Below are 113956 nucleotides of genomic sequence, written 5' to 3' on the forward strand. Positions count from 1 at the left end.
TCTACCTTGCTAAATGTCGTTATGTATTTTCAGGCATCAACAGCAGGCATTTGGTAAATATTTGTTGAGTAACACTCAAAATGAGCCTACTTCAATGATTTTCTTTTAAAGGTCTCCCAAATCAGCAACTGGTTCTGCTCAATGTTACTCCTCTGTCCCACCCCAGCCAAAAATGTATTGGGTAAATCTCAGGGATGTTCAAAAAACATGTTGGCTAACTAGCATCTATGCTTCCAAAAACTGTTAGAATATGAAAAGGCACACACAGTACCAGGCTAAAAAAAGAAGAGTTGGCATCACACACCTCTCTTATCATCTCCATAAATATGTAATTACATAACGTACATCAATAGGAAGTAGATGATGTTCTTGACCCAATGGACTCAAAGTACCTAAATAGAGAGGAAAAGACAGTAACAGGATGAACTACCTCAACCTTCCAATAAGGGATTACAGAGTACAGTTAGAGTGTATAATGAACATATGCAGTTGTTTACATATTTTTATATTTTTTCCTTATAAATATCAGATATTATACTGGACCTAGAATCTTCTATGGAAAGACTGTTTTGAAACCTCCAAAAACCTAATGTTACTGCTATTTTTAGATGTGATTTTTAAAAATTGGGGGGAAAAAGTACAGGTATTACTCATATGTAAGAAGAGAAGGCATAATAAAGGGGAAGGCAATCCAAACAAAAATTGCTTTTACAAATTTCTATTATTCTGTTAAAAAATACATATCCTTGGGACACCCAGGTAGCTCAGTCAGCTGAGCAACTGGCTCTTGGATTCAGATCAGGTCATGATCTCAGGGTCTGAGGTGGGAGTCCTACGTTGGGCTCCACATTCAGTGGGGAGTCCGCTTGTCCTTCTCCCTCTCCCCCTCCTCCCCTTGGGTTCTCTGTGAAAGGAAGGGAGGAAAAGAAGGAAGGAAGGAAGGAAAATAGAAAAAATAAAAAGCACATATCCTTACCACTTAGAACAGGTTGTTGAGGCACAGAGTTTGCAGAAAAGACACCAATTTTGGAAAGGATCCATCTAGAAGCTTTTTCAATCTGGAGCTTGTACTTTAGAGGCACACAAGTGGGCACACTGGTGCAAAGCAGTAGTGATTCACCATGTACAAAGCAGAATATGGAATGTTAAAGGCTGGAAGACAAAAAAGAGAAAAGAAAGAAATATGGTTGGTTATTAGTTAACACTCATGTTTAAAACAGAAGTTGTAACATCTTAGTTTTCACAGAACAAATATCATTATTGAAATTAGTTTTTATAATTGAGAATCTGGATAAGAAGAACTTTCTTTATAAAAATCTCAACTACAAGGGGAAAGAATCGATCTGGAGAGAGAAAACAAAAATATGAGAATTCATCTTTGGCAGGTTCTAAATTAAAGATTTTTTTGGCCACCCATAACATCTTTCTAAGATGTATTATAAATTATTTTCTTACCATCTAAACATAATCAACTGTTTCTTAATGACACAAAGGCGATCATAAGAGTGCTTCCATAGTACTTGAGGACATATACCTTATGAGACTTAGGGAAATGACCCCAGAAACTGCATTTCCAAAGGTACACCCCAAAGTACCCTAAGAGATAAGCACTTTCTGTTGCTGGTGGTAACAATCCTCTTTCTGGGACATTCTGCCTAGATATACTTATACAGTCACAAAATAGTGTACAGCAAGACTTGTGGGATTATCTGTAAAAGTAAAATACTGAAAACAGCCCGAGTTACATATGACCCAGCAATTCCACTCTCAGGTATATCCCAAGAGAAATGATAAACTATATCCATGCAAAAATATGTGTATAGGGATCCCTGGGGTGGCACAGTGGTTTGGCGCCTGTCTTTGGCCCAGGGCGCGATCCTGGAGACCCGGGATCGAATCCCACGTCAGGCTCCTGGTGCATGGAGCCTGCTTCTCCCTCTGCCTGTGTCTCTGCCTCTCTCTCTCTCTGTGTGTGACTATCATAAATAAATAAATTTTTTTAAATATGTGTATAAATCTTCATACTAGTGTTATTTGTGATAACCAAAACGCAGAAACAACACAAATGTCATCAACTGATGAATGAATAAATGTGGTATATCCCATCCAAGGGAATACTTGAGTATTTCTGTCACAAAAAAGAATGAAGTACTGATACATGCTTCAGCATAGATAAATCTTAAAAACATTACGCTAAGTGAAAGAAGCTAATCACAAAAGGCCACAGAGGCCACATATTACATGATTCTATTTATACAAAATGCCTAGAATAGACAAATCTACACACACAGAGAAAATAGATCAGTGGTTGACTAGAGTGGGGGTGGGGGAGATGAGAAGGGACTGCTAATGGGTACACTGTTTCTTCTGGAGATGATGAAAATGTTCTAAAATCAATTTGATGATGGCTGCACAATTTTGTGACTATTGTACACTCCGGTGATTTGCCTGGTATGTGAATTTTATCTTAATGAAGCTGCTATATTAAAAATACATATACCTATATATATATAGTCTGCAATCTTCTTCACCACTAACCAATATTTCCTGTATTATTCCTTATCACCTTGCAACACTATATAATGAGACAGGCATTGGATTCAAGATAAAACAAGACTCTTGTGAATCCTCAACTATAAATGAGTCAGAACTTCTGAGTTTCAATTTCCTCTTGGGGGAAGCAGAGTGTTCCTCTGTATTACACCATCTTATTTTTTCCCTAGCAATTGAATTGCGAGTAAATTTTATATGTCCCAAAATCTGTTTATGCCAATTGTATTTGCAATAATTATTGTAATATAGTTAAAAATTACATCAAAAATATGAGTGCAAAAAATATTAAGCTACAGGATTTGAAAAAGACAAGTCCTTTAAAAGAAAAAAATATCCTAGGGATCCCTGGGTGGCGCAGCGGTTTAGCGCCTGCCTTTGGCCCAGGGCGCGATCCTGGCAGACCCGGGATCGAATCCTACATCGGGCTCTCGGTGCATGGAGCCTGCTTCTCCCTCTGCCTATGTCTCTGCTTCTCTCTCTCTCTCTCTGTGACTATCCTAAAGAAAAAAAAAAGAAAAAAAAAGAAAAAAAAAAGAAAAAATATCCTAAAGAGAAGGCCTGATCTATACAAATGATTGATGATATATAAGCATTTTATACTTTTCAATTATAAAATATTTAAGGTATGTATCTTTCTTCTGATTCCTCATTTTAAACAGATTTTCTGTGTAGCCAAGCCAACTACTGGTTGATTATACAACCAATATCATATAAGAGAAAGTCTACTCTATATAAGTAGTTTGTATAAAACACTGACAAGTGTACCGCTATTCCTACCGTTCTATCTCACGTTCTGAAGAGTGACCGTTGACCTACCAAGTTCCATCTCAGAGAGGCTGAAACTTTTCTCCTCTTTAAGTTCCCAGGCCCACCACAGGCCTGAACACTACAGATAACTTGTCCCTTAAACTGAAGAGGATGCCCAATGTAAACTCTTCAAATTTGATTCAAGGGTGCTGAAATCCCTCTTTCTATGCTCTTAAATTCCCTAAATCCTCCGTTTTCAAAATTAAACTTATATCTGACCTGCATATTCAGATGACCATTAAACCAAAAACAAATAATTTTTTGTTCACTTATACTCATGCACCATAGACTCCTCTTGATTTCTTCTTACCACACATTTGTGCCTCTCCTTTCTCACCTATCAACTTATCCTCAATCCCCAGTATTTCACGGCCCCAATACTAAACATTAAAATACTCTTCCTTATTAACTTCAAAAGAATTCTAAGTGCCCATTCTATCGTGGATCTGACCTTGGATCATAGTACTCCAATGCACCTCAGAGATTGCTGCCAAACACACAACTATGATCATGAAATCTTGGTAATCTACAGTGATACTCCTAACCCCTACAGAATAAAGTCCAGAAATTCATTAGCCTCAAAGTCAAGGGCCTAATGGCAGAATGGAAACTGCTAGCACATCTCCCTAATATTCTCTAGACTTCAGTCAGGCTGACCTCTGCTCTGTGCAAACATATCCCATTCCTACACCCACATCATTTTTTCCAACCGGAATGTCCATTCTTTGTTTCTATGCACTGAAATTCCTCTAAAATCTTATCCAATCAGAGCATTGGATTTCTCAACTGTCATACCTTCAAGGACTATTTTATAATCATAAAGTGCTACAAATATTATAAGTATTATTAAGTATAAAATAAGAGCCAGCATATATTACTCAACGAATGTTGTTACTCCTATTCACTCAACAGAATTAAGTGCTGAATAAATATTTTTTAAATGGACATAGAAAACCAAAAATTGTATTTTCCAGCCATACTACACTCTGCTCTAAAAGCAATAGATTAAGGTTTGATACCTCTAAAAACAATAGTTTGAGGTTTCATACCTCCAAAAGTTAATGAAAATTTCTGATAACCAATACTTTTCAGTGGATGGGAATCTTACACAGATTCATGATGTAAAAAGAGCGGTTTCATTATTTAGTCAAGAGCAACTTGATTCATAATCATTTCACAATATATGTCAAGTCATTATGCTGTATACTTATGTAGTGTTGTCAATTATATCTCAATAAAATGGGGGAGAGGGGACAACTTAATTCAGTAATATCTACTACCAAGAATAGGAAAGGAAGGCATGCCTTATCAAAAACAGTAGTTTCAACATGTGCTTTTTTTAAATGGTGGTAAAATACACCTAACATATAATTTACCATCTTAACCATTTTTTAAAAGATTTTATTTGAGAGAGAGAGAGAGAGAGGGAGAACCAGGAGGGAGAGGAGCAGAAGGAGAAGCAGGCCTCCCACTGAGCAGGAGAGCAAGGCAGGGCTCAATCCCAGGACCCCGGGATCATGACCTGAACCAAAGGCAGATGCTTAACCAACTGAGCCACCCAGGCATCCTCCATCTTAACCATTTTTAAGTGTACAGTTCGATGACATTAAGTACATTTATACTGTTGTGCAAATATCACCACTATCCATCCATCTCCAGAACTCTTTCCATCTTGCAAAACTGAAACTCTGTGACCATTAAACACTAACTCTCCATTCCTCCCTCTCCCCAGCCCCTGGTAACAAGCATTCCACTTTCTGTCTATGAGTCTGACTACTCTGGGGACCTCACGCAAGTGGGATCGCACAGGATTTGTCCTTTGTGACTGGCTTATTTCACTAGGCATATATCCTCAAGGTTCATTCGGCACCTCAAAACCACGCAAAGGACTTGAACACCATGAGTTCTAGTTTAAACTTATGATTTACACATACTCTATATCCTGGAGATTTAGAGGACTTAAACTACCAAAAAAAAAGGGGGGGGGGGGAGGAGAGTAACATACGATGGGTAGTTCGGTATATGATACCAGGCATTTGCTAGGTACGTTTCACAATTAACTCCACACAACTCTGAGGAGGTAGCGGAAATGAGAAAAAGGCAGCTGGCTCAGGGACCACGCAGTATCAGGTAGGCCTCCTATATTACTTTCCTATTTCCACTTTGTTTTTATCACAGAATTTATCACTACCTGACATATATCCATATATACATTTATCTCCTTACGTGCAAATTATACGTAGACCAAATAAAGTTGGAAATCACTATATTAGCATAAGGGTCACATTTATATAACAAAGTTGTGTCTATTATACAATATAGTTTACAATCTAAACATCTTACAATCTCTGGCTTTTCTGAGATGCTTTTCCATTGGTACATTTCATAGATACTCAGAAATTGGGAGACTTTGTTACTGCTAAAGATGTATTTAAGAGGTATTTCCCCCCAGTGGGGATGGGAAGTGGAGGTCAGTAGAGGGCAAGGGTAGAGGAATTCTAACGGAAAAGTCCAAGAGGCTTGGTCTTCAATGACCCCAAATCTATTATAACATCCCTATGTTCTACAAAGTTTGTTGTTTCTATGAAACTTTACCTGAGGACTTCTCTTCTAAACATGAGTTTACAATAGAAGGGGAGCTACGAGGTTATGAGATATATAGTCAACTTACACCTTAAGTATATTCACTATAATATTAGCTATATGCACAGTAATTTGATTTCCTTCTGCTTCAGAATGGAAGTAAATATTCTTACCAACCTGTATTCCTAGGTTTTCTCCCTCAAATGAGTTAAAATTTTTATTACATTTCAAGAAATTAAGAATCAAATACCTAACATTTAAGCTGCTTAAACTATATTTTTTCATAACTTAAAATTATAGCAAATATCTCCAATCTTAAATTAGAAGAATTTTAAAACGTTATGAAGTGAAATCTGACTTTTAAGGGCCCTCTCTACATAAATCCCTACTTATAACAAAGCCTACAATTCCCATTAACTTATTGTTTTCATAAAATTTCTGAGCACAGTATGAAAAATGTTACTCGTAAAAGAAGTACTGTGTTCACAAAATAATTTTATCTTCACTGATGTAGTAAGAAGTCAGTGGTTTCCTTTTTGTGGTAAACAATGGGTCTTAGGAAACACATTCCCCGCTAAATGTCTTTTACATTTTCTTATACACAATTGGTTCAACTTCCTAATAATAATCACTATTTACCAGAAATGAGAAAGATAAAAATCTATCAAGATACACAATAAGATTAAGCAAGCCAAAAAGAGAGAAATAAAAGAAAGTTACAAAGTTTCCCTTAATAGGGTGGGGTAGAGAAAACTCAGCCCAACACCAACCATCTCCAAGCCACATTTTAAAACTGAGAATACTGGTTTCAAGTTGACAAAAATCTACATCTTTTTTTCTCCACTCACAAGGGACCATGCCCGTCTACATACAAACATAATGATGCCCACCTTAAGGAAAGGGAAAAAAAGAGCCCTCCACACTGTGATTTCTGATAAGAAATACGTATTTGGTCTTCATCCCATTTCTGGCACAGAACTCCTAAAACCCTTACAATTTCCTAAGTGATGAGAGCCTTAAAGGTATCTTTTGTTGTTAATGAGAGGACACCTAAGGATTAGAACTAGTTGCCAGAAGAACCAACCATGTGATTAGAGGGTTGGAACTTTCGGTGTCACCCTGCCTCCTTACGCGGTGTCAGGGGGATTGCTGGAGGTTGGATCAATTGCCAGTGGCCAAAGATATAATCATCATGCCTGTGTAATGAAACCTACAAAAAAACCACAAAAGGATGGAATCTGTCTGGAGAGCTTCTGTGTTGAATACATGCAGGTGTGGGGAAAGTGACACCCTCTGAGAGCATGAAAGCTCTGAGCCCTTTCCCCATACTTTGCCCTATGAATGTCTTCCATCTAGCTGTTCCTGAGTTGTATATCCTTTTATAATAAATTAGTAACCTGTAGTAAAATGTTTCGAGTTCTGGGAGCCACTCCAGCAAATGAATTGAACATGAGGAGGAATTTGCTGAAACCTCTCATCTATAGCCAATAGATCAGGAGCATAGGTTGACAACCTGGACTGGCATCTGAAGTGTTTCTGTTAGGGCTGGGGGTTGAGGAGGGTGGAGATGGTCTTGTAGGACTCAGCCATTAAACTGTAAGATCTGAGGCTATCTCCAGGTAGTATCAGAATGGAGTTGAATTGTAGGACACCCAGCTGGTGTCTAAGAATTCCATGTGGTGTGGGAAAACCCCATACACATGCATCCTGGAATTGGTGATCAGAATGTTGACCTCCCTTGACCACAGAACCCGTCAGTGTCAGCAGCATCTCTATGCTCCCTCTTATAATAAAAGTCATCCACATAGTTGCCTCTATGCAGTATTTCACTTGCTTCCCTTCTTGTTTCTATTTTCTCTTCTATCTAATGTAAAGCTTTCTACCTTCCACTCCACAGGACCGTCTGTCAATGTCATTGATGACCTCCACACCTTGTGAAATCTAAAGGTCAACATCAGGCCTCACCTGAGTTGACTCTACAGCAGCATTTCTCTCCCTTCATTTTTTTTTTTAAGATTTTATTTATTTATTCATTAAAGACTCAGAAAGAGAGAGAGAGAGAGAGGCAGAGAGAGAAGCAGGCTCCATGCAGGGAGCCCGACGTGGGACTCGATCCCAGGTCCCCAGGATCACGCCCTGGGCTGAAGGTGGCGCTAAACCGCTGAGCCAACCGGGCTGCTCTCTCCCTTCTTTTTGAAAGGCCTTCTTCACTTAGACTGCAAAATGAGCTGCAATTCCTCTGCCTCTTTCCCACCTCACCTCTTGTCCACTGACATTTATGTCTAAATGACCTTACTTTTCCAGTTTCGGGGCCTTACATTCAAATTTGGGATTTGTCAGCATACAGATAATATCTCTAGGCCCATTCTTTTTTCCTGAGAACAAACCTCAAAAATTCAACCATCCATTTGGACACCATACAGGACCTCAAACTCAACTCTTAATACATCCCCCTAAATCTGCACTGCCCCCCGCACTGCACCTCAGTAAATAATACTTCTCGAAGTTACCATTTCATCCTAACATGAAGTAAAAAGATGAACTGAAAAAGCAACAACTCTTAGATGCATAAAAAAAAAAAAGTGTAGTCATAGGGCAAATCACTACTCCCAGCATTGAAGAAACAAACAAATACAGAGAATCACAATTTAGTGGAATAGAAACCTCCATGGAGATCAGTGCTAGGGTAAGAAAACCTGTACTTTTAAGATTTTTTTTAAAGTAATCTCTAAATGCAACATGAGGCTTGAACTTACAACCCTGAGATCAAGAGTCAAGTGCTCTACCAATTGAGCCAGCCAGGCACTCCCAAGAAGTCTGTTCAGTACTCTTTCCCTCTTCCTCTGCTTCTTCCCCTGATCACTTGCTCTCTAAAATAAAAAAAATAAAAAATAAAAAACTGAAAAGAAAAAAGACTGGAAAAAATAGAAATATCCTAGAAATGTAGGACAACTACAAAATATGTAACATATACATAACAGGAATACTAGAAGAACAGAGGAAACATTTGAAACAATAATGGCTGTGAATTCTTCCAAATTAATGTCAGATAACAAATTACAGATCTAGGAAACTCAGAGACCACCAAGCAGAATAATGCCAAAAAACTTCAACCCTGCATATCACACTCAAACAGCAGAAAATCAAAAATAAAAAGTCCCGAAAGAGGCCAGAGGGGGAAGAAAATATACTATTTATGGAGAAGCAAAGATAAGAATTACATCTGACTTGTCAGAAACCACGCAAGCAAGAAGAGAGTAAAGTAAAATATTTAACAGATTGACAGAAAAAAACCATCTAGAACTCTGTACCCTGCAAAATCATCCTTTAGTAATGGAGAAATAAAGACTTTCTCAAACAGAAACCAAGATAATTTATTGCCAGTAGACTGTTCACATATATACAGAAAGGAGGAGCATCAAAGGAGTAAGGGAAGGCTAAAATTAAAGCTTTTTCTTATTCTTAATTGAGCTAACAGCAGTTTGTTCAAAGTACTAGCAACAATATATTCAATTATGTATGCTTATACAAATGAAATGAAAAATAGCAATGACAAAAAAAAAAGGGAAGGGTGAGAAGAATTAGGATTACTTTATTATAAGGTAATTGCACTACTCATGAAATAGTATAGTATTATTTGAAAGTGGATTTGGATTAGTTGTAAATGTATACTGCATACTCTAGGGCAATGACTAAAAACAATTTTCCGAAGTACAATTAAAAAGCAGAATTATATAAAATGCTCAAATTAAAACTATAAAAGGCAGAAAAAGATCAGAATAAAAGGAAAACATGAAAAACAAGGCCATAATTAGAAAACAGTCACAAATATGGTAGTTTTTAATTCAGCTACAGCAAAAAAATCAATTTGAGTATCAACTAAAATGCACCAATTAAAAGAAAGAGACTGTCACAGTAGATCAAAAAGCAAGGCAGATTGTACTTTAAATGTAAAGCCACGGATGCCAGGGTGGCTTAGTCAGCTAAGCATCTGCCTTTGGCTCAGGTCATGATCCCAGGGTCCTGGGATCAAGTTCTGTATGGGGTCCCTGCTCCTCCAGGAGCCTCCTTCTCCCTCCCCCTGCCACTCACCCTGCTTGTGCTGTCAAATAAATAAATAAAATCTAAATAAATGAATGAATGAACGTAGAGACACTTATGGATTAAAAGTAATTGCATGGAGGAGCTCCTGGCTGTTTCAGTCAGTTCAGCACGCGACTCTAGATCTCAGGGTCATGAGTTCAAGCTCCACATTGGGCATAAAGTCTACCTAAAAAAAATAGCAACTTCATGGAGAAAGATATACCATGCAGGGATCCCTGGGTGGTGCAGCGGTTTGGCGCCTGCCTTTGGCCTAGGGCGCGATCCCGGAGACCAGGGATCGAATCCCACATCGGGCTCCCGGTGCATGGAGCCTGCTTCTCCCTCTGCCTGTGTCTCTGCCTCTCTCTCTCTCTCTTTCTCTCTCTCTCTGTGACTATCATAAATAAATAAAAAATTTAAAAAAAAAAAAAAGAAAGAAAGATATACCATGCTAACACTAATCAAAAGAAAAATGGAACAGTTATATTACTTTCATACAGTGCAGATTTAAAAGCACGGAAAGTTATCAAGGATAGAGGACCATTACGTAGTGACAAAAGTGTCAATTCTCCAAGATCTAATAATCTTCAATGTGTATATGCTTAACAACAGATCAAAATACATAAGCCAAAAATGATAAAATTGCAAGGAGAAATAAATGTCACTACTATTATAGCTGAAGACATCAACACTCCTCTTTTAGGAATGAGCGGATTCGGCAGGCAGAAAATCGATAAGGACATAGTTGAATTCTATAACACCATCAATCAGCTGGATATAATTGACATCCCTAGACTACTTCATTCAGCAAGACCAGAATACACATTCTTCCCAAGCACAAATGGAACATTCACCAAACAGACCACATTCAGGCCCACAAAATATAACTTAACGAACCTAAGATAACAAAAATCCTACAACGTCTACTGTTAGTTCACAGTGGAATTAAACCAGAAATCAGCGACAGAAAGATAACTGGAGGGGTGCCTAAATGGCTCAGTCAGCTAAGCATCTGCCTTCAACTCAAGTCATGATCCCAGCGTTCTGGGATCAGGCCCCATATAGGGCTCTGGGCTCAGTAGAGAGACTGCTTCTCCCTTTGCCCCTCCCCCTGCTCATGCTCAATCTTTCTCTCTCTCAAATAAATAAATAAAATCTTAAAGAAAAAAAAAGAAGAGGGGCACCTGGCTGGTTCAGTGGTTGAATGTCTGCCTTTGGCTCAGGTCATGATCCCTGGATCCTGGCATCAAGTCCCACATCAGGCAAGGAGCCTGCTTCTCCCTCTGCCTATATCTCTGCCTCTCTGTTTTGTGTCTCTCAGGAATAAATAAATAAATAAAATCTAAAAAAAAAAAAAAAATGACAACTAGAGAAAATAACAAGATACTTGGAGATTAAAGAACACACTTCTAAATAATACACAGCCAAAGAAGAAATCTCAAAAAATATTTTAAATTGAAAATGAAAATACTTAAAATTTGTGGGATGTAGCAAAAGCAGTGCTTAGGTAGAAATTTATAGTAATCAGGGATCCCTGGGTGGTGCAGCGGTTTGGCGCCTGCCTTTGGCCCAGGGCGCGATCCTGGAGACCCGGGATCGGATCCCACGTCAGGCTCCCGGTGCATGGAGCCTGCTTCTCCCTCTGCCTGTGTCTCTGCCTCTCTCTCCTCTCTCTCTCTCTCTCTCTCTCTCTCTCTCTCTGTGACTATCATAAATAAATAAAAATTTATAAAAAAAAAAAGAAAGAAATTTATAGTAATCAATGTGTATACTAGAAAAGAAGAACTAAAATCAGCGATCTAAGTTTCCACTTTAGGAAACTACAAAAAGAAGAGCAAATTAAATTCAAAGTAATCAGAAAGAAAGAAATAATAAGAATTAGAGCAGAAATCAATGAAATTGAAAACATGAAATCAATAGAGAAAAATCAATGAAACCAACAGCTGGCTAAGAAAAACAGGAGAGAGGACACAAATTACTAATATCAAAAATGAAAGAGGGGACATCACTACAGAGCCCATGAAAATTAAAATAAAGAAATACAAAAAAAAAAAAAAGAATAAAGAAATACAATGAACAAGTATATGCTCACAAATTTAATAACCTAGATGAAATGGACTAATTATTTGAAAATATAATCTGAATGGCCCTATATTTATTTTTCAAAATTTGATCAATAATTAAATGAATTGGGGCAGCCCGGGTGGCTCAGGGGTTTAGCACCACCTTCGGTCCAGGTCGTGATCCTGGAGACCTGGGATCGAGTCCCACATCAGGCTTCCTGTGTGAAGTCTGCTTCTCCCTCTGCCTGTGTCTCTGCCTCTCTCTATGTGTCTCAAATGAATGAATAAATAAAATCTTTAAAAATAATAATAATAAAAATTAAATGAATTATTATTCTGAAACTGAAAACACTAGGCCCAGATGTGTTCACAGGTGAATTCTCCTAAACATTTATGGAAGAACTATAACAATTCTCTACAATAACTTCCAAAAATTAGAGGCAGAGGGTATACTTCCTAATTCATTATATGCAGCCATTAGAGGCCAGCCAAAAGACATCTGAAAATCAATTAATGTACTCTATCACATTAATAGGCTAAAAAGAAAAATTGCATGACCATACCAATGAATGCAGGAAAAGCATCTGACAAAATCCAACACACCTTCATGATAAAAACTCTCAGTAAAATAGGAGTAGAGGGCAACTTCTTCAACTTGATAGAGATCATCTACAAAACACTACAGCTGACATCACACTTAATGGTGAAAAACTAGAAGTTTCTCCAGTAAGATCAAGAACAAGGCAAGATGTTCATTTTCACCACTCCTTTTCAACATTGTACTGGAAGTCCTAGCTATGCAATAAGAAAATAAATTATATACAGATTGAGAAGGAAGAAATAAAACTGTTTACTGATAACATGATTGATCACTAAATAGAAAACCAAAATACACACACACACACACACCTGGAACTAATAAGCAATTATAGCAAGGTAGCAGGATACAAAGTTAATATATAAAAGCTGTGTTCTTATATATCAGCACTGAACAAGCAGAACTTGAAATTAAAAACACAAGACCATTTACATTAGCATCCCCCCAAAATGAAATACCTAAGTATAAATTTAACATAATGTTCACAAGACCTATATGAGGAAAATCACAAAACTAAATAAATGGAGACAGTCCATGTTCATGGACAGTAAGATTCAATATTGTTAAGATGTCAGTTCTTCACAATTTAATCTATAGATTCAATGTAATCCCAATCAAAATCCCAGTATGTTATTTTGTAGATATTAACAAACTGACTCTAAAGTTTATACAGAGAGGCAAAAAAACTCAGAATAGCTAATATTGAAGGACAAGAACAAAGTTGGAAGACTGACACTATCCAACTTCAAGATTTAAACCTAAGAAAATCAATATTACAGTATAATATTGGGGAACATCAAAGGAACAGAATAGAGAACCTAGAAACAAACATAAACACAGCCACACTGATCTTTGACAAAGGAACAAAAGCAATACAATGCAGCAAAGAGTCTTTTCTACAAATGGGCTAAAACAACTGGATATCAACGTGAAAAAAAAAAAAATCTAGACACTGACTTTTTACCCTTCACAAAAATTAACTCAGAATGGATCACAGGGGAATCCCTGGGTGGCTCAGCGATTTAGCGCCTGCCTTTGGCCCAGGGCACGATTCTGGAGTCCCCGGATGGAGTCCTGCGTCAGGCTCCCAGCATGGAGCCTGCTTCTCCCTCCTCCTGTGTCTCTGCCTCTCTCTCTCTCTCTCTCTCTGTCATAAATAAATAAATAAATCTTTAAAAAAAAAAATGGATCACAGACCTGAATGTGAAATAAACTATAAAACTAGAAAATGACAAAAGAGAAAACCTAGATGACCTGGGATATGGTGATGACTTTTTAAATACCTAAGGAACAATCTATGAGAGACATAATTGATAAGTAACTTCATTAAAATGAAATCATACTGTGCAAAAGACAATGTCAAGAGAATGAGAAGACAAGCTACAGACTAGGAAAAAATATTTCCAACACACACACACACACACACACCCCCTAATAAAGGACTGTTATCTGAATTACACAAAGAAATCTTAAAACTAATAGGAAAACAATCTGATTTAAAAATGGGCCAAAATGGGGCAGCCCTGGTGGCTCAGCGGTTTAGTGCTGCCTTCAGCCCAGGGCATGATCCTGGAGACCCAGGATCAAGTCCCACGTCAAGCTCCTTGCATGGAGCCTGCTTCTCCCTCTGCCTGTGTCTCTGCCTCTCTCTCTCTCTCTCTCTCTCTCTCTCTCTCTGTCTCTCATGAATAAATAAAAATAAAATCTTAAAATGGTTTCAGGTCAGGTCATGATCTCAGGGTCATAAGATCGAGACCTGCACAGAGATTCTCTCTCCCTCTCCCTCCCCTTCTCCACTCCCTCCACACACACATGTGATATCTCTCTATCTCTCTCTCTCTCTCTCTCTCTCTCTCTCTCTCCCTAATAATGGGCCAGAGACCTTAACAGACCTCTAACTAAAAATATGCATACTGCAAATAAGCACATGAAAAGATGCTCCACATCATATGCCAACAGGAAAATGCAAATTACAACGAGATGTTGCTGAACTTCTATTAGAGCCAAAACCTGGAACAACTGACAACAACAAATGCTGGGAAGGAAGTAAAGCAACAAGGTCTCTCACTCACTGCACGTGGGGATGCAAAATGGAAATACTGCTTTGGAAGACAGTTTGGAGGTTTCTCAGAAAACTAAATATACTCTTACCATATGACCCAGAAATTGTGTTCCTTGGTATTTACAGGAAACACGTCCACACAAAAATCTGCACACAGATGTTTAAGGCAGCTTTATTCACAACTGCCAAAACTTGGAAGTCACTAAGATGTTCCTCGGTAGAATGGATAAACTGTGGTACATCCAGACAATGGACTATCATTCAGCGCTAGAAAGAATGAGCTATCAAGCCCAGAAATAGGAGCTTTAAATATATAATGCTAACCGGGAGCAGCAAATCTGAAAAAGCTACATACTGATTTCAACTGTGGGACACCCTGCAAAAGGCAAAACTATGGGGGTTAAGGAAGAGGGATAAACAGCAAGCACAGATTTCAGGGCAATGAAAATAGTCTGCATGATATGATAATGGATACATATCAATATACATTTATCCAAATCCATAGAATATACAATGCCAAAAGCAAACCCTAATGTAAACTGGGGATTCTGGGTAATTATGTGACAATGTGGGTTCCTCAATTATAACAAAGGGACCACTCTGGCAGGGAATACTGATAATGAGGGAGAGGACAGAGGAGTATGAACAGTGGGTATATGGGAAATCTGTACTTTCAATTTTTCTGTGAATCAAAAGCTGCTCTTAAAAAAAAAGAAGTCCCTATAGAGAATAATGTCCTTAAAAAATAGATTTTTTTCAAAAAATTTTTAAAGAGGGAAAAAGAAAAAAACCCTCTTGTCTTATCTGATCTAGCTCTGATTCTAATTGTTCCCACAAAACAAGTTTTCAGCTTTGGTTGCCATTAAAACTAAAAAGCAAAATGTTTGGAAATTTTTTTAAATAACATATGTATAGCTATATCAAAGACAATGCCAGACTTTCAGCTTAATCATAAACTGGCCTTTCCATTAAAATTAACTTTCAAAAATAAAGGATATTTTGTCTTATCAAAAATTTGGTTGTTTTTTTTTTCCTGGATGTAGCAAATAATTTTACACAAAAACGAGATCGAAATCTTTACAAAGATGGGTTTTCTGTAGCCTGTGATGGAAAATAATTTACAATACAGCATGTTGCGTGGAAATTGTTAAAGCATGTGTTTATAAGCATCTTCTCGTGAGAGGTCCAGAGTTACCAGATTCTCAAAAGGAGCCGTTATCCAGATAAGCCCGAAAATGACAAGTTCTTAGGTATAAGTTAAATCAAGACATCCACCCGCTACTTAATACTAAGGGTTCTATCACCATTATTTAGGAAATATTCCATCCTGTGTATGGAGCTCCTTCTCACAGACATAAAAATAATTTACTGTCACCCAAGTATTCAGAAAAGTACAAGGGAACAACCTAGGAGCTCATTATTAGATGAAAGAGGACAACTAGAAGTCAATTAAATCACCCCAAGCTTTGTTTTTTAAAGGATACATTCACATATGGTTGACGAGATCCTGGAAAATAATTGGGCTACATGTGTCAAGACTATTAAAATGTTCATAACCTCTAACCCAAAGGGAAATTTACGAAATAATCCAAAAACAGGTTAAAAAATTGCTTATGCAGAAAGATGCTTAACTGCAGTGTATCGGTTAAAGAGCTCAGGCTCCAAAGACAGCCTGGAAGACTGGGGGGGAGGGGAGGATTCACTCAGGACTTTTGAAACAGGAGGTAAGTTTCTTAACCTCTCTGTTTCCACACTTATTTAAAAAGGAGGTAATAAAAGTACCTATTTTCGAGAGTTTCATGAAAATTAATGTATGTTAAGACACTCAGCACACAGTAAGCCCTTGGTAAAGGTGTGCTCATTTATTTATAAATACTAAGCATCGGATCCCTGGGTGGCTCAGTGGTGTGGCGCCTGCCTTATGCCCAGGGCATGACCCTGGGTCCTGGGATCGAGTCCTGCATCCGGTTCCCCACAGGGAGCCTGCTTCTCCCTCTGCCTGTGTCTCTGCCTCTACGTGTCTCTCAAGAATAAATAAATAAAATCTTAAAAAAAAAAAAAAAAAAGGAAGCAGCAGCAGCAGCAGCAGGATGCCTGGGCGGCTCAGTCAGTGAGAGTCAGACTCTTGATTTGGGCTCAGGTCATGATCTCAGGGTGGTGGGACTGAGCCGGACTACCACCTGGCTCTGCGCTCAGCAGGGAGTCTGCTTGAGGATCGGCTCTCTCCCTCGCCCTCTGCCCCACACCCACTCTCTACCAAATAAATCTTTAGAAAAAAATACAGAAAATGAAAAATAAAACTATGGAGCATCAACGATGCTCTAGGTACTGTCCCCAGCAGTTGGGCTATGACAATGAAAAGTAAGACACCTAAGAAGGCTGGCCTCCTGTAGATCACATGTAACAATGGGAGATGATAAATAAAACTGGGTAAATTAAAAATTACAGGGTAGGAAAAGGTGAAAGAAGCTATTAAAAAAAAAAAAAAAAGAATCATGGATTGTCAAGCACCAGGCTGGTAGGAGTTGCAATCTTTAGTTTTTAATTTATTTTTTAAGATTTTATTTATTTATTCATGAGACAGAGAGAAAGGCAGAGACCCAGGCAGAGGGAGAAGCAGGCCCCATGCAGGGAGCCTGACACGGGACTCGATCCCCGGACCCCGGGGTCACGCCCCGGGCCGCAGGCGGCACTAAGCCGCTGAGCCCCCGGGCTGCCCCGGGGGTTGCAATCTTTAACTGGAATACAGGTGAGTGAACAGGTGTACGGCACACAGGCGAACAAAGAACTGACGAGTCAGCCAGGTGGGGATCAGGAGCGTGGCTGTGACCCACGGTCAGGGAAACCCTGGTCCTTCGGCCGGAGAAACTGCTCTTGGATTCAGTTAACTTCCTGAAAGCTCTGTTCCCCGGGAAACCACGGAATGTCAGTGTCAGCTGTGTCACCAGGCAACACGGCTCACGGTAATAGTGACCCACGGGCGGGCTGCTTGGGCCTGGGAGGAACCTTGAACCTGGGGGCGGCTGCAGCTCGGGGCTGCCCGCGGCGCGCTCACCTGAACCCGCTGCGCACCGCACCTCGCAGGGGCCCTGAGCCGGGTGAGCGACGGACCAGCTCCTGTGCGCCTCTTTACCCACACCTAAGCTTCACCTGGAAGGAGAGGCAGGGGATAGGATAGTTCTGGCGTTCTCGTTTTCTTTTTATATAGATTTTGCTTTAAAGTAAGTTCTAGGCCCAACATAGGACTTGAACTCACATCCCGGAGATCAAGAGCTGCTTGCTCCACCAACTGAGCCAGCGAGACACCGCTGCTCTTCTCCTTCCGCAAAGCTACAAGAACCGCCCCCAATCCTCGGGGGGGGGGGGGGGGGAAGGATGTTTGTGCCTCTCTGCTGGTAAGCTGGCCCATATTCTCCTAGGTAAATGTGATGTCAAATATGGACACAGGCCCCAGGTCTGACTGCCTCCCAATAAAATCCCCTGGGTAGGCACTGCTCTATTGCAGTAACTCAGGCCAGAAACAGTGGTAGCTTGGACCACGATGGCACTAGGGGTAAATAGGAAAAAACAGTAAAACTGTAAAGGTCATTTGAAGGAGGAGCTCACAGGATCTTCCAATAAACCAAATGTGGAATGTAAAAGAGTGAAGTTAGGCGTAACACCAAAATTTTGGGCCTTAGCAACTGGAAAGATGGAGTGAAAAACTGGGGTGGGGGAAGGGCTGGAGATCAGGAGTTCCATCTTAGACAATTTTGAGACGAGGGTCATTCTCACTCTCTTCAACCCAAGATGGCTGCAGCAGCTCCAAGTATCATGAGCTCATATGACAACACCCAAAAGGGCTGTACCTTCATATGTCAAAGGAAACCTGACTCCCAACAGACTTCCTTGATGTGTCACTATTCTGAAACCAATCATGAACAAGGAGAACGGAATTAACACATTTGGCTTAAGGCTGAGCCACATTATTAAATACATGGTCTGTCAAAGGCATCTGATGAACCATCCACATTGGTGGTGAAATTGCCCAGAAAAAAAGATTAGTAATAAAGGACACTTCTAAGACAGGGAGCCAGGTGATAAATGAGGGGAAGTGACCTACCTTCTGTTCCATGAAAAAAACATCTAGGCAAATCTTGGGAAATTACACAAACACCAAGAAAAGATTCTAAATGATTTGAGGAAAAATGACTAAAATGAAGAATCTGACTAAAATCAGAAACTCTCAATTGCAGAAGACAGAGCAATGCCTCAGAAATTTCTAAAGTGAAATAATTCTGACCTAGATTTTTAAATCCAAATGATCCATCAAGTAAGAAAGCAGAATAAAGACACTTTCAGGCAAGTAAGGACATTACTTGAGGGTATTCTCTAGCAACAAGGATGAAAACCAATAAAATAGATGTGAGAACACAAGAAACTGTGGAAATGATCCAAGAGTGAAATGAAAAAGACGTCCCAGGATGGCAGCTGTGCAGCAGGACTAGACAATAATTCATCCTTTTAAAACAGAAAATTAGCAAACTCCATAAAAGGAAGAAAGGAGTGGATTCCATTCAAAAGACAGAATAACTAAGACGCTAGTTTAATGACAGGAATGCATATGCTTCTCAATAGAAAAAACAATGCATATGCAACATAGAATTCCTACAGAATGCTGCTAATTGTCTGCCCAGTGTTCCTCCCTTCTCCCTTACTAAAGAAACCTAAATTTATTTTTTTTTTTTTAAGTTATCAGGTGAGAAGCACATGATTAGAAAAGGTAGCCTCTCTCCCAGATCCAGGGGGATGAAGTCCCTGCAAGTCTAAAGTAAGCCTGGAAATCCCATTCTCCTTTGCCAGCAATTGGCCTGAGCAATCTCTCCTGTCCCATTGTACAGAAGTGATTCATTTCAGGCCAATGAGACTACAGGAAAATCACCTGGGGAGCAACTTGAAAGACTTTCTAAAATGAAAAAGAGATCTAAAAAAAAAAAAAGAAAGAAAGAAAGAAAGAAAGAAAGAAAGAAAGAAAAAGAGATCTGATGGGGAGGAAATGTGCTATAAAGGGTCTTATCAGGCAACTGGTGAATCTGAATATAGACTGTATATTAGATAATAGCACTATATCATGGTAGACATGGAAATGTACCACCCACATCCAAAGACTCACCACCAGGTGTGAGGAGTGTGAGTAAGCTATTAGCTTCATCAAAGTGGCTTCAGCTGTCAGGAGGTCTCAATCTCTGAACAGCTCAAGCTCATAACTAAGAAAGGCAAGGTAGAGGCCAAGGAATTTCTAGCCAACACAGAACTCTTCTAATGGACAATCTTGACTCCAGATCTGCTGCTGCTTCTGGCAGACAGGCCATCATCACAATCTGACCGCTCCACTTGCCCATTCCTGCTTCTTTCTTTTACTTCTGTGCAATCCTACTCCTGACCTCAGCATCTGCTTCCCAGGGAACTCAGGTGTTAAATTTCTTGAATATAATCATCGTTCCATGATCACATGAGAAAGTCCTTTTCACAGGTGATACGCAGTAAAGCATTTAGAGTTATCTCTCCAGTGTTCTAAAAGATTCCCAAAAAAAACAACTATATAGAGACAGAGATAAAGGGAAAAGGAAATATAGCAAAAGGTTTATAACTGAGGAATCAACGTAAAAATTAGACAACAGTGCACATTACTATTTTCACAATTTTGTAAGTTTAAATTTTTCAAAACTAAGTTTTTTTTTTTTAAAGGGGCGTTGGGGGGGGGTACGGAAGATCTAAAAGAATCAGGGCCCATCCTATCCCCTTCTCAGCTTTTAGTAAGTGAGAAAAAGATGCCTGGAGCAACAGTAACCACCAACAATAAAAGAAAGGCCAAGATGATCAGCTAAATCACCTATGGTTCAATACTCCGATATTCCGCAAAAACATTGCCAAAAGAACCAAAGTAATACACCAGGGGGAAAAAATCTATTCAAGAAAGTCATGGTTCTCGGGCACCTGTGTGGCTCAGTTGGTAGAGCATGACTCCTGATGATCTAAGGGTCATGAGTTTGAGCCCTACATTGGCCATAGAGATTACTTAAAAAATAAAAATACTAGAAAAAGAAAGTCCTGGTTCAAGTGTGGAAAAATGTGACAGGACTTTGAGCAGCTGATGGGTTACAGAAAGAGAATCTATTTGTCTTTGATGCTATGAACATCCTCCTCCTATGGGCATGGGGTCATGACTCTGGCATAAAGAGAAGGAAATGTCACCGTAACTTACTTCTTTGCTCCGGAATATTTGCACAATTAATTAAAAGCCATCAGACCAACATAAACACAAAGCACCAAAGACTTCATTAAGGTTACAGAAGAGAATGTAAATATTCTCAAACTTGTCAGTATAAAAAGCACCGGGGACAGAAATTGGAAGCTGTAGTGCAGGAGGGCAAAAGCAAAAAGCAGCAGCAATGGGGAAAGAGTAGGATTTTTTTTTTTTTTTTTTAAGATTTTACTTATTTAACAGAGAGAGAGAAAGGGAGAAAACACAAGCAGGGGGAGGGGCAGAGGGAAAAGCAGGCTCCCCGCAGAGCAGGGAGCCACCAATGTGGGACTGGGGACTCGTTCCCAGGATCATGACCAGAGCCAAAGGCTTAACCAACTGAGCCACCTAGGTGCCCTAAGTGTAGGATTTTAATTTTGAATCCCTTATGACTAGAAATCTCTATCATTTTTAACTGTTTTTGAGCTATAATTCACATACCATAAAATATACCAGTTTACTCATCGTTTTTAGTTAGATTATCTTTATCACTGAGTTGTTAGAGTTCTTTATAGACCTTAGAGTCAAGTCCCTCATTAGACAGAAACTACAAATATTTTCTCCAATTTTATGGTTTGGCTTTTCACTTTCTTAATGGTATCCTTTGAGGCACAAAAGTTTTTAATTTGATAAAGTCCAATTTATCTATTTTATTCTCTGTGGCTTGTCCTAAGGCAGAGCCAAGGTCATTAAGATTTACTCATTTTCTTCTAAGAATTTTGTCATTTCTGATGTTATTTAGGTCTATGATCCATTTTTAGTTAATCTGTGTGTATGATGTGAGGAAGAAGCAATTCAAATTTCTTCTTTTGCATGTATATCTCAAATCTCAAGGTGTCTCAGCACCAAAAAGACCATTCTTTCCCTATTGAATTTTCTTGGCACATTTGTTAAAAAATAATAATAAATAAATCTATTAATCATGGGGCTTATTTCAGGATTCCCAGTACTAACCATTTGATTTCTTACTGACACTATAAGGTGAAAACCAGATAAGTAACCACTTTAAAGTGCACAGCTCAACACCACATAGGCCACTCACAATGTTTTGCAACTAATACCTCTATCTAGTTCCAAAGCATTTTCACCATCCCAAGAAGAAACCATATCCGTCAAGCAGTCATTTCTTGTTCCCGTGGCCCTGGCAATCACTCAATCTGATTTATTATGTGTGGATTTAACGGCCCTGGATATTTCACATCAATGAAATCACATAACAGATCCTCTTCTGTTTCCAGCTTCTTAGCATAAGGTTTTTGAGGTTCATGCACTCTGTAGCATTTATCAGTACCTCACTGTTAGGGCTGAATAATATTCCATTGAGTGGATAACCAAAACATGGCATATCTCCATTCATTAGTTGATGTACACTTGGGTTGTTTCTACCTTTTTGCTAATGTACACTGCTATGTAAGTACAGAACTATGATAAATATTCATGTACAACTGTCTGAATACCTGTTTCCAGTTCTTTTGGGTACATACGTAGGAGTGGACTATCTGGTTCATATCTTAGTTCTAGATTTAACTATCTAACCACCGAACTGTTTTCCACAGCAGCTATACCCTTCTACATTTCTACCAGCAACATACAAGGGTAACAATGTCTCCATATCCTCACCAACAGGTCTGATTTGTGGTTTCCTGATTCATTCTCAAATATGACATCCAGAACAACACGATATTCCAGGTGTTGTCTGGATGGTACAGATTAAGCCTACCACCTTTCATCTTCTGAACCTTCTCCTATTAGTCCACACTAGAAGTCTGTGCAGCCTTCCTCCTAGTCACATTATATTTTATATCCATACAGAATTGATTACACTAATTAAAATATGTAAGTTGTTTGTATTCAACCACATCTTCTTCGTCCCAATAATTAATGCAGCTGTTTTCTCAACCTGGAGCTTCCTATCAAGCTCCAGTAGGTTATCATGTTAGCATTGGCCCACCATTTCAATCAGAAATATTTTCAAAAGTTAACCCTAACAAATTCATTTCATCCAAAAATGTGACAAGCATAGTATCAATGTTTCTATTCATGTTACAAAAACATGGACAGTTAACTTTCAGGAAGAGAAATTTTTCTCCAACGGTCATCAATTCACTATTCACTAATTTTTAAAGTGACTTACTCAACTAATCACATCTCCAACTAATTTTATGGTCATCTAGTCCACATTCTTCCACTCGTCCACAGAAATATTATAGAATGACTGGCAGAAATTCGTTTATACGGTTATCCTCTACACTCTCCTGACCCAAAGTTTAATAATCCTACTTAAGAAGAAGGTAAGTCTAACATAATTGTCTCTAGTGAGCCCATATAATACTTCCCTTTAAAAATGTAATCAAGGTTTTTATTTTTTTAATTTTTATTTATTTATGATAGTCACACAGAGAGAGAGAGGCAGAGACTGAAGCAGACTCCATGCACCGGGAGCCCGACGTGGGATTCGATCCAGGGTCTCCAGGATCGCGCCCTGGGCCAAAGGCAGGCGCCAAACCGCTGCGCCACCCAGGGATCCCATGTAATCAAGGTTTTTAGTGCATAAAACACAATGACCTGAGATTAGGTCATACTACATTTCAAATCATATTTTCAGATTTATATAGTTAACATCAAACATAATACAATGAAAAAGCAGTATGTATCACTCAAGGCAACAGAGGAAATAAAGATCTCATGTTATACTTGAGATTATCAAGATAAATGTGTTGTAAATTTACTGTAATTTAGAGCTATACATCTTTTAAATTCTCCAGGGGTCTCTCCTCAACCATTAAAGTTCAACAGTAAAAAAAATATTTTCCACATATGTTCACAAAAAAAATGAGTAAATTTTAAGAAGTTTTGTGTTTCTAATAACACGGGTTATGTTACTGAAACTAATTTCCCCAATTCCTGTAAGAGTACATTCCTCACTCAAGAAATTCTCCTATAAAGCCTTCAGCGGGGGATCCCTGGGTGGCTCAGAGGTTTGGCGCCTGCCTTTGTCTCAGGGCGTGATTCTGGAGTCCCGGGATCGAGTCCCACATCAGGTTCCCTGCATAGGGCCTGCTTCTACCTCTGCCTGTGGTCTCTGCCTCTCTGTGTGTGTGTGTGTGTGTGTGTGTGTCTCTCATGAATGAATAAATAAAATCTTTTTAAAAAAAGCCTTCAGAGGTTATCCCAGTCTAAAACAGCCTCTCCCTACCTTGCCCTCTAACGATACCTAGTACTGTCCTTACTGCTTGCCTTGACACCTGATGCTTAGTATTTACTGCTTATTACTGTTTACTAATTTACTTATTGTCTGCAATAGGATCCCACAGAGAAGCGAAGCGTTCTCATTCTTTTTCTAAACTCATATGAACCAACATAGTATATAATGCTTATGGAAAGGTAAGCACTCAAATTCTTATGTGAATTTATATCACATATAATAGTTATAAACCTGTACACAATTAAACAGAAAATAGGGGTGCCTACGTGGCTCAGTCGGTTAAGGGTCTGCCTTCAACTCAGGTCATGATGCCAGAGTCCTGCTCAGTGGGAAGCCTGCTTCTCCCTCTCCTGTTCCCCCTGTTTGTGTGTGCACACTGTCAAATAAAGAAAATCTAAAAAAAAAAAAAAAAAAAATTAAACAGGAAGTTATCTGATAAATGTGAAGACATTTTAAGGTCCTGTGGTTCTCGGGAGTGGATGACAGTGTGGTAACGAAAAGGGAAAGCATCAAGCAGAGACTTCTCCAAGAGGTGATAGCTCTGTGTGTATTTTAAGGTAATGGGCAAAAAGACAAGAAAAAATGAAGTTACAGGAGGGGACAGAAAATGGGGAAGGAAAGAGATCCTGGGGCTCCCGTGGAAAGAAGATAAAGGGCATTTGTCTTTCTGAAAAGAGAAAACTAGGTACAGGGATATGTTGAAGTAGATAAGGATTAAATTCAGCAGATGGTTTTGAGAGAAAGAATGCTTAGTTAACCCCTAACATTTATTAAGCAAGCACTATATCAGTTTCCTGCAGTGCAATCAATTGCTGCAGTGACAAATGATCACAAACTTTAAAATAACAGAAATTCATTATCTCAGAGTTCCAGGAGTCAGAAGTCCAAAATAGCCCAGGTCCTATTGGGCTCAAACCAAAGCATTGGCAGAGCAGGGTTCCCTTCTGGAAGCTCTATGGGGAATCCGTTTTCTTGCCTTTACCAATTTAGAGAGGCTGCCCACATTCCTTGGCTCCTGGCCCCCTCTTATCTTCAAAGCCACCAGTAAATGTTCATTTCCTTCTCCTGACGCCATCTCTTGGGTCCTGACTCTTCCGTCTCCTACCTGTTTTAAAGACCCTTGTGAGGTATGCCTGAGTGGCTCAGAGACTGAGCTTCTGCCTTTGGCTCAGGGCGTGATCCTGGAATCTGGGATCGAGTCCCACATCAGGCTCCTTGTGGGGAGTCTGCTTCTCTGCTTCTCCCTCTGCCTATATCTCTGCTTCTCTGTGTCTCTCATGAATAAATAAAATCTTAAAAAAAAAAAAAAAAAAAGACCCTTGTGATTACAATAGGCCCACCTGATAACCAGGATACTTTAGTTTAAAATTAGCTGAGTATCAACCCTAACTCCACCTGAAATCTGAATGCCCTTCAGCTGTGTCGCATAACGTTCACAGGTTCCAGGGATGAAGATGTGGAAGGGAGGCAGGCCATTCCTCTGCCTGCCACAAGCACAATGCCATGTGCTTCATTTGTATCTTTTCATTTAATCCCCACAAAAACTCTATGAGGGAAATCATGTTTTACTCATTTTATACATGAGGAATCTGAGACTACCCGTGGCACTTGGAGACTCTGAATAACAACCCAAACTGCCAGGCTTATAAGAGATACTCTTATAATAATGTTTGTGGAACCAAACCAGTGGAACCAGGATTCAGAGAGCACAGCCTCCACTGGACTGTTTCTAAAGCCCTCATTACCCTCTATTTGCACGTATGCATGTGCACATGCGCACATACGTGTGTGTGTTTTGGGGTAAAGGGAAAAAGCCTTTTCTTACCCCCTACTTCAATCAAAACCATCTCTCCTGTCATCATTAGAAATCTCTGTGCATGATTTTGTTTAAAGTTTTTAAATCTCTCCACCCCATGCTTTGGCATATGAGAAGAGGTCATATGATAGTAAGTTAAGAAATAAGTCTAAAATCACATGATTTTTAGATTCCTTCCAAAATTGTATAATTCTAGGCTCCAGATTTGAACATGTAAATTGTTTTTATAACTATTTCAAGCATTCAGATAAATTTCCCGAGGCATAATATATTGGATGAGAGATTATCAACATTTTAATATATCTTGACATATGTGACAAATCATTTTTCAGGATCCCATCAACCATATAGGAATGGATCCTATTTGAAAAAAATGTTTACTGGAGCAGTATAATTGACCTCCAGGTATCCAGTCTCATTTAATAATGAACTCTTATGGGGATCCCTGGGTGGCTCAGCGGTTTAGCGCACCTGCCTTCAGCCCAGGGCGTGATCCTGGAGACCCAGGATTGAGTCCCGCATGAGGCTCCCTGCATGGAGCCTGCTTCTCCCTCTGCCTGTGTCTCTGCCTCTCTCTCTCATGAATAAATAAATAAAATCTTTAAAAATAATAATAATAATGAGCTCTTAAGATGTTCCTTCACTCTCCCCTAAACACTTGGGAAACAAGAATTTCCTTTTTATGTCCTGAAAAAAAGGCTGCGGACACAGGATGGAGATCAGGGAAAGGGTCTGTGATTGACAGCAAAAGCCTTGGTGTTAAATTGTTGGCAAATGTCTTGATTGAACTTTTACCTCTAGAGCAGCCATTTTTAATCTTCTCGGGATCGTGGCCTCTGCTTTGAAATCTGATGAACCTATGGACCTCTCACTAGGAAAATGCATGCGAACACATACTCAAAATTTTTCATACAACTTATTTTATTGCACGTTAAACTACTGCCATTACAGACCATATAAAATTAGTCTTTGCAAGGATAGTTGTATGTCTCACTTTTGATTTTGTGCCAAAATTTGCAACACCCAGGAATAAAAATCTAAAGTATGCAATAAAACAAACCAAACTTTAATTATTTTTGTCAAATAGATACCAAAGTAGTGAAGACTGCTGGCTGAAGATCCTCTGGCACCAAAGCACAATTCTTAGGAAAAACCTGCCTCTTTTACATTATTCTCCAGGGAGAGCTGGGAAAACATGGGTGTTAGAGAGAAGGCCCAGGTCCTAACAGTAAGGAAAATTAATATTGACTGAGTTTAATGAGTGTTTCCCAAAAACAACACATTTATAAAAAAGGAAAGATATGAGGGTTGTTTTTGTTTTTTTAAGTCAGTTCTATGCCCAATGTAGGGCTTGAACTCACCACCCTGAGATCAAGAGTCTCAAGTTCTACTGATTGAGCCAGCCAGGCACCCCTGGCAAAGATACGGTTTTAGAAATTGGGAAATGTTAAGATAAATTTAAATATTTGAGAGAAAAAAATCATACCAGACCTACTCAGTTCCTACTATTTAGAGATTCAAAATGTATTAAGTTCAAAGTGGAGTACATACACCCACCAGAGGGTTCTCCCTCTCCCTCTCCCTGGGCCCCTCCCCTCTGCTCGTGCTTTCTCTCCCTCTCTCTCTCTCAAATAAATAAAATCTTTTTTCACAAAAATTAACAAAGAAAAAAAGAGAGTCAAGCCAAATAACTCAACTCTAGAGTACAAACCGACAGCTACCAGAGGGGAGGTGAGTGGGCTGATGGGGGAAATAGGGGAGAGGCATTAAAGGAGTACACTTGTCTTGATGAGCCCTGAGTAATATATGGAAGTGCTGAATCACTATATTGCACACCTGAAATGAAAATAGCACTGTATGTTCACTATACTGGAATTAAAATGTTTAAAAAAAAATTTTAAAGCTATCAGAACTGGATACTTGGCTATATCTGTAATAGTTATTGCAAAGAAAGGCAGATTAATATAATAAAGCAAAATACAACCATGCAACAAGAAAATGGTAGAACTAACAAAATTTTATCAAGATTATGAGGTAAGACTGATTATCTTATAAATTGTAAAACTATACAACTTTTAGAAGAAAACGTAAGAAAAAATTATCTTTGAGACATAGGACTAGATGAAGAGTCCATAGATGTGACACTAAAAGCACAATTCATTAAAAAAAAAAAATGATTGAATGCACTACATGAAAACTTCAAACTTTTTTGCTCTGTAAGATACCCAATTAAGAGGATGAAAAGACAAGCTATGGATGGGAAGAAAATTTTGCCCATCACATATCTGACAGAGGACTGAAAGGGTTTTATACCTAGAATATAGAAAGAACTCTCAAAGCTCAACAATGAAAAACAACCCAATTTGCTCATTAGGGAAACAATTTGCCCATTAGGGAAAGGCAAATCAAAACCACAATGAGATATCACTACACAACTATTTAGAATGACTATTATAAAAAAAAAAAAAAAAAAACGTGAAAATACCTAATCCTAACAAGTTATGGAGAAACCAGATTGTTCATACATTGCTGGAGAGAACATATAGTCTGGAACATAGTCCAGCAGTTTCTTATAAAATTAATCATACACATACAACATAACCCAGCAATTCCACTCTTGGGCATTTATCCCAGAGAAATGAAAACTTAGGTTCACACAAAAACCTATGTATAAATGTTCATAGCCGCTTTATTCCTAACAGCCAAAAACTGGAAACAATTCATATGTTCTTCAACAGGTGAATAATCAAACTGTGTACTGTGGCACAGTCATACAATGATACTATTCAACAATAAAAAGAAATGAACTACTGATACGTTCCATAACTTGGATGGTTCTCTAGGACACTGTGCTGAGTGAAAAAAAAATCAGTCTCAAAAAGATACATACAGTAGGACTCCATTTATGTAGCATTCTCAAAATGACACAATTATAGAGATAGATCAAATTAGTGGTTGCCAGTAAACAGGGATGGGGGTTGGGGAGGAGACCTTGAGCTGCATGAGGGAGTTTCTTGGCAGTAATGGAACAGTACTGCATCCTGACTTGGCGGTGGTAAAATGAATCTAGACATGAAATGTTATTAATTGCACAAAACTACATACACAGACACATGAATGAGTGCATTAAAAACCATGAAAACTGAATATGGCTACTTAACACTCTTGTACAAATGCCAGCTTCCTGATTTAATGTTATTAATGTTATATTATGTGAGATAATACAACTGGCAGAGCTGAATCAAAGTGACACAGAACTCCCTACACTATTTTCACAATTTCCCATGAGTCTATTTTTTTTTTTTTTTTTTAAAGATTTTATTTATTTATTCATGATAGTCACAGAGAGAGAGAGAGGCAGAGACATAGGCAGAGGGAGAAGCAGGCTCCATGCAGGGAGCCCGATGTGGGATTCGATCCGGGGTCTCCAGGATCGCGCCCTGGGCCAAAGGCAGGCGCCAAACCGCTGCGCCACCCAGGGATCCCTCCATGAGTCTATAATTATTTCAAAATAAAGCGTTTTTTAAAGTGATATTCAATCACACTCATTTTTTAAATTACTAATATTTTGGGACACCTAGGTGGCTCAGTGGTTGAGCATCTGCTGTCGGCTCAGGTCATGATCCTGGGGTCCTGGGATCGAGTACTGCATCGGGCTCCCCACAGGGAGCCTGCTTCTCCCTCTGCCTGTGTCTCCACCTTTCTCTGTGTGTCTGTCATGAATAAATAAAATCTTAAAAAAAAAAAAGTTTTACTTAGGAAAGCATATACATGAACAGGAAAGACACCAGAATGAGATTCAAAAAGAAGTCTATTCTATCCACAGCTTAAACAAGCCACAAGCTCACTGTCATCCACAAAATTTAAGAGTGGTATTAGATTATTCCCAAAGACATTCCAGCTCTGAAGACATTGTAACTCCATGAGTTCTATAACAGGAAAGTTGCAGCAACCATAAAGAAATGTATGACTAAACTGTAACCAATATTTACTGAAAGTATACCAAAGTTTCCGTATTGCCAGGAATATTAAATACAAGACATAGTCTAAGTTATCATTAACATAAACATAGAAAACAGCACTTACAAAGACAATTTTACCTCAAAGAAAATCGATTACCAGAGGTCCAGTTGAAATATAAATATCCAGATAATAGGCAAAGGTGGCTATTTTGCATGCAGCCTCACCATGGTCAAAGTCCTCTAACTTCTACTCGTGGGCTTACATTAGGCTCTGTATCGCAACAAACAACACACCAGTGCATTCAGGAATGCTGGTGTACAAGCTGGGGATCATGATTATTCTCTCTCTCTCTCTCTTTTTTATGATTGTATTTATTCATTTGAGATAGAGAGAGTGCATGCACAATGCGGGGCTCCATGCAGGGCTCAATCCCAGGACCTGAGACCATGACCTGAGCCACTCAATGGACTGAGCCACCCAGGTGCCTCATGATGGTTCTCTTAAGAACTAAGAATATCAAAAAAAAAAAAAAAAAGAACTAAGAATATCGAGTCATCCAAGAAAAAATTCTTTTCCTTTTTTCTATCCACTTACTTTTTCACCATCCACTTGAGTTAGACTTAATAAGATAGAATTTTTTTTTTAAGATTTTATTTATTCATGAGAGACACAGAGAGGCAGAGACACAGGTAGAGGGAGAAGCAGGCTCTATGCAGGGAGCCCGATGTGGGACTCGATCCCAGGACCCCAGGATCACATCCTGGGCCAAAGGCAGACGCTCAACCGCTCAGCCACCCAGGCATCCCAATAAGATAGAATTTTAGAGGTCTATTATTCAGGGGAAGCTAAACATCTACAAGGTAATTATACCACCCTGTTATACCACCTGCTATCCAGAAACATCACCTACCTGAAACAGAGTCCAAAAACCAGGAAAGAAGCAAGAGTCCTCTAAGCAGCAAAAATCAATATAGCAAGGTCCTAGCACTAAAACTCCATGCTTCCTTGGCTCCTTATTCAGAACCTTCTAGAATTTTTATCGACTATTCGTTCATCAAGTGTGGTTATGGATTCCACTCTTACATAGCACACTAAACATATCATATTAGAAAGGCAAGGAAAGTACAATAAGCAAGTGTAATGAAAGCAAAGAGATATAGCTAACAAAGTAATAAGTAAATCAATCTCCAAACCAACATGATTTAGAAAGGAATAGTTTTACCAACAAATGAACAAAATATGGTGATCTGTATATTGCTGACTGAGGAAACTAATGGCTGGAGGCTCTTCTGCAAATAAACCAGTATGTGTTCACTAGTGCCCAAGACATATGAAAGGAACCACCAAAGTATTATTTTTTTAACTAGTATTATAGACAGCATAAACCATCTTATTTTTTAAACAGGGAAACAAAACTGAAAATTGCAGTTAAATTATCTTTCCAGCATTCTCTAGTATTGAACTAAGTTACATCACATCTGAATTTTACCATAAAATAGAGACATACCAAAATTCAAAACAGAAGAAACAAAACACGGAATCCTGAGAAGTTGAAATATCATGTTGAAATTCATTCAGGCAACAAAGCATACATGTGAATATTTTATGAGCTAAAAAGTGAGGCTGCATTACAGTGAGTGAACAAACTAATATCCCTTCCTCATCAATTCCCAGATGCCCTTTAATAAATAAAACAAACAAACACAACACTTCAACCTCTCTAAAATATAGATGCTCTGAAATAGAGATGTATCTACAATTGCTGTCACCCAACAGCAGGATGTAGTTGGTGAAAATCTTATCTCCCAGAAAGATCAAGAAGGCAGCGACATGAAAGTGCCTTAGATATGACATAAAAAACGGTCATTCAAAATAATCTTAAAAAGACAAAGAAATGATCAGAAACCTGTCAAACCAGGGCAGCCCGGGTGGCTCAGTGGTTTAACACCTGCCTTCAACCCAGGGCATGATCCTGGAGACCTGGGATCGAGTCCCACGTCGGGCTCCCTGCATGGAGCCTGCTTCTCCCTCTGCCTGTGTCTCTGCCTCTCTTTCTCTGTGTGTCTCTCGTGAATAAATAAATAAAATCTTAAAAAAAAAAAAAAACTGTCAAACCATAATCAATGGAGATAATTACAGAAAATTCTCAAAAATAAATTGCATCCTTTTACCTTAAAAGATAGTACATTTAAGTACTTATCACAAAACTCTCAATAAATTTAGCTGTTATTATTACAAGATGACAAATACGGACTAGTAGGGCCAATGAAAATATCTATGATCATAGTGATCAGGAATCAATAAGCATGTATTAAGTGCCTACAAGGTCACCAGCACTATGCAGTAGCAATAAAAGTTCAGTGCCATGAACCTATGCAGCACTAGTTTTGATCAAATAAATGGTGAGTGGCACAATAGGAGTATAACATATTGAACCAATAAGGTAACGCTTCCCGTTACACTCAGCAATGATCAGAACTTACTAAGGTGGTGCCTTGCAGGCTCAGTCAGCACAGCACGTACCTCTTAATCTCTGGGTTGTGAGTTCAAGCCCCACTTGAGTACAGAGATTATTAATCAAATCTTTAGGGGCTCCTGGGTAGCACAGTTGGTTTAGTGGCTGCCTTCTGCTCAGGTCGCAATCCTAGGGTCCTGGGGTTGAGCCCCACATCAGGCTCCCTGCTCAGTGGGGAGTCTGCTTTTCCCTCTCCCTCTGCCCCTCCAACTACTTGTCTGCTCTCTCTCTCCCTCAAATAAATACATAAAATCTTTTAAAAAAATAAAATCTTTTTTAAAAAAAGAACTAAGTATGTTTAACCTTTTTTGTTTTAAAGGTTCATTTATTTATTTATTTTAGAGAACGCATGAGCAAGGGAAGGGCAGAGGGAGAATCCAAGCAGACCTAAGTGCAGAGCCCCATGCAGGGCTCTATCCCAGGACCCCGAAATCATAACCTGAGCCAAAATCGAGTCTGACGCTTAACTGACTGAGCCATCCAGGTGCCCCCCCGCAACTTCTCTTAAAGTACTGTTCTTTATTTAGGCCCAATGGCAGAAGTTGAAACATAAATTGTGTACTTGTTGAGAGTCACCAAATAATTAAATGAATATAAAAAACTGTCAGCAAAATGAGTCTTGTGATTTTACTAGGGAAAAAAAAAATCTCTTTTCCCACTACTTTCCAGGCTTAGATAGAATAAGGGATTTTAGATTAACTGCCTCTTAAAATCCTTCTAAACTTGGAGCTTACACACATGATGAAGGTACCTCTCCACTCCCAGGATTACATGGAAAGGGACCAATTCATACAGAAATGCACATTTATTAAAACGCTATATTTCATTTGTATTAAATGTTCAGAACAGACAAATAGAGATGGAAGGTAAGTCAATGGTTAACTAGGACTGGTAAGGGAGGTGGGGAAGGTGAATGAAAAAGTTCTAAAACTCATTGTGGTGGTGGTTTACAACTCTGGAATATACCAAAAGCCACTGAATTGAACACTTTAAATAGGTGAACTGTATGGTATGTAAATGACTATTATCTCCAAAGAGCCGTTTTTTGTGGTTTTTTTATTCTTTAAGATTTTATTTTTAAGCAATCTCCACACTCAATGCAGGGCTCAAACTCAACAACCCTAAGACTCCAGCAACCAAAACAGCCAGGCACCACTATTATTTTAAAACTTTACCTCTTCATGAGATTTGACAAATCATAATTACTGCATTATGGTCAAACTCCATAGGCTGTACCCCTCGGTTGGATATTCTTCTTGACCTGGCTAACCTCATCACTGACAGGCCTACACGGTACAGTCTCATTAACAATCTAATTATTTCTCAATAAATACAAATATTAAGTAACTGGGGGGGGAGGGAGGCAGTACATTTTATATATTTTATTAATGTTAAATAAAATTCACACAGTATTTTTATATAAGTGGCTTTTCAAAATGATTATTTTCATAATATTTTTTCAAAAATTTGAAAAATTGATTATTTTTCCAAAAAAACATCCTGGGGGCACCTAGGTGGCTCAGTCAGTTGAGGGTCTGCCTTAGGCTCAGGTCATGATCCCAGGGTCCTGGAATCGAGTCCCACTGTCAAGTTCCCTGCTCAGAGGAGAGAGCCTGCTTCTCCCTCTCCCTCTGTTTCTCCCCCTGCTTGAGTGCACGCTCTCTCTCTCTGTCAGATAAATAAAATCTTTTTTTTTAAATCCTGATAAAAGCATCTATTATAGCATTCTGATTTTAAAAGACTGTTACTACTCTATCAGGAAACTACCAGTTATCAGCTAGCATACAGATGTAGTCTCATAACGGCAGTCTTTGAAATGGATGACCCTTGTAGGGTATAAGAAAAGACACATTTATGTTTGTAGAATCTCAAAAATATTCTGCCCCATAAGAACAGGGTTTAAATTTAAAAAAAAAAAAAAATTCTAGAGCTCACAGATTTATTTAACAGTCTGCATGAACCCAACCCACCTCGTATGGAAGACTATGCTTGTTGGTTAGCATGCTTTGGAAAAAGTTACACAGAATAAACAAGAATGAATAATAAATTCACCTACGTGTGCATTTGTTTATACTACTTTTAATCCACATGTACCACTCTATTTAAGGATCCTACTCAGAGGAGCTCACTAGGTAGAGAGGGACTTAATCTTGTCTTCAATGGGAAAAAAAAAAAAAAAAGAAAAAGAAAAAGAAAATCTTGTCTTCAATGCTAGGCACGATGGCACACAAAGTAGATGCATTTCTCAATAAAAATTTGCTGAATGAATGGAGATTTCTCAGCTGATTGGGCCAACTGGCTGCTTACAACTGCATTTTCTATTTAGGAACATTTGGAAAACCTTTTTTTCCCCTCTAGGCTGGCTTAAAGAAGCACCTAGAACAACAGAATCTTACTACCCACATCATCAGCCCAAATTGTAGCTCCCTTTTTATGATGAGCAACATAAGGTTTGAGTAAAACCTCTGTATGTGATTTGATCATGAAGAAATGTCTTCCCACATTCCGCCTTGGACTACTATGAGGAGCGCCTGTTGGCAGTCTCAAAGCCATTTTTAATGCTCTCTAGAGAGTAAAAGAATCAAGAAATGAGATTAAGCTTAGGAGTATATACTCCAAAAATATTTTAGGGTGATGGCAGGTACACTGTTTCAGGAATACAAGTTTTGAGCAGTTTCTGAAATGTTTTGAACACCAACATACTAGTGGCAGCCTTATACTCAAGAGCATGCAAATATTCTTATACTGTGCATGCAAAGCTTTAGTGATAAGGGAAAAATAGTTTACCTCTAAATATACATACACAACACACTTTCTCCAAGTAAAACAATTTGAACCTCTTTACAGCTTATGGTTTTTCAGAATACTGGTGTGATAACAAAAATGCTCCAGTACTATAGGCAACAGTAAAAAAAAAAAAAGGTGGGGGACGACGGGGAGGGGAGGGCGGAAGTACCTCCAAATTTGTTAATGATTTAGCAAAGTCTACAATCTAATGAAGAAAATACAAACATAACCATACCGTAAGTCAGAGCACGGCTTGTGCTGTAAAAGGGTTTTATAATAGCAAAAGAAAAGAGTGATCACTTGATTAGGAGAATAGAAGAAGAGCTCGCAGGCAAGGTGACATTTGAGCTGGGTTAGATGGATGATCCCTCTAGTGAGGTAACAACAGTTGAAATTCAGAGCACATGCTCTGCCCCAAAAAAATATTTTATAGATAAAAATAGTTCAAGTAGAGAACATATACCCAGCCAAGCCCCAAACATACTTTATCTTTTAAAATATAAAACCTACTATATAAAGCAATGAAAACTTTCCTACTTCACCTAGATTTCTTCTATTATTCCACTATTCTTTTACCACATGAGCATGAATCCTTTGCACTTGTTACTGTGCTGAGATATACACTTTTTCCTAAAGATGATAATTTTACACCTTTCCATTAAACTGTTATACCTTGGGAGGCCTGGGTGGCTCAGCAGTTGAGGTCATCTGCCTTCAGCCCAGGGCGTGATCCTATGGCACTGGGATCCAGTCTTGCATCGGGTTCCCTACATGGAGCCTGCTTCTCCCTCTGCCTGTCTTTGCCTCTCTGTGTGTGTGTCTCTCATGAATAAATAAATACAATCTTTAAAATAAAAAAATAAACTGTTACACTTTTGAGAGCAATGGCTGTAATCCCTTTCTATTTTACCTTTCCATAATACTTCTTAAATAAATACATACTCAACAGATATTGTTGACAGGTTAAACCTAGCTCTGATTATTGTGACAATAAGCTATCACTATCACAAAAGAGTCTGCGGGACAGATATTACAAACAATTATATATTCGTACACAGAAGAGAAAACATCCAGATTTAATATCTACCCTAGACACTGAACTAATTGTTGTGCTTTAGTGTAACTTGCTCAGAAAGGGTGCTTATTTTAAAAGAACAAAATTAAATCTCTCAAGCAGCCTTCATAGAACATTATCTCTTTGTCACAAAGTCTTAAGACAACACATTTATTGTGACACAGTGAATTTGCAGAGAAATGAAGGACAGTCCCAGTTCCCAAGGATCTCAAGGGACAGTTCACAGCTCAAGAAATGGCTTGACAATGTGTATACATAAGACAATGTGTTTAAAACAATATGAAAAGCACACAGGAAAAAAATGTTTTCCAGGAAGCACAGCCTAGATATTTCAAAGACAATTCTTTCTGAATGTGCTCTTTTAAAAGTTCAGAAATTCTTTCCTCTATTGTTTAAACTCGAAGTAAACAAAGATAGAAATTTGGAAACGTGTTTTAATCTTCTACTTAGCTATAGTAGGAGATGGAAAGGGAGATTATGCCTGCAAGCTGGGCCTGACATCCTTATCACAGAAGAGGATCAAAGGGGAGGGAGGAGAGGAATATAGGTGTAACAATGCCAGATACCATCAGGATTACTACAAAAGAACATGGTTTTATGTGTCTGCACTTCCTAAATTCTGTGGGAAGAACAGACTACTTCTCAAAACATTATTAATCGAATTTGGCTTTCAGTTTCCCTGTTTCTTGTTATTGCCAGCCTGTGAACTAATAATGTTCCACGCCACTCAGAAAGTTACTAGACAGTGAGTTAATCAAGGAACGCTTCAGGAAGTTGTTAGTATTGCTTTAAAGAAAAAAACAAAAAAAACAAAAGAAAAAAAAAACCCACTGAGCCAGGCATTCCAACAAAATTCACTCTTCCAGAGAAGTAATTTTACAAAATAACTCAGAATGTTAGAAAAGACAGGATGGAATGCTATTTTTGATCATGAGTAGCAAAAAAAAAAAAAAAAAAAAAAAAAAAACTACAGAATAACACACCCACTGCTACTTTGTTTATAGGCTTGTAACTTGCACATGCAAGTACTCTCTACAAAGTATTGTTCAAGAAGAAACTGTCAAAAATGAATGCTTATGAAAACATTCCTTTTCTAAATAAGGTCTCTAACAAGGGATGTGCCGTTTCTGAATGATTTCTTTAGCAAATATTGACAGGTATAGCACAGCAATAATGGTCAGGATGAGAAAAAAGTCTCTTATACTTGTTTTATCAATAGAAAAAGTTGTTACTAATCACAATACCTGCGATTCAGTATTCAGTCCTAGAAATTACCTGGACGGTAGACATCTGCTAGGCAGAACGGTATTTTACAAAAGTGACTTTATTTCTTTAAAAAAAAAAAAAAGCATTTTTTTTTTCTAATCCTACAGACCCTCGCAACCTAAGAAGTTGGTTTCGTTGTGGTCTTCCTTCCACAAGCACCTCGGGCAGGAGGTCGAGGTAACTTTCCGCAGTTCAAGGGTTACGGCAAATCCCGCTCCGCGGAGCTCCCGCTGCGCACCGACGCAGCTCCCTGGGCTGGCTCCTTCGCCCTCATCTCGGGGCCCGAGAGGCTCCTGCTCCCGAACAACTGCAAACCCAGGAGGGAGGCGAGGGGAGCGGGCCAGGGACGCAACTGGGACGGCAGGAGAGCCGGGCATCAGCAACCCGGAGCCCTCGAGAGCCTCCTCTCCAGAAAGGACGGAGAGTCTGTGCCCAGAGAACCTGCTGCCCGGAAGCCACCACTTCCCGCGACCGGCAAAGAAAAGTTGCACGACGAGCTCGGCGCCCAGGCTGCGGCGGCCGCGCGGACCCGGGAGGCCGAGACTCGCACCGGCCCGGCCGGCTCCGGGGCTGCGGGAGCGACCGCGAGGAGCGGGCGGAGACCCGAGAGCCGAGCCCGAGGGACAATGCTGGACCGGGCGGCGGCGGCTCGGCCGCTCCAAGGGGGTCCCCGCGCCTCTTCCCGCCCGCGGCCGCCAGCTGCCGCCAACTCTGCTCCCGGCCCTCCCTCCGCCGCCGGCCGCCGCCGCCGTCCTCTCCGCGGGGCGGCTCCCGAGAGTCGGCGAGGGGCCGAGGAGCAGAGGCGGCGGCGCGCGAGGGGGAGCCCCGCGCGCGGAGGGGAAACGGGCCACGCGAGGGGAGGCGGGCGCGCGCGGGGCTGGGGACGCGGGAGGAGCCGGGCGCGCGGGGTGCAGGGTGCGCGCGGGGTGCAGGGGGCGCGCGGGGGGTAGGGGGCACGGGGAGGGGTAGGGGGCGCGCGCTGGGCAGGGGGCGAGCGAGGAGAGTCGGGCGCGCGGGAGCAGGGGGCGCGCGGGGCGGGGGGCGCGCAGGGGGAGCCGGGGAAGCCGGGCGCGGGGCGGGGGGGGCAGGGGGCGCGCGGGGGCAGGGGGCGCGCAGGGCGGGGGGCGCGCGAAGGGAGGCGGGCGCGCGGGGGGCAGGGGGCGCTCGAGAGCCGGGCGCCGGGGGTGGGGGGGGGGGTCGGGGGTGCCGGGGGCGCGCGAAGGGAACCGGGCGCGCGGAGGCAGGGGGCGCGCGCGAGGGGAACCAGAGGCGCGCGAGGGAGCCGGGCGCGGGGGGAGCCGTGGGCGCGCGCGGGGAGCTGCGGGCGCGCGAGGAGAGCCAGGGGCGCGCGAGAGGAACCGGGCGCGCGGGGAGCAGGGGGCGCGAGGGGAGCCGGGCGCGCGGGGGCAGGGGGCGCGCGAGGGGAGCCGGGCGCGCGGCGCTCCCCGAGGACCCGCCGCCGCTCCGGCGGGTTTTCGGTTGAGGCGGGGGGCTGCGCGGCCGGGCGCCGTCCGTTGGAGTGTGTGCGGGGCCGGCGCAGCCCGCCAGCCATCCTGGCCCGCCTCCCCTCGGCTCCCACCGGGAAGGGAGCCGCGCGCGGGCCGGCGACCTCGGCTCCCGCCAGGGCTGTGGCCCCCGGTCGGGCGGGCATCCCGCCGCCTGCCCCGGGGGCTGGAAGAGAAAGTGAAATGAGGCGTCTTTCCCCGGGCAACACCTACCCGTCCCCAGTCCAAGTGCAGCTGCCTCGCTCCTCGGGCGCCGCCGGTCCCCGCCCTCGGGCCCCGGGCTCCGTTCTCTTGACAATGGCGCGTCCCCTTTAAGGAATAATCCGATCGGAACCGATGTGTGGTTAAACCTCCGACTCTGATTTTCACCGGATTTCTCTCTCTCCCCCCGGAGCCCGACGGACGCCCGGCGCTGCTGCGAGCTCGTCCCACCCCTTCCCCGCCCCGCCCACTCCCTCGCCCTCCCGATTGGCGAGAGACCCTACAACAGGAACAGCAGCCGGCGCGCCCCACTGGCCCGGCAGGCCGCCGCTCACCGGGGTGCCCGCCCCCGGCCCGCCCCCTCCCCGCGGTTGGTCCTTCGCCGAGTCACTCCGCGTCCTCTAGCCTGGCGTTGCTTTGGAGAACTGGCAATCAAGGCTCACCCTCCCGCCCCCGGAAAGCGAACTTTATTTTGATTGGTAAGAGGACATCTTCCTGTGCACCTGATTGGGCAAGGCAGGAGGGAGGCCGCACGCCCCGCCCCATCGCCGCGCTCCCTTCGCGGGGCTGGGAGATCCAGCCGCAAAGTCCTCCCCTGGCTTAGCCTCCTTCCCCGCGCCTTTCCCGTCCAGCGAGGCCAGGGGTCGTGGACGAACTCACCGGCCCGTGTGGGAGAAAGCGGGCAAGGGCGGAGAGGAGCGTGCAACATCCTCTCCACCGGGGGGCTGTGCCCGGAGCGGGGATCCCGCGCGCCCCCGCGCGTCGTCTAGCCGTGGATGGGCAGGTGAGGGTGCATCGCAGCACCTGAGATTCTGGGACTAAGTCCTCCCGACGTCGGCCCAGGTGTGAGCGTGCACGGGCATCTCGCCACCCCGAAGAGCTTTAGTGAAGGTGTCTGCAAACCTGGACGTGTCACCTCGCAGTCGGTCACAAAAAAAAAAAAAAAAAAAAAAAAAAAATTCCTACTTAAATCATTTCCATTAAAAAGTTCGGCTTCATCCACGTCCCCTGTGGGGCGGGCGTTCGTCACGAAAGCTAAGGGACTCCCGAGAAGACTGAAGACGCGGTGCCTCTCCTGCCCCCTCCGAAGCCGAGGACGTCCGTCTCCCTTGCTAGAACCCTCGCAGGGGCGCCCAGGTTGAGCCCACACCGGCAGCAGGAGGCTGTTTCTTGAGAGGAAGAGGGTGTCTGGCTCCGGAAGCTTCACCTTGTGCCGCAAAACCTCCCCCCGCGAGGGGAGGAATTCTTGGACAGGCCCAGCCCGGTGGGTCCTGACGGCCCCGGTTTCCCACCAGAGCTGCAAGAACCGAAAGGTTGTAAGGACGACAGCTGAGGACAGTTATGCTTTGGTCCCCATCTAAGACTTTTAGGGGGGGAAACGTCTAAGGGTCCCGGCCCTCCTCCGACTGCCCTTGAACTTGGGGAGGCCTTTGGACCTCAGGCTGTTTAGTGCAGGTGCAGGGTAGTAGCCCGGGGGAACCCAGAGGTGCCCTGAAAGTGGGCTTTAGTACCAGAAAGGGGGAGATAAACATCGGTTAGGTCAAGACTTTTTCGGTGAGTTCAGCTCAAAAATCTTTGGGACACACACACACACAAAAAAAAATCTTAGGGACACAACCTTAAATATCGAAAGGTGAGCAAAGGGGAAATGCTGTTGGTCTTTCAGGTAGTTCTAGTGAGGGCGCAAGATAAGCAGCTAGGTTATATGGCCTTCAGAGATGCTTATATAAATATTTTGTTAAGTGCAACTAAATCCTCATTTTCAGACTATTCCATTTTGATTTGGGGTTGTTAGGGTTTTTTGTTTTGTTTTTTGTTTTTTAACTATAGTCAGGATCAATTCCGTTTTTCTTACAACAGTCAAACTACTGCTGGGTTCTGATATTCTATATCAGAATTTAAGAATATTCTATATCCTAGGGGCACCTGGCTGGCTCCAGTCATGATCCTGGGATCCTGGGAGGGAGCCCCACATTGGGCTCCCTGATCAGTGGGGAGTCTGCTTCTCCCTCTGCCCCCCCTCCCCCACTTTCTCTCTCAAATCTTTTTTTTTTTTTAAGATTTTATTTATTCATGAGAGACACAGAGACAGAGAGAGAGGCAGAGACACAGGCAGAGGGAGAAGCAGGCTCCATGCAGGGAGCCCGATGTGGGACTCGATCCCAGGTCCCCAGGATCACACCCTGGGTGCTACTGCTGAGCCACCTGGGCTGCCCTCAAATCTTTTTAAAAAAGAATATTCTATGTTCTAATATCTAGTATGATCTAGATATTTCAGATGTGTCCACAACTACAAGTTTTGTTTGAGGTCTAGGTGATATTTTCAAGTTCTTCGTAAAACACCTGTTCTGTGATGTCCAGATTATTCTGTCACACGAGCACATTGGGCTCATAATTCCCAAAGGCAGGCTGCAGTAACCTCTAAATTCTCTTCCCTATACTTAGCCAACCATGCTGAGATCATTACCTTACAAACATAATTCATATTATTTTTTCTCTATTTCACACTTGCCCACAACAGGATTGCTTATCACTTTTTAGCTCATACACCCAGCCCTCTACTAGCTGATACTACTATTAGTATTCACATCGAGGAAAAATTTAGAAACCTGCAAACCTAGAGCTTCCAATATGCAGGTCATTCTTAAGAATATTCAGTGTTTGAGCACCTGGGTGGCTCAGTCAGTTGAGCATCCAACTCTTGATTTGAGCTCGGGTCATGATGTCCAGGTCGTGGGATCAAACCCCGGGGTCAGGCTCTATTTAGCACGTTGTCTACTTGTCTCTCTGCTTCTGCTCCTCCCTGTCATTCTCTCTCTCTCTCTACCCCCTCTCTCTCATAAATAAATAAATAAACAAACAAATAAATAAATAAATATCTTTTTCAAAAAGGTAAACGACTTAAAAAAAAAAAAAGGAAGGAAGGAAGAAAGAATGTTCGGTATTACTGAACCAGTCCCTGGAAAAATTTACAATCTGTACTTTCCCCTTCAGAGAGACTTTATCTCCTGGAGAAGTTTACAATGTGCACTTTCCCTTCAGAGGAACTTTATCCCATACTTTTATTTCTCATCTGCAAGCTAGATTCCCCATCCTTTAAAAAGAAATATTCCCAGAGGTGCCTCGCTGGCTCACTCAGTAGAGTATACAATTCTTGATCTTGGGGGTCGTGAGTTCAAGGCCCACATTGGCTGTAGAGATTAAACAAGTAAAAAATGAAATATTCTACCGATGTGCCAGCATGACTCAAGCTTTTTAACATCCTTGTATATGGATCTCTTTTAAACTCTGTTAAAGGGTGAAATACATTAGGATCATTTATCCTACCCTGTTTACACACAAAGGTAAACCACATCAGAGAACTACTTGTGAAGCCAGTAATTCGTTTTCCTTAGAAAAATTGTTACCCTTTATAATGCAAATTCTTTTCAGTTCACTGTAAATTTATATAGTAACTATTATGTGCTAAATAAAGAATAGGGGGGGGAATGACTATGTCTCCACTCTCCAGAGACAGAATCTCCACATTCTATCCAAAAGTGGCACAACTCTACCCCTCACTTAGCACGTAGGTGGATACTATCTATTAACTAGTGGTTTTCTGTAGTAAAATTAAGAAAAATCCAATTCCTAGAAACTGTCCACAAAAATTTCTTCCCCCAGCCCTTTATTAATATTAACAAGAGCCACCCCTGGGTGGCTCAGCAGTTGAGCATCTGCTTTTGGCTCAAGTCATGACCCCGGGGTCCTTGGATCGAGTCCTGCATCGGGTTCCCTGCATGGAGCCTGCTTCTCCCTCTGCCTGTGTCTCTGCCTCTCTCTCTATGTCTGTCAGGAATAAATAACATCTTAAAATATATATATTAACAAGAATGAAGCAAATTAAGAGAAAATACGTTCCTAGTAATTTGATTTTATAAAGAAACTTCAAAGAAATATTTCCAGGGCACCCGGGTGGCTCAGTCAGTTAAGCATCTGTCTGCCTTGGGCTCAGGTCATGATCTCAGGGTCCTGGGATCAAGCCCCATGTGGGACTCCCTGCTCAGTTAGAGTCTGCTTCTCCCCCCTCCCCGCCCCTTCCATTCACTCATGTTCTCTCTCTCTCTCTCAAATAAATAAATAAAATCCTTTTTAAAAATAAAAAACAGGGGATCCCTGGGTGGTGCAGCGGTTTAGCGCCTGCCTTTGGCCCAGGGCGTGATCCTGGAGACCTGGGATCGAATCCCACGTCGGGCTCCCGGTGCATGGAGCCTGCTTCTCCCTCTGCCTATGTCTCTGCCTCTCTCTCTCTCACTGTATGCCTATCATAAATAAATAAAATAAATAAAAAATTAAAAATAAATAAAAATAAAAAAATAAATAAAAAACAAAGCTTAAAAAAAAAGGAAGAAATATTTCCTGAATCTCTATAGAGGAAGGAGTTCCATGTCCTTCACCTTCCATACTTCAGAGGGTCCCTCTGTAAAAAGAACACTGATATTCATTGGGAATATCACTGAATGACCTTCAAGCATCAGTAAAAGAGTCATTTTTGTTCAGTATATTCTATCTACTGAGGCAGAAAGGAAGAGATACTAATACATTTTTGGAAAGATTTCCAATTCTCTCCTGTTCAAAATCCTTTAAAGATTCTCAAGGCAAAAAAAAAAAAAAAAAAAGATTCTCAAGGCACACACTGAATAGAGTCCAAGGATTTCAGCAAAATATACATCTCCCTTTCTAATGACTCCAGGCTACCTCTCAGATTTCTTCTCTGACCACTCCTTCATTTGACACTTAAAATGGCTCCTCTATTGATATCAGTGATCCTGTTCTTTCAAGCCTCAATGCTTTTGGGTCCTTCCCTTTGTGTCCTTCCCTCCTTGCTCACCTGGAGGATTCTCATATTCCTGTCCATCAACATCCAATAGAACCATTAGCTTCTTTGTGAAGACTTTTCAGATTGGACCCCCTTTCCTGGCATGATTATTTCTCTACCACATACATACAACTATTAGATTTCAAATTGAAGACAGGACTTAAGTGTTTCTTTTTCTGTCTCTTGCGCTAATCTGATTTGTTCTCCAAGATCAAAGGCCTCACTTAGGCACTTTGGTATCAGCATCACTTGGGTCAATGCCTGGCATAACTGATGCTTTCAATAAATGCATTTCAAATTGAGTCGAATGAGCAAGGCTGAAACAAAAAGGTTAACTTAAAATGTGAAGATCTAATTAAGCAGAATTCTATTCTAAGAACATTTGAATTACTTATATTTTATTGTAAATATGTCTTATCAATGAGTCTAGATCACCGATTTCCAGACTTTATTTCATGAACTGAAAATTTGCAAGGAATTTTTGGTAACTGACATAGCCTTAATAACTTTTGATTTTGCCAAGTAAAGGTATCACAGTAAGTCTAAATAAATATCTATTCTTCCCATTATTCCATAAAATAAAAATATTTTAAAACCCAAACTTGAGGGGTGCTTTGGGTGGTTCAGTTGGTGGGGCATCCAACTCTTGATTTTGGCTCAGGTCATGGTCTCGGGTCCTGGGATCCATGCTCAGAGTCTGCTTGGGATTCTCTTTCTCCCTCTTCCTTTGCTCCTCCCCCTGCTCACATTCTCTCTAAATCAATGAATCAAATCTTTAAAACTCTGGGGCACCTGGGTAGCTTAATCAGTTAGGCGTCTGACTCTTGATCTCGGGTCAGGTCTTGATCTCAGGGTCATGAGTTCAGGCCCCACATTGTTCTCCTTGCTGGGCATGGAGTCTATTTAAAAAACAAAATAAAAAAATCACCAAAAATTGGGAAGGTTATAATTTCAGAATAAAAGCTCTTTGAATAAATTTGACATAAAAAAACTTGCAAAAACCTCTGATTGAGACTAGAATATTCTTTGCACTTCAAATTATTTGATCTGATGCCTCTTTTCATCTATTTTTAAAGGATGTTGAGAAATGAAAATATTCCTAAGGTTTTCTTTTCCTCTGATGTCCAGGGTGGTGGTGGGGGGTAACTATTTGATTTTTTTGTTACTTTTCACTCTACCTTCCTTTAGTAAAGGTCATAGCATCACACTAATTGACTTGCTAGCTTCCTACCAGATTATCTGTAGAGAAATTCTTATTATTTGTGAACGTGCTTACAAAATGCTACTTGAATTCCTTTCTGTACCATGTTATATAGAGCTCCATTCCTTTTCTATTGGGAACTTACCACTTTTTTTTAAGCTTATCACTTTTTAAAAACCATCATTTAATCCTTAGAAAGCTCCCCCATTGTCAATGAATCAAACAAGAAAAAAAAAATTTTAAGATTTTATTTATTTATTCACGAGAGACAGAGAGAGAGAGAGAGAGGCAGAGACATAGGCAGAGGGAGAAGCAGGCTCCATGCAGGGAGTGCAATATGGGGACTCCATCCCCAGGACTCCAGCATCATACCCTGAGCTGAGGGCAGACACTTAACTGCTGAGCCACCCAGGCATTCCAAACAAGAAAAATTTAAATTAAAGAAATTTCTTACCCATGCAGCACATTCCTGAACTTACAAAAATTTTGGTTACGTGCCTGGTAACCATCAGTAAATATCATAATGTCTACCCTGTGTCAGTTATAATAATCATAACATGAGCCATATTAAAACACATAGAGAAGTGTTTGTGTTATATTAACGGAAATATATATATATATATATACACATATACACTCAAGTATAATTATATATAAAAGTGCCCTTTTAAATAGTGCAACCGAATCAGACATAAATTCTTTATAATGGGCTAGCTCATAACAGCTAAGCATCCTGCAGAGGATTTTCTGATGCTATGGTAAAAGTCTAGAAATATCACCTCCTAAACTATGTCAAATAATTGATTTCCTTTTTCTTTTTTTCAAATAATTGATTTCTTGTTCAGTGGAATGCATGATTAATGTATTTGAGATCATCTTCCATTAATAAAATACTATATTTTGTCTTCATTTTCTATACATATTTTAGATCATTTAGGAGCTTTATATTTTAATACTATTTTATTAATTGGGATACCTTTATCAAAAAGATCTTAACTTTGTCCAAAATATCTTATCGGTGGTATGTTAGTACTGTGCCATTTGGATTTTTTTTTTTTTTTTTTTTGTCATTACAAAGGGGCTTCTATTCTAAACAGATCCATTGTGTGAAAATGTGAATTTAAAGAAGAGATAAATCAAGGATTAAATACTGACTTTATAAGTGGATTACTCTGAGGGAATTTTTAGAATTTTATTCAACTTAGATCTATTTCCACTCAACAAACTGCTTTTCAGAAGTAAAAGGCATGACTTAAAGCAAGACACCTATATTCATACAATCCCCTTTGTCTATTTCTCAGTGAAAATATCTTTGAATTCAGCAGCCAAGAACCTGTAGAGTGGTTACTTTTCAGATTCGATTTTTAAATTAAGTTATTTTAAAAATGAACACATCATCTGTCCTGGCTGAAATGTTTATCTAGCACTCTGGTGAAATCGCTTTGAAATCACCTTAAAACCTTGTTAAATTTTAATGTGTATTTTAAAGTGTTGCTCTGATAAGTACAAATTTGTAACTGGAAAGAGATACTTTTAAAAGAAGACAAAAAATAGTTTTTAATCTGCTTCCAGTTTGTAATTTGAAGGAACGTGGATGGGAAAATGTAGGCACTCTATTTAAATTCATCACTACCACCTATCAAACTCTTTCTCTCATTTGGGAGAGGAATTCATGAATTATCCAAAGAACTGGAAAATCTGATGGTGGGAGACAAGTTACATGATCATACCACTAGCAAAGGAGTATGGCATATGACTAATCTCCTTTGGGGGCTTCTGTCTGTTGATAGAAAAACAGAAAAACAAAGCACAAAGGAAAGTCTCTTTAATTAATCCTACCAGCCAAGCAAAATAAATAGATCACTTGTTTCAGCAACAGAGGCAAACTGTTAACAATTGAGAAAAGCCACCTGCAGGTGCTTTTGAACACAAGCTGCCCCAGAGCCCAAAATTACTATTGTTTAACACGGGGTCAGCAAATTTTTTCTCTGAAAGGCCAGATAGTAAATATTTTTGGCTTTGTGGGCCATCTGGTCTCTGTCACGACTACTCGGTCACTGTAGCACAAAAGTAGCCACGGAGAACACGTAAATGAACCTGCGGGGCTATGTTCCAAAAAACTTTATTCATGGACATGGAAATGGAATTTTACTTAATTTTCATGTGTCTGAGAGACACCTAACTCTGGGAAACGAACAAGGAGTGGTGGAAAGGGAAGTGGGTGGGGGGTTGGGGTGACTGGGTGACGGGCACTGAGGGGGGCACTTGATGGGATCAGCACTGGGTGTTATGCTATATGTTGGCAAATTGAACTCCAATAAAAAATAAAAATAAAAATAAAAAAATCTTCATGTGTCAAAATATATTATTATTCTTTTGATTTTTTTTAATCATTTAAAAATTTAAGAACCATTCTTAGCTTGCAGGTCTGAGAGAGAGGTAGTGGATCAGATTTGCCTACTGACTTCTGGTCTAATATACTCTAATTCATCAAAAAAAGTTTTTTTGGTTGATTATCTGGTATGTGGTAGGTACTATGCTAGGCCTGAAGACTTTAATGGTTGACAAGATAGACATGGGCTCTGTCCTCATGGAGCACATGGATGTATAATTAAAAACTGTAATAAATGAAAAAAAACTGTAATAAATGGCTATGAAGGAAGAGTACAGAGTGCTCTTAATCATGATTTATAATCTAGACTAGGAAGGGGATGCCTGAGTGGCTCAGGTGTTAAGGGTCATGCCTTCCTCTGGGGTCATGATCCCAGGGTCCTGGAACAGAGCCTATGTAGGGCTCCCTGCTTAGCAGGGCGTCAGCTTCTCCCTCTCCCTGTGCCCCTCCCTCTTGCTCATGCGCATAGGCGCTCTCTCTCTCTCTCTCTCTCTCTCTCTCTCAAATAAAATCTTTTTAAAAATCTAGATTAGGAAGTCAGGGAAGTTTTCCCTAAGGAAGTAGCCTCTGACTGAAAAATTAACATGGAGAAGTGGGGGGTGGGAGGAGAAAAATCTTTCAGGTAGAAGGCACAGCATGTGCATCACCCTGATGGCCCTGAAAGGCTTCTGTGCCTGGAAAATACAAAGTGAAGGGAAAAGAGACAAGCAGTCAGATTAGAGAAAGAAGTAAAAGCATAAACATTCAGAGCCTAGTCGGTTTTTATTCAGTCATAGCCATGACATGATCAGATTTGCATTTTTAAAAGATCACTAGTGGGGCACCTGGGTGGCTCAGCTGGTTGAGTGACTGCCTTTGGCTCAGGTCATGATCCCAGGGTCCTGGGATCAAGCCTCCTGAGGGGGCAGGAAGGGGGACCCCCCCTTCTCAGCAGGGAGCCTGCTCCTCCCCCGCTCTCTGCCTGCTGCTCTGCCTGTTTGTGCTCTCTCTCTCTTTGTCAAATAAATAAATAAAAATCTTTATTATTTTTTTAATAAAAATCTTTAAAAAAAAAAAGATCAGTAGCTATAATACGGAGAATAGGTTAGTGGAGGGCAACAGTGGTGACTACAGGTAGTTAGGCTACAGGAAGTCAAGAAAGGCTTCTTGACTCTAGACCCCACACCCTGGAGCCAAATACTTCTATTTCGCCTATGCCAGGCACTGTTCTTAATACTTTATATGTATTGACTCATTGAAACTGCACAGCAACCCCATAAGAAGGCACTATCACCCTCCCTTTATGGAAGAGGAGACTAACCACATCTCAGTTTCCTTCCTTAGCATACCCTCAGTTGTCTCTAATTTATAGGGTAATGGGAAGTAATTGCAGAAGAAAGGTTAAGAAGGAGGAGGAAAAAGAGAGGCAGAAAGAAATGAAGAAGGTGTGTTCTATGGGACCATAGCCATAGCTCAGATCCAAGTCTCTTTCTCAAGACATTGTTTACAGGGAATGAGGCCCAAATTCAAGGTCACTGCCTTGGATATCGGTGGGAAGCCCTTGTGAAGAATGCTCATTGCTACAGAAAAATATTCAACGTAATGTTTGGGACATACTTACACTAAAAAGGTCCCCTCAAGGGACACCTGGATGGCTCAGTGGTTGAGCGGCTGCCTTTGGCTCAGGTCCTGATCCCGGGTCCTGGGATCGAGTCCTGCATCGGGTTCCCTGCATGGAGCCTGCTTCTCCCTCTGCCTGTGTGTCTGCCTCTCTCTCCGTGTGTCTCTCATGAGTAAATAAATAAAATAAGAAAGAAAGAAAGAAATAAAGAAAGAAAGAAAGAAAGAAAGAAAGAAAGAAGAAAGAAAGAAAGAAAGAAAGAAAGAAAGAAAGAAAGAAAGAAAGAAAGAAAGAGAAAGTCCCTTCTATGTATCTAAAACTCAAACCTATCTGGGTGTCCTGTAATTTATCTGGCAAGCCTACTCTGTATAAACAAACACATTCCGTCCTATAAAACCTAGATGTCAGCTGGAGACACCTGGACCCTCAAGATTTAGAAAATGAGCCTGATGCGGTGCCTGGGTGGCTCAGCTGGTTAAGCAGCTAACCAGCTTGGGTATCGGGTGGTGATCTTGGGGTCCTGGGATGAGTTCCACACCAGACTCCATGCTCAGTAGGGAGTCTGCTTGTAACTTCCTCTCCTGCCCCTCCCCCAGCTCAGGCTCTCTCTGTCTCAAGTAAATAAATAAAGTCTTAAAAAACAATGAGCCTGAACACCTTATATAAGTCCAAAGGCCTTCCTAAGGAGCTTTGTGAATACCCCGGGGCAAAGGTGTGGAATTGGGGATTCTGATTTCACCTTTGCTTCCAGTCTCATTCTTTCTCACTGAAGACTCCTTTTGGGGTTCTTTTAACATCAAGAAAGCCAGCAAACCTATTGAACCTTAACGAGGGTGGAAGACTTCACGAGAGAGCAGAGTGTTGAATGGAGCAGCCCCATCAGGTACAGCCTCGCCAGCAGCTCAGAGTCCTTTCAGCCACCTACCACCTACTGTCTCAGGCCCTCTGCCATGATCCCTGGGTCCTGCTCACCCCCTTGTCGTGCCTCTTCCCCCTCTCTGTCCTGTCTGTGCTCACAGCCAAGAATTTCTCTCCTCCCATAGAGCAAATTCCCCAACGAAGCAGGTTGGATTCCTTTTCTAAGGCTCCGTCACCAGCTGATTTTCCAAGACCCCAGGTTCTCAATCACTTGTTTGTTCTTTCAGAACAAAATCTGAAATTCTCCCTGAGAAGAACTCTGATGCTAGCAAATGAGGCAGTAATCACCTTTCTTAAGCTGTTGCAATAATTTTCTGCCAGCATGCAGGAAAAAGAAGGCTATCGCTTTTGGTTGTATCCAATGAGCCCTGTTTTACGAGTTATCACGTCATTTTTGGAGGGAGAAGTTTAACTGCTTTTTTACCCTGCGACAACATACATCAAAAGTTCAGGAAAAACTGAATAGACAGCATTTTGGGTCCCATTATGGATTCCAGATAAACCCGTGTGTTTTTTTTTTTCTGCTTTGAAATCTAATTTGAAATTAAACCAGTCACTATTCTGAAGGAAAAGAAAGAAGGTTTTGGTAAACACATCACCATTTCCTAGAGCCTGATCTTTTTTGGGAGGAAAAAAAAAGAATGAAATATAGTATTACATAAACTCCTCAGGAGGCAGAAAGATATGGGGAAAGCGGGCTCTGGGGAACCATAGCCTGGATTCATATCCTATTCCATTATCTTGTCCAAGGATTATCTTCTAACCTTGCCTTTACTTGCCTATTTTCCAGGTGGTCCCAAGATACTGCAAAAACCATGTGCAGACACACAGTATATATGGTGATCCTGCCAGCCAACAAGAATAACGTTATGAAGACTTACGAGTACTTGTTCCTGTGAGGTCATCTTCAGCAAAATGAAATAAAGTACTTAGACATACAGGTACTTTTGAAAATAGCTTTGCAAAAAAATAAATAAATAAAAATAAAAATAGCTTTGCTACAATTATCTTGATATTTAGTTGTTCATTGATGGGGGAGGGAGGTTTGTTCAAATATCCAAATAAAAGCCTTGACGTTTTACTACCTTTCTGCAAGTGTAAATTTGGCCTGAATTTCAGTGTATCGATAAACTGAAATAGAGACATATAAATCTAGGTATATATCACATATATTAATTATGTAAGTAGATAAGCGGATTAGTAGTATAGTAGCTACTCTGGTCATATAATCACAGAGAAGCACAGGCTCAAGTTCAAGGAGCAGAGCAAAATGCAATTGCTTTGTCATTTTTTCAGAAATGATCTACATGTAATAAAAATCACCAACATAGTTAAGTATTTTTATAAGCCAACTGAAAAAATAAAATCATCTTTCAGTAAACTATTCCTTTAACATAGAAAAAGTTGCAACAATTGAGCACTATTTTAAATTATCCTTCAAAGAGACATCTTACCCTTAAAGAATTAGGCTCCTTCACTTGGTCAGTAAAACAATGTAAATCTTTATCTGTGAGGGGTCATTTCCCCCCTCAAGAAAATCCCCAACTGTCTACATCTTGGTATTTTAGCAGGTCACTTTTTCCAAAAAAAAAAAGAAAAAGTTTTACAAACCATATGTAGATATCTGATCGCTGTTGTAAAATCCCACTCAACACAATTTAGTAGTTTAGGTCTATTTATAGAAGTCCTGCTATGTGAACATTTTTAGCCTGTACGATGTCAGCCTGGTAATTTTCATGCAAGTAAGAAAACAATTTGTTCCAGCCTCCAAAATGGTACTGACATCAAAAGTGTCCTTCGCACTGGAGAACTTGTGACTGAAGAGCTTCCAGCAAAAGCAGTGGAAATGGTGGCAATCGCATGTTCAAAGTGGTGGTGCTAATGGGAGGGCAGTGGCTCTTCCTGCCCCGGGTGATGGATGCAGCTGTCATTGTTGAGTGATGGCGAGAGAGAAAGCATCTAGGCTTCAAGTTAATCTCTGCCCTGACTTGGAGATTCTCCCAACCTCGGGGAATCTAACTTGGTCTTGTCTTTAATGGCAATGCCATTACAGACCCCAACCGATTTTTCTAGCACCAACTTCCACTGTTATTTGGACCAAATTGGTCTTTTTGCTGTTCCCTAGGTTCCTTTATGCCCCTTGCCTATAGCACTAAAAAAGTTCTCAGAAGAGTAGGGTCCAAGGTTAATGGAGAAGTCAAGAAAATAGCTCTTAATCATAGTGACATTAGAGCAGCTGAGATAGAGACGCCTGGCTGAGGCCCCTGTAAACTGCCCTAAGAAATCTATAAATGAATCTGAGGAGGGCGAGAATTAGATAGACAACAGAACCATTAAGACTATTCACCTTATTCTATGCCCATGTGCCGACAAGCCAAGTGGAGCATAAATTATTTTCAGTGTTTGGAGACAGCATTGAAGTATCTTTAAGGAATCTGGAAATGAGAGGCATCTAAAGGTCATCTTGAAGCTCATTGTACAACCAGCACAAAATGAATCATAGAAGAGAAATCCAAAGTCACCTAACACTCCGAGACTTGTCTAAAAAGGATAAAGTAGGCCATAATATCAAATAAGATATGATTCTCTTAACCAGGGAGACAGGGAAGGAGAAGAACCATAGAAAACTACTGGCAGCCTTCATCCAAGCCCTTGCGGGGAGAGAACACCATGACTGAAGGAGTCAATTTGTCAATCCCAGTGGCAGGAATGCTATCATTACACATGTCCTACATGTGCTACTTACTTTCTTAAAAAGATTTTTATTTATTTATTTATTTGAGAGAGAGTGAGCGCATGAGCCAGGGGAAAGGGAGAGGGAGAAGCAGACTCCTCACTGAGCAGGGAGCTGGACTGGGGGCTCCATCCCAGGACCCCAGGATCGTGACCTGAGCTGAAGGCAGATGCTTAACAGACTGAGCCACCCAGGTGCCCCCAACCTACTGACTTCTTAAAAATACAGTGTAGTGCTATCTCGTTCAAGATTTTTTTTATTGCAAAGAATGGACACTGACCCTAACTAGCTGATGCCAGAAGAGGAGCTTTATGAAAGAACACAGGGATGTCTCCAGAAAGGGTAAAGCTGCTGAGCCTCTGAAGGACCTGGAATAGGGAGCCAGTGGGCACGGTTCCAGGTCTCTCTGGTGCCTATGGTCCTGGTTTCTGCTTCTCTGGGCAAGTCTGCTTCATTCCCCCATCCCTCTCTCTACAGACCAGCCTCAACTGGTGCTGGTGGCACACGGACAGGCATCTTTCCTCCACGGCAGCCTCCTGGCCAACGTTTCTATCACTTCATTCAGGCAAACAGACCAGACCAGATGGAATCTCTGAATCTAAATTGCAAATTCCTGGGGCGCCTGGGTGGCTCAGATGGGTGGAGCGTCTGCCTTCAGCTCAGGTCATGATCTCAGGGTCCTGGGATGGAGTCCTGTGTTGGGCTCCCTGCTCAGCGGGGAGTCTGCTTCTCCCTCTCCTCTCAGCTTGTGCTCTCTGTCACTATCTCTGTCTCTCTCTCAAATAAAAGAATAAAATCTTTAAAAAAATAATAAATTGCAAATCCTTGGGTGAGAGAACCTGATTAGTCCCACCTAAGTAAGGAATCCACCCCTCACCCATTTTCCTGTGCACCGTGGCATCAGGTCATAACACAACATGTGTAGCAGAGGCCCACGTTTATGGAAGAAGGTAGGGAGGGGGACACAGAAAGTGGTTATTCTTAGGGGGAGTGACCTGTGAATATATTCCAAAAAGTATCTTCTACAGGCATGGATTGTTATTATCCCCATTTTACAGGTGAGAAAATTAAGGCATTTGAAATTAAATGACTTGCTCCGGGTCACAGAGCTAGTCAGTGGCCATCTCAGGATTTGAAGTCTGCCTGAGTCTTTTTTTTTTTTTTTTTTTGAAGTCTGCCTGAGTCTTAATCACCAAGTGGTAATGCATCTCTTATCCCTATTCATCAAGCAACCATTTTATTTAATACACCTTCTCATGAAGCACTACGACAGGCATGTAGTGATTATACAGACTCCATATTTTCTAATTCTCAAGATGATTACAGCTCTCATGATAAACTAATAAGTTGGCATTCTGGTTCATACGTCATTATTAGATAATGTCAGTCCAGTCATAAGAAGTGGATCTGTTCTTAGCATGTTGCTAAAATTGGATTTCAGAGCCTATTAAGGCTAGGACCAAGTCCCTTGACAATCATGGCTGTGACGGTTATAAATTCCATCCCAGGGTGATGCACGCTCCTGGGAAGTTTCTTAAAGGACAGTTGCTGGCCTTTCGTCATGACAATCCTCTTCTTACTGAAACATTTTGATTTCTACAAAGATTGAATCTCTTTCTCTATTATCCTAACAACAACAACAACAAGATGCTAAGCTTCTGTTTACAAACTGGGGTATTTCTATTTTCCACTCATCTCTGCAGTCCACAATTACTATTAATGCCAATTATGTGCCAAGCAACGTGCTAGGTACTGTGAATGCAGTGAACAACACAGCTGATAGGACTTTGCCTTCAGGTTGCCTGTAATGTAGACTAGATTAGAATTAGAATTTGAGGCAAGTAAAATTTCTGCTACCAGATTTTGGGAGGAAAATGAGAATGAAGGGGAAAAGTAGTAAATGGAAAAGATATGTGGGCCTTTTCCCACAGGAAAGATGAGGAACAAAGAAGGAGAGAAGAAGAATCCTGGGTTGATTAAAATATAACCCAGAGATAGATTTCACGAGTGCTTATTAATACATCAATCACGAGAGCAGCATCCTCCGTCTCACATTCCACTGGAAAAGAGAAGTACACTGTGACACAAATAATCCAAACCAAGGCAGTCTGGGCTGGAGAGTAACTACCATCAGCAGTGGCTGAGGAGCTATATGATATGATTATGAGCTTTCAGACATGTCCATGGAGTTCACTACCTCATCAGCAACTAATCAACAAATATATATATAAGATTGCAAATGCAATTTGACTCAATCAATAGGTCTAGCTCTGAGACCCAGCATGCTTAATCAACCACAACACTGCTAAGTTTTTGTCTATCCTGAAAGCAAATTCAGGGGCACCTGGATGGCTCAGTTGGTTAAGCATCTGCCTTTGACTAGGTCATGATCTCAGGGTCCTGGGATCAAGTTCCTCTCTCTCCCTCTGCTGCTCCCCCTGCTTGTTGTACTTTCTCTCTTTGTCACATAAATAAATAAAATCTAAAAAAAAAAAAAAAAAGGCCAACTCAGATTCTCTACAAACCCTAAGTCCCCTTATGACAGGAATAAGTTTGGCATGTTCAAAGAAGAGCAGGAAGTCCAAGTTGCCAAATCAGAGTGAAGGAGATGGGGAGTTACAGGGATGAGGCCAGTGAGGTGGGCCAAGTCATTAGAGCCTTGTAAACATGGATAAAGTTTGAGTTTGTATTCTTAACTGTAATAACTGCAATGCAAAACCATTGTAGGTCTTGACTCTGACGAATGGCATGATCTGATTTACCAATTAAAGAAGATCATTCCGGATTCTGTGTAATGAATGAACTGTGTAAGGGTAAGAATTGAAGCCGGGAGACCTGTTAGATGATTGCAAAAGCCTGGAGGAGAGATTATGCCATCATGGACTTGAGTGGGAACAATGGAGGTGGTGAGATTTCATTAGATCTTGGATATATTATGATGATACAGCTGACAGGACTTGCTGATGGACTGAATACAATGAAAAGGAAGGAGTTCAGGATGACTTGCAGGTCAGTGGAATGAAAGGTAAGTGCCAATTACTGAAAAGGAGAACACATGGAAAGAAGATTTTTGGGGAAAGGAATCAAGAGTTGCAGTTGGAGATACCAAGGAGAGTTATCAAGTTGGAGATGGATTATAAATCTGGAGCTCAGGGGAGTAGTTAGAGCAAGAGGGATTCATTGCAAAGCTCTAGTGTATGGATGGTATTCAAGGCCATGGGATTAAGTGAGAACATCTAGGAAATGAACACAAAGAACATAGATGATTTTTTTGAAAGCCAACGACTGAGCCCTGATGTGCTGATCTTTAACACAGGTGGAAGAAGGACTGGCCACTGAAGTAGGAGAAGTCGAAAAGAAATGTGATCTTGAAGCTAAGTGAAGAAATGTTTAAGGAAGGAATGATGGTCAAATGAAATGCTATCGAGAAGTCATGCAAGGTCAGAACTGAGATATAACCACTGGATTGGGCAAGATCGAGGCTATTATTTGATTCTGACAAGAGTGTTCTTAGAAGAATAGTCAGTGCAATTGCCAGAAATGGAATGAGTGGAATTGAAAATGCGAGGTGACAAAGTGGAGACAGTAATCATAGACCATTTTAATGGGCTACTGCAATAAAAAAAAGAGTAGGAAAATATGACGTTAGTTGAAGGGGACAAGACTACTAGGGAGAATTCACATCCTGCTTGTATGCTGATGGGAATGATTAAGAAGAGAAGGAAAAAACTGTGGATGTAGAGGGGAGAGAGGCTATCATTTGATTGAAATCATTGGTGGGCCAAAAGGGCAAGATCGGATACACATATGGAGATGTTGGCTTCAGATGGGAGCGCTGAGGGTTATGCCAGGTAACAGAAGGGGAGGCAAAGTGCACAGGTACAGATCCTGGTAGATGCATTGACTTAATGAAGAGAACAATGGGGCAATTTTCTTCCAATTGCTTCTATTTTCTCAAACTAGAAGAGGGGTCATTATCTAAAAGCAAGAAGTGGGGTGGGGATGTTTGAGGTTTAAAGGTGGAGGAGACACTGAAACAACTATCCAGGAGAGGGGAAATGTAACACGACTGTTGAACGGCGATGCCTGGGTGGCTCAATTGGTTACGCATCTGCCTTAGGCTCAGGTCATGATCCCGGGGTCTGGGGGTCAAGTCTCACATCAGGCTCCCTGCTTAGCAGGGAGTCTGCTTCTCCCTCTCCCTGCTCATGCTCTCTTTCTCACTCATTCTCTCTTAAGTAAATAAATAAAGTCTTTTTAAAAAAGATTTTATCCATTTATTCATGAGAGACACCAAGAGAGAGGCAGGAGAAGCAGGCTCCCAGTGATGAGCCCAATGAGGGACTCGATCCCAACACCCCGGGATCACGACCTGAGCCAAAGGCAGATGCTCAACCACTGAGCCACCCAGGTGTCTCAATAAATAAATAAAATCTGGAAAAAAAATAGGCTGTTGAACAGGGTAAGAATGACCAGAAAAAATGTTTGAAGAGCTGTCGTTATGGTTGCATATTGTCCTTTAACCATATTCAACTGATCGGTGCTGTTGTGAAGTAAGGAGTTATGTTTAAGGCAGCATTGGGTTTTTCTAGTAGGTTGGAAAGTGAGAGGGGCAAGGCACTTGTGGGTATACGCAAGAGACCTGATTACAGTAAGCTGCACCAGGAGGAAGGACAGTAACACACGTGGGAACATGGACAGTGAAGAGGTGATAGACCAATCAATTGGCTGCTCCAAAGGGATTGATTGAAGTGGTGGTTATGGTACAGCTAAAAGGTAGGAGAAGTTTGGTCAGAAGAACATGAAATACTGAAATTCAAGAATCTTTGAAGGCGATTAAGGGATATGGAGGAAAGTTCTTTGGGACATATGATCACAGCAGCATTTTGCTGAAATACAGTGGAGGAAAATAACATTGAAGATGGGAAGAGGGGATCCCTGGGTGGCTCAGCGGTTTAGTGCCTGCCTTCGGCCCAGGGCCTGATCCTGGAGTCCCAGGATCAAGTCCCACGTTGGGCTCCCTGCATGGTGCCTGCTTCTCCCTCTGCCTGTGTCTCTGCCTCTCTCTCTCTGTGTGTCTCTCATGAATAGATAAATTAAAAAAAAAAAAAAGAAGATGGGAAGATTCAGGAACTCGGAGGCCAGTGAATATATGGACATGGGCACATGGATCATTTTTGTAGATGTTGAAGTCACCCAGCAGAGGAGCATAGCACAGGGTAGTGGTGGAGAGAGGGACAGAAGGCCGGAATCTAAAGTCTTCATTGTCTAAGGAAGTCAGCGAGAGGTGAGCGATGACTCAATACGGTGGCTTAGTGGTCTGACACCAAGTGCCTCCAAGACGCTGAACTGGTGGTTGTGGCAGTGGCAGTTGTTATCATGTTCTGAGAGGAAGAATGATAAAAACACCTAAAGGCGGCAACGAGACACACAGGCCTCACCTCTGGGTGCTCCTCGAGTGCGGTGTGTGAGAGAAAACACCACTGCCATGTGAGGGCTGAGGAGAAGAAGCGTCTTCAAAGGCTAGCCAGACTTTAATTAAGGAACGAGGAACCATAAATTCTGAAGCACAGAGTGGAAAGGTTTGGCTGGTGGGAGAGGAGTGGGGGATTGACTCAGACCAGGGGAGGTGCCGGAGCCTATGAGTGATCCTGAAGGGCCCGGGGCCTTGGACCTGTGTTTGTACAGCTGTGTGTATAAGGCTTTTGGCATAATGTGATTAATTCTGAGGGTGGCTTGAGGTGGGTGTCAGTCTTCGTTGTAGCCTTTGCTTTGTTCCTGGTTTCTTACTAACACTTTGGTTTTTGTTTGTGTTTGAAAGATTTATTTATTTATTGGAGAGAGAGAGAGGGTGTGAGTGGGGGCGGTGTGGGGGGGGAGGGTCAGAGGGAGAAAGAGGAGAGAGAGAGTCTCAAGCAGAGACTCTGAGACTCGCTGACGACACTCCCCCACCCATGCAGGCCAATCCCACAATCCTGAGATCATGACCTGAGTCAAAATCAAGAGTTGGGGGTCAACCAACGAAGCCATCCAGGTGCCCCTTTTATTGGCACTTTGTAGGGGAGAGGCAGGTGTTTTCATGGTAACTAAGAAGCCGCAGCTTTGCAGTCCCTCCTTTGATCCCGCTGAAGGCCGGATGACAGTAGGGAGGAGGGCCAGTGAGTTCTCCCGGCCATGCCTAAATCCTCTGGGCCTTTCCACAGATAATTCCATTAAGCAATCAAGAACACATTCTCTTAGAAAATTCCTTCCTTCGATGTCCAAAAGCATATGCTGTGGCTCCCAGGAGCATCCATCGATAGCTTCATCAGTTCTACGGCAGTCTGTTTACCCTGTGAATCCTCCAGTATTGAGAGGAAAAAGCTTGATCTAGGAATGCCATTGGCCTTTCCTATTACTCCAGTGAAAACTGATGTGATATAATAGCTCCACCCCAAAGGACTTAAATCAGATCACTAAAGAAAGTTGTATGATGGGGTCACCTGGGTGACTCAGTGGTTGAGCATCTGCCCTTGGCTCAGGTAGTGAACCAGGGGTCCTGGGATTGAGTTCCACTTCTCCCTCTGCCTATGTCTCTGCCTCTCTCTCTTTCTCTCTGTGTCTCTCATGAATAAATAAATAAAATCTTAAAAAAAAAGTCATATGATGGATCTTCATTAAATTCCTTAAATTTAAAAAAAAAAAATTCCTTAAATTTCATGATAAAAATAGTATATATGAAAATAATAACTGTTTAACGTATATTATTTTCTCTTTGATAGTTGCTGTCTTACTTTGTATTCTTCAAACACATATTAGCAGTTACCATTAATCTGGATATAGTTTAAAAATACAAAGCAGCTTAGGGCAAAATAAGTTAGCAACAGTTTTGAAAAAAAAAAAAAAAACAGAAAAACCTAGGGGCTGCTAGGTGTTTATCCAACAATGAACTGTTCTGGATAAATAGGAGGAGGACAAGAGTTAAAGAATTGAAACTCTTGTCCCAACAAGCTAAAAGCTATTAAAAGAGCCTGAGTAACTGGCCTTCACCCCTACCCCGACACCTCTTAACACAAATTCATGACACAGAATGATGTTTCAAACAATAGGTGTTTTGTTCTAAAATTTAAATCCAAGGTGTTAGTTCTTACTACTGGAGTTTGGAATGCCCAGATGGTTGGGCTCGACAACTGATTACACATGCCTGAGTCTTGTTAGGACACAACCTGAGGTTGACGCAGGTGGTCAAAGCACACAGTCAATTTTAAAATGCACTGTTGTCATAGTGATTGCGAGGAAATTAATGAAAGCTAAATGCAAAATTATAATGGAGAGACAGGTGAAAAATCAGATTTTGATTAAAAGGACTTGAAGTAGAAAGGTTCCATCAAAATTTAAAACAAACTTTTCCATTTTTACAACTCTACCTATGTCCATTGTATAGTCCTTACTCCTTTTGAGAAATGCCTCTTCTTCAGACTTTTTTCCTCCTCAAGTCCTTTCCCAAAGCTGCTGCCAAAATCAACTTCCTCTGTTGCCCTCTCACAATGTCACTCCCTTCCTAAAATTCCCTTTAATGGCCTTTGCTGGTCTTTGTGTGAGCGGCAGACTTCTTGCCCTGACTTTAGGACAAACACGCTATTCCTGCCCAGATTTATTTAAGGCTCCTACCTATTTTTTTTTTTTTTTACAAACCCACATGCCATTTTCTTCTCTATGTAGATTGAGTCATTCAGCTTCTCAGCTTTTTAAACTTCCATTTAATGTTTAGATTGTAAACATTCAATTCAGTTTTGGTTAATAATAGTTCCTCATTTTATCTCTACTCTGCACTTAACCCCCACCTCAACGCAAATATAAATGCACTAAACATCTCCAGTGCTATTTGCCTTATTCAAATTTTTCTTGAAATTTTTTATTTTTGTAAGAACTATACAAATAATCATCTGCATTGAAAATTTTTGTCCAGTAAAAACCAAACAACATCAAAAACAAAAGACTCATAAAAGATGAAAATAATGTTGTGGAATTTCCCTAAGGAGTGAACAGATTTTTCAGAATGAGTCACAGGAAAAAATATCTAATATTATTATCATGGGCAACTTCTAGGAAAAGGTTCTGAAACAACACCAGTGCTATGCTCTTTTTTCTTCTTTATTTTTTTTTTTTAACCTAGAAGAACTAAATTCAAGTCCCAGCTTGATTGTTTGCAAATTCTGTTATTTTTGTCATTTAATCTTTTTGAGCATCATCTTCTTGTTTGTAAAGTGGAAATAACAGCATCTAAATGAGGGACACCTGGGTGGCTCAGCAGTTGAGTGTCTGCCTTTGGCTCAGGGTGCGATCCTGGGGTCCTGGGATCAAGTTCCACATCGGGCTCCCTGCATGGAGCCTGCTTCTTCCTCTGCCTATGTCTCTGCCTCTCTCTGTGTGTCTCTCAGGAATAAATAAATAAAATCTTTAAAAAAAATCTAAATGATCCTTTCTGACAATTCAATACCACTTGTTAATATGCTTGGTAAAGTAAAAAGTGCTACACAAATAAAAATATTATTATTACTTCCTTTAAATTTTCCCTTTTGACTGAGAACTTACCCAGGATTTCCCCTTTCCCACACATTTTTATCTGGAGACAAATCTGATAGTGTAGTCATAGGCCTATCTTCTAAATGGGGAAACTGCAAAATCTTCCAGAGATACTGAATGTTGTTGCTGATAATTTCTTCCATCATTATTTTATTTTACAGGAAAGTAGATACATCTCCTTTTCTTTCTTTTTCCCCTCCCCTCCCCTCCCCTCCCCTCCCCTCCCCTCCCCTCCCCTCCCCTCCCCTCCCCTCCTCTTCTCTCCTCTCCTCTCCTCTCCTCTCCTCTCCCAGTGTGGAGCTCAGCTTTTACAGGAAAGTAGATACATCTCCTTTTCTTTCTTTTCCTCCTCCCCTCCCCTCCCCTCCCCTCCCCTCCCCTCCCCTCCCCTCCTCTCCCCTCCTCTCCTCTCCTCTCTTCTCCTCTCCTCTCCTCTCCTCTCCCAGTGTGGAGCTCAGCTTGGGGCTTGAACTCACAACCCTAAGATCAAGACCTGAGTGACCTGAGTGGAGATCCAGAGACGCAGTCTTAGTTGACCCAGCCACTCAGGTGCCAAACGTTTTTTCATTATTATAATTTTTATTTTTTAAGTAGACTCCATGCCCCAAGTGGAGCCCAACATGGGACTCTAACCCACAACCCTAAGATCAAGATCTGAAATTAAAAATCAGTCGCTTAACTGACTGAGCCACCCAGGTGCCCCCAATTATTGTAATTTTTAAAACATAGAGGGCCACCTGGGTGGCTCCATGGTTGATCGTCTGCCTTCTGCTCAGGTCATGATCCCGGGGTCTTGGGATCGAGTCCCACGTCGGGCTCCCTATTGGGAGCTTGATTCTCCCTCTGCCTCTGTCTCTGCCTCTCTCTGTGTGTCTCATGAATAAATAAGTAAAATCTTTTAAAAAATTAAAAAAAAATAAAATATATAGAAGAAAATAAAATTTATCAGTAAGCTCATATCCAAAAAAAGCAACTATTTTTTGGCATATTTTTCTTGTTTTTTCTAGTGCATACATATAACCTTTATGGAATATTTGCTATGTGGCAGATGTTTGCATTAATGATCTCATTTATTCTTCATTACAACTTGCGAGGTAGGTACTATGAGCATCTTCTACATTTCCCAGATGAAAAATCAGTTCAGAGAGATAATCTTGCCAAAGGTAATATAATTTACTGTGAAGCACTCTGTTATCCTATCCACAATACTATGTTCCTACTGTACCATTTCTGAACTACTTTATTTACTGTAAAATAGTGACCATCATACTATGTTATTACATACTCATTAAAAACATGATTTTTAGGGCAGCCTGGGTGGCCCAGTGGTTTAGCGCCGCCTTCAGCCCAGGGCATGATCCTGGAGACCCAGGATCAAGTCCCACGTCGGGCTCCCTGCATGGAGCCTCCTTCTCCCTCTTCTTGTGTCTCTGCCTCTCTGTGTGTGTGTCTCTCATGAATAAATAAATAAAATATTTTAAAAAACAAAACACGTGATTTTTAAAGATGAAATCAGAGAGGAAGATAAACCAGAAGAGACTCTTAACTCTAAGGAACAAACTGAAGGCTGCTGGAGGGGAGGTGGGGGAAGATAGGGTAACTGGGTGATGGGCATTAAGGAGGGAATCACTGAATCACTGAATTCTACCTCTGAAACTAATAATATACTATATGTTAATTAATGGAATTTAAATTGAAAAACATGATTTTTAATAATCTTTTTTGTTTGGATGAGTCATTATTGATTTAATTATCCCCCACCCCCATTGTGGGATATCAATGTTATTTTCAATTTTTCAGTCATATTTATTTTTAGCAATAAGTATATGCTCAGTATCCAAAGTTTTGTTAAATGAGGAAATATATAGAAGGTAAAAATCCCCTGTGTTCCATTACCCAAAGAGAAACTCCAGCTCTCGATTTTTTTTTTCTTTTTGAGATAATCACTTCTAACAGTTTTGCATATATTCCTCCAGGATTGTTTTTCTGTTCCTGGTTTGTTTGGGTTTTTTTCTGGATTGTTTATCTTATTTCATTTTTGACCAAAAAATGAAATAACCCTATATGTACTTTGCATCTTGGTTTTTTGTTTTGTTTTTGTTTTGGTCTTTGTAGTATCTCATGGGCACATTTCCATGCCAATCCAAGTGTTCATTGGGACTCTTTCTGGGGCAAGAATTAGATACCGATTCAAACCAAAGTAGATTAAAAAGGGATTTCTTTTTTGCTCACGTGACTGCAGAGTCCACAGGTAGATCTGTACCTCCTGGGAGGCTGGATTCAAGTAGTCTAAAGATAGTCTCAAACAACCTCCTCTCTCTGTCTCTGTCTCTCTGTCTCTCTTTCTCTCTTTCTTCCATTCCGGTGTCTGCCCTCCTCTGCGGTGGCTTCTTTCTCTGGCAGGCACCAGCAGCTTAGCAACCCCAAGGGAGGGAGTGTGCCTCTCCCCCAATACTTTGAGGCACAGTCCCAGAGTAGACAATAATGTACTAGCTGGTGTTGTAGGCCCAGAGTGAGAACTGAGGGGTACCAGGCTCAACCTCACCATACTGACCTGAAGCGAGCACCCCTTCGCTTCACAAAGGAAAATCAGGGCACTGCCTATTTTCAAAAGAAGGAAGAAGGCCAGCAGTTGCAACAATAGATGTGTGCTGACACAGGTAGATTTGTTTCACAAAGTGTGACAGTTTAGTTTCTAACTTGCTGATTGGATCATAATTTGTTTAAACTCATCTATTAATGCGCATTTCTATTCTTTTTTCTTTTTTTTTTTTTTTTAAGATTTTATCCATTTATTTGATAGAGCGCACACAAGCAGGGGGAGTGACAGGCAGTGGAGAGGGAGAAGCAGGATCCCTGCTGGGGCTCGATCCCTGGACCCTGGGAGGCAGACGCTCCACCCACAGAGCCACCTAGGCATCCTGAGCATTTCTATCCTTTATCCAATAGCCTAAACTAATATATTTTATACTTACACTACCTGCTTTTTACATTTTAAGCACCTCTAGTACTCAGTTGATTTCATATTTGGTATATAAAGTATCACTGCCTTCTCATTAATTTGTCAGTGCTTCACAAGAAAATAAACACAGCATGTGTTATGGCCAGATTTGCATACCCCCAAAGTATGTACCAGTTCCAACCCTCAGTACCTCAGAATGTGGCTTTTCGGGGGAAATCTTGTTTACAGTGGTAAACAAGATAAAATGAGACCATTAGGGTTGACTCTAGTCCATTATGACTGGTGTCCTTATACAAAAGGGGAATTTGGACACAAAGACACACACACACACACACACACAGAGGGAGACCATGTGGAGACACAGGGAGAAGACAGCCATATGACTGAAGTGACGCATCTACAAACCAGGGATCACCTAGGGTTGCTGGCAAACACCAGTAGCTAGTGGTGACCCGACTGACACCTTGATGTCAGGCTGCTAGCCTCCGGGACTGTGAGACAATAAATTTCTGGTTTTAGGGCCCCAATATTTGGTACCCTTTTATGGCATCCTTAGGAAGTTAATGTATCATGCTTATCTTTCCTGGACAACTCTACTTCAAAATGTCTATGAAATGCAAGAAAACCGAGATCATTTACTTCATGTATAAAAGACTGACAAAAATTAGAAAGCTGGGTAATGCCAGGAGTTGGTGGGGATGTGGGGATGTATACAGGAAGTCTCCTGCCCTGTGTGGGAGCTGGAACAGTCATTCCGAAAGCTGGCAGGGCTTAGTCCCATTAAGAACAGGCATGCGCATTTTTCTGCTGGACACATAAGTTCCAAAAACTTTCCACAAAGGTCCATGTGTGGGTGTTCAAGGAGGTTTGTTGTGTCACTGCTTGCGGTGGTGAGAAATTTGAAGTAGTGTGTCCATGCCTGGGTAAGTGGGTGCAAAGGTAAACTGTGGCAGATGTACACTGTGGACCACCAGGTAGCGGGTAGAAACAGTGGATTAGGTATACACACAGGTAACATGGATGGATTTTGGAAACACAGCGCTAAATTTGGAAAAGAAAAAAACAACAACAACACAGAATTTATGTTAGTATGAAATATGAACACATATGTGTAGTCAGGATTGAGAACCCACTGTACCCGGATTACACAAAACTAGGAAACAGTATCTTCTCGGATAGGCACAGTGAACAATGTGAACCCTTATATGGCTAACAGTAGGACTGACTTTGGGTAGATTTGAAAAGCAACATTTGTAAGATTTATCAGAAATCTCCTTGTGTCTTTTATCCAAGTTTCTCTGTATATTCATGTACATTTAGTTTGCAGTTATTTAGAAGAAAATGACATCATTTAAACTTGAGTGGTGAGAAATTTTGGTTTTTTATTATGTGGGTTTGTGGGTGTATGCATTTCATGCTGGTTTTAGGGATTAATGATCTCCAGAAAAGAAAATATCCCCATCTTCTAAAATTAGAGCCACCCACATTTTATTCATTCACAGTTTAATGTTTGGCTTTAGCACTTGTCATTTAAATGAGGAAACATATTTGAAAGAAAGTAATCGATGTTTCTTGCTTTCATTAGAACTTTGTCAACTTTGAACTTAATACTTGGCTGGTTTTCGTCCTTTACTTAGATGACTTTTATTTCTTTATCTTCACTCAGAAAGGCTACTCTTTTCTTTAGAAATGTGTTTTAAAAATCATTTTAAGTTGCAGCTTAAAAAAAAAATCAAACCACAGATTCGGACCACGGAATCAGATTGATTTGATTAATCATAGTCTTTGGTTGATGACCTAGTATCTTCACTGTTTTCTCCCCCATTTTAAAGAAATTAATTTTAGTCACTTTTAGTGCTCCGTCCCCACCTCCCGTTTCTTCACTGCCAGGATCCCACACCCAAAGATTCTGCTTGGATTAGTTTTCTGTAGGGGCTTCATTGTTTAAAAAAAAAAAAATCTATCAAAGTGATTCTAATATATAATCAAGTTGAGAACCAGTGTTGGAACCTTGCTTTTCCAACTGTGGTCCGAAAGCTAGCAACATTAGCTTCACCTGGGAGTTTTTACATACACACAATCTCATACCCACTCCATCAGAATGTATTTTTTGGAATAAATCCACAGGTGATTCTTAAGCAAGTTAAAATTTGAGGGGCATTGATTCAGAGCATGTGTCACATTCTAATCCTGGCTCTCTCACTTATTAGCTATGTGACCTCGGATAAATCACTCAACTTCTTTGTGTCTCAAATTCCTCATTTGGAATAATAAATGGAGAAGAAGAAGAAGAAGAAGGAGGAGGAGGAGGAGGAGGAGGAGGAGGAGGAGGAGGAGGAGAAGGGGAGGAGGAGGGGAAGAAGAAGAATTAAGATAGTAAGGTGGGGGATGGTAATAGGTCCTACCATCTATAGAGTGGTGAGAATTTCCTGATATTGCACTAAAATATTTAGAACAGTGCCTGACAGTACATGCACAACAGATGTTACGTATTATTATTACCATTTCTTTTAAGTAATACTTTTTGGATTCCTCGATCCATCATTTTGATCAATGGTTCCCAATTGCCTCTTTGGCACGCTGCAGAGTAGTCCCAGAAGAATCAACTGGAAGATTTTAAAAATTTTAGGAACTCCTGGGTGGCTCAGTGGTTGAGCATCTGCCTTCAGCTCAGGGTGTGATCCCGGGGTCCTGGGATTGAATCCCACATCAGACTCCCTGCAAGAAGCCTGCTTCTCCCTCTGCCTGTGTCTCTGCCTCTCTCTCTCTCTGTGTCTCTCATGAATAAATAAATTAAAAAGCTTTCAATAAATAAATAATTTTTTAGCTCCCCCAGTCTCATTTCTGAAGACTCTGATTCAGTAGGTTTAGGAACAGGGCTCCACAGAATCTATATTTTTAGATCTAAATTTTAAAACACACTTACATTTTTAGATCCTGAGGTGATCTAATGCTCAAAATCTTTGGATTGTGAATCACTGCTTTAAGCGTTGGGGCATTTAAATGCATACATTCAAAAAAAATAAAAATAAAAATAAAAAAATAAATACATACATACATACATACATTCCATGACATAAATTTCATCAATGGCCTGATGACTCTAGCCCAGACTTTTTTCTTTTTATTTTTTAAAATTAAAAAAATTTTAAATATAAATTCAGTTAATTAACAGATAATGTATTGTTAGTTAATAGTTACCTATTCAGAGGTAAAAGTCAGTGATTCATTAGTCTTATATGACACCCAGTGCTCATTACATCTTCCCCCTTAATGTCTGTCACGCAGTTATCCCATCCCCCGCTCTGCTCCCTTCTAGCAACCCTCAGTTTATTTCCTAAGATTAAGAATCTTTTATGGTTTGTCTCCCTCTCTGATTTTGTCTTGTTGCATTTTTCCCTCCCTTCCCCTATGATTCTGTTTTTGGCTTTTTTTTTTTTAAAGATTGTATTTATTTATTCATAAGAGACACACACAGAGAGAGAGAGAGAGAGAGGCAGAGACATAGGCAGAGGGAGAAGCAGGCTCCCTGTGGGAACCGTGGGATCATGCCCTGAGCCAAAGGCAGACAGACGTTCAACCACTGAGCCACCCAGGTACCCCTGATCCTCTGTTTTGTTTCTTAAATTCCACATATGAATGAGATGATATGATAAGTGTCTTTCTCTGGTTGACTTATTTCACTTAGCATAATACCCTCTAGTTCCATCCACATCTTTGCAAATGGCAAGATCTTTCTTTCTTTCTTTCTTTTCTTTCTTTCTTTCTTTCTTTCTTTTCTTTTTTTCTTTCTTTCTTTTCGTCTTCGTCATTGTCTTCGTCTTCTTCATCTTTTTGTTGGCTGAGTAATGTTTTATTACATATATCTACCACATCTCCTTTATCCATTCATCTGTCAAGGGACATCTGGGCTTTTCCCATAGTTTGGCTATTGTAGACACTGCTGCTTTTAATATTGGGGTGCAGGTGCCCCTTCAGATCACTACATCTATAACTTTGGGGCAGATACCCAGTAGTGCAATTGCTGGGTTGTAGGGTAGCTCTATTTTCAACTTTTTGAGGAACCTCCACACTATTTTCCAGAGTGGCTGCACCAGCTTACATTCCCAGGAACAATGTAAGAGGGCTCCCCTTTCTCCACATCCTCATCAACATCTGTCATTTCCTGACTTGTTAATTTTAGCCATTCTGACCAGTGTGAGGTGGTATCTCATCATGGTTTTGATTTGTATTTTCCTGATGCTGAGTGATATTGAGCATTTTTTCACATGTCTCTTGGCTATTTGTATGTCTTCTTTGGAGAAATGTCTGTTCATGTCTTCTGCCCATTTCTTGATATTTGTTCTTTGGGGGTTGAGTTTGATAAGTTCCTTATAGATTTTGGATACTGGCCCTTTTTATCTGATAAGACATTTGCAAATAAATACCTTCTCCCACTCTGTCAGTTGTCTTTTGGTTTTGTCAACCATTTCCTTAGCTGTGCAGCAGCTTTCTATCTTGATGAAGTCCCAATAGTTCATTTTTGTCTTTGTTTCCCTTGCCTTTGGAGACGTGTCTAGAAAGCAGTTGCGGTTTCAAGGTCACAGAGGTTACTGCTTGTGTTCTCCTCTTGGGTGTTGATCAATTCCTGTCTCACATTTAGGTCTTTCATCCATTTTGAGTCTATTTTTGTGTACAGTGTAAGAAAATGGTCCAGTTTTATTCTTCTGCATGTGGCTGTCCAGTTTTCCCAACACCATTTGTTGAAGAGATTATCCTTTTTCCATTGGATATTCTTTCCTGCTTTGTGGAACATTAAGTGACCATAAAGTTGAGTGTCCATTTCTGGGTTCTCTATTTCTCAGATCTATGTGTCTGTCTGTTTTTGTGCCTGTGCCATATGCCATACTGTCTTGATAATTACAGCTTTGTAAAAAAAAAAAAAAATTACAGCTTTGTAATAGAACTTGAAGTCCAGAATTGTGATGCCACAAGCATATGGGTTTTCTTTTTCAGGATTCCTTTGGCTATTCAGGGTCTTTTCTGGTTCCATACAAATTTTAGGATTGTTTATCGTAGCTCTATGAAAAATGCTGTTGGTGTTTTGATAGGGATCCCATTCAATATGTAGCTTACACTGGATGGTATAGACATTTACAACAATGTTTGTTCTTCCAATCCATGAGCATGGTATGCTTTTCCATTTCTTTGTGTCCTCCTCAATCTTTTTCAAAAGTGTTTTATAATTTTCAGAGTACAGATCATTTACTTCTTTGGTTAGGTTTATTCTTAAGTATCTTAGGGTTTTCAGTGCAATTACAAGTGGGATCAATTCCTTGGTTTCTTTTTCTGCTGCTTTGTTATTGGTATATAGAAATGCAACAGATTTCTTTTTTTTAAAGATTTTATTTATTTATTCGTGAGAGACACAGAGTGAGAGAGGCAGAGACACAGGCAGAGGGAGAAGCAGGCTCCATGGAGGGAGCCTGATGTGAGACTCGATCCCAGGACTCCAGAATCACAACCTGGGCCAAAGTTGGCGCTAAACCACTAAGCCACCCGGGCTGCCCCTGAGACAGATTTCTGTATGTTGGTTTTATATCCTGTGACTTTGCTGAATTCATATTAGTGCCAGCAAATTTTTGGTGGAGTCTTTTGGGTTTTTTACATAGGGTATAATGTCATCTGCAAAGAGTGAAAGTTTGACTTCTTCCTTGCAGATTTGGATGCCTTTTATTTCTTTTTGTTGTATGATTGTTGAGGCTGAGACTTCCAGGACCATGTTAAATAGAAATTGTGAGAATGTTCTTCTTGTCTTATTCTTGATTATAGAAGAAAGGTCTCAGTTTTTCCCATTAAAGATATTAGCTGTGGGTCTTTCCTATAGGGCCTTTATGATGTTGCAGTATGTTCCCTCTATCCCTACTTTGTTGAGGGTGTCTTGAATGAATGCTGTATTTTGTCAAATGCTTTTTCTGTATCTATTAGGAGCATCATATGGTTCTTATCCTTTCTTTTATTAATGTGGTGTATCATGTTAATTGATTTGCAAATATTGAACCAGCCCTACAGCCCAGGAATAAATCCCACTTGATACTGATGAATAATTCTTTTATTACTGAATTTTATTTGCTAGTATATTGTTAAGCATTTTTGCATCCATGTTCATCAGGGATATTGACCTATAATTCTCCTCATAAGTGGGAGCATTGTCTGGTTTTAGAATCAAGATAATTCTGGCCTTGTAGAATGAGCTTGGAAGTTTTCCTTCCCTCTCTATTTTTTGAAACAGTTTGAGAAGAATAGATATTAACTCTACTTTAAATGTCTGGTAGAAGGATGCCTGGGTGGCTCATCAGTTGAGCATCTGCCTTCAGCTCAGGGCGTAATCCTAGAGTTCTGGATATAAAAATGTTGGCACAGATATAGAACTTCTAAGGGGAGAGAGAGGATAGTGTGGGACAGAAAAGCATCAAGGATGCCTCCAAAGATTTAGCTTAATACATTGGAAAGAGAGATTGCCTTCATTTGGGATGGAGAAGATTGAAAATAAGAGGTTCTTTTTTCCTGTTGTGGGGTTGGATACCAGGATTTGGTTAAGGGGATATAAAGTTTGAGGTGTCAATTAGATATATGTATGCAGATATATGAGTTTAGAGTTGCAGAGGTCTATACTAGAAATCTAAAATTGGAAGTTATCAGAGTGTAGATGGTACTTAGAACCTTGAAACTGAGTGAGATTACCAAGGAAGTGACCATTGAGACGTCCAAGATCTGAATCTAAGGGCACTCAAAAATTTAGAAGCCACAGAGATAAGGAGGAACCAGCAAAAGTGACTGAGAATGAGATGCCTATATGTAAGATAGAAAAAAATGTAAACGTGAGATATTTTGGAACTAGGCGAAGAAAACATTTAAACAGGAAGTGATCAACTGTTGTCAATTGCTTTAGGTCAACTAATACAAGGATTGAGAAATGAAAAAATCAGTTTACTAACATGGAGGTCACAGAGAGTTTACAAGACCATTTACCATGGAGAGGTAAGGGTAAAAACACGCTTGAGGTATGTCCGAGAGAGCCTGGGAGAACAGGAATTGGAGACAGAAGTATAGACAGTTCTTTCAAGGAGTTTCACCATAAATGAGTCAGTAAATGGGGATGTGGGGGTCAAGAGAAGTTTTGTAGTGTCTGTTGTTGTTAGCAGTATAAAAATTGTAGCTCGTTTATAAACTGATGGGGATTTTTTCAACAGTGAAGGGAAGCCAAGGATGTGGGAGAGGGTGAGTAGGACTGCTGGAGACATCCTTGAACAAATGGGAGAGGATAGAATTGCTTCACAAGTGTAGGGCTGGTCTTGGAGGGGAGGCCTGCCAGAAAAATCTGTAGTAACAGAAGGAAAGAGAATATCTGGGCACCAGTGCAGGTAAGCAAGCAGGTGTGATGAGCCTGTGGCTTCTAACTACATCTATTAAAGGCCCTTTCAAGAAAGGCCTTTCTTGAATACTTTAGAATACTTGGAATACTTTTAGAATTCTAAAATTCTAGAATTTTATTAGAATACTTTTCAATTACATATATAAATCACTTTAGTTAAATAACTAAGCATTTTAGTATGCATGAAACTGTTGATAGGAACATGGGGGGATTCCCTTTTCTTGCAAGGAACAGTATTGTGGGTAAAAATGGGTAAATAGCTGTGCTGTAGTAAGTGTTATCAAAAAGACATATGAAAATGTTGCAGGTGCTAGTACTGAGAAAAACACGGAACAGAATTTTTAGTGTATGTAAGCATGCAGCCAGGACTAGTTTCCTTTGGTTTAATATTCTGGGTCAGTAAGCTTTTTAAGTTCTATGACATTGTAAGAATGTGAAAATTCTCATTTCCTGCGTAGAGAAATAAGTAAACACGTGTTTGCCTTTTGGTCAATTTGAAGTTGATATAGGGGAACTGGACTGAAGGTGGTAATACTTTAGAGCTCTAGCCAGCAGACTTCTGGCGTCTAGATACCGAATTACTTCCATCTCGTAAAGTAGTTGGCTCTTGAATCAGTCTATCTCTCTCTCTCAGGTTTTTGCTTTTTTAAAAAATATTTTATTCATTCATTAGAGAGAGAGAGAGAGAGAGCACATGAGCAGAGGGGAGAGGCCGAGGGAGGAGAAGACTCCCCGCTGAGCGGGGAGGCTGACTTGGAGCTTGATCCCTGGACCCAGAGACCATGACCTGAGCCAAAGGCAGATGCTTAACCATATGAGCCACCCAGGTGCCCTTCTTTCTTCTTCTTTCTTCTTCTTCCTCCTCCTCCTCCTCCTTCTCCTCCTTCCTCCTCCTCCTCCTCCTCCTCCTCCTCCTCCTTCCTCCTCCTCCTCCTCCTCCTCCTCCTCCTCCTTCTCCTCCTTCTTCTTCTTCTTCTTCTTCCTATGACAAATATTCCACCTGCTTTATTCTCTCCAGCCAGGAGTTCTTTGAAATGATGCCATTGGCCTTGGCCAGCTGGAAGATATAGTCCTCTGCCTCACCATACCACGAATGGCCCCACCCACAGCACAGGCTTTAAACTGGCCACTGAACCTGCCTGTAACAGTGCTAAGCTCGGCCACGTTCATCTGGATGGACACCGGGTCCTTGCAGTGCTGAGGGATGATGCTGCTGCTGCTGCTGCTGAGGGAGCTGCTGCTGCTGAGGGAGCATGCTGGGCTGCATGTCCAGAGAGCACCTGCTGCCACAGCCAGCAGCATGAGTGCAGAAACTCTTGAATTAGTTTTAAAAATATTTTTTTCCCATGTGATACTTTTTTTTTTTAAGAGGAACTTGTGAATAATTATTTAAATATTTACAGTTGGCTTGGGATGCCTGGGTGGCTCAGCGGTTGAGCATCTGCCTTCGGCCCAGGGTGTGATCCCAGGGTCCCGGGATCGAGTCCCACATCGGGCTCCCTGCGAGGAGCCTGCTTCTCCCTCTGCCTGTGTCTCTGCCTTCTTTCTGTGTCTCTCATGAATAAATTAATAAAATCTTTAAAAAAAATAAATGTTTACAGTTGGCTTAAATTTTAAGCATTAGGTGGGAGTTTTAAAAATATGTGTCATTTTAAACTATCAGAGGAAAAAATTTTAAGGCCCTAGGAGTTATTATTATAAAATAAATTATATTCTCTTTGTTTTTCCAATCTCATAAAAAATAACTTCAAAACTGAGAGGGACAGGGGATCCCTAGGTGGCGCAGCGGTTTGGCGCCTGCCTTTGGCCTAGGGCGCGATCCTGGAGACCCAGGATCGAATCCCACATCGGGCTCCCGGTGCATGGAGCCTGCTTCTCCCTCTGCCTGTGTCTCTGCCTCTCTCTCTCTCTCTCTCTCTCTCTCTCTGTGACTATCATAAATAAATAAAATTAAAAAAAAAAAAAAAACTGAGAGGGACATGTGGAACCCAGCTGCAAAAATTCAAAATCAGGGATCCCTGGGTGGCGCAGCGGTTTGGCGCCTGCCTTTGGCCCAGGGCGCGATCCCGGAGATCCGGGATCGAATCCCACGTCGGGCTCCCAGTGCATGGAGCCTGCTTCTCCCTCTGCCTGTGTCTCTGCCTCTCTCTCTCTGTGACTATCATTAAAAAAAAAAAAAAAAAAAAAAAAAAAAATTCAAAATCAGCTACATGCAGCTGCATTCTGGTACCCCGCATTCATCTAACAGCTTTTAGTGGGTTCTATAAGTGACATTAGAAAAGGCACAGCAGATGTGCAAAAATTCAAAATCAGCTACATGCAGCTGCATTCTGGTACCCCGCATTCATCTAACAGCTTTTAGTGGGTTCTATAAGTGACATTAGAAAAGGCACAGCAGATGTGCAAGGTGGCTTCTGAAATCTAAAGTGGGACAGATGGTTCTCTGATTGATTGACAGCATGAGGAGCACCGCGAGCAAGGGTCATCTCCGGTTGGGGGTTCCCCTCCCCCTTCCTGCTTCTGCCTACAAATGAAACTTTCATACAAGAAAGACAAGCAGAGGTTGGTTAGTAAGAAAGTCTCCTCTCTCTCTTTTTAAAGATTTTATTTATTTATGAGATAGAGAGCGAGAGAGACAGCAGGTGCAGAGGAAGTCCCAGGACCCTAAGATCATGACCTGAGCCAAAGGCAGAGGCTGAACTGATTGAGCCACCCAGGCCCCCAGAATATCTTTCTTCAAATATGCATTATAGTGAAAAGATTCTCAACAAAAGAGAGTCACTTAGATGTGGAAAAATTCTCCTCTATCTTTTTAAAAAATATATATATATATATTTTTTAAAATTTTTATTTATTTATGATAGTCACACACACAGAGAGAGAGAGAGAGAGGCAGAGACATAGGCAGAGGGAGAAGCAGGCTCCATGCACCAGGATCCCGACGTGGGATTCGATCCCAGGTCTCCAGGGTCGCGCCCTGGGCCAAAGGCAGGCGCTAAACCGCTGCACCACCCAGGGATCCCTTTAATATATATTTTTAAATTTATTCATGTGAGAGAGGCAGAGACACAGGCAGAGGGAGAAGCAGGCTCCACGCAGGGAGCCCGACGTGGGACTCGATCCCGGGTCTCCAGGATCAGGCCCTGGGCTGAAGGCTGCACTAAACCTCTGAGCCACCCAGGCTGCCCTCTCCTCTAACTTTTTTTTTTTTCCCTCTAACTTTTGACAGAGTTGACTTTGCATAGTTATAACAAAGTAGACAAATTCATGTTTGAATGCGATACTCAAGAATACTGTATTGAGCTGAGATTAATTACTATAATTGGGATTTATTAGCCTTCAAACAGCATTGATTAGGACTGAAATATTTCATATTTTATATATTTCATATATTTCATAAGCCCTATAGTGCCCTTAAAAATAAAGTGCTTGTTTTAAATTTTAATTAGAAAGCTGGACAACATATTTGAGGTTGTGAACCAGGAATTAATAGTCTAGGCTACATCACCTGAAAGCTTACTTCTCTCTTTCTTCAAATTCCTTTTTAACACCTCAAATCCTCAAGAAAAGTAAATGATTGCATCTAAGCTAAGTGCTGCACCCAGTGCTAGGAGATTCTTATAGCTTTATATGATTTAGGATCCCAGGGATTTTGACTTTTCTTAGAGTCATATTAATATAGAAACATAAACCCCTAATTTTACTGATGCTTCTCTTCATCTCTTCTGCTGTAAAAGGGAAACCAAGTACAAAATGCACCCCAGGGAAATATGTCCAAGTGTAAGTTCAGCTGCAGGCTAGGATCCAAAGGTTCCTGAAGTTCTTTCAAACCAGCTGTAGAAGAAATTCACACAGTCACAGATGCAAGATTTCACTGTAGAAGAAACTCGAGAATGGTAATGTGTTTGCAAGAAAGAGCTGGGGGTGAATCGTCTTGAAACTTTTGCCTAAAACGATGCTTATTTGGAGTCATCTGCCAAATCTGCCAGTGAATTCACATCCCTTGGCAAGCCTGCCTTGCAGAAGGTCTTCAAGAAGTGCTGTACTGTGATAAATTTTGAAAACTGTAGCGGGTCTTACATTAAACCTACACTTTACTCCTCAGGCTTGTGAACTAAACTGGGTGCTGACAATGTAAGCAAGCAATCACCTGGGTACTCCCTTTCACCCCTAAGTATCACTTCTTCTGATCTTGTTAAACCCTTAGACTCTCACTCTGAAGGCCAAGAGGAATGGAACTGGCCCACAGCTCCACACCTGCAGCAACCTCAAACCTTAGAATCTGTTATCCTTCCTTTTGTTTCCCATCACCTCCATTTCAACGATGACAAAGTGTTTGGGGGTATTGGTGTACATCCATCAAATATGAAAACATTTACATTCCACTCTCTGGTCAACACCATATTTGTCCTGCTCTCCCACATGGATAATTTTACGTACAACTGTACTCTGACAACACAGGACTGCCGGGTCTTTGAGAGCCCTAACGTTATACCTATCCGGCTGTTTTCACTCTTTTCCCTACTTTGATCCCATTGCCCATCATTTCAGACATTCTTTTGCCAATATCCTCAAGTTCCTGTCTTTCCATCACAAATGTATAAACTGGTATTTTGTACCTTTCATTACTTTTTTCCTTCCTTGTTTCATTTCTTTTTTTCTTTTTAAGATTTTATTTATTTATTCATGAAAGACACACACACACACACACACACACACAGAGAGAGAGAGAGGGAGAAGTAGGCTCCATACAGAGAGCCCAATGTGGGACTCGATTCCAGAACTCTGGGGTCATGCCCTGAGCCAAAGGCAGATGCTTAGCCGCTAAGCCACCCAGGCATCCCTCCCTACTTGTTTCAAAGGATGAGTCAGTCCTTCTCCCATTTATACCAATCCATCTACGTATTCACTATCCTCTCTCTCCCCTTAGAAATTCTATACCTGTCCCAACCTTTTTTACATCATGGCAAACACAGAAAAATGATAGTACTTGTGCTATTCACTAGAATAAACTGGAGGGCGTTGAGGCATCTATACAGGGTAAAAATATATATACACACACACACATCTATTTATATGTTTAGGTACATATTTATTTATGGTATAACTGTGATAAAAAAATAAAATACCAAATACAAAGAAGAGAATAAAACAAAATACTGACTCTATTTGAATAAATATTGAATTGTATAAAACCTCCAGATAGTATATTTTAAACTTGAACTTTCTTCTCTAAATGTAACTTTTAAATATTAGGTTTAAATTTGAAATGGCCGGGCAGCCCGGATGGCTCAACGGTTTAGTGCCGCCTTCGGCCCAGGGTGTGATCCTGGAGATCTGGGATCGAGTCCCACTTTGGGCTCCCTGCATGGAGCCTGCTTCTCCCTCTACCTACCTGCCTACCTACCTCTGCCTCTCTCTCTCTCTCTTTCTGTGTCTGTCATGAATAAATAAAATCTTCAAAAAAAAAAAAAAACAAATTTGAAATGGCCACTCAAATTTCCTGACTTTTTAACGATTATCTCTTTGAATTATTTTTTTTGAATTATTTTTTTTTATTTAAAGTTTATGTACTTCATTTTAAGTAATCTCTACACCTAACATGGGACTTGAACTCATGACCCTGAGATCAAGTGTTGTATGCTCTTCTGACTGAGCTAGCCAGGTGCCCCTCCCTTTTAAAAAAAAAGTTTATTTACTTATTTTTAAGTAATGATTCTTAGTTCTTATCAATGAGAAATTTTGAATGTAATAACCTTTCACTGTTTACAACTGAAATTTTTATCTAGACTCTTAACAGTTTTCTTATCTTTCACAAATGTAACACAGAAATGTCCTGTGATAATCCAAGTAAATTTTGAATCCAAATGAACTTTTAGATTTTAAGTATACCAAAATAATGATGAACTCTAATTTGCATTGAGCAGTCCACCTGCAGCTGACCCAAACATCACTAAAAGGATATACCAACTACAAAAGGCCAAACATGTTGAATTAATTTGAAGACTGAGATCTGGGGCTGCTCTGTGGGGCTACTCCCTGGAACTACACCCACCAGGAGCCCCTGCGCTGTCTCTTTGGGTCTCCACCCAGCTAGCTGCACCTTAGGATGCCTGTCATGCTCCCTGGGGGTTGAGACCATAAATATCTCTGGCAGCCCCAAGGGCCCCTTGCCCACAATTGGCAGCAGTGTGCCCTTCAACTGAATTTTCTGCCACTTAGGGTGGAGAAGAGCTGAATGTTGCCCGCCATTCTCATCATTGTGGAGTACACAGGGATGCCATCAGACTTTATTCCATACTAGCTACCCTCAGAGGACCTTAAAGAAGATTGCTCAGCTCTGCTCATAGCTCATCCCAAAGGCTAAGTGGATCAATAGCTCGTGGCCTACCTATAACATATTCACAGAACACCAGTTGGGAAATCTGCCTTATGATATTATTGATCTCTTTTCTTTTCAATATTTTATTTATTTATTCATGAGAGGCACAGAGAGAGAAGTAGAGACACAGGCCAAGGGAGAAACAGGTTCCCCACAGGAAACCTGATGTGGGACTCGATTCTAGGACCCCGGGGTCATGAACTGAGCCAAAGGCAGAGGCTCAACCACTGAGCCACCCAGGCATCCCGTGATCTCTTTTCACTCCCGTATTTTCAACTCTTTTCTTTACTTGTTTTTCCCCTCTAACAATTATACTCAAGTCTCTATGGAATATAAAAACAAAAACCAAACTAATCTTCATCCATGCATTATTTTCTCTTTAGCTACCACTCTATGGCCTCCTTTCACTGAACAACTAAGCTTTGGGAAAGAGCAGTCACATTTTTTTCTATATTGCACCCAATCACTCTTTTCTAAACCATTACCTAGGTATGAACCTACTTTTGCAAAAATTGAAAATAACATATTGCTCCACTTAATGGATAGTGTTCAGTCTTTATCAGCATTTTACATGACTGACTATTCCTTCCGTTTTGAAACATTCTCTTCCCTTGGCTTCTGTAACATTACATTTTGAATAATAAATGTGTTGAGCACTGGAAAGTCTATGGTGAACAAATAAGACATAATCTCTACTCTCATGGAGCATAAATGGAAATATGCTGAATAATAATTGTGATTAAGGAGTTTTAAGAGTTCAGCTGAAAAGACAAATCTTTTCTTGACACTGGAATTAAGGAGGGATTTATTACATGGGTTTCATTGCAATGAATTAATGAGTACCCTAAACAACTCCTTCACAATTAACTTTTTTAAGTTATGCCTAACAAGTGGACATTTTTTATGGTGACATTTCATTAGATCTTACCACAGTGCAGGTAGTTTGAAGTGAGTTGATTTAATTTAATACAAATAGATTGATCTCTGGTGATCTCACAGTTCAAAATTGAAGCACCAAAGTTCTCAATTTGCTAAGAAATCCCATAGCTTCTATCAAATGAGAATCAGCTTCTAGTAAAGACTTTGGATTTTACCCAATCTATGTTTGAATTCTTTGTTGCATTATCTAAGTTGCCAACAGACTCAATAACCTCTAAACCACAGAAAATGACAGTTTACTTTCAATGTTTAAAATCTTATTTGTTCCCACAGAAAGAACACCATACCCTTTCATCAACAGAAATCCAACTTACTGACTTGATTTCTGAGAAATACATGGGCAATGGAACATATAGTCATCAAAATGCCATGTGCCATGTGTTAGGCCTGGCTCAGTTAAATATAGAGAATATGATAGAATTGGATTCCGGAATCTTACAATCTAGTCAGACAGTAAAGATCAGATTTTTGCTTTAGCATAAAGCTCACCCAGTATGTCTTTTAATTACCTGTTTCTTTTCTTATAAAAATGTATTCGATGAATTCATTGAAAAAATATTTATTGATTGCATACCATATGTCAATCATTTTGATGCCAGACAGGCTCCAACTCTCACAGATCTTTTTAGTGAGTGGAGAGAGAAAAGCATTAATAAAACCAAGTAATTGTTTTAGAGCATAAGCGATATGAAAATAAACATGGTAACATGGACAGTGATTGGGGTTCTAATTTTAATTGGATGATCAAGGAAGGCCTCTTGGAGGTGGTGACATCAGCTGCAACCTGAGACTGGAGGCATGTGAGCCCCCGGAAGAACACTGTTCTAGAATAAAGAACAGCAAGTATAAAAGCCCTGGGCCCTGGCTCAGCTTCGCATGTCCCGGAAACAAAATGAATATTAATTATTATCTTGGGAGTTTAAAGATTTATCAGCCAAGGTCTCTACCTAAAAGAGTTCTGTAACAGAGATAGACCTGCGCAAAAAGATCACACTATAATGCAGCACTACACTGAAATGAGAAGTATAAATAAAGAAAAGAGCTGCTGAGGAAGAGGAGTGATTAATTCTCCAGAGTGTTTCAGGGCCGGCTTCACAAAGAAAGAGATGTAAAAGTAGGATTTTGAAATACCAACAGAGTGAACCAAGCAGGGAAGAGGGTTAAGCTAAAGGGAACACCGACACACAGGGAGTGTGAGTGCAAAGGGCCGCCAGCTGTGTCTCTTATCGAACACTACAATACAAGAAAGCGAAGCTCAAGAGGAGAGCCTGAGCCGTGCAGGGCCTGAATACTCCGGGCGTGATTGGAGCTATCAAAAGGTTCCTTCTGCGGAAGGAACCACAGGATTGGATTTGACTGTTCGATGGATCACAGTAGGCCGTCTCTCTTAAGTATGCCTGTGGGAAAATAAATATAGGGCAGCTCTACAGGCAGCGAGAAGGGTGAAATGAGGCCAGTGGCAGAGGGGCTCACAAAAGAGAGAAGAGACCAGACAGGTTTCTAAGGGTTGATGAAACAAAAAACAGCCAAGCAGAGCTAATTGGTCACTGTTGACCCTCCAATAAGTCTCAGTGTCTGTTACACAGCAGGCCCTCGAGGGATCCTTGTAAGAAGGACACCTGGGAGGCCCAGTGGATGAGCGTCTGCCTTTGGCTCAGGTCGTGACCCCGGGGTCGCAGGATAGAGTCCTCCATCCAGCTCCCTGCAGGGAGCCTGCTTCTCCCTCTGCCTGTGTCTCTGCCTCTCTCTCTCTGTGTCTCATGAATAAATAAAAATCTTAAACCCAAAACCGACTTCTAAGCTGAATGCATGGATGAACGGAGGCCGGGGCGGTGGACACCTGCTGAACCCAAGTCACGAGGCCCGCATCGGGCTAGGGGCGCTCCCACTGAGAGAGAGCCCTGAGCGCCATCTCTGCTCAGGCGTGGGGCTTTCACCCTAACCACCCTAGGCAACAGGTGTAGTTTCCATCCTTCCAGGTGAGAAACACCTGACGCCCAGGGAGCGCCGGCGCGGCCCGAGGTTCTAGAGCCAGGCGGCAGCGGGGCTCCAGACAGCAGACCCGACCCGAGTGCGCATGCTCAAGAGCCTCCGGGGCTCAAGGAATGAAGTCGACTGTGTGGAGCCCCAAACCAGAGAAATGCAAGAAAAATCGGTTCCTCTAAACAACGGGATAGAAGGGGGCTCCCGATCCGGACAGTCAGCGGGCAACGGGACGAGGCCGGAGCCCGCGGCCAAGCCTCCCGCGGCGGGCGGGGCGGGGCGCGGTCCAGGCCGCCGAGGAGCGCGCGCAGCCGCAGTGCAGCTCTCGAGCGCCGCGACCCGGGCGAGCCGCGAGGAGGGACCGGCCGAGGGGGGGGCGGGGCAGACGGGCGCAGGCGCAGACGCAGGCCCCCGGATTCCGCAGGGAGGGCCTGACGTCACTTCCTCCGCCGGGCCGCCAGTGCTTCCGGGTCGCGGTCCTCTGGAGCCCGTATCTGGGTGGCTTCCGGGAGGCCGAGCGTCGCTCGGCTCCCCACCCCCACCTCCGCTGCGGCGTCGCGCGCCCGCCGGCCCGCCCGCCTCCGCGCGCTGTTCTTCCTCCTTGACCCGCGTCGGGTCCCCCTCCAGGCCCGGATCCCCGCGGCTACCCGCGCCGTCGCTCGCCGCCGTCGCCCGGAGGTGGGTGAGGTGACGCGGAGAGCCGCCGTTCCGCCCCCCACCCCCACCCCCGCCCGGCCGCCGCCTCCGCGCCCTCCGCCATCTTCCCGCCTGAGAGGGTGGGCCGGGCGCGCCCGGGGCCCGAGTGCCGCCGCGGGCGGGGACGCTGTGGCAGGTGGGGACGCGCATATTGAGGCGAGCGGGGCGGGAGACGGTCGTGGGCCGACGACGGTTCAGGATTTTTTAAAAAATTAATTTATTATTTATTTATTTATTGACTTTATTTTTTTTAGCTGTGCGTTGAGAGGTTAAGAGTGGCGTGGTGTGAAGGGGCCTCGTTGGCCCTGCTGCAGGGTGTCTGAGGTGGGGATACGCTCACGCTGCTTACTCCATCTTTAGGCTGGAAGCGGCCTGTCGAGCGACCTCTCCGTCCGGGAGTTCACGTGAGCCTGTTTGTCGTAGCGGGGGCTGGGCGGCGGGCAGGCCCTACGGTGGCCCGCGGGGGCCCGACCTCCTGCCTCCCGCCCCCACGCCCGTGCCCGTCGCTTGGCACGGTGCCCAGCGCTCATTCCAGGACCTACGCGGTTCTCTGACGTGTTGGTCTCAAGTCCCGAGCGAGGGGTCGGGAAGAAAAATAATAAAAAAAAAAAGTATGTTCTTGAATTGTGTGCATTTTTTAAATTTATTCTTAAAGATTATATTATTTATTTATCAGAGACACAGAGAGGCAGAGGCACAGGCAGAGGGAGCAGCAGGCGCCACGCAGGGAGCCCGACGTGGAACTTGATCCCGGGTCTCTGGGATCACACCCCCAGGTTGCAGGCGGCGCTAAACCGCTGCGCAACCGGGGCTGCCCTTTTTCTTTTTCTTTTTCTTTTTTTGCTTTTTATTTTTTTATTATTATTCTTTTAAATCGTACCTATTCGTAAGTGTCTAGGGAGCGGGGAAAGTGGAGGACACCGGATTTGCCGTCAGCCTTAGCGGCGGGGGCAGCGATGTGACGTCATTGTCCTTCAGGGTCTGTGGCGCAGTGCTTTGTGGGAAAGGCGGAGTGTCTCCGGTGGCCATTATTTGCTTCTTTGAGAACGGAAGCCCAGCAGTGAATTTCTGGGCTGTCTCTTCCGCCGTTTTGGAAAATCACGGTTATCACGCACATACTTCTGAAAGGCCCAAAATCTAGGATGACGTGAAATAATCCAGCTTTAGGAGGAGAAATAATCCATGTCTTTGATCTCTTTTTTACATCTTAATTTGACCTAGTCTGTCGATAAATAATGATAAAGGATCTATTTTCTTTTCCACTTAAGGGACCTAAGATGAGTAACCAGTTCCAAATTAGTTAACAGGTCTGTTGCTTGTTGTATTTAGGTCACTATTTTTATTAATGTCAAGTCCTCCCGATGTAGTAAGAAGTGTTTAGTTAATGATTGGTGCGTGCTTGCCTGCCCTGTTGACTAGTGATTTTACTGTACTGTGTCCTAGTTTATTTTGGTCTATCTAATGATTCCTGATACTTAAATTTTTTTGTTTTTGTTTTTTTGATGCAGGAAACATGAACGGGAGGGCTGATTTTCGAGAGCCAAATGCAGAAGTTCCAAGACCAATTCCCCGTAACTATCAAATATTTATAATTAGAAGCATGTTCAGTGTAGAAAAACTCACTGCCTTATGTGATAGTAGCTGGACTGGCTTCACCCAGGGGCTCACGTGGTTTAATGATCTGTTATCATCCTGAAATTCTTTTTTTCTTTCTTTTTTTTTTTTTTTTTTTTTTTAAGATTTGTTTATTTTAGAGCTAGCGTTGTGGGAATGGGGTAGGAGAGAGAATCCCATGTCACATACTTACTGTGCCACCCAACTCCCCACCTTGAAATTCTTAATAATTTGAACAGATGGTCCCACATTTTTTTTTAAAGATTGTATTTATTCATGAGAGACAGAGAGGGAGAGAGGCAGAGGGAGAAGCAGGCTCCATGCAGGGAGCTGGACATAGGACTCGATTCTAGGGCTCCGGGGGTCGCGTGCTGGGCTGAAGGCAGCGCTAAACCTCTGAGCCACCTGGGCTGCCCTGGTCCCACATGTTCATGTTGCCTTGGACCAAGATGCTACATTATGTAGCCAGTCCTGATAGATGGTAGCACTGACTTCTCTTTGAAGTCAAAGTCTGCTTTTTAAAAGTTACCAGCTTACTGTTTAGAGACAGACTCTTAACCATGGGGAACAAACAGGGCTGCTGGAGGGGAGGTGGGTGGGGGGATGGGGTAATGAGTGATGGGCATGAGGGAGGGTGGTGATGTGATGAGCACTGCAACCGACAAATCCCTAAATTCTAGTTTTGAAACTAATAATACACTATATGTCAACTAAATTGAATTTAATTTTTAAGAATTTGTGAGCCAGTTTCACGCATTTAAAATTTTTTTTTTAAAAATTGGGTGTGTTTTGTTAATGTTTAGACTGAATTAAATTTTTAGGCTTAGCTTTTCCATGGATATTTTAATGTTTGCCAATTTCCCTTGGTGAAAAGACATAGGGGCTGATTACATTCCAACAGAGGAAGAAAGAAGAGTCTTTGCGGAGTGCAATGACGAAAGCTTTTGGTTCAGATGTAAGTTGAATTTTCTAATCAACAAAATTTGACCTTTAGTACCTGAAATTATTGTGACATCATATAGAAAAAATTGGCACACTTTGGTGTGGTGTGGTTCTTGCTAAAAGAGGTTAAGGGAAACAAATTGTGCATAAAGTAATGATTTCTAGAACTTTATTCAAGACCATAAGTTAATTTTGTTGGTAACAGTGATAGCTAACATTTATTGAGTATACATGGATTATATAAAAACAACCCAATTGGGTTGATAACTATTAACCCTTACTTTATAAATGAAGAAATTGAAGTTTAGAGATGTTAAATGAATTACCTGGTGTTCTACAGCTGGTAAATTGTTATGTCTGGATGTGAAGCTGGGTCTGAGACAGAAGCTTGTGATTTTAAATTCTTAGACTTCTGACTATTATATGATAAAACCTAGTTAAAAAAAAAAACCTAGTTAGTTCCCATTTTATTTTTGTGAAATATTGTTACACTGTTAGCTCCTGATTTGTGACTAGAGACCTTCTACGTGAAGATTTTTTTTTTAAATACAGAGAATGTTGAAGGCATTAAACAATCTTACTTTTTTTTTTTTTTAATTTTTATTTATTTATGATAGTCACAGAGAGAGAGAGAGAGAGAGGCAGAGGGAGAAGCAGGCTCAATGCACCAGGAGCCCGATGTGGGATTCGATCCCGGGTCTCCAGGATCGCGCCCTGGGCCAAAGGCAGGCGCTAAACCGTTGCGCCACCCAGGGATCCCACAATCTTACTTTTGAACAGAGTCCTGAAGCTGCTTCATGTGGTCACTACAGTCCTTTCAAATAAAGTAATTTTTTTTTTTAAGATTTTACTTATTTTTGAGAGAGAGAGCTCTAGCCCGAGCAGGGGTGAGGGAAAGCAGAAGCAGACTCCTTGCAGAGCATTACAGCTAGGACTTGAGGTAAATGAAGAAGAATGTCAGAGAACACTTAGATGAAAGGAACAGTGAGCAAAGGCAGAGTCTACAATAACTTGATCTTTACTGGAGTCCTGAGGCTGAATTGATTGGAATAGGAATCTTCTGTTGGAAGTACAAAATAAACATAACACCAAGAAGTTAAAAGATTTGATTCATAATATACTTTTGGTTCAAGGGCCAGAACAGTTGTAATTTTTTTTAAGGATTTTATTTATTTATTCATGAGAGACCTGCAGAGACAGAGGCAGAGGGAAAAGCAGGCCTCCTCTGGGGAGCCCTATGTAGGACTCGATCCCAGGACCCTGGGATCACCATCTGAGCCAAAGGCAGATGCTCAATCACTGAGCCACCCCCGTGCCCAGTTTGTAAATTTTTAAGAGGAAGCTTAGGTAGCAGTGTGCAGGATGGGTTAGAAGGATGAGAAGTTATGTTTTTTGAAGTCTGTTACGAACTTTTGGCAGCAGCTCAGGCTTGCAGTTATTGAGATATTAATCAAAGTATCATTTGGAGAACAGAAGATGGGTGGTATTGAAATATTTTTTTAAAGGATACATAGGATTTTTAAATAAACAGAGTATAAGGGGTATTAACTTCAAGATATCTAGCTTAGGAAACTAGTGATGACTTTACTGGTTAAAAGATGTTTAATAGGAGTTAGAAGTTTAGTTTGGACACTTTCCTCGTGTAACATCTGATTGCAGAAGATTGGTAAGCAACTAGAGAGGAGCAAAGGTGTATGAGAAATTAGGGTTTGAGGTATAGTTGTGTTGGTGAATTCAAGGAATTGGGTGTAGAAATAAAAGTATAAAACTGGTAATATCTGTCATGTGGCTAAAATGTAGGAATAGAATACATGACAGAAGTTTGGGTAGCATGCTTGGGTAAGGCAACAAGAGGTAGGGAAAGAATCAACAGAGACCAAAAAGATAATAGGACCTTTCATAAAATCCTGGGCATTTTATCTTTCGTTCAAATATTCAGAGACTTACAGAGCTTTCAAGCTAGAGAGAACCTGAGTAAGAATTAGATGATGGTGCACATCTGCAGTGAGAATAATTCTTTTAGATCTATAGTTGTCATGGATCAGAGACCTGTAAAAAGTGTCCATGACTCATAGTTTGGGAATAATTTCTCAGGGAACTCAGTTGTACTCTGGCAACAGATAAATGATCTTTGTGGATTACCTAGAGTAGATAGATAAAACAATCTATCTACAAACAATAGATAGTGGATTACCTAGAGTAGATAGATGAAACAATCTATCTACAAACAATAGATAAAACAATAAAACAATTTTCAAGTCTATTGTTGACACAGAATTAAGAAAAAAACAAGTCTGGTGGAGAGAGGTTTGGGATCGTTGTAATGTTGGGCTTATGGCCACAAAGCTATTATGGTGTTTAGATTAATTTCTGGCTGATAAACTTATTGTGCAAGTATAACATTCTAAATAGCTAAAACAGCATTATGCTAGAAATATTGAAGGGCGGTGATCAGTAGGCAGAGCACTCATGTATCTTAGAAGTAGAACATGTAGTATATGAGCAACAGAAGCCTTAGTAACTCTGTGTATTCAAACAGATTAAATATGGGGAGCCTAGCTGGTTCATTCCGTAGAGCCTGTGACTCTTGATCTTGGGGATGTAAGTTTGAGCCACACGTTGGGTGTAGAGATTACGTAAAAATGTTTTTAAAAACCCTGGATTAATTACAAGTTTGAAAGCACACAATAAAGAGAGGTTAAAACCCAGCTTACTAGCTGTCTACCATATCTGGATTACTGGAAGATTACTGAATAACTTAGATATTACTACATTAATAAGTAATGATTACTTTTAAAACACATAGGCTAGGTGTTGCCTATTGCAGCGACATCAAACATGGAAAACAGAGAACCTTGGCTATAACCGCAGAGAACAGGCATTTTAGCATACAGTTATCAGGAGAACTAATAGTCCTGCATTAGGAAATTTTGTACGTTAACATTTACATCTTCGTATAAGGATGTGCATGCTTACGTATTTCAAATATGCAGTATGTGATGTTAACATTTATATAAATGAGTTAATGGAATACGTGTTTGGAGAGTATCATCTTACGTCCATTGTGGTTTTTTTAGATTTTATTTATTTATTTATACATGAGAGGCAGAGGGAGAGGCATAGAGAGAGGCAGTCCCCTCGCGGGGAGCCCGATGCAAGACTCTATCCCAGGACTCCAGGATCACGCCCTGGGCCAGAGGCAGGCACTCAACTGCTGAGCCACCCAGGCGTCCCATGTCCATTGATTTTTAAAAAGGTGTGATGAAAGTAGGAATGAGTAGAAAAAGTACTTACGAAGGTAATTTTTATACATTTTTTAGATCTATTAAATATATTCATCTTGGTTTAAAGTCACATTTGATCTAGAGTTTATTTAAAGTAACTTGTTTATTTCTACTTCAATTGCTTTTAATTTTAAAATGTAATTGTGAAGGGATCTTATTTTCAGTTGCTTGAAATTGTGGTCCTATGTACTAACCACAAACCGGTTCTATTTGTGCCCAAACATACAGGTAATGAAGGAATCTACATAAAAGGGTTGGGGTTAGCGTAATATGTATTAATGTTACAGTAGTTCTCAACCTCTGGAATTACTAAAAAGATACACGAATTCATATTGATTGGTTTTATGCATCATTTATAGATTTTGTGAATAGTATACATGTGTACTAACTGGTTTTCGTTTTCCTTTTAATTTTTTTCCTTTTTTTTTTTTTTTAAGATTTTATTTACTTATTCATGAGAGACCGAGAGAGAGAAGGCAGAGACACAAGCAGAGAGAGAAGCGGGCTCCATGCCGGGAGCTCATTGTGGGACTCCAGGATCAAGCCCTGGGCCAGAGGCAGGCGCTCAACCTCTGAGCCACCCAGGCGTCCCTAAAGACTTTTTTTTTAAGATTTTATTTTTATTTATTCATAAGAGACACAGAGAGAGAGAGAGAGGCAGAGACACAGGCAGAGGGAGAAGCAGGCTCCACACAGGGTGCCTGACGTGGGACCCAATCCCGGGTCTCCAGGATCAGGCCCTGGGCTGAAGGTGGTGCTAAACCACTGAGCCACCCGGGCTGCCCTAAAGATTTTATTTTTAAGTAATCTCCACCCATCATGGGGCTTGAACCCACAACCTGAAAATCAAGAGTTGCAAGCTCCACTGTCTGAGCCAGCCAATGCCTCTGTACTAGTTGTTTTTAATGAGACAGTATAGTGAATGATGAGTATAGACTTTGGTGCCTATCTGGATCCAAATCCCAGCCCCATCACTTAGCTTTGAGATTTTGGGCAAGCACCTGCTGTCTATGCCTCAGTTTCCTTATCTATATAATGGGGATAACATTTCATGGGATTATTATGGGGATTAATTCAATTTATTTTTTTTAATTCAATTTATTTTTTAAGTATTAAGCTTTCTATATTAAATGGGTATTAGTGCTACTGTGATGGACAAAATACAAATTTCAGTTGAACACAGTTATGAATTTAAAATAGCATTTTGAAAAAAAAATAGCATTTTGTTGTTGTAAGAGTAGAGGGAATTTTAAGGAGTTTAAGGAATTTTAGGGGTCCTTGTATTGGATATGGTTCAGACCAGGGTCATGATGCAAAATAGCTTTTGGTTAACAGTATTATTGGTTTGCCTAAAGTAACATTATTTAGACTCAGATAGGAGTCACATACTGCAGTGGAAAATGCCATGGACCTGGCTGGGGGTCAGGAGACTTGGGTTTTTTTGTTTTGTTTTGTTTTTAAGATTTTATTTATTCCTGAGAAACAGAGACAGAGGCAGAGGGAGAAGCAGGCTCCCTGTGGAGAGCCCCATATGGCACTTGATCCTGGGACTCCAGGATCACTCCCTGAGCCCAAGGCAGGGGTTCAACCACTGAGCCACCCAGGTGCCCAAGAGACTTGGGTTTTAGTTCCAGCTCTACCACAAACTATCTATGTTGCTTTTAAGCACATGACTTGTTCTTTCTGAATATCCGTTTACTCTGGTTAGAATAAAGACTTGATAATCTCTGAATTTTAGTTCAGTTTTAGCATTCTCTTTTACTGTGACATGAGTTAGACTTTAGTTCTAATCCATTATCCTTTATAGCATGAAAATAAGTTGAGATTTATGCAAAGATACAGTAGTGAATGACAGAACTAGTACTAGAATTTTCTTGACCAAACTGTTACTCTCTGCATTATACCATCTTGGCCTAAGGACGAAGTGAAATGGGAACAGCATTGTCCATTGTAGAGATGGCCAACTGACTCTCGACACCTTTTATCCTTGTATGATTCTTCAGTGCTTCCATCTTGCAATCTTCAAATTCAACGGAAGGGGAAAAAATGATAAATTATATTGATGATGCTATAATGAAAAGGGACTTGTCCTTCAAAAACTTTAAGTGGTAATATGTAAAGATATTTTAACCAACCAACCTTCAAGAAAGCATTTTTCTTGCAAAAGTAAAATCCGTTCATAAATAGTAGACCAAGGATTCAAATGTTGGGGTTTCTGTATATTGTGTCTGATGGCAAAGCTAATGCCCTACTCCAGAATTAGGGTTTTTAATTATGAAATCTCTAATAATAATTTGGATGTCTTACTTATTTTAGTTCTTAAATTGCTCATATAGTCTGGACCAGCGTTGAGCAAACTATAGCCTAAGGGCAAAATCTGTTTTGTACGGCCATGAGCTAAGAATAATTTTTACATTTTTATTTTAGATGGTTGAAAAAAAAATCAAAAAGATAATATTTTGTTACATGTGAAAGTCACATGTTTATATTTTTGCATCCATAAATTTTTATTGGAACACGTCTATGTTCATTTGTTTACTATTGTCTCAATGCTTTTGCTTTAAAATGGCAATTGAGTAGATGAGGCAGAGAAACCTGTGGTCCACAGAATCTAAAATATTTACCATCTGGGTCTTTATAGAACATTTCCCAACCCCTGGTCTGAAACTGTGCAGTCCAATGTAGCAGCCACATGTAGCTATTTAAGTTTGAAATCATTCATAGCAGAAATGATACAAAGTAAAATCAGCAAAAGGGAAGGAGTGTGGGGTAAAGTCCAGAGGAGACCAGACACAGGCTTCCATAACTTCTCTGCTGGTAGAGTCACACACAAAAGGACAACTCCAGCTATGAGTTGTGATAACATGAGTGAAGTGTTATCTACCAAGGAATCTCAGTAGAGACTCAGTGCCTGGGGTTCTTCCTGGGAACTGGTGGGTCACATAGGCTCAGCCTACCAAATGCCAAAATTCCAGACTCCAAAAGAAAGCAGGTATTCAGGATAAGCTGTATTTGTTTAAGCAGTTTAGGCACAGTGAGCCACTTATCATTCAGGTCAAGTTTTATATCACTTATAGGGAACTGTTTACCAGTCATGTTCCCACACATCAGTAAAGACCTAGTAAGGGGATCTTTTTGAGGATAGCAGCCTCAGGGCTCCTATTTTAAATCTAATGCACACTCCTTAGCCTGGGAAACATGGATACAGACTACTACCATCATCACAGAAAATTCTGTTGGACAGTACGGGTGTAGAAAACTGATTTTTAATTATGAGCTCCTTTGAGATTATGATGGAGAATTTTGAATTTTTCACTCTGGGTTAATATGTGTATATATTTTGTAGACTTTTTAAAATTAAGAATAGTTGACACACAGTGTTACATTATGTAATATTTTCACCTGGTTTTAAGGAATTCATTGGTTTAGAAGAAAAAACATTAGTATTTAAAATATATACTTGTGTATTCTTGCCCCCATCACCGTGTAATTGTGGACAAGTACTTCTTGCATTTTGGTTCACACAGTGTACCACAGAACTTTAAAGCTTGCGCTCTGGTATGAGACTGTTAGAATCTGGAACTGCCATCGAAGTAGTTATATGGCCTTGGGCAAACTACTTAACATCTCTGAGTTCCAGTTTCCTTATCTTTAGAAGGGTAGTAATTAAAGCTGTACCTTAGAGATACAGTAAAAAGTAAATGAGAAAATGTATATAAGGCTCTTGACATGGGCCATGGAATTTAGTTATTATTCAGTAGTGGATCTTATTGTGTATAATAATACTTCTTGCCTCTCATTAATTTATTCCCCCTTACTCTAATTCAGAAATTACTTTTGGTCCTTATTTAGTATGTTGTCTTAATTGATGATATTAGCGAATGGCTCTCTTAAAGCCAAATCTAAATAGTTCTTGAATTACATTGTTCAGTATTTGTAATAGTGTCTTAAATTTAAAATGTTTCTTTTATATTTCTGACTGTATGTAATACAGCTTTTAAAAATGAAAAAAATCTCTTAAAGATCTTAATTGTGTGACATACTGCCTAGATGATTTTACTGACACTTATGAACTCAAATTTTTTTCCTTTTGTTGATGCTGACAAGTTCTTTTTCCTCCTTTAGCTGTGCCTTTGGCTGCCACAAGTATGTTGATTACTCAAGGATTAATTAGTAAAGGTAAATATTTAAACTTGAAGTTTATTTGGCATTTTGGATATCATTATAGTTTTATATATTATTTTCCTGATTTTTAGATAAAGTATAATAATGTATCATTATACATGTCATTGATAAAGTTCTGCAACCTCAGGAGAGTTATGTCTCCATGAACCCACTGACTCAGATATACTGATTTGAGAATTTGATGTCCTCCAACACTGTAGCAACATTAACAATCTATAAGAGCAAAAAAGTAACAAAACCTGCAGAAGGTTTGTAGGAAGTAGTGACATCATCACTATCATCATTGTTACCCTAGGATCTTGTTAGAAATACAAATTCATGGGCCCCATTCCAGACCTTGTTTTTTTTTTAAATAAAAAAGATTATTTATTCATGAAAGACAGAGAGAGAGAGAGGCAGAGACATAGGCAGAGGAAGAAGCAGGCTCTCCGTGGGGAGTCCAATGTGGGACTCCATCCTGGGACTCCAGGATCACAACCTGAGCGAAGGCAAATGCTCAACTGCTGAGCCCCACCCAGGCATCCCCAGACCTCCTTAATCAGGATCTTTGAGGATAGTGCTTAGGACTCTGTTTTAACAAGCTCCAGGTGATTCTTTTGCACTGGTTTAAAGATCAGTAGGTGCTGGCTCCTTAAACCAGAGCTTTGCCTTATACTAAGAGTGGTGGGACACTTTGTCCCAAATTCTCTTGGTGTGAATATTACAGTGGTTTGCTCCTACACATAACTGATTACACACAAAATAAGTGAAGCAAAAATTCCATTTTTTTAGTTACAGATATGTTGTGATAGAACGGTTTTCAGGTAAAGTGAATGAAAATGTTAGAACCTGTAACAGGACAAATTTTTCTTACAGCTAAAAATACTCCTGGCTGCTTGGTCACCATTTGGTGATTGACTTGTCATCAATGGCAGTTTATGCCTCCATGATTTAATCTACAAAAGTCATACCATGATCAACAATATTGTTCCAAAGTTTTCCTTTGTAATTGTAAGGTCTGAGCCTGGAGTAGATTTCAGTAATCCATTTTTTATTTTTAATTTTCAATTTTTCAAAGATTTTATTTGAGAGCGAGAGCGAGCTTTTGCTTGCATGTGAGTGGAGGAGGGGGCAGAGGGAGAGGGAGACAGAATCTTAAGCAGTCTCCACACCCAGTGTGGAGCCTGATGCAGGGCTCGATCTTGTGACCTTGAGATCATGACCTAAGCAAAAACCAAGAGTCGGACACTTAACTGACTGAGCCACCCCGGTGCCCTTCCAATATTTTTTTTTTTTTTTTTTTTTTTTTTTTAGAAAGGCTGAAAATGATTTAACCTGGTTTATGGAATAATGTTTATTATATAACTTTGTCCCGGTTGGTTGTTGTTACTGTTGGGATTTTGATAATTTGGAATAAAAATACAAAAAAGAACATTATTAGTTACGTAACAGTTTCCCAGGATTAAGTTGTTTTTTTTTTTTTTTTTTAATTGTTAAATTGTACTGGGTATTTGTTTTGGATGTAGTATTCTAATAAAGTCAGTCTCAAAAAAAGAAATTGGAAGACTTTAGAAAAGGAATTCAGAATCCACCAAAACATTTTGAAGATTTTATTTCTTCATGAGAGACACACAGAGAGACAGGCAGAGGGAGAAGCAGGCTCCCTTCAGGGAGCCCGATGTGGGACTCGATCCCAGAACCCCAGCTTTGAGATCTTAGCTAAAGGCGGACGCTCAGCCTCTGAGCCACCCAGGCATCCCAAGTCATTTTGCATTTAATCAAAATGCCTGGTATTTTGTATACACATTCATCCACAATGTGTCATACTTAACATAGTCTTAGCTCCATCACTACTTGTTCCCATTCTTTCAGAACATTTAAACATGCCCAGGTCTGTTCTAACTTGAGAACACAAAAAAGAAAAATCTTCCCTCACATCCCTTTTCAACTGTCGTCAGCTGTCTTGCATTTGAAGCCAGACTTCACAAATGAGTACTTCACTTTTTACTTCTTTTAACCCAATACAGTCTGTGTAAAGAGATTATGCATATGTTCTGACATTTACCAGAACTTTAAAAGGTTACTAGCACAACCTCCTTGTTGCTTAAGTTCGATGGGCAGTTTTTGTTCTTGATGGATGTTGGACTTTAACCAATCTTTGAAACAGTTCTCTTCCTCTGGTTTCTGTGACAGCGTATTCGGATTTTTCTCCTGCTTCTGGCAACTCCATTTTTTCATGTTTTTTGAGTGTCTGATAGATATTATACACTGTTTTTGGTTGATAGCACTAGAAGACAAAAATTCATGACCTGTTGGTACTTGTATTTTAATGCGGGTTTTCATCTTCCACTTGTTCTTCAGAGTTCTACTTTGATTCTTAGTCTTCAGTCTGTGGAAACTATTACCCAACGATAATGTCGCCTTCAGTGACCATTTCGTGCTCTAAAACCCCCATGATTATCCCTAGCCTACGTATCTGCTCCAGAACCATATTCTGCATATCTTCAGATGAATGGCCCTCACAGGCTCTTCAGAATGACTTACTTGATCTCAAGCCGAGTCCATTTCCCCCCAAACCAGTTTCTCCATTGTCCCCATGTCTGAATGGTATCACTCTTCATTCAAGAAACTGAGGCATTCTCCTTAACTTCTGACCCTTATTTGCCTTACCCAGTGAATGTTCATTCTAGTCCAGCTCTTAAATATCTCTGTAAACTATTTCTGTCTACACTACCACTGTAATTAATGCAGCCGTCTGTTGCCAAGAGTATTGAATTAGCCTTCAACAAGTCTGTTTGCCTCTATTCTTGCTACTTCCCCCTTAGGAAACAGGCTATCTCTGGCACTGATCAGAGGGCAAAACTAAAAACTCTGAGGGATAAAGAAAACATCATGTTTACTGTTACGTTTCTACTTTGTAGTGTTTGTTGTAAATGGTCTGTGACTATTTGGGACAGAATGAAGGAATAGTTCTTTTGTATGAAAGTAGGTATTATCGTCTTCTCATCTTAGTTGTATAACTAAAGCTAATAGCATAACTTGTTTTTATATTTCATATACATGAAATCCTACAATTAAACATTCTTTTGTATACGTTATAAGATTCATCCAGTGGTGAAAGCTAAATGAAAGAATATATCCTGTCCATAAAATGAAAAACTAAATATTGTCAATATGGCAATTTCCATAACCAGTGGTATGGTGGAATTGGCTTGTATCACTTCCAAAAAGCTGATTGTTAAATTTTCAAGAACTTGGCAAGCCAGTGTTTAATCCCTCGGTAGCTCGAAATAGGTCTGGTGCAAGTATTTTCTCCACAGAAATTGACCAGTGTTACAAATCTGGGATTTTTATTTGGAGAGCTGGTTTTTGAGCATGTCACTAGATTAATCCACACTGATGCCTGTAATTGTAGATTGTATATTCTTCTTGCCGTATAGTTTTCTGTTTTGTTTTGCTTTTTTTTTTTTTTTTTTTTTTTTTTTTTTTAGTTTTCTGTTTTGTATATACGACAGCAGTTTTATCCATCCTGTTGTATGTTGGCAATTGGGTAATTTCCAGTTTTGACTATTACAAATGTTCTGTGCGTACAGCATCTTTCAGTAGACATTTTGCTGGGTCATAGTTTATGTATATTTTTAGCTACTGCCAAACTTTCTAAATTGTTTGGACTCATTTATACTCTCAGATCAATGTATTAGTAGTTATGTTTGTGTTACATTAGCTCCAACACTTAATCTTTTCATGTCCCTTGAACTTTTAGCCATTGTGGTGAGGAAACAGTAATACTGATTGCATTGTGATTTTAAGTTACATCTCCCTAATGAAGTTGAGGACCTTTTCTTTTGTTTATAGCTCACTTAAATATATTCTTTTTTGATGAAGTATCTGTCCAAGTCTGTTGTCCATTTTTTCCATTGGATTGTCTTTTTCTATTGGTTTTGTGAGGGTTTTCTATGTCTTCTAGAAGTGAGTCTTGTTAGATATATGTATTGTGATTACTTTTTCCCACTGATTAACTGTAGTTCTTAATATGATAGAGTCTGATTTATCATGAGGGCGTTTTGTGCTCCGAGATCTTTGTCTGTTAAAAGGATGCAAAGAATCTCTTTTTTTTTTCTATAAGCTTTGTTTTTTCTTTCATACTTAAATTTTCAAGTCATTTGGAATGGTTTTTGAATACAGGCATATCTCGTTTTATTGTGCTTCACTTTATTGTGCTTCACAGTGCTTATGGCAACTCTGCTTTGAACAGGTCTCATTGGCACCATTTTTTTCAACAACATTTGCTCAGTTTTGTGTCTCTGTGACACATTTTGGCAATTCTCAGAATCTTTCAAACGTTCTCAACATTTGTGATGGTGATCTGTGATCGATCAGTGATTACAACTCTAAAAGCTCAGATGATGGTTAGCATTTCTTAGCAATAAATATTTAATGTATGTATATCTTATTTTTTAAACATAATGCCATTGCACACTTAATACATAACTTTTATATGTGCTGGGAAACAGAAAAATTCATTTGACTTCCTTTATTGTGATTCTCCCTTTACTGTGGTGCCATTGAACTGAACGTGCAATATTTCTGAGGTGTGCCTGTGTTGTATGAGGTAGGACTAAGGTACATTTTTCCCCCCATTATGGAAATGAAGGTGACCCAGCACCATACTTTGAAAGGATTGTCAGTGTTCACTGCATGCAGTGTTGCCTTTATCATGTCTATGTGTGGATCTGTTTCTCGACTCTCTTCTGGTTTTGATCAGTTTATCTACTCTTGTACTTACAACTGTCTTGATTACTACAGTTTTTATTATAGATCTTGATATTTGTTGGTAGTCAGTTTTCCAGTTTTGTTTTTCAATATTCCCTTTGTTCTCAGTTCTTTGTGTTTCCACATGATTTGTAGAATAAGTTTTTCAACTTTTAGGAACACTTTCTTTGATTTTTAATTGGGATTGCATTGAATTTATAGATGAATTTATGGAAATTGCCATATTGACAATATTTAGTTTTTCATTTTATGGACATGGATATATTCCTCCATTTAGCTTTCAGTTGTCTCAGTAAGTTTTGTAGTTTTCAGTGTATAAATCTTTCATATTTTTCATTAGATTACTTCCTGGTTCTTTGATTTTTTTTTTGGTGCTGTAATTTGTATCTTTCAAAAAAGTTTGGTCTGTTTCTGGTATGTAGAAATCATACATATTTTTCATATTGACTTTGTATCAAGTGATCTTGCTAAATTCTTCAAAGAGATTCTAGAGTCTTTTATATTTTCTTCATATTTCTATTGATGTTGAATTTATTTGGTTCTCTCATTTATTTCTTTAAAGATTTTACTTATTTGAGAGCATGCATGCACGCACAAGTGGGTCGCGGCAGAGGGAGAAGCAGACTTCCCGTTGAGCAGGGAGCCCATTGTAGGATTCAGTCCCAGAACTCTGGGATCATGACTTGAGCCGAAAGCAGACACTTCACCAACTGAGCCACCTAAGCACCTAACTTTTTAAAAACTGCTTTTGTCTCACAGAAGAGACTAGATTATGACTCACCGAAATAGTTTTCTTGCATTTTTTACCACAGTTTGTGTCATTGTCTTACATACCTTTAGCATAAATTTGGCATAACCCTATTTTATTTTAATAACAGCTAAAGCATATTAATTATATAAATGTGTCTGTTCTAACAATGTGACTCAGAAATATATACTCTTATCTTTAGGAATCCTTTCAAGTCATCCCAAATATGGTTCCATCCCTAAACTAATATGTAAGTATGGACAACACTAGTTTTCTTACCTAAGTAAAATAGTTTTAGTAAATGTTTTGTCATGCCCAACTCATAACAGTTTTTGATTATTTGTTTTGACCAGCTTATTTAAGCTTTTCATTAAATGGACTAGTTGACTACTTGGGCATTTTATTGTTAGGATTAAGAATTATAAAGTATTTGAAAGAGGATTTTTTTTCTTTTACAATATAATAAAATTAATCTGTAAAGATACATAGTATTTTAAAATAAATTCTCTGGTTTATGAGGAAAGAAAATAGTCCAGATATATTGATTAATCAAAGTAAAATGTCTTTTAAAATTAAGTCTAACTTTAAAAAATCTCTTTACGTTTTAAAATGTAAGTAAGCATAATTTATATATTATAGTATGGTTTATAGGAAGGACGCTAAATTGCTTTAAAAAAGAACACTCCAGTCTTTCTATGAATCTTTCCAAGTTAGTCTCTTTTTTTTTTTTTCCAAGTTAGTCTCTTTTATATTGGAAATAAACACATAAGACAACAGTAGCTACATTTATATACCACTTCATAATTCATTACTTTAAGGGATTTCTTGCACGTAGTTTTAAAAAGTGTTATGAAATTAGCTGGGTAATTAGTATGGATTCCCATTTTATAGGAAAAGAAATGACCTGAAATCCCCATGACTAGGCTAGAACTCTGTTTTGAGTCTCCATTCCATTATACCTTTACCACATCTTTCCTGTCTGTACTAATAATTAGTAAAGTGGAATTTATGTATCATGTTGCTGTTTTATTTTGGATTATTTTGTTTTGTGAAAGTGAATTAGATCTACAGAATCTGTGTTTTAAGATCACATTTCTTTTTTTTTTTTTTTTTTTAAGATCACATTTCTTAAAAAGTATCCTTTTAGGAAAGATTTTTATTTAAATGGGCACACTGAGTAACATTTTTTGTTTGTTTTTTACAAATAAGTTGCTTGTATCATGGGATACTTTGCTGGAAAGCTTTCTTACGTGAAAACTTGCCAAGAGAAGTTCAAAAATCTGGAGAATTCCCCTCTTGGAGAAGCTTTACGCTCAGGACAGGCCCGGCGATCTTCACCATCTGGGTAGGCCAAATTCTTTTTTTTATTGAAGGTTTTTAATTTTAGCTTAAAAAAAAAATTGTAACTGGATATTGCTATGATTTAGGGCATGAAACATTATGTAACCTGAAGGATCATTGGAAACTTGCCGTTTTGCAGCAAGCTAAAGCTATTTTATTTTTAAAAGTGGATTAAAATTTGTCTACCTTTGTTTTATTTTTATTTATTTATTTGAGTAAACTCTGCCCACAACTTGGGGCTTGAACTCAGGACCCCAAGATCAAAAGCCGCCATGCTGTACCAACTGAGCAAGCCAGGTTGCCTCTACCTTTGTTTTATTTTTTTTTTATTTTTATTTTTTTAAATTTTTATTTATTTATGATAGTCACACAGAGAGAGAGAGAGGCAGAGACACAGGCAGAGGGAGGAGCAGGCTCCATGCACCGGGAGCCCGATGTGGGATTCGATCCCAGGTCTCCAGGATCGCGCCCTGGGCCAAAGACAGGCTCTAAACCGCTGCGCCACCCAGGGATCCCCTCTACTTTTGTTTTAAATACAGAATCACATCCTGTTGCGAGCATTTATACTAGGATTTTAATTTGGCAAACACCTTTGATTACTATATTTTGGACTTTTGAATTTCCAAATTTTAGCAGTCTCATTTCTTAACAAATTTCAACTTTTTAATCCTGTTGTTTAAAATACTAGGGAAATTATCTAAGTATATAGTATATTGTTTTAATTATCTAAGTATAAATAAATGAATCTGTCCACCTGGATAGGTAGATAACTAATAATGTAATTAAGTATAATTAGTTGATAAATTATTATAAGTGGTAAGCCCCATGAAAGCTAGTATTTCATATCTGCTTTATCAAAATAGCATTTACGGCCTGCTAGCTGTGGAAGTAACTTCCCAGTTAATGTGGGAACTGGACACATTTTTCATTTGAAATACTTTATTCTTTGCAAGTACTTTTTTAAAAGATTTTATTTATTTTAGAGAGTGAGAGAGACCATACATGAGCAGGGAGGGAGAAGGAGGGGAAAAGAATTTTAAGCATGGGACTCTGTTCCATGACCCTGAGAGTTGGACACTTAACTGATGGAGCTACCCAGGCACCCCTCCAAGGACTTTAAACACATTAAAATGATCTCTGAAGTAGGGCGCCTGGGTGGTTTAGTTGGTTAAGGAGTTGATTCTTGATTTTGCTTCAGGTCACGATCTCAGGGATGTGACATTAAGTCCTGCATTGGGAATCCCTGCTCAGTGGGGAGTCTGCTTGAGGTGTCCCTCCCCTGCCCCTCCCCACTGGCAGATTCTCTCTCTCTCTCTCTCTCTTTCTCAAGTAAATCTTTTAAGAAAATGATCTCTGAAGCTTAGGAATTAGAAAATTGAATATACACTTTTCTTCTGTATTAAGGGTGATCGTTTTTAAGTTGTATAAATGGGTCAAAATATTTTTAAAATTTTTGTGGCAGAGAAAAACATTTCATTTAATTGTAATAAGTAACAATGTTAAAGTTACATAATTCCTTTAAAAAGTAAGATAACTAGTTTTCATACCAGAACACTTTTTTTTAGGGTATAGGCAATAATTTGCATTTCGTATACAATATGATTTACAGGCACTATTCTCAGAAGTCAAAATATGACTCAAATGTGAGTGGTCATTCATCTTTTGTGACGTCTCCAGCAGCAGACGACCTAGAAAAAGAGATGCTTCCTCATTATGAGCCAATTCCATTCAGTGCTTCTATGAATGAATCTACTCCCACTGGTATTACTGATCATATTGCCCAAGGTAGAAACTTCTCTTGAAATGAATTTCAGCATTTTATGGTCCAACGTATGTATAAACTTTATTGATGACTTTTTCTTCTGGATATCACCTGTACGTTTCACCATCAGCCTAAACTCAGCATGTTTGTTCATTTGTTTCTTCATTCATTTAACATTTTATGACGTCCAGTAGGTGTCAGGCACTCAGCTAGGTTTGGAAGAAGTACAAATGAATGAGACCTGGTTCTTGTCCTTGAGAAACTCTCTTAGACTGCTAGAAGATATAGAAATATAAGGAAAAATTGCTAATGTGTCTTATTAATTGAAAATACTAACAAAGTTAGTGATTATAGCAAAGAAGTGATAAATTGGACCTTGGGGAAGCTTCAGAGAGGTTACACTTGTTAGGCTGGTCTTAAAGGCTTTCGGCTTCTTTGTCTATAATATGAGAAAAATAATAATTACCTGCCTTACAGAACTGTTGTCAAGTGAGAAAATCCATGTGAAAATGCTTTGTGAAGTTTGTGTAAATACTAGCTTTGAAGATCACAGAATGTAAGTGCAACAACATCAACTTTGGATTAAGGCCTGGATTTGAAAGAATGACATTTTGCTAGCTATGTGACTTTAGGCAGGTAATACCTTGTGATCCCTTTAGTTTCTTGATCTCTCCTCTCTCAAAGAACTTTGGGAGTGAGATGAAATAATCAGAGGTAATGCCTGTCAAGTCATAGGCTCTCAATAGTTGTTTCCTTCCTTTGTTTTTTCAGTCTAATTTGGGGTGACAAGTGAAGAATTAAGAAGTACAATTTGAAAAAAAAAAAAAAAAGAAGTACAATTTGCAGTTCCTTATCTAAAAATCCTAAAAACCAAAAAGCTTTGACAACCACAAACTTTATTTTTTATTTTTTTTAATTCATTTTTTATAACCTGCAGCTTGAACACCCGACCCCAAGATAGGAGTTGCACGCTCTACCAACTGAGCCAGCCAGCCACCCCTCCAAAGCTCTTTTCTTTTTACAGTTAAACTGATGATCACATCTGACTTAACTGATTTCAAACCCTGACCTAAACTGACATGGCTATTTATCTTTATCTTAATATGATTATTGCTGCTTCAGACCTCTGAATGGTTAGATATTAAGTAAAATACGGGCTATATACTATGACCTCTTTCTAAAATCTGAGAAACTGAATTTTGAAACATTTCTTTTTTTTTTTTTTTTTTTTAATTTTTATTTATTTATGATAGTCACAGAGAGAGAGAGAGAGAGGCAGAGACATAGGCAGAGGGAGAAGCAGGCTCCATGCACCGGCAGCCCGACGTGGGATTCGATCCCGGGTCTCCAGGATCGCGCCCTGGGCCAAAGGCAGGCGCCAAACCACTGCGCCACCCAGGGATCCCAATTTTGAAACATTTCCGACTAGAGTTTTGGATAAGGAATTGTGGATAGAATATTCTTCGAAAATGTTGGCTTTAATGCAAACACCATAAACCAGTAACTATGAGGAACAAACAAGATTAAAGGAACATTTGGGCTTTTGCTGTTTATGAAGGGAAAGATTTCGATCTAGGTGTAGCTTAAAGGGAAGGAATGGAAACAGTGGGGAGAAATTGATTATAGGTCAGTTCAGGTTCTAGAGGTTGTAGAAGGGGTTCTAGGTAGGTTAGAAAGTAAAGCAGCCACTAAATGTATATGGCTATTTAAATTAATTAAAATTTAAATCAGATGGAAAATTCAATTCCTCAGTTGCTTTGTAGCACTTCAATTGTTCACTAGCCACATGTGCTAGTGGCTACTCTGTTGGAATGATTGCAGATAAAGAACATTCTCATTGCAGAAAATGATATTGGACAGCATTGCCTTAGAGCAAGTTGGAGTGGGGACAGTGAGGATGAACATTTTGGAAAGGAAGAAACAGAAGAGAATGGAAATTAAAGTAGACAGACATTCCTAAGTGGATGAAAGGTGTTGAGTCTTGACACCACCCCCCCTCCCCTTTTGGAAACCAAGACCTTCCAGTTAGTCAGAAAGGGAAGGAGGTAGGAGGCAGGTTAGGCAAGAGTGGTTAGTTATTTTATCTTCAAAGGCAGCTGTTCTTACTTCTCACTGCAGCTCTCATTTGCCTACTCAAGTTCAAATCCGTTCTTGTATTCTAGTCATGCATCACTTCTTCCCTTGTAATTTCATCTTTCTTCCATTTGCATTAGAAAATTCCATTCCATGTTGCACAATTCCTTTTCCAAATAAAAGCAGAGACAAAAAGCCCCTTGGTATCTGCCCACAGACTACAGCAAGGCCCATATTTTAATATATTTTATGTCCTCAAGAGCAGCCATCTATTCATCCACTGCTCTGCTTTCTCAACCCTTTTTCTAAGTCGAGATTGTGCTCTTTGACTACCTTCTACATGGGCCAGTCCTGGCCTCCCCTGCTTTGCCCCAACTGCCGTTCTCTCTTAGCAGGATGCTCTCCCCTTTTGTGAAAGTCTTGTTTGCCCTATTTGGTTCTGCTTCCTTTTCCCAGGAATTGAGTTATTAATCTTTCAAAGTAGAAAGCGCTCCTTCATTGTGTTAGGAGATTTATCATAGATAGTTTATTATAGTTAGATTTAAATCAATGCTGTTTTATATTTTATTCCTTCCAGCTCTTTATAACCTTCCCTAAGTAGTAAATCATGCTCCCTACACAATGCAGAATATTTTCATTGGGCTTTGTAAAGTGGAAAAAATTCTCCCTAATCTTCTGATTTATGTTTCCATTATTTGTCACAGCATTTTGGAACCAAGAAGTATTTTTCTTTTCAGTGAGATAAAGCATTAGACCTGGAAGGAACTTTAGAGATAGATCATCTGGGCAGACTTTTGTATTTCACAATTGAAAAAACCAAGATTCAAAGAAGTTTAGTGATTTGCCCAAGGACGTTCACGGATTGTTGGCAAAGTGCAAATGAGAATTTAGGGTTCCTAACGAATAATCTAGGACACACCGTTTCCTTCAGAATTGTAAAAATATCATTGTGGTGAAGGGAAATGAGTTTCATAATTACTAATGAAATGTGAGTGCTTTTTATTTTTATTTTTATTTTATTTTATTTTTTTTTGCGAGTGCTTTTTAAACCCAATATATGGCTATAATATTTTTCTTTGCATTCTTTTTTTAGCAAAAACTTAGTTTTCAAGAATGGTATACTCTAATTAGAAATGTATTACTTGGTGTCAGTGCAGTATACTTTGTAGCAAAATAAAAGGTTATGCTTGAAAACATTTAACATGTTATTATAGTGGTTTGAAAATTCTGATTATTCACTGGGACCTTACTGTAGAGTTCGAAAATACCACTTATAAAAACTGCTTTTTAAAAAATTATTTTAATTAATATGATTATATTAACAAAATAATATGCCCAATTTGTATGTAAAAACCTCTTTGAGAAATACTACTTCTGGAGTAGTATATAAGATTTGTAAGTTAAGTAGTTGACGGAATGTTAGGTTAGCATGAGTTCATTTCTTTGGGCTTTTTTTTTTTACTGGTTATACATTTTGTAAACTGATACTTGCTTCTTCCTTCTAGTAGTAAGAGTAACCACTTATCTATTTTTACATCAGTACTTAACTCTTTGATGATACATGATGCTACCTTGACTTTGGGAGAGATAAAGAATAAATGCTGGTTCCCCGGCCAAAATGATCATTGCCACTTTTTTCTACCTCAGTATTGCTCCGTTACACCTGAGTAAAAATGATGCCTGTGGTGATCAAAGGCTGTGTTTTATACTTTTCAACAGCTATTTTCAAGTGTGTTTAAGCATAAAGATATTCTTTAATAGTTATTTGTGTATAGCCTCTGGTTATAGGAACATTCAACTATGGAAATACTACTAAGTAAAATATATACACTGTCAAGTTTTGTTCCATTGTCCCTAGTAGGATATATTTCTAATTATATAAGCATTATGAATAATTTTCTAGTTTAAAACACTAGCATTATAGTGAGTATAAACTGCGTTGATATATATTACAATATCCATTCTTCTGGCCATGGTTACCTTTTAATTTTTTATGTTGATTTTAAATTTTAGAAATAAAAGCTTAAAAGTGTAAGAGAAAGGCAGTTTTTGTTTTGTAATTATCTTGGGGAAAATCTGGTACCTTTGGAATGGTGGTAATGATTTGGTCTTTCATTTTACTTTATTCTGTTTTATTGTAGGTAAGCATTTATAAAACTTACTTACTTTGGGTTTACTCAAATCCTTTTATCACCATTTATTAACTGTTTGTTGTTTTAGGACCTGATCCCAACCCTGAAGAAAGTCCTAAAAGAAAAAATATTACATATGAGGAATTAAGGAATAAGAACAGAGAGTCATATGAAGTAACTTTAACACATAAGACTGACCCCTCAGTCAGGCCTATGCAGGAAAGAGTGCCAAAAAAAGAAGGTATGGTAGTTTAGTCTGAAATCACTTTACTCTCTAGGGTTGGAAACTGCAGCATTAGTTAAAAATGTTAATTATACTAATATGTGATTTAATTCCTCAAGCAATTAACCAAAATAACATTTTTTTTAAAAGACTAGTTCTGTCACAATTACCAGTTTTTCCTTTTCTAAGGTATTTCAAAGACCATTTTGTGTTAGAAAATAATCAAGTCCAAAAAAAAAATAAATAAATAATCAAGTCCAAATAGTGGCATGACTTAAGACAGTAGGACTACTTTTAATACATTGTAGAAATTATAAATCCATTTGAATATTTTCTTTTATCAGGAGTCACTTTGGGATGTAGTAAGTGTTTTTTAAGCGATGCATCAATTGCATAAAACCAGATCTGATTGCCGAGGTGTATAATAGGCTGTAATGCCACTTTGAGCAGAGCGAGAGAATCCTGATTGAGTAATGAAATTGATTGTCTCATATGTTTTGTGAAATTGAAATAGAGTTATATGCATTACATACCAGCTTTTAGGGCACTTCCAAGAGAGGAGTTTGACCTTTTTTTCAGTAGTACTTTTGCTCTATAATTAATTACAAATTGAAAAATCACAGTTTGTGTTCATTCCTTTTGGAATAGCTATACATTAACCAAAGGAAATTTTCTGACACAGAAGTTTACCCCTAATAAAAGAAGGCATTTGGAACGGGTACATACCTGTTTGTGTAGAATTTTATGATGTCTTTTTTGAGGAATTTTAGAGAATCATTGTTTAAGGTTTTCTAGTTATTACTTTAAAAAAAAATAAGTGGAAGGAAGAGGTCCTTGGTACCTTCTTGAGAGTCCTATGCCAACAGAAAATGCAAAAATACATAAAAACCTTGCATATTTTTTATTTTGGTCTTTTAGAATCTTTCTAATCGTTAGTGGTTGGTTCATTTAGAATTCTGTTTTATAACAATTATGGATAATACCGCTGCCATTAATGTTTAAAAATCCAGCTTTAAAATAGATTTGTAATAAAAAATACTGGATGTTTTTCGTTAATAATTAACCTTTAGCATAAACGTTTTGCATTTGGTGGCCATTAATTTGTAATATGTAGACTTACTGGTACATTGTTCCACTAATTTGAGGATTTAGACTGTAAGCTCCATAAGGGGCAGGCAGTAGCATTTCTCTCATTTTTGTAATCTTTTCTGTTACATGTCTGCATGGCTTAGTACTCTGCGCTGATGTAGCAGATATGAAGTGTTTTGGTTGGGCCTCAGTTATAAAGGTTAACAAAAGGAAATGAGGTAGATCTTTAGCATTTGCTGGGTTTTGACATTTGTGGTTTTGACTGAACAGTCGTAAAGTTCTGTTACATGACACAGTAATGTGAAATAATTTTTTTCTTCTTCCTCAAGAGAGCTGATTTTTTTTGCGTGTGCTTTCTATAATTTAAAGAAAAAAGTTATGAAATAGTTTGAGTGATTATTTTTTTTAGAATGTTCTATTTTGGAATTGACAGAAAATTTGACATTAGTACAGTGTAGATTCACTTGGTCAGAAAGTGTCAGAGTTTTCAGCTTTAGTTTGTGTCGATTGTGTTGGTTGACATTCTGTGTTTGCTGACATTTATCAAAGCTAGAAATTAAGACTGAGAAATCCCCAAAACATAAACATATTATCAATTAGCCATCAGGGCAATGATGGCAGTGCACATGATAACAGCTTCTAAAAGACTATCTTAAAAATAAATAAATAAAAATAAATAAATAAAAGACTATCTTAGACTCACAAGGGGATGAAAACTAGGGGAAAAGGCAAAATAGGAGAAAAGTATATAATATCTTAGTAAATAATGAAATAGTTAGACTTAAACAGTCTCTCTGAAAGAATCTTGGGGAAGGAGTCCCTGGTCCATACTTTGGTAACCGCTCCTTTATGTCTTATATGAACATTCGAGTCTTCCGAAGAGTTGTAATCCGCAAGTGAAGGCTATGTAGAAGAGAGGTTGAAAGTAAAAGAGTAAAGAAGACAAAAGAGCCTATTTCAAAATGTAATTTTATGTAAAATGCAGGGATATTGGAAACCCATTTCCTTATATAGTATTAACAGCTCGTGGGGGAGAAGAATGAATTAACTACAACCTGAAGACTTGATCATTTCTGTTATGGTGTTTTTTGTGAAAAACAAAATTCAAATGCTTGTTACTATTTTTTATTTCCTGGTAATTTTTTCTTTTTTGATATGTGCTATATAATATATACCACAGTATGGTGAAGTTGTAAAGATATGTCCGTGCTTTGGACCTAAACAGACCTGTATTCAGAGTTCAGTTCTATTTGCTTTATTAGGCTGGTACCTTGGGCAAGTTACTAATCTGATTTCTCACCCTTAAAATGGGGATTGTGTTTACTTTATAAGGTTGTTATGAGGATCAAATACTTAGGTAAAGTTTCTGATAGAGTGCATCATTACTTATATCCAACCTTCAGTTCACAAAAGTCTCACTAGCCCCTTTCTCTTATGTGCATTTGTTGGAAATGAGAGAGAAACATGGTTTTCATCATACTAGCAAATTTAGAATAGTATCTTTCACTTACTACTATTTGGAATCATCAATTATTTGTGCTTTTTTCCTAGTCAAAGTAAACAAATATGGAGATACTTGGGATGAGTGAAAAATTGCATCATTGGACCTACTGAAGGAGTTTCAATATCCAGCTTCATCTAGGTGGTCATGAATATCTGCATGCTTTGAGCTCAGCAGCAGTCTTCATAAACACATTTAAAACTAGAACCTGGGTTCTTGTGGTTTGGCTTATTAAAATGATGTTTAAAAACAGACTTTAATGTGAATATTGTGTGGATGTATTCACCTTGAGGAACTATAGGAATGATGGTATTATACCATGATCACATACAGTTTGTGAAATCATTTTTAAGTTACAGGGTAAGGATGCTTTTATGAAACTGTAAAGAGATTGTAATACTCTAGATCAGCATATATTGAAGATACAGATCTGCATGTTGAATGGGGGGGTGGGGGGAGCAAGTGTAATTTTAAGTGTTAAGCTTCACATCCAAAAACTATTAAAAAGCCTTTCTCCAGTGTTTGCTGTATTCACTTATTAATGTTTATGATAAATAAAATATAAAGGAACATGCATCTTCATTGATTTCATGGTGTTACTGTTTGTAATCTCTGTATAAGTGGTGTTTTGTAGGGATAGGGAATTTGGTCAGATTGTGACTCCTGTAAATAAACATAGTAAATAGTTCAACACCTTAAAGCAGTGGTTGTATTTGAAAAATTTGCAGATTCCACACCTTCATTATTACCTAATGTTTGTTTCTGGTTCAGGTGAATGGGAAATGAAATTAGTTTCCTCTGAAGTCTACTTACTCACGTTGCCCGCCTACCAGAAACCTGGCAAACCAGTTATTGTAAATCCCCAAACTTGGTGGCTTAACAGTGGTCATGTTTTACCTCCGTTTTCTCTGTGGGTCCTGATTAAGGAAGGACTCAGCTGACTGATGCGGCTGTGTCTGAGGTCCTCCAGGTGCTAGATGCTTCCTACAGCAGGGAACTAGAGCAGCTGGGGTCTCGCCAGGGCATCTCTCCCTTCATTTGATTTCAGGACCTTGCCGTGACCCTTGGGTGGGTTTGTGGGCTCCTCACAACACGGTGTGCTCAGGACAGACTGTTCATGCGACTACTTAAGGCTCTAATGGTCCAGCAACAAGTCAGAAGCTGCATTGCCTTTTATCTCTGACCTGGCCTCAGTCCTATAGCATCACTCCTTCACCAGCCTGCCTATCAAAGGGCAGAAACCTAAGACTCCCACTTAGTCACATTTTTAGAAGAACCAGTCAAGGAGGCTGTGGGCACCTGGGTGGCTCAGTCGATTAAGTGGGTTGTGTCTACCCGCTGCTCAGGTCATGTGGATGAGGCGCTTGGGTGAAAGTCTTTAAAGTACCATCCTCAGCCTTAAGACTCGTGACCTGAAGAGAAGCTACCTGAACTGTTCATCCCCAATACTTGTTGGCATGACCTCCCCACTCCCATTCAGCAGGGGGACGTGAGCAGTACCTGCAGTCTTGCCCATAGCACTTCTGAAGTCCAACCAGCCTCACACCAGTTCTTCGTGAGGGCTTAGGCACATCCCCAGGGGCACACTGGTGCGTAGTCTTGCCTTTTCCATAAAGGTAGCTCATATTTGCAGTGGAGTGATTTTCTCAGCCTGCCTCTTGCCCATAGAAGTCAGAGGTTCCAGGGCCTCTGTCTATACTATCCCTGTCCAAACTAACACAATTTTTAATTATTTTTTTAATATTTCAGAGAGCACATGTGTACATGGAGGGCGGGGGAGGGAGTCAGGGAGAGGTGAGAGGGGTAGGTAGAGGGAGAAGCAGACTCCCCACCAAGCAGGGAGCCCCATGCGGGACTCGATCCCAGGACCCCCGGATCATGACCCGAGCTGGAGGCAGACGCTCAACCAACTGAGCCACCCAGGCGTCCTTTTAGTTTTTTAAACCTGTGGCATTCTGAAGTATCCACTTCTAATCCATTCCATTACAGGAAAGCCATAAGTTTGTTGGAGACCATCCCCCTCCCCCCCTTTTTAAGGAGGCTCCACACCCAGTGATTGGAGCCCAACGCGGAGCTTGAACTCACGAGTTCAACACTTAACCGACTGAGCCACCCAATGGCCCCAGAGACTTCGTTTTCTACACTGGGCTCCCTGTGAGGCTGATGAACAGCAACCCTGAGATTCTTCGAAACCTCGCACCGGGTCTACAGGGTTATGCCTGTAAGACCTATAGAGGGCCCTTGTGTGTCTGACACGTCCTATGAAGGAGGCACTGTCCTGTGCTCTTGAACAGAACTTTAGGCCCCACTTTGGGTTTGATCTTTGCCTGGAAGCCATTTCTTAGAATAAGTTTTGCTGGCTTAAGAAACTAATGAGCCTTTACATTGTCTACAGGTCACATTTGGAATAAGTTCATATTACGTCTCTTCTCATTTTAAACAGCTAGAAAAAGCCAGGTGTTGTCTTCAACACTGCCCAGAAGTCTTAGCCAGATCATGGGGTTTGTTAGGTATGTTTTCTATTCTCTGTGTTGGCTAAACTCTATACACCTCATTATCAAAATCTCTTCCAACTTCCAAGAACGTTTCCCTCTCTCTTCTGTGAGCCTTCCTGGACAGCCTCCTTGGAGGCTCGTTAAGCTTCTGCTAACACCCTACCCCGGCTTTTTAGGTTTTCACTAGCCATCTCCCCGAAGCCTTGCCGGCATCCATCTGCCCCGTGTTCCCTAGACCAAGGCCACGTGTTTTAGGTCTGTGCTAAGGCAGCACTTCACCTACAGCTGCCTGGTTGCTACGTTAGAATTTGATAGAAAAGCAGAATTGCTCTGAGCATTAGAGTAGGGATTGGGGCTGCCTGCGGGGCTCAGCGGTTGAGCACCTGCCTTTGGCCCAGGGTGTGATTCCGAGGTCCTGGGATCAAGTCCCGGTTGGGCTCCCTGCATGGGGCCTGCTTCTCCCTCTGCTTCTCTCTCTCTCTTTGTCTCATGAATAAATAAAATCTTAAAAAAAAAAAAAGGGATCAGAGAGATTAGATCTCAGGCAACTGTGGAGCTGGTGGCTCGGTGTGCAGGCTGTTGGTCCTGCATCTAGTCTTGGGCCTGATCTGATGACCCTGGAGAGACCTAGGAGGAAGCACAGGGCTCTTCAGGCTTAAGTTTGGACCTGGCACACCTTCGTTCCTGCCTCATGTCTCGCCTACAGCAAGTCACGTGGACAAACCCAAAGTCAAGAGAAGCTAGTTTGCCCCACTCACGGTGGGAAGGAGATGCAAAACTACGTGTCAAGAGGCATAGCTGTAAGGAGAGGTAAGGATGAGGCTGGTAATCCAATCTCTAAGGCAGCTAAGGTGACCATGCTGCCCCCAAATACAGTGGCCGTTGGTTTGTATCTAGCTCACACAGACCCCACATCACATCGAGGTAGAGCTGTTGATTCACACATCTTTTCTCCTCTATTTGCTGCTTTGAGGGCCAGGATGTACAAATACCCCTATTTTTTCTAGCACGTTGCCTTGCATATTGTAGATCTTGAAAAACATCCTATCGAATTAATGACTGAAGTCGTTCTGGGCTCCCACATCCTAAGGCCTGTGGTGACAGCCCTGATTTTCAAAATCAGCGAGGTATTCAGGGAGGTGCCTTCTTGCTCTTTCTTCCCCACCATCATTCTCCGGCCCTTCCTCTGCCATCACCTCCCCATCCCGACCCTCATTCCTGCCGCTCACATCTGGAGATGAGAGATCCTCTCCTCCAATCAACCAAACTGCTCTTTGGGGGGGGGGGGTGTTTTCCAATAAATTCTTCAAGACCATCCCTCAGTCGACCCAGAGTCTTCGGGCACTCACCATCAACGCCGCCCGTCCAGAAGCCGGAAGGGTGAATGAAGTATTTCCCAGGGCACTCGACACAATACTCACCTGTCGAATCATGCGTCTCAAAGTGCAAAGGCCCGAGAAGAGCGTCGTGAACTCGGAAAGAGCCAAGAGTGGAATGAGCTGCCTTCGCTCAGAGCGACCAGCTGCGTGAGCCTAACAAGGGGAGGCGACTTCAGGATGGGTCATGTGGAAGCCTAGCCCAGGCCAGACGGGTGACACAATCACGTATTTTTGGGCTCCACCGAAAGTAGTAGTAATAGTGGTGGTGCTGGTGGTGGTGGTTCTGGTGCTGGTGGTGGTGCTGGTGGTGACAGCTAACGTCTGACAGCTACCGTCCCTCCCGGGGCTGTCGGAGCCGTGCTCTAGTGTGGCATTCTGTGAGTATTAGCTCATTTGATTGTCATGAACGCCCCATGGGGGAGCCTCCAGTGTGTCCACTGGGCACAGGAGGAAACGGAGGCCCAGGTGGCTGACTCCGTGTGGGAAAGTGGTGGAGCCGGGGAGGAGCCCGGGGGGCTGGGGGGCCAGGGCGCTCCTGCTGGGACTGGAAAGAGAGGACAGTACGGACCTCTCCAGCCGTCCCCAGACCAGCATGCGACAGGCTGGACACCCCGCTCCAACGGTTGAAGACACTCAGAGGAACCTGCGCCCCAATATTTAAAGCCCATTCTGTGAAAGAAGAATAAAAATCCTATTTCGGGGCAGCCCGGGTGGCTCTGCGGTTTAGCGCCTGCCTTCGGCCCAGAGCCTGATCCTGGAGACCCGGGATCGAGTCCCACATCGGACTCCCTGCATGGAGCCTGCCTCTCCCTCTGCCTGTGTCTCTGCCTCTGTCTCTATGTCTATCACAAATAAATACATAGATAAATCTTTAAAAAAAATAAAGTAGAAAGGTTTTGTTGGATGAACAGATCGCACTATTTGAAAATCGAGATGATCTACATGACATTTTCATTGTTTTAATCGAGTCACTCAAGATCTTTTATTACTTTCATAATGTTAACAGAAGATAGATAAGTCATCTATCCTGACAGCAAAAGACTATATTTGCCTAAGTGGGAATTTTAAGATACACAAGCATTATATACATCTTTTTTTTTTTTTTTTTTTAATCACGAAGGTGCTGCTTTCACGAGCTGATGACCAGTGTGGTAGTGTTGGTGACTTCTAAATGCCGAGAGACAAATGCCACTCCTTCGACACCTCTTCCTACAAGAAACAGACATCCTCCCCCAGATACGCGCTTCCTAATACATGCAATAGATAATGCAGCAAAATATTTGAGATTTGTTGGGTGACCTTCCAGGTTTTTCTTTATTGATTTCCTTTCACTGTGTGAAAGCAGAGATCACTGTGATAAAATGTTTCAATGAGTAACTTAGGAAAAGCCGAGAGCCTGAACAATAAGTCCAGTCTGAGTCAGAAGAACGATGAAAATGTGGGCTGTGAGAACAATGAGCTCTTCACCAATCATAGATTCATCTTTTCCCAGTATCCCCAAGACTGATCTCAACATTAACTCCCTGTGGTTAGCAATGTGAAGATGATCCGATCCCCAGGAAATCAGGTTCTGTCTTGCAGGACATAAATGTGCCTAATTTTGAATTTTGGCCAATCACCGACAGAACCAAGGGTCACCAATGGCTAGTTGTCAGAGCCAGGCCTTCAGCTAAATCTGTGACGCTATGATGTTGGCTCTGGGTTCTGATTTACAGAAATAGGACTCTACCACCTCAACGACCAGAATGTGTGATATCAAGGAGACGAAGTCAAAATCACTCTATTTCAGACACTTAATATTCACACAAAAATAAAAACTCCTATTTTTGGTATTTAAAAAAATATTTGGAGTGCCTGGGTAGCTCAGTCAGTTAAGCATCTGCCTTGGGCTCTGGTCATGATCCCGGGGTCCTGGGATCAAGCCCCACATCAGGCTCTCTGCTCAGCGGGGAGTTGGCTCTCCCTCTCTCTCTGCACCTCCCCCTTTTCACGTTTGTGCTCTCCCTCTGAAATATTTACTTTAAATCTTAAAAAATAAGCTAATGTTTTATATCAATTATTAACTTCTGTTGAGATTTCCCTTTTTACCTGCATAGTATAGATTTCAGGATGTATTAAGTAAAACACAAACACGTACACACGCTCACACATACGTACACATATGCACAAACCTAGTACATAAATGATGACACGTACATAAAGCATTTTCCTGAGAAAATGTCAAGATGCAAGGGCAATTTTCATGTACGGCTCAGACAACTTGCCATAAAACACAAGGTCCTAATGGAAGAGGTTGGTTGGTTGGCGGGCTGTTTTCATGCAAAAAACCTGGCAATAGGAATCCAACCCCTAGGGTTGGGTTGACTGCTTCTAAGCTCCTTATAGCCCTAAAAGCTTATCATTTCTATGAATTAATTCTTCCCGGGA

General features: G+C 40.4%; 2 protein-coding genes and 1 long non-coding RNA gene across 10 annotated transcripts; 2 read left to right on the plus strand and 1 right to left on the minus strand.

The window, feature by feature from the left end:
• Window positions 1–288: 288 nt before the first annotated feature.
• LOC144283626 (uncharacterized) lies at window positions 289–39616 on the minus strand. The gene is made up of 3 exons (XR_013352183.1): window positions 39378–39616; window positions 977–1152; window positions 289–392 (listed from the first exon to the last, which is right to left on the minus strand). It is a non-coding gene; the product is annotated as an uncharacterized LOC144283626 (long non-coding RNA).
• LOC144283625 (uncharacterized) lies at window positions 17537–51316 on the plus strand. 4 transcript variants are annotated; one of them, XM_077847958.1, is made up of 3 exons: window positions 17565–17847; window positions 37767–37836; window positions 51125–51316. In XM_077847958.1, the coding sequence occupies exons 1-3, from the start codon at window positions 17673–17675 to the stop codon at window positions 51231–51233; spliced, it is 354 nt and encodes a 117-aa protein (XP_077704084.1). In that variant the 5' UTR covers window positions 17565–17672; the 3' UTR covers window positions 51234–51316. The 4 variants fall into 4 exon arrangements, 1 of the variants encoding a protein (XP_077704084.1); XR_013352181.1 differs by lacking the exon at window positions 17565–17847 and adding an exon at window positions 17854–18144; XR_013352180.1 differs by lacking the exons at window positions 37767–37836; window positions 51125–51316 and adding an exon at window positions 23424–23745 and having other exon boundaries at window positions 17537–17847.
• Window positions 51317–81797: 30481 nt separating this feature from the next.
• OCIAD1 (OCIA domain containing 1) lies at window positions 81798–108237 on the plus strand. Of its 5 annotated transcripts, none has more exons than XM_077847959.1 (9): window positions 81806–81991; window positions 83518–83580; window positions 84498–84578; window positions 91975–92028; window positions 97737–97784; window positions 98744–98879; window positions 100485–100660; window positions 104931–105083; window positions 107706–108237. In XM_077847959.1, the coding sequence occupies exons 2-9, from the start codon at window positions 83523–83525 to the stop codon at window positions 107741–107743; spliced, it is 744 nt and encodes a 247-aa protein (XP_077704085.1). In that variant the 5' UTR covers window positions 81806–81991; window positions 83518–83522; the 3' UTR covers window positions 107744–108237. The 5 variants fall into 5 exon arrangements, with proteins under 5 accessions (XP_077704090.1, XP_077704089.1, XP_077704085.1 ...); XM_077847962.1 differs by lacking the exon at window positions 81806–81991 and adding an exon at window positions 82027–82145; XM_077847960.1 differs by lacking the exon at window positions 81806–81991 and adding an exon at window positions 83033–83316.
• The last annotated feature ends 5719 nt before the right edge of the window (window positions 108238–113956 follow it).

This window comes from Canis aureus, chromosome 14, assembly GCF_053574225.1.
Source record: "Canis aureus isolate CA01 chromosome 14, VMU_Caureus_v.1.0, whole genome shotgun sequence".
Lineage (NCBI taxonomy): Eukaryota > Metazoa > Chordata > Mammalia > Carnivora > Canidae > Canis > Canis aureus.

Excerpts from the sequence above, each read along its gene's own strand:
- OCIAD1 (XM_077847959.1), top strand. The coding sequence starts at position 83,523 with ATGAACGGGAGGGCTGATTTTCGAGAGCCAAATGCAGAAGTTCCAAGA. Across the intron at positions 84,579-91,974 it reads CGAAAGCTTTTGGTTCAGAT|CTGTGCCTTTGGCTGCCACA; the intron begins GTAAGTTGAATT and ends TTCCTCCTTTAG. Across the intron at positions 97,785-98,743 it reads TTCCATCCCTAAACTAATAT|TTGCTTGTATCATGGGATAC; the intron begins GTAAGTATGGAC and ends TTTACAAATAAG.
- LOC144283625 (XM_077847958.1), top strand. The coding sequence starts at position 17,673 with ATGTCAGTGTCAGCTGTGTCACCAGGCAACACGGCTCACGGTAATAGT. Across the intron at positions 17,848-37,766 it reads TCGCAGGGGCCCTGAGCCGG|ACCCTCGCAACCTAAGAAGT; the intron begins GTGAGCGACGGA and ends CTAATCCTACAG. Across the intron at positions 37,837-51,124 it reads ACCTCGGGCAGGAGGTCGAG|GTGGTCCCAAGATACTGCAA; the intron begins GTAACTTTCCGC and ends CCTATTTTCCAG.